The 131,091-nt window shown below is 40.2% G+C and overlaps 1 protein-coding gene and 1 pseudogene across 6 annotated transcripts; both read left to right on the top strand.

Moving 5' to 3' along the window:
* The first annotated feature begins 17,698 nt into the window (after positions 1 to 17,698).
* LOC311175392 (ATP synthase F(0) complex subunit C2, mitochondrial-like) lies at positions 17,699 to 18,121 on the top strand (annotated as a pseudogene). The gene has a single exon. The product of its transcript is annotated as an ATP synthase F(0) complex subunit C2, mitochondrial-like (transcript).
* Positions 18,122 to 34,689: 16,568 nt separating this feature from the next.
* On the top strand, positions 34,690 to 116,176 carry NIN (ninein; the record flags this gene model as incomplete). 5 transcript variants are annotated; one of them, XM_084240571.1, is made up of 29 exons in its annotated part: positions 34,690 to 34,872; positions 45,764 to 45,845; positions 58,610 to 58,779; positions 71,338 to 71,377; positions 72,684 to 72,874; positions 76,721 to 76,867; positions 77,349 to 77,516; positions 78,279 to 78,415; positions 78,766 to 78,906; positions 79,111 to 79,285; positions 81,696 to 81,806; positions 82,505 to 82,594; positions 84,932 to 85,070; positions 86,023 to 86,144; positions 87,248 to 87,753; positions 88,630 to 90,774; positions 92,000 to 92,125; positions 92,231 to 92,300; positions 92,979 to 93,191; positions 94,971 to 95,084; positions 97,555 to 97,677; positions 98,658 to 98,771; positions 99,549 to 99,695; positions 100,910 to 101,089; positions 104,007 to 104,153; positions 104,927 to 105,001; positions 108,792 to 108,992; positions 113,165 to 113,275; positions 115,967 to 116,176. In XM_084240571.1, the coding sequence occupies 29 exons, from the start codon at positions 34,690 to 34,692 to the stop codon at positions 116,174 to 116,176; spliced, it is 6,378 nt and encodes a 2,125-aa protein (XP_084096697.1). The 5 variants fall into 5 exon arrangements, with proteins under 5 accessions (XP_084096697.1, XP_084096696.1, XP_084096699.1 ...); XM_084240570.1 differs by having other exon boundaries at positions 104,927 to 105,028; XM_084240573.1 differs by lacking the exons at positions 113,165 to 113,275; positions 115,967 to 116,176 and adding an exon at positions 111,381 to 111,443.
* Between the last annotated feature and the right edge of the window lie 14,915 nt (positions 116,177 to 131,091).

The following is a 131,091-nucleotide window of genomic DNA, read 5'->3' as shown; positions in this document are numbered from 1 at the left end:
GAGGTGCCAGTGAAATGGGGTGCGGGGGGTTGGGATGGCGATTGACGGGGCTGTTTACTGAGGGCAGGCTGGTTCACCCCAAGTGGGTGTTGGGGAATGATACACCAGAGTGAGGGACAGACAGACAGACAGACAGAGGGAGGGTCTCCACTTGCTCCCCACGTGGCCCCAGAACAGCCTTCCTGGAGCAGCCAGGGCAGCGCCTCTGGCTGCGCCCCACAGTGGCCTTTGTTAGGCTGTCAGGCCAGGTTTTATTTTTAGATTCACCCAGGGCTGCCCTCCTGCTCTCGGCCTTCCCACGCACAGCTGTTGCCTCTGCTTTCCAAAGCCCTGGCCTCCAGGTGCACCGCTTCCTTGGGCCTTCGTTGGGCAGCCTCAGCGCTGGATGACAGGTGACAGCTTTAAAGACAAGGTGGGGAAGGTTGCCCCTCCCCCCCACTCCTCCGCTGGTGCCAGTGGTCCGAAGCCCTCAGGGCCCAACCCTGAGGCAGCTTGCTGCCCCCTTCCCAACCAAACCCCCAAATATGGGCATTTTTGAAACCAAACAATTCCAGGACCCAGGAAAGGCAGCCTCGTTTTATTGCTCATGTTGAAATGTTGGGCCCTGGGTCACCTGGTCCCTGCGGGGCCTAACTCGGAGTTGAGGAACCAATTCAAAGAGCAGAGTCCCGAGTAGTCCGGAGTTGAACACCAAGGCCCACCGAGTCCATTCCTCTCCTACACCCCAGGCCTCCTCTAACAAAAAGCGTTCCTTGTATTGTTCTATTTTTATTTTTTTAAAGATTTATTTATCTATGCATAGAAGAACTGGGGTACAGGACAGAGGTGTGGGGGGTGAGAAGATTCACCAGAGACAGAGTGGGGAGCAGAACAGGAAGAGTGTCACACTGCTGAGGGGAGCAGCAGTCAAGTCAGGAGAGGTCTTCTGCACTATATGTGGGTCACCTTCCTTGTCAGGGATGGAACTTATGCTGCAGTGGCTGTGGGTAGCTTGACAGTGCTGAGACTTAACCCCTTGCGCCACCAGGGAGGCCCCCTGTTACATTTTTAAATAATGTCTTCAGTTTTGTTTTTTTTGTAAAGGTTTATTCATCCATCTATACAAGCACTGGGCACAGTCAGAAGCGCGGGAAGGTGAGAGAATTCACCAGAGCCAGAAATGCACTGCTGAGGGGAGCAGCGGGCATGGCAGGAGAGGTCTGTCTCGCCATGTGGGACCCTCACCGGTGGCCGGGGATCGAACTGGCGCTGCAGAGGCTGCCGGCAGTTTCACAGCCCAGCGCTCAACCACTGCACCACCAGGAGAGGCCCTCTTCAATTTTTTTTTTAGAATGTGTTTATTGTAGTATATCTATCCAGTATGCCTCTCTGGAAAAATCTAGGCATAATTTTGTGCATGTTTTTGAGCACGGTTGGAATCCTACTGGACATGTGACCTGGGTGTCCCTATGGGTGTTTTAATATCTGCATGGAAACAGAGGGGACCCCTGAGGAGTAGGACAAGGAATGAGACAATTTTGCCTTTTTACTTTCCACTCTCTGTATTATTTAATCCTTTCCCGAGAAATGATTTATTTTGCAATGTTAAAAAAGAGGAGTGAGGACCACGCTCACTAAAATCAGGGCCAGTGCTGTCTTCCAGGTACCCTCAGCCAGGACTCCACACAGCAGTTTTTCTCTACCGTGTAGTGCCTTTTAAAAGATACTTGAATTTTTGCTCCTAGTGTTGTCGTCTCCTTTGTTAAAAGAGTATTAATAGGCTATCACGTCCTTGGGTACCTGCTTCCTGAGGAGCAAGGGAGGGCTTCCTTCCTCCTCCCAGCAGCCTCCCCCTACCCCACCCCCCTCCTCAGCTTCCTCTCTCCTTTATCCCTGTCTTTTTCAGAAGCATGATGCTATCAGGCCCAAGAATTGGACCTGGAAAGGACTCGGTGCAGACAGGACCACTCAGAAAAACAGTAAGATAAATCCAGGTATTTACAATACTTTGAAAAGGCACTTTGGAAGGAAACTGGCACCTCTTTATTGTAACATTTTGTCCTCTGATTTTGTTTTCTCCTTTTAACACATTCACCCTCCCAGCACTTGCCAAACACTGTTCTGTGCCTAACTCTAGGCAGTTCATAAATTACAAAGGGAGTGAGTCACGATCCTCCTAAAGGACTATATATTTTGTGGGGGTCACAACTAAAGGATGCTTTTTCTATTAAGAGGAGCAGGGATCAAAGAGCCCAGAGCCCAGCCTCTCCAATCCAGGGCAGGAAGGCCTTCAGGAAGAAGAGATGCCTCAGCCAAATCTTAAAGGACTAGTTGGTCCAGCAGAGAACAGGAGAAAAGCTATTCCCCATGAAGGAGAAATGAAGTAAGAGTAAGATTGCATTGCAATTAAGTTTTTCTCTACATCATGGCCCTGTTCCTAACATTTCACATGTGTCGTATCACTTAGTTCTCACAATCCTATGGGCCAGGTATTCCTTTCATTGGAAAATCCAGGTCCTTGAAGCACAGAGTGTGATTTTCCAGGGCCAGGAAGTTAGTGGGTGGTAGAACTGAGGCAGTCTACTTTCTAATCCCCCGCTTCACCTGCAGTTTGGGTGACTCAAGACGTAAGGAGTAGCTGGGACACAGCTGCAGGAGCTGGGCTGGAAAGACAAGACGGGAAAGAGCCACAGGGTGTTAAAGAGCCAGAATTTTATCCTAAAAATGCTGAGAGGATTGAAAACAAAGAAGCATGGTAATCAGACCGGGGTTTTAGATAGATGTGTGCCTCTGGAAGAAGGGTTGGTGAGGAAAGGCTAGGGCAGCAGTGAGGAGGCTGTTAGAGGCATCTGTTGGAGAAATGAGGGAGAGTCAGGGCAGATGTGAACATAAGTCTTTGTCCACAGTGGAGTGTGGAAAAGATCTGAAGCTCAGCTTCCGGCTTAGCTGACTGCATGGAGAACAGCTCTTCTCAGGCCTGCTGGGAGCTCTGCAAAGAGAGCAGGCTTGGGGCGGGGAGAGGGGACCATGTGGACATGGGACCCCAATTAGGTCAGTGGCATGAGGGATGAAAAAGAGGAGGCAAGGGCCTCCCCTGGTGGCGCAGTAGTTGAACACTGGGCTGCAAAGGTGTCTGGAGCCTCTGCAGCGCTGGTTTGATCCCCGGCCACCGGGCGAGGGTCCCACATAGTGCGCAGACCTCTCCTGCCGCCCGCTGCTCCCCTCAGCAGTGTACTTCGGTCCTTCTGCCTGCTCTGCTCCCCGCTCTGGCTCTGGTGAATTCTCTCACCCTCCCCTGCTTCTGTCTGTACCCAGTGCTTGTATAAATAAATAAATCTTAAAAAAAAAAAAAAGACTATTCCCTTTAAAAAAAAAAAAAAGAAAGAAAGAAAGAAAAAGAAAAAGAGAAGGCAAGTGCCAGAGATCATTTTCAAGCAGGCGTTTTTGGCTTGAATGGAGCCCCAGAAGTCTGTAAACTTGTATGGGAAAAATATTACATCTTTTTTTCACTTACTAAAAGTTATCATATTCTTCTATTACAGATATAAGGAAATTACTATGGTAACATTAGCAATATCTGTGACTTTGTCACCAAGAGTAACCAAACTTTTCATATCACATTTCAGTTGTAGATAACTCTGATGTTAAAATGATGGTAATTAGACCTGGCACTGGAACTGAATATTTAATGCTGAATCAGTGCATTATTAATTATATATATCAAAACCTTTTATAATTTTGGAAACTGTATTTCCAAACAAATAATTTCCTTTCTAATCCTTTGTGTTTTATGTAATGCATTACAAAGTATTATTCTAAGAAATAATCCAAAGTCTTCATCATGCTGTCAAGAGGTCTTGTGACATAAAGCAAAGTTAAGGACACCCGACTTAAAGGTAAAATAAATAGTGCTTGTCCATGATTGAAGGGTGAAGGAGGAAAATGCGATTCCAAGAATACCTGGTGGATTGACCAGGTGGTTGATGGTGACACTTTCCACTATGGAGAGCTCAGAGGGAGGAGAGGCTTGGAGAGGACAGTGATGAAGGTCCTTAGCTGTGCAGATGCTGAGTGTGAGGAGCGATAGGACAAGCAATTGGAGCTTTCCAGTGGAAAGTTGGAAATATATAGTAAAAAAGTAACCACAGGATAGAAATCTCCATTCGACCAATGGTATAGGCTTGTTACAGAATCTAGAAGCATACCCAGGAAGCACATGTGAGATGGGAAGGCAAGAGGTCTGGACAGGAGCCTGGGGAACACGGGGTCTAAGGGAGCCTGGGAAAGAGAGGTGATAGCAAGGGTCAGTGGTGAGAGGACAGATAGGAGAATTGGCCTTGGGGAGCCAGGAAGGGAAGGGTGCAGGGGACGATTATGTCTAAATTATCCTACCCCTCAGAGAGGTCAGTTCAGATGAGGACTGAGCAAAAGCAATAGAGACAGGCAATGGTGACTCTCAGGGACATTCCCCAAAACTGCAAGAAACCAGTTCCCAGGAAATTGATAGATAGAGAAGGAGAAGCTGCATGTATATAAAGTCTTCTATTTCAAAACATTTTATGGGGAGAGAGGGAGAAGGAAAGTCATGAAGCCTCTTCAAAGGAGGTAGGCAGGGAGTGGGGCAGCCAGAATCAAGGATGACATTTATAGCATGTTTGTGCTGTAAGGCTTCACCTCCAAATACATTGTGTCGGGACTTCAATGTATAAATATGTGGAGGGAGAACACAAACATTTAGTCCATAAAAATGTATTTATAATTATAAGTCCTGCACTATCTAGTATGTTCCTGACAGTGACTGGCTGCTGTTTTGACTATGCCCTGAGAACCAAATCTTCTACTGACAATTGTATACGTTAGAGGATTATAAGAACTTTCTACAGTCTAATGTCTGGTTCTATACATTTAACCCCTTTCTCCTTCTACCCCCGTGCCTCTGCTATCAAGCTCTAAGGGACACATTCCCATATAATACCCTACTCACTTCTATGGCACAGTGTCCTGGGAGCTGCTGCTACCCCAGGATGACCAGCAATATGGAACTCAATATGGAAATGAAAAAACCACATAGCTATTCCACTCTAAGCCCAGACTCAATATGAATCCAGATCAACTTCTCTTAGCTAGATCTCCAAATGCCCATGATGCTACCTGACACAAGGGAAGCATATGGAAGCAGATGGCATCTTAACCAACTGTGATTAAAATATCTTACTTTTGCAGTCTTGACAAAAGCACCACATGGAATATTGCTAGGGCCTCTCTCAAGGCCTGGAGTGAAGGGCTCCTCCAAACGAGGGCTTTCTCTTTATGGTGAATCTCTCTTTGCCTCTGGAGCATGGGCTGTGAGAGCGTGTGAATGTGTCTGTGTCTGTGTCTGTGTGTGTGCATGCTTGTGCATGCAAAGGGCAGTATGAGAGAACTACTTAAAGTGAAATAGTTGACAATTATGTAGTGCTTACTATCATATAACACTATGTGTATATTAAGTGGTTTAATCCTTATAGGAATTCTAGTTGGTACTGTGGAAACTTTCATTTTTCAGATAGGGAAACTAAGTCACAGAGAGGCTGCCTGCCTGGGGTCACACTGTGATAAGTGCCCAAACTGGGATTTGAACCCATGATCATACTTGTATCTAGTACACAGATCAGCCTCTCCACAGTACACCTCACACCCCATACTCCCACAACCTCTCCAGGACTCTGTAGTTCCACCTATTACTTTCTGACTTAGTAGACATTTCACTGATTTGCCTGCTTTCTGACCCTTGCTACTAAAATATAGATTCTCAGAGGGTAGAGCTGATTATTTTGTTCATTGCTGTGTATCTGCCCCTGGCACACAGTAGTTCATAGTAATATTTTGTGATTATCTCACATTCTCCAATGTGTCTGTAATTCTTTACTGCAAGAAGTAGTCTATACTCAAATCTGCAAGATAAAATGAAAATAAATGAAAAACATACCCAGGATGGGGAAAGTTTGGCTCATTTGAAATCCAAGGGGGTGATTTTTTTATTTTTATATTTTTGTATACAAGGGGGTGATTAACATGTAAATATCTTTTGAGTAGTTGGCTCTGCCCTTAGTATCTGTGATTTGCGTTAGGCAGTTCCCTGTGTTTCAGGTAGATTATGTAAGGGAACCAACTAGAATGGACCAAAGAATTGCAGGTCCTGAGTATCCAGTTGAAGTTAGAAATTCAAATTTTGTACAACTGCTGCCTGCATGATCATGTGATTTTCTCCAGTAATACTCAAGACTCAAAGAAAATGGATAAATGAATCCAAAAGTAAAGATATGTTGGTTGACTGTGCCAGCAGGTCAAGGGAGGAAGGGGGTTATGTCTAATGATGAGGGTGTCCTTAATGCGTCCTTAAAGCCAAGAGGGTTGAGGGCTGTTAGGTGGGGAGATTGAAGGCCTGCCTTGGTGAGACTGAAGATGGGTGGGGTAAAGATGTAAAGGAGGGAAGGGTGGAGGATTGAGATCAGAGTTGAATTTCAAAGTTCAAAATTTCAGAGGTGAAACATTTCTAGGTGATGACAAGGTCTTGTAACAGGATAGGCGATATTGATGGCAAGTGAATAGAGCTCTCAGATGAGTCATAGGACAGAAGAAAATTTGATATTGTATGGGTTAGGCATTAGTATATAAGTTTATTAGCTTGAGCCATGATTTGTAAACTGCAAAGCCAGTTTTTAAAGTCATGTATTTAAATATCACCTTCTCCAGTAGTCTACTTCTGATTGAAAATAAGTTATAATAGGGCCTCCCCGGTGGCGCAGCGGTTGAGCGCTGGGTTGCGAAGCTGTCCACAGCCTCGGCAGCCCCAGTTCGATCCCCAGCTGCTCCCCGGCCACCGGAGGAGGGTCCCACATGGCGCGCAGACCTCTCCTGCCACCCACTGCTCCCCTCAGCAGTGTACTTTGGTCCTTCTGCCTGCTCTGCTCCCCGCTCTGGCTCTGGTGAATTCTCTCACCCTCCCGCGCTTCTGACTGTACCCAGTGCTTGTATAAATTTCAAAAAGAGAGAAAATAAGTTATAATAATCATAAAGTACCTTTCCTACCCAAATTAATGAACCAGGGTACTGGCATCATCTCAGTGCAGCAGACTCATAAAATTAGGGCTGCAAATTTTGCTTGTTGAAGGTTTGATTCTGTTCATGTTCAGATAAACAGATACCAAAAGGAGTATTACTTTATAGCTTCAGATTAAAATCCCTTTTGAGATTATACCAAAGAATCCATATTTTACTTGGTGCAACACCCATCAAAAAAGATCTTTAGTCTCTAGAAGTTCACTGTAAGACTGTAAGACACTGAATAATACTTAAATATGAAGTTACCCCCATGGTAAGGCAGATAAAAGCACTTAGATCTCCCAGATACCCAATCCATGAAGTGTTCCAATTACAAATATAAATGACTGATTTTCAGAGGAACAAAAAACTTTACAAGGTATTCTTCAGTGGCTTTTACAAAAAGAATAATAAAACCTTGAGATTGGATGTAATGTCCAGTGAGGAGTAAGATTTCAACTTCTTTCACTGTCAGGTGCAACTGGGGATAGGCAAAGAAATGTTTTGTTTTTCAGATTTTTCATCCAGTACTTAGCCTGAGACATTAAAGAAAAAGATCAGAAATCCCAGATCAACTTAGCCAGCAACTAAATTGATGAAATTCTCCTTAAAAGAATTTATAGAGGGGAACCAATCTGTGATTTTTATTAAATTCACCTAAAATGATAAATCACAGAAGTCTTTCAAAGCAGAGGTTGTGGAAAAGGCTTTTGACCTTGCAGATTTTCTTACCAGGAAATAACTAAGCAGTTTCTCCTTTCCCTGCTGTGGAAGGCAATTGACAGGCCCTAGGTAGTATCGTGGAAGTCAGAAGTAAAGGAATCCATGAGCTACATCTTATACATGAAGTCATTTTTAGCCATTTTATAGAACTAGGGGAACAATTTTTGCCCTTTCCATTTTCTCCCTACTGAGTTTTCCATATCTCCAAGACAGATGGAGCACATGTAACAAAACCAACCAAATGCAGAGGATGCAATCTGGGATATTAAAAATAAAATCTTTTCCAAATCTTCACAAGTTCCTTTAAAAACACTTCCATCCAAGTGTTAAAGCCTCTAACAGAGGTGTCTAAAAATGGAAAGAAGAAATGCCCCAAGGCTCCTATTTCAAAACCAGCTAGCATTAATATTTACTTCTCAGAAAGGACCCTTTACCAAATTAGCAAATAGGACCAAATTTAGTCATGTGTGGCTAGAAGATGATTATATCCCCAAGGGAGGGCCCTCCAGTAAGCATTTTTAAGCATAAAAATGCTGAATTCAATCTACAGTAAGACAAATAGGTAAATGCAATTAAAATTCAGGTGTGAGGTTAATATTTCAATGGACTCCAAATAAACGTGCAAAGAAATCAGTAAAGAAAATATGATTAGCTAGATTCTGACATTATAGACTTTACCCTTACTAACCATAACCTCTTTATTATAGAAACATTACAGCATATATTTCACCTTTTCACAATATTTAAATTATATTTTTTATATTTTCATAATATTTAAATATAGGAGCTTATCAATCGTGGCTCCTGGATTTTAATTTTCTATGTAAAACTAATTTATCCTGAACCATATGTAATTTCAAATTTTCTCAGAGTAGATTAACCTCACAAAATTATGTTCAAATATCACTACTCCATTGGCATGATCCAAAGAATACATCAACATTCAATTAAATGTAAATAAAATTAATTTCTTCTCCTTTTTTCCACTGGGACATTTAAGTAAAGTGTTTGAAATGTATTACTGATGGAAATTAAATGTAAATTACTTATTTCTTAATTTATGGAACCTCCGTGCGCTGGGAACTGATTTAAGTGCTGGGGATACAGCCATGAAAGAGGCAAACAAGTCATTCAGTCTAATAGGAGAGACCGTAAACAAATGAACAAATGAGACCATTTCAGACAGTGATGAATGCTAGGAAGGAAAGGAAATTTGCTAAAGGCACAGAGGTTAGCCGAGAGGGGGCATGAGGCACAGGAGCCTGCGTAACCAGGAAAACAGAGGAGGTGATATTTGAATCAAGACCACAGGAGTGGAAGAAGCCAGCTGTGCAAAGTGCAGGGGGCAAATAGTGAAGTCAAAGGGAACAGCTAATACAGGAAGGTAGCTTGGTGTGTTCCTATAACAGAAAAGTGGCCAGTGGGCTGAGGGGCAGGGAGAGGGGGAAAAGAGCAATGACAGCCAAGGGCTAGGCAGGGCCAGATTACATAGTAAAGAATTGGAGTTTATTCTAGATGAGAAGAACCCATGGGATCTGACTGCATTCTCTAAACAGTCTGTCTCCTGTGAAGCAAATAGATGGTACAGGGATAAGAAAGGAAGCAGGGAGACCAGTTAGACCAACACAGGCGTCCTGGAGAGACCCAGTGCAAGCCCTAAGTAGGATGCTGATGTGACCATTGTGTAATTGTTCAATTCTGAGATTTATTTTAGAGATACAACCTAAAGGACTTGCTGGTGGTTCATTGCATTTTTTCAATTGTTAAGTTCTCTCACTTCAATTATATTTCAAAGCTTCTCTGAAGCTTTGAAACCTCTTGTCCTGATCAATTCATATGCATATCTATGTACCCCTTTTAAGTTCTGAAAAATTCCTCTCACCATTTATATCATAATTGGCTTATCCCACATCCATTCTAATGTGCTAAGTGTCTCTGCTGCTGTTGTTTCTTCAGATTCCAGAAGAAACTCCAGAGTCTTTACCAGGTGCCCCCATTGCCTGGCAATACATACCCTCCTCTGGACAATTAGAGAAACCCCCAATGGTCATTTCATATCCATGCCTGACTCTTTATGTACCCAAGATCTGCCCACTCTAGGGGTCTGTTCTGGAATGCTACAACAACCCTGATAACAGCCACTGAATGGTTACCAGGGACCAGCTCAAAACAAGAGTCTTTGCAATCCTCAGTTTCTTCACAGGTGGTGCCATTTACACTTGAGGAAACTAGGACATAGACATGTTTTGCAAATTATAAAGAAAAAAAAAAAAACAAGCTAGGATTTACATCACGTGAAGCTCAACTTGTCTCTCAAACTCCAGGTTCCATTTTTTCTCCAAGAATTGCTGCCCTAAGAACAACCCCTCCCCCACTCTTGGTTAAACATAGCTACAGTAAAAGAGTCTGGAATCAAATCTGAGGGTCACCACATTTTAGTTGTATGTCTCAGACCAACACACTTAACCTCTCTGTGCCCTGTTCCTTCATCGTCACCATCAACATCATGGTCATCACAACCATGGTACCTGGCTCATGAGGTGAGAATTACATGAGTTTCTACATATCGAGTGTCTAGAATGGCACAGAGTATAGAACCAGTGCTGTGGGAGTATGATCTGTCATCATCATCATTCTCCCTGTCCCATCCCTGACATGTCACCCACATATCATATTTGTGCAATAAACATCAGCTATGTGATCGCTGAGCCATTGCCGAAAGCCCCTAGGTTGGTGTCTTGGTTGGTAGGTTGTCCGAGGAGTGCAGACTGAGGTCACTGCATAAAAAAACATGGGGGACAACATGATGAGGTATCAGAGGTGCTAAAGAGATACTTAATAAGTTGTGATTCATTTACTCTGAATGCATTGAAATGACCATTACCAAGGTTCACCTCACTAGCCAGGAGGTGTGTGAAGTAGGCAGAGGGGGGCCTGTTCATTCCAGTAACTGTTTACCCAGAGCTCTGCATCTGAAGCTCTTGCCTTCACTTCATTGTTTTTAGTCACCACAGATTTTAGGATGTTCACCAGTCAAAACAGACTACATTTATCTGCAGTAACAACAATAACAACCAGTTTCGGTACTGAAATGATGATGTTTGTTTCTTGTTTGTGCTAGAAGTACAGCATGGTGGAGATAAGAAAGCCTGATTTAGTTTAATTTTGCAAAGGAACCAAGCTGGTGGAGGCTTCATTTCAACATTCTTCCCCAATCATGGAGGAGGGATCATGACTAGCCATGTGTGGAGGAAGCTCTTGAAGCTTCTGCCTGCAAGTGACCATCGTGCTGTCATAGTCAGTTGATCAAAATAAGTCACATGGCCATCATCTGGGCTTAAAAGGGAGAGCATATACAATCTTTCTGTCCCAAATACTTGGGGACAAGCTACCATAGAGAGTTAACTGGAAGTTAGCAGAAAACCCATCTGAAAGCAGCCCCAACAATTAGGGGATAATTTTCCAACACAACAAGAAATCTGGAGAAAGATCAAGGCCCGGGGCCTCCCTGAGTTGCTCAGGCAGTTGAGCACCGCACTGTGAAGCTGTCTGCAGCCTCTGCAGCACCAGTTCAATCCCGGCTGGCCGGCGAGGGTCCCACATGGCGCGGCAGACCTCTCCTGTCTTGCCTGCTGCTCCCCTCAGCAGTGTATTTCATCAGTCTGCCTATTCTGTTCCCCACTCTGTCTCTGGTGAATCCTCTCATCCTCCCACGAATCTGGCCTATACCCTGGTTCTTGTGTAAATAAATAAATAAATATTAAAAAAAAAAAAATCAAGGCTCAAGTTAGTAAATCCAGCAACTCAAGGCAGTGGTCAGGGAACCACTTTATTTCCACCTTTCTACCCTAGGATATCAGCAGTATCTCCCACCTTGGTCATGAAATGACTGCAGCAGTGCCAGCCATCACTTATAGCTCCACAGCATCTAGGGGAAAATAGCAGTGTTTCCTCCTATTGACCACATATTATTAGAAAGTCTTCCCAGAAGCCCCAGCTTACCTTAGGTGCCATTGACCAGAATTCAATCCCATGGAAGACCTCCTTGTGGAATGAGGAAAAGCCTATTTTCCCTTTGCATAAACAACTGTGATTTCTGTAATACATATGCCACTGAACATAAGAAATCAAGAAAATATGACCTAATTTCACCAATTATGGTAAGCTCCTTTTTTTTCAGAGTGTAAATTAAGAGGGACTACAATGTCCCTTCATGAGAAGCCTTCATTTGTGCTTATGCAATTATCCACAGTGAAATAACTATGCACAAATAAAGCAAGCAAAACAGGCATTTAATAGGGAAGGATCATTTACCTAAGGGTCAGGGAAATAAGAAACTACTCTGGATTGATATTACATCCGTCTCAAAAGAATTGACCGAAAGAATTTGCCACTCCCTTCTCTGTGAGTCCTCCTCTAGCCTAAACATTCTTTCTTCATCAGTTCACCCACCCTTTATTGCCCTTATCTGCTTATTTATCTGTCTCTACCTGCAAGACTGGAAGTTCTTTGAAAGATATGATCTGTTTCACCTATTTATTCCTGTGCATGCTAAAAATAACAATGGGTAACATCAGTTGTTCATTCACTGTGCACCATAGCCCATTCTAAGCAAATGAACAAGAATAATTAAACACCAGGAAACAGTGACAGTTGATGGAACTGGTGCTTCTAAATGAATTAATTTTTATAATGCAACTGACCTATGAGGCATGTGCTATTATTATCTATGTTTAATAGATGAAGAGACAGAGTATAAAAAGGTTAAATCACTTGACTAAATGCACACTCTTAAGTGAGGGAGTTGAATTTCAAATGCAGACAATGTAGCTGGGTTATGCCTGGAACATTTACCCAAAAAAAATGGGTGAACCTAATATATTTTAACATATATGAAGGTGAATGAGAACAGGAGTGAACAATTATTAATGTTATGTTTTCTTTACATGTAGAATCTGAAATAAAAGATGATAAACTTAAATCCCCTGAAGGTTAAGATCATGTATGGTTCCCTTGTTTAGTGTGGTATCTCTCTGGCTCTTAGTACATTTCCTCGCACACAGTGAGTCCTCAAGTATTCCTGAAAATGGGACAGGGAGGTAGAAAGAGTCTGGGTGGAGGAAATAAGGGAGAGAAGAAGGAAAGAATAGAAGTGGAATAAATAAATACAATTAATGCTCTCCTTCAATGGTCCCCTATATTTTCTACTTTCTGTTCACTGTCATTTCCATGGGTGATGTGGCTACTGAAACCTACAATATCTTACCTAGAATAAGAAGTGCTAGTTTCTAAATATTAAGGGTTCTAACTTGGAAGTTTAATATAACATTGTTAAGAACAAGGGAGTCCTCTCTGCAGTCTATAATTCAATTGACTTTTGAAATAATGTATCTTATGTAAAGTAGATAATTCTTCAAACTGAAACATTTTAGTAATTTGGACTTGGAGCTTTTCCTTCTAATAGTGTGCTCCTTGAAATGTCAAGGCAATGCAGGGATGCCAGTTCCCACATGGACATATTGATTTATTTTTTAAAAATCAATGCAAGGCCATAAGCAAATGAATAGCAATAATTAAGGGCCAGGAAGTGGCCACTGTCAGTTGATGAAACTATTACTTCAGCAATCCCTCCACTAGCAACTTAGACAGATAATAGGTTGTGAACGCTAAAAGCACTATTTTTCTTCCTTCATTCAGCACCATTGTCATAGGACTCTATTTCTAGAGATTGTTCCGAACAGCCAAACAAATTTAATATATCAGATCTACTCTTTAGACCATATAGACTCCCTACTCTAGTTTTAGTCAAGAAAGTAAAATAATAATGAAACTGAAGCATTGCACTATTGTCATATGAATTTTAAATGATCTTATTTCTAAAAGGGATCTGTGTCTCTGTGGTTGATTTTGTTGTTTTGATTCCTCTACAAAGACCTAATTTTAAATATGTCTCTTTGGTTTAACCCTGAACTAGAACTTCATGAGTCTCTGAATATCTTAATTTTTTTTCTGTCTTGTTCTTTATTCTCAGATTACTTTCTGATTTCATTTAAGTTTCTTAGAAATATTTGGGATTTTTTTTTCAGTTTTTCCTTTAGCTTCAGTACCACCTGCCTCTTTCCTCCTGAATTCTCTCTTTCGGTTGATGTCACATCCTTTGCTTTCTGATCCAAACCAACACTTCAGCCACTTTGTACCACTCTTACTTTCCCACCTCTGATTTTCAATCTCTATATCCATCCTTAATACCCTGTCAGTCCCTCTTCATCCTACCCCAGAATATTCAGATGACCTCAACACTAGTTTCCGTTATTGATCTCCTCAACCTATCCTTTTTAATTTCCATCCAATTATTTTCTAAAACAAAGAGGGGTTATATTTCTCCACTGCTCAGAATTGGCTTACTGTTGCCAGTTTTTAAAAAGCCAAGCTTTTTAAACAACACTCAAGACTTTCCTTCAGTCAGTCTTAGCCAACCTTAGCAGCCTCATCTATATATCACTCCCACGACCACCTTCACTACTCCTGCACATATATGGCTGTTCCCCAGACCTCTTATGACATTCTTCAATTCCCTTTGTCTGGCAAACTCCAAATTATCCTTCAAGTCCTAATTCAAATACCTCTCCTTTTATGGAAATTTCCTTGATCTTTTAGCAGAACTAACCACTCCTGTGCTTTCATAACATTTTGTTTATATTCTTAATATACCCCTTGTCTTAGATCAGATTCTCAGAAGCAGATCCTGAGCAGATTCATAAGGAAGGGTTTTGTGAAGGAAATGTTCCAAGAAGAGATTGACAAGTGAGTGGGGGAAGTAGGACAGGAAAAGAAGAAACTGAGCGAGGGTGAGAATTTAGATAAAATCCCAGGGAAGTAGCTCAGCCCATTTCCATAGAGAATACCTGTCATTAACATACCCTGCTTGAAGGTGAGGGAATTGGACTTTCTTACTCTTGCACTGAGGAGTCACTGGCTAGAACTAACCTCCTAAGCACTTCCTGCTCTCTGCCTGAGTGCATGGTACCTGGGGCAACTGATGAAGAGGAATCACAGGTGCAGGCCATCCTTGGAAACAAAAACCTATCAGAGCTGGTGGGGGGCACAGAAAGATGGCAAAGGCAATCCCCAAGCATCTGGGAGGGAACAGATGTGTCAGTTACATGCCTTGGGATAGGCACGTTGTATCTACCCAAGCATCTCCCCAGCCACTGCATGCTGAATCACTTGGAGGCAAAGAGTCCTTCTTAGTTAGCTTTATGTCCCTAGAGCAGGGAAGATACCACTTTGCACCTGAAAATGCCTTTAATAGCATTTCTTTGTTTAAATGGAGTACTCCTCCCCTAGGTCTTATGTGACATTTTGCTGTTGTTAATAAATAACTGAGATTTTCTCCTTTATTGGTTTTAACTCAATAATAAAAGATATGGATGGTTCCTGGGTCTCAAAACCCAAGCTCAACTTTTCACCTTGCACTTTTCTTCCTGGGGCAGAAACTTGCTCAGCATATCTCTTCCTAAATTCCAAGACAGGCTGCTCGCTCTGTTCAGTCAAGACTGCCAACCCAAGAAACATTTTCAAAAGATCACAGTCAACATCATTGCCAAGAGAAGAAGTTCTTGGCACATGAAAAACCTCGTTCAATATGAGATGCCAGATGGCGATTTCAACTTCAGATAAATTCCTGCTGAAAAAGTGTTTGAACTGCAGATGAGAAAAGCTTCTATGACAAATTTCCAAATGTTAGAAGCTTCAGAGGGAAATGGGCAAGTGTTGCTACCCCCTCCCAACCACATGCACACATACCGTGAAACTACTACTTGTATCTGGTAGCTAAGATTCCCACAAAGATGCCTTTGCTTTTTAAGAAGACCACAGACCCTGATTTTATTTTTACTAATATTAAAGAATAGTAAGTGAGTCCATTGAAAGCAAATGCTATTTGATTATGTGCAATGCTCTTTCAAAACTTAGCACGTGCTGTGAGATTTTTTTTTTTTAATTTGGAGGTGACTTATTCAGCCAATTAACAATCGGTGTGTCCCCTCTCTCCATAAAAACACCAAATTACAAGGGATGTATGTGAAGTATAAATCCATGGTGCTCTGCCTGGATGCCCTTGTGTCCCTGACTTGCTGGTACAGGAAGTGGAAAGCCCAGCATCTCTGATTCAAGTCTGCAAAGTGAGCTGTAGTTCCTAGTTCATGCTCCAGAACTGCACTCAAGGAGCTTTTCCAGAGATTGTGCCCTTGACTAGATTCCTCTCTTCTGCTTTCTTTGTCTTACTCCTCCCCCTTCTTCCTCCAACACCCTCTCCTGCAGGTTTCTCCTGGGAGCAGCTCTTTAATAAAACTCTTGAGCACAATCCTTATCTCAGGGTCTGATTTAGGGAACTGACCTAAAATTCTGGGCAATGGGAAAAATTCAGGGCATTTAATGCTAATAAAGATAAGGACTATTGTTTCTGGAGCAAGAAATGTATACATATCTATTTTATCTGTCAAGGTCTCAGAAGGAAAGAGTAGATTAAACTCAAATTAGGTGTTTGGAGAATAGCTAATAAAGGGACTAATTAATTGCAAAGGTGTGGACTGGGTACAGGGAAACAAATACTGTTCCTCCTAGAAGCTGCTGCCATCACCAACCCTACGACTCATTTGCACAGGGAGAGCTGGTGACAGAGCCGTGTGGAGGAGGCTGTGTGAGAGAAGCTGTGATGTTAAGGGATGCAGCCAGCCTACAGAGACTCTATAGCTAGCAAGCTAAGTGAATAAATACCCCAACCTCATGCTCCTTCCTCCCTCCTGTCTTTTGCAGTAACCCATCAACTGAACGTAACAGGCCACCATGGGCAAAGGAACCCCATAGTGTAATACATATGGGTTGGTTTCTTAGGGCACAGGGCAGGTGGAGAAGGGCAAAGAAGGCATCTGAAAGGACAAAAAAGTACATACACACATGCACACGCATGTGCACACACATATAGAGTGTGGTCTATTTTTGACTTTGATCTATGATCAGACACATGTACGTAGGCACTATTTTTCTCTCCACTGATCTTGTTTCCTTTTACCTTATTTGTATCTCAGGGAACTCAGTTTACATGATGTGAAGGGAGGGGACTTGATCATCAAAAAGGAGACAAAATAAATTTTTATTAAAGTCTGAGTATGGTGACTGGGCATCTCAGCATTAGCTCCAAAACCTCAGCCTCTAAGATAGAATTTTATGTAGATTGAAATAGAACTCAGAGCGCTCATTGCAGTGAAATTTATTATCACCTTGACCTAAGTCCTTTGATGCAAAATGGTCTCAATTATATCCTTAGAGAATCATAACTATTCTCTCCCGATTGAAAACAAAATGCAAATCAAAGGTTTATGTTGCTTTTTGTAATGACACATCTCCTTGCTTTCTCATCAATCCAGGTGCAAAGCTGCACCCTATTCAGTATACTTCCAAATGTCCTCATTATTGGAAGTAATACTCTCTTCCTTTTGGTCTCATTTTCAGTTTTTGAAATGGTCATTTTCCCTGCATTCAGCTCAGGCTTGGCTCAGAATATAAAGCACTGCAAAATGTGCAGAGTGGAAGACAAAACGTCGCTTAGTTATTTCAAGGCCTTTGAGATTAATCATGGAAAGCAACATGGGTGCTCGGGTGCCTGCAGGAGTTGATGTAGGTGGAATGGAGGCTGGGAAATGGAGAAGCACCTTCCCTGGAGGCAGGCACTGCAAGAAGTGACTGCCATTTGACCTCCAGACCTCTCCCTCTGGGTTCCCTGAGGATGCAGATACAGCTGAGTAGAAAACAGGCTGGCTGTGGGGCAGGCATTAACAATGGCCTACGTGCCCCTCTCTGTCTTCTGTGCACTGGAAGCAGCTCTCCAGCTACATCCCCTCATCCCCTGAAAATGCATGACTGTGCCAAGTTGGTCTCCACCCCCTCCTTGGTGGGGAGTGCCTCTCAGCTGCTGAGTAGATCAGTGTCTGCTGTTGTGCTGAATCCACCAGGGACACTGACAGATGAGAGCCTCGGCAACTTGGCAGCCCACATCCACTGAACTCACTTATTCCTAGCCTAGCCACAGCTTCCAAAACCACGCCATTTCAAGGGACATCGACACAGCAGCCAAGTTCACTGGGGTTGGGGCTGCAGAGTAGGGGTGGCTGGTTCTGGGGCTGGAATTGGGTCTGGGGTTTGGGAGCCTCATCATTGGTTATGCCAGGAACTCTTCTCTGGAGCAACAGCTCTTCTCTGCCATTCAGAGCTTGAGCCTCTCCAAGGCTATGGGTTCTTTTGCTTGATGGTGTCCTTTCTCTTTTTCACCATGTGAAGGAGCTGTCTCCACCTCCCATAGTTCCTTCTTCCATATCTCATCTGCCCTGCACCTTTTCTTGTACCCCCAACCCCTGTCCCAGGCAGCCTGAGGAATGTGGTTGGCTCAGTGTTTGACAGGGAAGACAAAAATAAAATGTATAAAAAGATGTTTAAAAACAAACAATGGCCTGCAGGATTGTCATTTCCAAGCATTTAAAATAGCATATATTTGGGGGCCTCCCTGGTGGAGCAAGAGGTTAAACACTGCACCATGAAGCTGTCTGCAGCCTCTGTAGCACAAGTCGATCCCCAGCCAGCCAGGGAGCAATCCAGATAGCGTGGCAGACCTCTTCTGACTCACCCGCTGCTCCCCTCAGCAGTGTATTTCAGTCAATCTGCCTGTTCTGTTCCCCACTGTCTCTGGTGAATGCTCTCACCCCCTTCACCTCTGGCCTGTACCTCAGTTCTTATATGCATAATTAAATAAATCTTTAAAAATATTAAAATTTTTTAGAAGAAAACAACCAAATATATACTATTTCATTTTATTTTTTAAAAAAGATTTATTTATTTAAGCATACAAGAGCTAGAGTATAGGCCAGAGGTACGGGTGGTGAGAGGATTCACCAGAGATAGAGTGGGGAACAGAACAAGCGGATCTACTGAAATACACTGCTGAGGGGAGCTGCAGGTGAGACAGGAGAGGGCTGCTGAGCCATGTGGGTAGCTCCCTGGCTGATCAGCTTTCTTAACCCCTTGCACCACCAGGGAGGCCCCATTTTATATTGATTATATGTCAAAATGATACTATTTGGGGATATACTGAGTTAACTAAATTATAAGAATTAATTTTACTGGTTTCCTGTTAGCTTTTTATTTTTTTTTAATTTTTTTTTTTTATAGAGGCATGCTTTATTTATTTATTTATTTGTTTGTTTGTTTTGTTTATACATGCACTGGGTACAGTCAGAAGCGCGGGAGGGTGAGAGAATTCACCAGAGCCAGAGCGGGGAGCAGAGCAGGCAGAAGGACCGAAGTACACTGCTGAGGGGAGCAGCGGGCGGCAGGAGAGGTCTGCGTGCCATGTGGGACCCTCCTGTGGTGGCCGGGGAGCAGCCGGGGATCGAACAGGCGCTGCAGAGGCCACGGGCAGCCTCGCAACCCAGCTCTTAACCGCTGCGCCACCGGGGAGGCCCCCTGTTAGCTTTTTAAATGTGGCTTCCAGAAACTCTTGGATCACACATGTGGTTTGTGTTCTATTTATTTCTGTTGAAAGTACTGTTTTTACTGTATATAAATTTAATACATATATTTCTGGGTTCCATTTATTTTCCATGTTCATCAAATTCTAGAAAACTTGAAGTAAACATGCTTGGGGGAAAATGTCACATAATTTTCCATTCAAAGGTCTTTTTGGGGAAAAGAAGGGTAAAGATTCCATGTCATGTTCACTAGATGTTTGAGTATGAAAGGAAGAAATGTTAGTGCTTCTTAAACTAGAAATTCACTTTCTCTCCTTTGAATTTGTGCGCTCAAAGTATTTAGAACAGTAAGAACAATTCCAGAGTATAATATCAAAAAAAAAAGAAATGTTAGTGCTTCTTAAACTAGAAATTCACTTTCTCTCCTTTGAATTTGTGCGCTCAAAGTATTTAGAACAGTAAGAACAATTCCAGAGTATAATATCATGAAAAAAAGGATAGTCCCAAAAGTGAAGACCAACAGCTCCCCCACCCACACACACATGCACACACATTCAATGTCTTTTCACCATTTGAGTGTCAAGTATTTGGAAAGAACCTAGATGTTCAACCCAGGAGATCCAAAAGGCACCTGGGTAATAACCACTTCCTGATACGCATCAGCTGCTGGGACAAGTAAAGAACAGACAGTGGGCCTCCCTGGGGGCCTAGGGGTTAAGTCTCAGTGCTATCACTGCAAAGGCCTGAGTTTGATCCCCGGCCAGGGAGCTACCCACATGATGCAGCAGACCTCTCCTGTCTCGCCCGCTGCTCCCTTCAGCAGTGTATTTCATCAGTCTGCCTGTTCTGTTCCCTGCTCTGGCTCTGGTGAATCCTCTCACCCCCTGCACCTCTGGATTACACCCCAGTTCTTCTACACAATAAACAAACTTTTTTTTTTTTTAAAAAAAGAGTGTACAGCAACAGCATCAAGTATGCTTTCAAAATGATCATCTGGGAAGAAAGATCAGCTGTAGCAAGATGAACAGGGTGGAAGCAGACTGGTAGGATGTTGAGGTACAAACATTTGCGTAGATCAACTAGGGCTTTGAACATCAGGAAGGAGATCTAGGACCTAATATGAAAGCAAAGGGCTGAACAGTCTGATGGAAAGCATGGATTAGGGAAACCATAACTCTCTTCTCAACCTTTTTTCTCTCTATCTGTCTCTCTGTGTGTGTGCATGTGCGTGTGTGTATTCCTCAACTGGAGAACCTAACTAGAATTCAGTCCCACCTTATTCTTCTCTTACTCTCACAAGTGCCTATCTTTTGCTTCCCCAGGGGATAATGACAAGAACCAAGATTGATGTCTCCTTTGAATATCTCATTTACTCTAGGGCAGTACTAAGTATAGAGTAGGTGCTCAATGCTTACTTTTTTAAAAACTAAATTATGCCAAATCCATTTCTTCTTTTATATATTTCATATTTAGGAATCCTAAATTCCTAATTCCTTCAGAAGCAAGAGTGTAATTTTTTGTGCATTTTTCTCCTCCTTTGCGGGTATCTTCCTGGGTTTTCACCAATATTTTGTCACTGAAACACTTAGTATTTGATGTGAATATCTGGGGCCCCTCTCTCCTTTTTTCCTATCACCATCCATTTCCTTAGGTGTTAGGGGAGACAATGATGTCCCTCATACCCAGTCCCAGATTGGACACATTGCCTGATAAACTGTCTTAATCGTTGGCCCTCCTTGATACCACTCTACAACTCACCTGAAAACTCTTCTGATTAGTTCAAGTGGTCAGAGAAATAAGAACAAGATTTACTAAAGAAATATAAAAGGAGTTAAAGTTTACTGCAAGAGCAACAGGAGAGTTTTTGGCTATTCTATAAATGAGAAATAACTTTTACCCAACCGTGACATTGGGGGAGGGTAAATTGAGTTTGGTTAAAGTTAGACTCTTTCTTTTATCAGAAAAAGAAGGTAATTGCAGATCCCAGACATTTACAAAGTCTGAATTTTCTCTGTCCCCACCTCTCTCTATTAAAAAAAAAAAAATCTGTTGTCTTGACTAAATTTATATTACTGAGTTACTTCAGGAAGAAACAAAGAATAACTTCCTTCTCTGAATTATCCTTTAGTTACCTTTTAGAGCTTTTAACCTTCTGAGAAACCAGTCCAGTACTGAAAAATATAGCAAATAGTCATTCTAAGATGTCATCTACAAATATATTAGGGATGCTGGGTCCCTGAACAAGGCTCTTTTAGCAAAGAGAGAAGTAATATCAGAGGCAGATAAACCACAACAGATAAGAGTGAAGTGTGGTTTGTAAAACATATTAACACTGGGTAAACATGTACATTTCTTTTCCCTTTTTTTATGTGTTTGTTCATAATGTAGAATTAGAGCTTGGATACTATTTCTGCAGTTATCTTCATTTTTGTTTATCAGAGAAAAAACTTAAGTGATAGGTTTATGGTAAAGCCCTGCTTTCTACCAGTGACTAGTCTGGACTAAGACTAAACTTTCACCCTGTACAACCTAATTTGCAAGCAGGTTGTATTAAATTATCTGCTTTGGTAGAATTGTTCTTGCACAGCTACAATTGTTCTCCACACTTTCCCCTCTATTGTCTTGAGGTTAGAAGTAGTATGTAAGCTTCAGTTCCTAATCCCAGCATTCATTCTTCCCCAGAAATGAATTTGTGTCTTTTATTTATTTTTTTTTAAAGATTCATTTATTTATTTATACAAGCACTGGGTACAGTCAGAAGCGTGGGAGGGTGAGAGAATTCATCAGAGCCAGAGCGGGGAGCAGAACAGGCAGACCGACGAAGTACACTGCTGAGGGGAGCAGCGGGCGGCAGGAGAGGTCTGTGCGCCATATGGGACCCTCACCCGGCGGCTGGGGATTGAACTGGTGCTGCAGAGGCTGCGGGCAACTTTGCAACCCAGCGCTCAACTGCTGCGCCACCAGGGAGGCTCCAATTTGTGTCTTTTAAATTACACAACCCCAGCAATTCTGGTCTTCCTCCTTGGAGAATGAATGCTGCCTCCAACATCCATGGTTCCCAGAAATCACTGTTTTCAACTAATGAGCAGGAGCAGCCCCCCTCCTTAAGGACTCTTTTGGGAGAAAAAGAAATACCTGGGGAGATAACTAGTAAGGTGATGCCCCCATGACAAAGATTAGGTGGAATAGGGAAAACATCTTTTCATTGTTTCCTTCTAAGGCTGTTGGCTGTTTCAGTTCCCAGTGAATATTATTCTCTTATTTATAAAATTGCACTTGTGCAACTATGCTGGCAACAAGTTAGCTGGTCACTTAAACTGTGTGTGTGTGCTGTATACTTCCTAGTGGACTGAACAACCATGTGTATGTGCTCACCCACAAATGTTAACTAAGGAGAGGACATGAACCTCTCTTTTTTCTTATTCGCTAGTCACACTGCTTGAAAGAAGAGAGCTTGAATTCTAAAATTAGACTGATTTGCTTGAAGGAAAAAAAACCTTTCATTTTGAAATAGCTGTAGATTCACATTAATTTCATACAAAGAGTTCCCTTGCAGACCTGTTACCCAATTTTCCCCAAATGGTAACATTTTGCACACCCGCATTATAGTATCACAACCAGGAAACTGACATTAAGAGAATCCTGGGATCTTATTTAAATGTCACCAATTTTACATGCACTCATTTGTGTGTATTTCATTTTGTGTAAGTTTGTCACATATGTGAAACGCTTTTAAATTCTAGCTCTGCCAGGTACTGGTTGTGTGATCCTGAGCAAACTCCTTAACTTCTGTGATGTCCAGTTTCCTCTTTTACAAAGGTGATGTGAGAGTTTGGTAAAATAATTCCTGTTGAGTTTCCCCACACACTGGATTTTCAGTAAAAGCTAGTTTTTTTTTTTTTTTTGTCCTGTCTATCCCTGTTCTCTTGGTATTAAGAGAGTGTTCTCAGTTTCTTGCTGAAACAATGATACTTATGCATTATAATAGAGCAACAACACATTTAACCCTGCAGCCCTAAGAGAGAGCCATAGGAGTAGCTTTCGGACCTGGAATAGGGATCCCGTTTGCATCCAGATGAAAAGCGCAAGGGTGGGAGAATGAGAAAGCTAAGACTTTGGGGGAGCCTGTGGAGTAGGGGAAAGTGACGGTGGTGGTAAATACTGAGCAATCTTTTGCCCAGGAACTACCAGCCCCAAGTAGTTTCTGTTCGTGTGGCCAGTGGCCAAGGGTTGGACGTATCCACAGGAGGCAGGATAGGGGTGCAAGCCTATGAGGATATGGTGGACAGGCGTGGAAGTCAATCTGAACCTGGCGGGAGAGTCATCCTGGCTCCAGGGGGTTCCGAGTCAAGCCTAGAGTGCTGCGCCTTCCAGAGCCCTCTTTCAAATGACAGCTATTAGGCGCTCGAGGGTTGAGAGGTCCAGGGCCACGGGGGGAGCAAGGCACCGGAATCCTCAACTTAAGGTCCCTCTGGCTGGAGGCGAGGGCCTTTCCACCACATCGAGAAGAGGCCGGCCGAGTATCCTGGGAGTGTGGGGGCACATTAAGAAGGAAAGGAAGGAAAGCGAGCCAGGGCTTGCAGGGGGGAAGCATCAGCTCCTGCCCGGCGGCTACCTCGCAGCGCTGGCCTCCACCTGCAAGCTCTTGAGCCCTGGGATTTCGAGGTTCCAATCTCCGTGGCGACCGCCCCAGTGTCACGCAGCAGCCAAGCCGGGACCGGGTGCCTCTGCGCTGCGGCAACCCGAGCAGTCCCCACGGCACAGGGCGCCGTCCCAGCAGAGGGTGGGAGTGTGGGGACCGACCCCTTGCGGACCCGGGCGGCTCTCGGCGCTCCTCCCCAGGCAGCCCCAGCCGCGCGGGCCGTGGAGGAGGAGGAGCCGCGCCCCGGCCGGCGTCGTCCTGGCTCCTCCTCCCCGCGCGGGCCCGGCCTTCCTCCCCGGCGTCCAAAGCTCCGGGTGGCGGCGGCCGAGCGGGGAGAGAGCGCGCTAGGCGCGGCCGTCCTGCTGCCGCTGCCTGCGATCCCTGAGCGCGCGCACGGTCATGGTCTCCTCGGCGGCGCCGGGCGCGTGAGCCCCGGGACGCGGTAAGCGGGGAGTCTGCTCCGGGCGACCCCAGCCCGGCGGCCTGGGGGTGCAGGGAGGCCTCGCGCTGCCCCCGCGCCGTCGGCGAGGTCCTTTGCGCACCCAGCGCCGGGACTGTGGGCTCTGCTTTTCGGGGCTTTTGGCCAGGGCGGGAGCTGTCCCCCTGAGCTGGGCGCTGGGGGCGGCTGCTGGAAAGCCGGTGGCGGGGCAGCCGGGCAGCCGGCTCCGGCCCGGGCTCTCCCGGGGGAGCAGGCGGGGAGGGGGCGGCTTCGGAGGCGAGAGGAGGGGCGGGCCCTGCGGGCGCGGGCTGCGCTGCCGGGGGCGGGCCGGCGCGGGCGGGGAGGGCGCGCGGCAGCCTGCTGCCCCCAAGAGCCGCGCTTTTGTAAGAGCTGGCCCCTTGCATATGGAAATGACGATCGCGCGGGTCTCTGTTCGCGTCCTTCTGGAGGACGGCCGCCCGGAACCCCGGCGCCGGCTGCCAAGTATTGTCCCGTTGCTTGAGCCTTAACAAAGCGTCCCCCTTGGCTTTGCAGGGCGCTGGGCGCAGGCGGCCGGCGGTGCGGGCGCGACGGAGAGGCCGACAGAAGGTAGGCGAGGTCCGCGGGCACCGCAGCGCGTGCTGCTGGGTGACACAATGGGGTGTCTGAGGTTTCTGGGGGTGGCGATGGGCAGGAGGATCAGGGACGCAGATTGCCCGGGACCTGGGTGGCACGGAGCCTGTTCTGGGGACCTTTGCCACTCGCGTGGTCCCAGCCCGCAGCCCCTCGCCTAGAGCCGCTGCTGTCTGCTGGTCCAGAAGTGAACTTGAGTCCCAGAACGCGCACGAGGGGTGGCATTTCCTTTGCCTGTTGCCACCCAGGCAGGCTTGTGATTGGGAGACTTACGAGAAATCTCTCTGGGAAAGCTCGTTCATCTAGGCTGTTTGAGTTGGGGAGAGCTGTTTGGAGCCCTTAAAATTGGGGGAGGGGTGTTAAAAGTGTGTGGCCTCAATGACTTAGACTTAGACAGTGCACTTAGGTAGGAAATAGAAAATGACACTGACATGTGGATGCTGCAGGAGGAGCTTTCAGGTTCCAGGGACAGGGCTTCTCGGCTACCAAACCGGTCCTGACAAAAGGGCAAAGCTGATTGAAGCAGTTTACTGATGAAGCTCTTTCTGTGAATTTGCCAGATAGGAAGAGTTTTCCTAGCCTTAGACAAACCCAGGTTAAGGTGCAAATAAAATGGGAACTGGAAAGATTGTTCTACTGTGTATCTTGTTTCTAGATAACTAAGGTGTGAGTTCTGCTTTCTTTACTTAACTGACACAGATCCCCTGTTAAATTCCTGAGATGGACTTTCCATACAACTTAACTCTTGAATTTATGAAAACAAAACAGTACAGTTAGTTGTCTTTTGCGACTAATGTGATAGCTTTTTAGAATTAAAATCCTGATTAGGTCCTTTGGGACACTTAAGCTAAGCTCTCGAGACCATGGAAGAGTTCTCATTTGGGTTCACTTAAATATGGTGACATAAATTTACATCTGTTTGCTTGTTTCCTGTGACTTGACAATCTGCAAGGAAATGTATTTTTTTCTGTGTCAGCTTAATTTTATCTTGAGTCTTTAGTGCTTAGCATATTGGTGGCTGACCTGAAATATTGGTGGATCTTGTTCTGGTGTTGAAAGGGACTGTGAAAATTCCCAGACTGTGTGTAAAAGTAACATTGCAGGCTGACTGAAAAGCCAGTTTGTTGTGGTCTCTTCATCTGTTGTGAGTGTCCTTAGGGAGCTGAAGTGAACTGCTAGGGAGTTTGTTTGTAGATTTGTTTATTTTCAACTGTTCTCTGGTGATTGTTTAGATGAAAGCATTCTGGACCACAGAATAGATAAAGGGTGGAACTCAGGGATGTCTAAATAGGTTGAACATTAGCAAAGATAATGCCAAGTCAGGAAAAGACTTTACAGGGGGCAATGAAAAGAAAGCCATCATAGGCATGGTCTTTGTGTTAAAATGTCAAGGATCAGTCATTTTAATAGGCACTTGCTCAAAATGGCATGGGTTTCTCTTTTCTGTTCTTTTTTCATTTTAGATATGTAATGACCCTTAATATAAAAAGATGTTAACTGTCACAGAGGTGGAGAATAGGGTTCTGATGAATTCTGAAAAGCCCATCTTTATTTAATAGGCAATATTCTTATCACAACTCAAATGTTGTTCAAATAAATTGTTTTAAATGTCACTGCAAATAACCTTCTAAACTAACATTTCACCAGTCTTTTTTTTTTTTTATTTCACCAATACTGATGCTTTCATCTAATGTTGATAATGAAAATGCATTTCACTGTTCTTACATTGATAAAGGATTGGCAATTCTAGCCAGAGCATTTTAGAGACTTCAAACAGCCTAAAGCCTTTTTGGGAGGTTTATTTTTATAGATGCCAATTCATTTGTAAGACAATAAATTATGTGGTTTGAATTCTGGTTATTGAACTTACATCTGTTGGACAGGAGCTTACAGAGAGACTTACTGAAGCTTGCAAAAAAGATATTTATATCCTATTTACAAATAAAATAAAAATTTTAAAAGATTATGGAATTATGCAAGTGAGCAACTTTGAAATTAGGATGCTTCATTTTTGCAATTTATAGTAACCATTCATTTATTCAAGCTTTTAGATGGAAAATTATATAGTATTCTAATGTGCATTTAAAAAACAAAGTTGGGGAAATATTATTTATACATGTGAGAAGTGAAGCTCTTCACTTTTGCCCCAGGGAACTCTACTCATAGCGGTAGGCATTCTAAATTAATTTGAGTAAGGACTATGGCTCAGGAAGTGAATGCTATTATAAGCGGTTTCTTTTAAGAAAGTAACAATGATGCAGTTCTGTTTTCTGTTTCTGTAATTTTACTTAGTAGCTTGATTACAGGTTATTGAATCCACAATGTGTGAAGCTAATGATTTTGTTCCCCCAGCCACCCGGAGTTGACTACTTGATTGGGCAATCCACCTAGCTATTAGGTTTAACAAAAGCTTGGGTTTGCTACATCATTCAGGATAGTAAAATACTAAAGCTTATTTATATTTTGAATAAATGCTAGTAGGATATGCTTGGTTAAGTTTTGTAGTGTGGTTAAGCAAAGGTTGTTATTTTCATTCAAATTTCTTTAACGTGATTATGTCCCTAAGCAGTGGTATTTAAGCTTTTGTGTTGTATTTGTGTTGTATTTTTACGTCATGGTTTTGTTCTTGTTGGTACTCTTGTGCATTTGGTATCTAACTGGAAGTGAGGTGCTACCTGAGCAGAGAGGAGACTATCTGACAGTGTCAGTTTGCTGAGCAGCAGCTTTTGGCAGACGTATTCTATATAGACATGCAAGTGGGGACAATTGCTTTTTCTATTAAGCTTTTGCTAACTTTGAATTTATTCTTGTGACTCTTTCATTTTATACTCAAATTAGTCCAAAATGGTAAACCTCTAAATCTTTGCAACAAATTAACACATTTGCAGGAAAAAAGAAACATTTTAATTTGATCATTGGCATTATGAGGCTCTGATTTGCTAAATCATGAAATCTAAAGGCATGAATGAAAAGCTTTGCCAAAGCAGAGTTTACCCATCCATGTTCATCACTTTATTTGTAATAAAGTAATGAAATTAGCCACTTGGTGGTCACTGCCTGGTCTGCGGATCCCCAACAGCTCTGTCTGAACATAGATCCAAATTCATCTGTTATGATACCCAGGGAAAATGACTGAGCCAAGAGGGGCATCCAGACATTCCGTGTAGCTGTTCAGCTGCTGGACCATCTGGAGGGAAAATAAAAGGCCTGAGCTTGGGGCTGTGGCGTTGTGCTCATTTATTATTTGGTTTTCCCTGCCAGACGTTGTCCCCTTTTCACTCCCTCTGGCCCAGAATAGACCTACCCTTTGACTAGGACATCATTCTTACAAGCTCCTTTCTATATATTGGATGCTAGAAAGTTCCTAAGTACATGTATCCTATTCATGCTGGCCTTACATCGGGGACTTCATTATTCCAGCTGCACCTCCACCTCTGTCTTTTCCAGTCCCAGTTGGCACTTGATTTCATCAGCCAGGTTGCTGAGTGGTACACAACACAGATCAGTAATGGACATCTCTGTCAGGGGCTGCACATTTTGGCAGTCTCATTTTGAATTATTTGGAAGGAAAATGCTTCAAATAGTTCTTATTATGGGTGGTTACTGGGTGGTAAATGTTTTGATTAATGCATCTGTACATCTGCCTCTTATTTAACCATCCTTAACTAGAATTCCCAAACATTGCCCACACTGATCCTTTTTTTCCAAAAGAACTATATACTATATAGGCTTCTGACAATTTAATTGAAAAGTCAGTTGTGAAGAGAGACCTAAGTCTGTGGCAGAGTTTATAAAACTGGAATTGTTCTTTGCAATTCAAAGGAGGATTTATCACTCAAAACTCAACTTTTACTCCAGCACCCTGGGGCAGTCCTCTGTCATGCAGGAGCAGGTTATTGAGAGTGTGTATTAAAATTGCAAAGGGAATTCAGTGGATCACTAACACTGTAGGCTAGGATGGCAGAAGTACAGGAAGTATTAACTTATAAGGGTTGTCAGAGGCAGAGGAGTTGAGTCAGCAAATTATACTGACAAGTAGCAGTCAGGGAAATGAAAGAATGGAGTAAAAAATGAGTTTCAAGGAGAATGAGTGGCCAATGGCATCACATGCAATAGAGAACTCCTTAATTCTAGAAAGATAGGGAGAGTATACATTGAATTTGATAGTGTAGTCACCAATGACCTTTGTTAGGCAACATAAGAGTTTTAGAGATGGAGTGTTTGAAACCTTGCTGCTATGAATGATTTTGGCAGCAGAACTCAAAAGTAGAGGGCATTATACTTTCTTGAGAAAGTATAATAGAGAGAAAGCAGTGATAGAGGAGAGCTGTAGGAAGGCAGTTTGAGATGGGATACATGACAAAGAGTTTTAAAGAAGTTTTTGAGGGAGCTAAGAAATAAGAGGTGGAAAATTAAAAGTAGATTTTAATAAAGTTGGGATGCAATCCTAGAGAAAAGTAAATATGGTAGTTTTATCTTTAGAAAATTTTTCCTTGGCAATAGAAGAAGTCATAATGAGCTGAGTACAGATACTGACACACAGATGTGGGGACAAGATGATGATGGTGTTCATGTTCATGTTTCAATCTGATTCTCTTCTTTCTGGTTCATAGAATCATTTTATCTGCATCTTCTGCTTTCATTTAAGTTACAATATTTGAGCTTCACTTTTCATGTTATTGGTTTTTATTACCCTTGAGTAGGATTGTGTTATCTGTCCCTAGTGGGGACAGATAACAATGTTCTGAAAGCATTGAATTGCACAGATTGAACATATTTAAGTATTTGGGAGGGGGGGAGTTATTTAACAATTATGAGCTCCTAAACTCTTATTGAAGATGTGGAACTCTTCATGATCACTTTTATATAAAAAATAACTTCTTTCTTGCCCTGAATCCCAAAGTTACCCTAGGAAAAAGAGAACACTCATTCCATTTGTGTATCTCTAGTGCCTTGTAGGCTATAATTATTCAATAAATGGATCTAGGGAGGAAGGAGCCCCACCCCACCCCCATTCCTATTTGGAAGATTTCTGGCCATCTGATGTTCCATGGTGGTTTCTGGACTTGGTACTGTCCAGCTGGTTAACACAGAAAGGTGGAGGTAAGTGATTTGCTAGTGATGTCTCAGTGATCACATTTATATATTCTGTGTGCATGGATAGTATTGAGAGACAGTATACAATTTAGAGTTAGACCAGAACTCAGATCTTCATTCCACACTCATTAGCACTGTATCCTTTGACAAGTTACTTAATTTTGTCAAGCCCGATTTCTACCTCTTGCCTCAACATAGGCAAGACATATAGTAAATGCTCAGAAGTGAAAAAAAAAAAATTCTGGGCATCCCTGGTGGCCTAGAGGTTAAGTGTCAGCACTATCTGAGTGGGCCTGACCCAGCCAGGGAGCTGACCCACAATGGCACAGCAGACCTCTCCTGTCTCACCCACTGCTCCCCTCAGCAGTGTATTTCAGTGCATCCGCCTATTCTACTCCCCCACTCTGTTTCTGGTCAATCCTCTCACCCCCTCCCTGTGCACCTCTGGCCTGTACCCCAGTTCTGTGCAAAAATAAATCTTTTTAAAAATCCTTCTGAACCTCCAACTATATTTCAGCCTCTCTGCTTTTGTTTGACATTATATTTATCAATAATCTGCCATTAAAGATTGAGGAAACACCAAGCATTACCTGCTGCTTTTACCATTAATATAATGTAACATGTTTTCTGTATATTCTTGCTCATATCATGGCATTCCACAGCTCCAACTCTGCTTCTTTAAAGGCAGGTCTATAGCTTGTATGAATTAACCCTCTACAGTTTACTGCTCCTTTGTAAGTAACAGGTCTTTTTTGTTTTGTTTTCTTAATTCCCCTCTTTATCTGCTTTCTCTGGGATTATACTCTTTTTTTTTTTTTTTTAATAGAGGCATGCTTTATTTATTTGTTTGCTGGTTTGTTTGTTTGTTTTGTTTATACATGCACTGGGCACAGGCAGAAGCGCGGGAGGGTGAGAGAATTCACCAGAGCCAGAGCGGGGAGCAGAGCAGGCAGAAGGACCGAAGTACACTGCTGAGGGGAGCAGCGGGCGGCAGGAGAGGTCTGCGTGCCATGTGGGACCCTCCTCCGGTGGCCGGCCGGGGAGCAGCCGGGGATTGAACCGGCGCCGCAGAGGCCGCGGGCAGCTTTGCAACCCAGCACTCAACCGCTGCGCCACCAGGGAGGCCCATGGGATTATACTGTCTTGATTGACATATTTAACTAACTTCAAAACAACTACATGGGTATTAGTCTCATTGTATAAATGAGGGGAACTTTTGGGAAAGTGTTTTAGTCCAAATTATTCCCCCAGTCACATCCTATGACCAAAAAAAAAAAAAAAAAAACCACAGCTGAAGTTCGGAAATCCATTCGCCACTCACTAACTCCTTAACCAGTTTGGCAGTGGGAGCTGACTTTCTACTTCTACTTGTTTATATCGAAGACTGAGAATGTCTTTGAAAAATAGTTAAACGGGGGAAGTAGAGGTGTTTTTGCAAAAGAAGTAGGTATATCAAAGTTCTCCTGTGCTTATTTCTCTAGTTCTCATTTAAGTTTTCACTCAAGAAATCTACGTACACTAAATCAGTTCCTGAAGTTTACTGAGTCCCTGTTATGAAGAATAAGCTCTACTGTGCATTTGGAGGAATCTATAAAAATGGTCGAAGTTGTGGATCTTGTCCTTAAATAAATTTCTGCCGCATGGGGAGAAAACAATTCTTGCACTTGAAATTACTGATGAGCATTTGGGGAATAACATCAACCAGTAAAAATGCATTCTGTGCCAAAAGAGTCCTGACAACTTGTCGCCATATGTAACATCTTTTGGATGTTTCTGTATGATCATTTGTTCCACAGGAGTGGGGCTGTTTTCCTCTTTCAGTCAACAGAATGTTTTTGTAGGGGCCTTCCTGTTGGCGCAGGAGGTTAAGATCAGCACTGTGAAGCTATCTGCAGCACGAGTTCTATCCCCTGCCAGGGAGCTAACCTACCTGGCACAGCAGACCTCTACTGTCTCACCTGCTGCTCCCCTCAACAGTGTATTTTAGTAGATCCACCTGTTCTGCTCCCCACTCTGTCTCTGGTGAACCCTCTCAACTCTGCCCCACCTCTGGCCTACACCCCAACTCTTGTATGCATAAATAAATCTTTTTTAAAAAAAGTTTTTTGTAAACACAGATTTTTGGGAAGGAAGGAGGTGAAATAAAGATATGAAAAAGGAAAGCTGTTCTAAAATGAAAGAAGTTTGATTTAGTGAAAATTCAGTGATTCCCCCTAAAGAGCAGAACATGGTAAGTTGTCAAATTCAAAGCTGTGGGTAAGATCAGGACTGCTCAGTACGATACTTATGGTTCTTTTTTATTGGTGGACAAATTCCCACCCGTTAAAAATAATTTTTAAAAGGGGAAGTGTCAGAATTGTTTCACTTTTGAGTTTTAAAAAAACGTTTATAAAGTCAAGCAAAAGCAGAATCGTCTGGCTCTTGTGAAGTTGGCCAAATTGAAGCCCAGGGGACTGTACAACTCAGAGAGAGAGTCTGTGAGCTATGGCAACCCTCAAAATCCCACAGCATCTTGGGGATTCTCAGCACATCTCAGTTGATGATTAATGGGTGGACGCTGAATGAATCTCATTAGCCAAACCTTGGCCTTGTCTAATTTTCTAACTTTTGCTTAACACCTTGGTGTTTCCTTTCTGATGCTTAGATGTTTATGTAGCACTCTCAACTCATTTTGAAAACATTTACATGGTGATTAGTTAACCCAACAGATCAAGTCTGGGAAGGCAGCCAGAGTCAATAGCACCTTAGTAATAGAAAAACTGATAATTAGGAGATGAGACCTTCAAAGGCCAGGAGCTTGAACCAAAATGGTGCCAGTTGCTTTCAGGATTGACCCAAGTAAAAATCCAGCTATATCGTCAGGTTGTTTGAATCCATCTTCTGAGTCCTCCTGGTTGTTCTGAACTCCTTGGAGTGATCGTGGCTCTGTGTTAGCTTGTCATATTTTGGACACTTGTCTCTGGAAAGAAAGGTACACAGCCTGGAGTGACACTGATTTGCTGTGGAAGACTCTCATTTTCAGTTCTGGCTGCGTTCACCATCTTAACTTGCATGCTTACCGCGTTATCACAGTCTGCTCTATGAACATCACCTCTGCGTCAGTTTTCTGACCCCAAAGAATTTGGTTTACCTAAAAGGTGCTGTTTTTAAAAGTAGAATAGTGGTTGCCAGGAGCTGGTGGGAGGGGCAAGTGGGGAGTTGCTGTGCAGTGGGTATAGAGTTTCAGCTGTGCAAGATGAAAAACATCTAGAGATCTGCTTGACAACAATGCACGGATAGTGAGCAGTTCTGTTCTGCACACTTAAAAATTGGCTAACAAGGTAGATTTTATGTTGTATTTATCATATAATTATATTGGCAAGAGAAATGTTTAATTTTTTTAAGTGCTGATTTCTGTAGTCAAGGGACTTGCAGAAGGCTGAGGTCACCCTCTCAAGGGTATATATTGTGTTTGGCCTCCATTGCATCACGGTAAAGCTCATTTCAGTGGCACAGTTTTTGGCTTTCATTGGAAGTCCTGACACATGAAAAGTGATTTATTGTGTGAGCAAGGGGAAAAAAGCAAATTTGATTCTCAAATGAGGTACCTAAAATTTTATGTTTATTTTAAGCAGAAATGATTGAGTTACTGATGACTCCACATTTTTACTGATCGCATGGAGGGTGACAATTGGGAGAGCTGTGCCTAGGTGAGACAGAGAGATGGAAGACTGAGTGACAAGGCGTAAGGGGGTGAGATGGTCCAAATAGTGGAAGTTCCCTGTAATCTGTATGATTTGTAAGGTCCACTGCCTGAAAGGTTGGAGTTATGTTTCCCCTATATCTAGGCAACTAAGTGTTACCTAGAACTACCTGGGACTAACTTGAGCTTCAGGGAATACTCCTCCTGTCACACCTGTTGTATGTAAATACGCCAATGAAATTAATTGAGCTGCGGTGTAAAAAGCACTTGGTAATGCTTATAAACAGGAAGTTGGTTGTATGTCAGATATGTTCATCATGCCTCTTGCTGTCGCCCTCTTGTCTATCATGGTGTGTGTGTAGGGGGGTGCATCTAGAGTGAAGGAAAAGAAGTTAAGCAGCTCAGCCACGCCTGCAGGTTGCAACATCTGGGCAGGTCTGGCACTCTAGCAACTGTATTGTATTGGCAGTAACAGTTCGATGAAAGGACTAAATATCAGGAGCACTTTCACCTTCTGTAAATCTGGGCCAGATGAATCTGGAATTTTCCAGACTGGCTGCCCACCCAAAGGCCAGGCAAGAGAGGCAAGTGCCTTTGTCTTCACCAGAGAGAATGTCCTCATTCTGGTAACACTGCGCTGATGTGAACTGACCTTGTGAATGTGCCCCTGTGAGTGCATATGGGGGTTCCATTGGCCATCCCTGGGTCCTGGAGAGATTGGGGCTCTTGCTGGAGGGAGGGAGGTGGGGGGCATTGTTACTTCTCCTGTTCGTCTTCAATCCACTATCTCAAGGGAACCAGAACAAACACAGCATCCCCAGGAGACTGGCAGGGATGGGGTAGGACCCCAGGGGCTGTCACAACCTGTCCTTGTCTCTGTCCTGCACAGGTGAGCGCTGTGGGCTATGGGATGGATGAGGTGGAGCAGGACCAGCATGAGGCCCGACTCAAGGAGCTGTTTGACAGTTTTGACACAACGGGAACCGGGTCCCTGGGACAGGAGGAACTCACCGACCTTTGCCACATGTTGAGCTTGGAGGAGGTGGCCCCAGTTCTGCAAGAAACATTGCTTCAGGACAACCTTTTGGGCAGGGTAAGGCTGGGGAAGAGCAGACTGTGGGAAGTGGGTGCGGTTTCTAGCGGGCTGGGGGAGGGGCAAGCCACAGGAGTTGCAACTTGTTTCTAACATCCTGGCTGTGTGTGCCCTTAACCCTTAACCTGATAAATGGGGGGAAAAAAAAACCTAGTGGGCTTGGTATTAACGCTGCAGTGTGCTCAGGTGATGAGGGTCTGCTAGACTTGTGTTCTGGAATGAAGAGGTATATTAAGTCTCTTAGAAGAAGAGAGTAAAAGGTAACAGGAGGGTGTTTTCTGGCTCTTGTTCTTTGTGGATCATTATATGGACTCTCCGTTCATCGTGGGTACAGTAGGCAAGGGACTGAGATTTCCACCCAGCAGAAGGGAAATGCAGTAAGAAAACTGCCATCCACAGGAAGAACAGATTGCTATTATACATTCACAATAAAGCTGTTTTGTGTGTGTGTGTGTGTGTGTGTGGATTGTTTCTGGGGTGAAGTATTAATTAAACCTTCACCCAGGGAAGAAGACAGGAGGATAAGTAAATACAGTGCAGGTTCATTTAAAACCCAGCACGACTTGCTTCCAGCAGGGGTATGCATGTGTGCGGATGTTAACTTCAATGCTTAACAACAAATAGTCATGTTTCCCCATAGATCACATCACAGAAATGAGTAAGAGGTAAAGAGAGAGTCCTTTTTTTCCCTCTTGCTGTTAATGGGAAGGACGTTTGATCTTTCACAAACTGAGATTGCTGTCAATTCTCATAATTATAATTAAGAGCATTATTTAAATAACTCTGGGTTGAGTCTTGCTGTTATTTTTAGACCAAGAGAAAGGGAAAGTGATGGGCAATACGTTTTTGAGCTCCACTGCTATCACTGCTGACATGTCGCACAGTGGTTTGTATTATGGGATGTAAATTGAGGAAGCAGTCATGAAGCTCAATTTCTTTCCAGTGCCTGAACTTCCTTTACTTCATTTCATTTTCACTGTCTCCTAGCTGACAAGTTGGTAAGTGACCTCAGACACAGTATGATGTATCAGCTCTCTGTGACACAAGACAGAGAGGACTAGCAATCAACTTGACATTAATGCACAGACGCTGACATTCTCAGGGGTGTAGTGTCACAAATGTGGCCTTTAACAGGGCTTAGGAAGGGAAAAATGCGAGTCTTTTGCAAAACTGGAACCATGCTTGGTCACTTTGGGGGATTAGCTGCTTGTGAATACATGTGTTCCCTAAAAATCATGCTAAAAATCTTGCTTTGAAAGCAGCAGAGATCGGAGCTTTGAGGATTAACCCATTTGCTTTGCTCTTCATCTTATAAATGCTGTCAAAAGTTTTTTGCTTTTGCCTCCATCTGAAACTCCAGGGAACCCAACAAGGAGTGCATCCCATTATAGTCCTGGTTGATCTCAGCCTTTTGGTGTCTGACGAATAGTATCAAAGTGAGGATCTGTTTTAAATCTTATTAAAGCCTGAGAAGACATAGTACAACTTCGGGTTTCCTTGAGAGGTTGTCTCAGAGTCAGCGTAAATATGAAACCCTCGGCTGTAAACAGATTGCACCTTGGCAGCAGGTTAACAGTTTGCTCACCAGATGTTGCACATCTTTGCCCTTATTTGCTAGACTGAAACAAGGGAACAGTTATCGATTGATTTGTTAACGACTTGACACTACCACCAGCTTTATACATTTGCTATTTGCCTGTGAATAATGAATACCTAAGTGGTCTATAGTGTGATATTTACTTAGTGAGCCAGTGATAAAAGTTAAATAGATGTATGCATATTGATTTCATGAGGGAGGTCCCTGGTGATTGTCGTGAGCCTGGGGTTGGCATGAGTTAATGCACTACTGTTAAATTTGCATTTTTTATGAATCTGAATTATTCTCCTCAGATGATCGCATAAACTTAGCCATATGCTATTAAGATACTTTAGATGGTCTGTAATTTTAAATTATAAGAAGAATTTCCTTAGATGCCACCTGGGAACTCTTAAATGCTGTCACCTTCTTAATAGATGGAATAGAGATCCTATGTTGTAAATTATAATTTGTTGTTAATGCTAGTCATCTTTTTTCTCTTTAAATGGTATTGATGGAAAAATTAATAAGGTTAGCAGTTTGGTTTAATAAAACAGAAGAAATAGTACCATGACAAACCTAAATATATTCATCTCTTCATTCATTCGTTCATTCATTCATGCATTCAACAAATACATATTGTGTGTCTTGCCTGTGTGCTAGTTTGCTAGCCTTGTGATATGGGTGCAACTTTTTATATTTATTGTAAAGTTTTCCTTTAAATTTGCTTCTGGATACATTAATATCTATCAGCTTCCTAAATGACTATGTTTCTAATGTTTTAAATATTAAGGATTTACTTTTTAAATAAAACACAACTTCAGAGTACATTGAATTGGGCTGAATTAATCATTTTTTTCTAGAAAACGAAAGCATAGTCCCCCTCAACCAAGAATGTGGATGTTATGTATTTTTTCTTTTAAAATCCATTTTCAATAACTTTTTTTAAGCCCAATGTTTCTTGTAACAATTGTCAAGGAAAGTAACTTTCATGGGATGCTCGCCAGTCTTCCCTCTTGCCTCCCTTCAAAGTAATGTTTCAATTCATCTGTCTGATTTGCTGTATAACTTGAAGTCATATTGCCTTGAGCAATGTTGGTCACTATAGAGGTGTTTGAAATGCCTGAAAATGGTGGATCACTGACTTGAAGAAGAAAGTACATTGCTGGTATATGTTTCCTACTAGGCTATGAAAAGAACTCCATTCATATCTTTTGCCAACAGTGAAGTACCTGTCAGGTGGGTGAGACCCCAAGACAAGGGATTTCTTGAGATTCTGAAAAACTTATATTCTGATTGGGTGATATGCCTGGAAGATGAATAGTACTGGAAGCAATACTACAATCAGGTCGTAGGTGCTACCTGGTTGGTTTTGTGTGGGTATGTCTTTTAAATGAAGTGTTTCCCTGTGCCTCTCTCTCATTAGAATTCAACTCACAAAGATGATAATTTGACTTTCTTGAGGCCTTTATTAGACAGTTTTAAAAATGCATTTTCCTTTTCTTGTGGACTATACTTTGTGACAAAACAGCCCTCTGAGATTTTGAAGAATTTCCTTGCTATATTCTTTAATATGAATCTAGATACTGAGTTACCTCCAGTCCTTGACATTCTCTATAATCAGAACAAGACATAGGGAGGCAGAACTCACCACTTGTTTCCAGAGCCCATAGGTATCTGGCCTTTGGTCATCAAAGGCACTTTGGAATTCTGGTATTATATTTGATAGCTGTATAAATAGTGGTTTCAGCTCAGCTTGTCTACTTTCATTTTCAGGTGTTTGGGACTCTTTTATAAGCATCAGGGTTAACTTCATTTGGCAGGTTCTCTTGTTTGTTTCCAGTTCATAAAGCTTTTTATGGTTGTATATTTTTATACATATTTTAGACGTTTTGAAAGTCAGTCAGAAAAACAGGAGTACTTTATAGTGGTGATATTTTGGATTTGTTCTTTGTGTGCAAAATTATGCTTGATTATCAAATAGTGCCTATTTTTAACTACCTTGTGATCCTATTCCTCTTTTATAGTATTGATCTGAGGCTTTTGATAGGAATGCATGGGAGGGAACATTTCTCATTGTTCATTGCATCTCTAAAACATCTGAACTTTTGCTGTTTCTTCCTTGTTTAGTCACCAGAATTGAGCCTGAAATGGTAAGGGGTATTTTCTGATATTTCTGTTGATCTTTTGACTCTGTAAAATATCACTCTCTTCTTTTACAATAGTTTCATTTGGGGTTAAATCAAACCCCTAATGCTCTATGATTCCCATTTACAGACAAGAAGATCTTCTGATTAAAAGACTATAAACTTGCTTCTATCTTATATTAACACTTGCTTTCCAAACTCATTGCAAATTTAACTTTGTTTTTTTTACTGTAAGTATCAAATATCTCAGAAATATTTAGTCTGAGAAAAAGCAAGGGCAGAGGGTAAGCGATTAGAAAGGCCTTTTACTCTCAATAAGAGTTGGGAATAAGTGCTAAGTGACTGTTTATTTGTAACTACTTTATATACCTCTTTAACCAGAGAAAATATGGTTAAGAATGTTCACTAGATTTCTGTATTATCCCACTGATATTTCCATGAGTAGCTTCTTGTCAGTGCTGAGGAGTCTTAAATTTTCTTCAGTATCTATTACTGATTTTAGATTTCAGTGTTCATCTGTATGACAGAGGAGCTGGAACCACAACTTGGAAAAGAACAATGATTTGTCCAAGGTCAGAGAAATCACTTGAAACAGTATAAGGATGAGAGCCCAGATTTCCCAGCCCCTAAATTTCAATGCATGTTTCTATGGCTTCCTTCTTCTCCAAACACGCTAAAGTGACCCTCGTTCTCCATTCTCTTCAAGCCCCCCATCACCACCACAATGAGTCAGTATGCTTTGGACCACAGTCCTAGAAGTGAGACCTGGATTCAAGTACTATGGGCATGTTATTTTAATACCAGAATCTCAGTTTCTTTATCCATGTAATGGAAAAAATAATACACTCCTTATGAGTTCTTTTTTTTTTTTTTTATAAATTTTATTGTTATATTCCCCATACAATTGCAGCCCCCCATTCTGACCCCAATCCCTCCCCTCCCGCCCCCGCCCCCCTAAAAGTGTCTCTGGTTCATAGTTTTTTGTTGATTTTGATTTTCACTTTCTTATAGTTATTCATTTTCCTGGTCCCTTATTTAAGTTTTCTAGATTCCTGCTATGAGTGAGACCATCCGGTATTTTTCTTTTTCTTTTTGGCTTATTTCGCTGAGCATGATCCCTTCCAGCGCCATCCATGTTGCAGCAAATTGCATGTGTTTATCTTTTTTGAATGCTGAGTAATATTCCATGGTATATATGTACCACATCTTCTTGATCCAGTCATCTATTTTTGGGCATTTGGGTTGTTTCCAAAGCTTAGCTATTGTAAACAGTGCTGCTATAAACATAGGGGTGCAGGTGTTCTTTGGAATTGATGTTTCTGTGTCCTTTGGGTAAATACCTAGGAGTGGAATTGCTGGATCATATGGAAGCTCTATGTTTAGTAGGTCCAGAAATCTCCACACAGCTTTCCACAGTGGTTGGACCAGTTTGCACTCCCACCAACAGTGCAGAAGAGTTCCTTTTTCTCCACACCCTCGCCAACATTTGTTGTTGCTAGTTTTTTTAATATGTGCCATTCTCACTGGTGTAAGATGGTATCTCATGGTAGTTTTGATTTGCATTTCCCTGATGACAAGTGATGTTGAACATTTTTTCATATGCCTGTTGGCCATTTGCATTTCCTCTTCAGAGAAGTTTCTTTTAAGCTCTTCTGCCCATTTTTTGACTGGATTATTTTCTTTGTTGTTGTTGAGTCTCATCAGCTCTTTGCAGATTTTTGTGATCAGTCCTTTATCATTAGTGTTGGGTGCAAAAATGTTCTCCCAGTTGGTGGGGTTTCTCTTTGTTTTTGTTATTGTCTCTTTTGCTGTGCAGAAGCTCTTTAATTTGATGTAGTCCCAGATGAGTTCTTTATAATAATATGTTCCTTATAAGACTTGGATTGTATCAGAGGTTTATCAGAGAACCAGGCACACAGTTAACCATCATGTTCTGTAGGTCCCTGTGTGTCCCTCTCCTCCATCCTTTAGACACCCAGAAGGTGTTTTTGATATTGACTTCACAGTAATGATTTTTTGAGAAAGCTCATTAGAGTGGAAAATGGATTTAGTAGAAACTCTCTCATGTGGCAGTAGTTTGCATCTGTTTTCATCTGAGGGCTCCTAGATCCATTTTGGAGTACATCAGACAGTTGCTTTAGGTTTTTACAAATCTACTTTTTAAATGTTCTTTTTCTCCTCTGCATTGTCTGCAGGAAATCACTAGTAAACTACATAGCCAGAATGTTTATTTAAAATACATGTTGTCATAACTATGTCTTTATTATGTATTTATTGTGTAGTTACATCTCTTTGCTCATCTACATCACTTCACTTTGCACAATGCTATAAACATAATTTTTCCTGTACATTTGCTTTCTGATGAGTCCGTATTTCTATACCCATTTCATCTAGCACTAAATATTTTGGATGTTCTTTCATCGATTTTCGTTTGTATTAATAGATACAACCCTCCTAAGTATGATGATGGTCACATGGGTCTTTATCTTATTTTATAAGCTCACTGTGTTGAACACTGCCTTGTGAGCTCTCCCATCTTGGGTCACTTTGAAGTTCTTCTGCCCACACACATGTGCAAACTATGCAGTTGATCTTCATGATTGCATGAGATGATTTTATGCAATGTTTAGTTCCTTATTCCTTATTCTGCTTCCGGTTGCTGGGTTTTTTGTGGTTTTGTTTCTTATATAGTGCTTAATTTCTTTTTTCAGAAAGGCAAATTGTGTTTCTAAAACAGCACTCGCATAAAATTTGGAGAGGAAAGTGATGAGGTAAATTTCTATTAAGTGGTGGTGACATATGACAAAAATTATCAGAATTGACTGGTCTCCCTGTTAATTTAGTTTAAATGTCATGTGTGTTTTTAGTCAGTCTTGTAATTTTCCCATAGCTGCAAACTGCCCTTTGAGGCATACAAGATATAGGAATGCTTGTAAAATGAATGGCAGCAATTATTATTCAAATGAGGAGGTGCCAACCAGAGTAGGCACAGCTTGGAAGCTTGTTACCTTGTGAGATTTAATTGCATTATATATTTGTGAAGATTTCTAAATTTTAACATAATACAATAGTAAAGCTCCCTTGGAGGAGAATAATGGTATTTTAAAATTCCAGTTACTGAACTTAGTGAGCCAGCTGATGCACGTCTCTTCACAATAGAGGGCATTTATTAACATTTTGGTTCTGAGTTGTGCCCTAAGGGGCTTTTCCGCTACATCAGTATTCATGAGCATTGATGAAAAATAGCAGTCACCTGCCTCTACTAGAGAAGAATCTTCTTGAAAGATGTGGAATTTACTGCTATTTAAAGCAGAGGGTCTAGTGTCTAAATGCCCTTGCAAGAAGAAAATAAAGAACAATTTAAGACTTAAACTTGCTCCAGTTGTTTTGATCACCTTGCCAAGTTTTCATTTTTGGATTTTTAGATAATTTTTGTGTGGGAAGAAGGGGTGAAGAACCTCTTAGTTAATAATTATATTTAGTCTTTTATGGACCCTTTTGCTTCTAAATGTGACAGAGTTAATACATTATAAATCCATTTTGGAAATCTTTAAGCTCTGCCTGTAATTATCTTGGAAAAATCAAATGTCACAAAACTGCTCCTATTTTCCCTCCTGCTGGTCAAGTAAGGTGTACTCTTTTATCAGACAACCCTGAAGGCTTGTTTTGTTTCTCAAAGCCCTGTGAGATTGCCTGCCTTGTAGCTACTAAGAAACTTTCTTCTCTCCTCCCCATTCCACCCTATCAAAGACTATATTAAACATCATAAGGTTGTTCTTGATCATTTAAAATCTTCTTGGTCTGTCATCTTCTGTACTACAGACAATACACTCAAGATTTATTTAGCAGCACATAGATACTTGCCTAAACAGTAAATCACCCCCAACATGTTAGGTTTTTGCAGACATACATCTTTTTTTAAGTGTATACAGTTTTTAAGAATCATTTTTTAAGTTTAAAAATTGTATTCTATTTTTGTGGGAGGATAATTAATGTCTTTCCTCAACCCCAGTATGTCAATAGTTACTTCTTATACTTACTTTGGAGTGCTCCTGTCTTTCATTTGCTGCTTCTAATCTGTGGTGGGTTAGGCAGCAGGATAATGAAGCTTACAATAAATCAGCTAGGGTGAGAGTAAATGGCTCCTGAGTTGCTTCTGTGGATTTTCTGAGAGCAATGCATGGGCTTATGACCCTCCTGCAGCTGCGGACACCACTTGTTTGTTTCCTGATTGACAGCTGTATTCTATATCATTGTGGTTGTGAGATGAGCAGGCTCACTATAAATGAGGTTTTTACACTGTTTCAAAAGCTGGTGTGTTTGTGTGAGGCCTATATATCCCTTGAATAGGGCGTGACCAAGTCTAGGGAGTTGTCCAGAATGAATTTCTGCCTTATAGGCATCTTTGTCATTTTTCGGGGAGGAGGGGGTAAGATTGGGGAACATAGACCTTGGGGTAACTTTTTCATGGCTAATACTCACTGAATTGCACTTTGTTAGGACTGAATTTAGAAAGGCTCTTACAATTACTTCTTTCAAAACAATATCCTTGAGAAGACCCAGCAGAGACCCAGAGTCAGATGTAAAGAAATTGAAAGTATGGAGGCAAGCACCTCCCTTTTGACATAGGAATGTTTCTGTTCATTGCAGGAGAGAGGAGGTTCATTAAGGTCTTCTCTGTTATATCCTGAGATTGAAGTCCAGACTGGGATTCTCTAAACACAGAAAGCTCCATCAGTTTCTCTGATCCTATGCAACTACGCAGCTCATGTGGGGAGGCTCAACCTCACCATGCCCACATAGCTGTCTCAGTTTCTCTGGTGGCCACTTGCTTTTTATGAAAACATGGTCCTGTTTCTCTATAAAAGTGGTGAGCGTAGTCATCCTGGTTACTATCCTTGGTAGCATTATCTACCACTTAACTACCTAATAAGTTCCAGGAAGTTCTAGACACTTTACGTAGCTCTCATTGTATCTCCCTAAAACCACCCTAAGGGAGATGGTTTAGAAATAACAAAATATAGGGCCTCCCCAGTGGCGCAGCTGTTGAGCGCTGGGTTGCGAGGCTGCCCGCGGCCTCTGCAGCGCCGGTTTGATCCCCGGCTGCTCCCCGGCCACCTGACGAGGGTCCCACATGGCGCACAGACCTCTCCTGCCGCCCGCTGCTCCCCTCAGCAGTGTACTTTGGTCCTTCTGCCTGCTCTGCTCTCTGATCTGGCTCTGGTGAATTCTCTCACCCTCCCGCGCTTCTGACTGTACCCAGTGCTTGTATAAACAAAACAAACAAATAAATAAATAAAACATGCCTCTATAAAAATAAAAAAACAAAACAAAAAAAAAAGAAATAACAAAATATATCTGCCTAACTCCCAGAGATATTTCCTGAGACAAGCAGTCCAGCAGCTAGGGTCTTTGTCGCTCTTGTTCACTATTCTGTCACCAGGGTCTAGTGTAATGCCTGGCACCTAGCAGCTGCTCAATAAGGAGTTGTTGAATGAATCATAAATATTCGCTGTTACAGAGGGGCACACTATTTACTAAAATTAGTAATTTAACTAATTCATAGCAGGAAGTTTCTTGGCCAGGATCAGAACCTGGACTCAGCTCCAGAGCAGAGCATGGGCTCCTGACCCTTCCACAGCCCACTCTGAGAGGAATGCAGCTGGCAGGAAGGGATGGCTGCCTGGAAAAGCCCTGGGGTGGGAGGGGTTTGGGTATGTGCCTTTTGTGGGCTGCGTGGGGAGATGGCCTTGCCCTGGAAACAGGAGCTGCATGAAGGGAGCCTGAATTCTACTCTGGCTAGGGGTCAACAACAGGACCTGGCCCTTTCCCCTCTTTAAACATCTAGGAACTTTGTCAGTTGTAAAACCTAATTAACACAGCCTGAATTTCTATCATCTTCTGACTCTTACATGAATTGTACCACCCTGGCTCTTTAACAGATGTCCTGCCTCCCGTGACAGACTTCTGCTTTGGCTCCACAGATTATGCTTATTTTTGAATTCTACATAGTCTAAAGAAACATGATTTTGGAAAATAATTTCAAGTAATCAAAATAAATGTGGTTAAAAAAATCATATATACTTTGGGGAGAGTGTGGTAAATTGCAGGCATGTGCAATTTTATGACATGAATCTCAGTGGATTCCTCTTATTTGCATTGATTTGCATGGATAAGATATTATATAATTTCTTTCCTTCATTGTTTAGGCAAATAATGAGGTTTGTTGCTTTTCCAAATTTAATTTAGAAGGTGTATTTATCTGTCACCATGTCTATATTCTAGGCAGTGTTTTGTAATAATGTCCAAATAGAGCCCATAGCAGGCAAATTATAAATTTACTAACTTTGCATTTACTTACGTAAATAAATACCACATTTTCAAATTAGAGTTATGGTGAGGCAAAATACCATCTCCCCCTTCTTCATGGTGACATAATATAAATTTACATTACAGAAGAGTATAGTTGACCATAAAGAAAACCGTTGTACCCCTTTAGCCAATGTAATGTCCCAATTCTAACAGTATTTGCTTAAGTAAACTCAGATTCTTTCCTGCATCAGTCAAGGTAATTGTATTTTTAAGAACTCAAGAAAATTCTTCCCAATGTTCTTTTATCTTCTGTGTTTGCAATTGATTTTTGCTTGTTTATGGAATCATAGGGGGGTCTTGGGAGATAAATATTATATACTAGCCCCAGGCAAGTCTGTATTCAAGTCATCCTCAAAAGATAGCTCTCTTTTTAGAATATCTTAAGAGATGAAGGCATCTTTAGGGCATTATACAATGGATTATTTACTTGGGAAATTTTTACTAATGTCTAACCTAACATCTTTCTCTCCTGATTTTGTTTGGAAAAATAAAAGAAGCTAAGTATTCAAAACATTCAAAGTGTTTCTGAGTTTATAAAGAGGGTTTTGATATATTGTTTTTCCCCTTGGGGTTGAATAAATATTGACACTGATATTAGTCTTTATGACATTGGATTGTCAAAAATGATAAGCCCATTGTCCCTTCAGTGCTTTAGAGAAATAAAGATAAAGGGAAATCAGAGTTATGACCCACTTCAAGGCTGTCAAAATGTTAGCACACAATTCTGGTTCCTGTGGATGGATATGCTTTCTTAAGTCTGTGAAAATTATTTTACATGTATTTTTAATTATTTCAGGTGCATTTTGACCAATTTAAGGAAGCGTTGATACTTATCTTGTCTAGAACTCTATCAAATGAAGAACACTTTCAAGAACCAGGTAAGGACACTAACTTTTCTTCCCAACATTCGCTCTCTCTTTTTTTTTTTTTAAGATTTATTTATTTATTTATACAAGCATTGGGTACAGTCAGGAGTGCAGGAGGGTGAGAGAATTCACCAGAGCCAGAGCAGGGAGCAGAACAGGCAGAAGGACCAAAGTATACTGCTGAGGGGAGCAGAGAGTGGCAGGAGAGGTCTGCGTACCATGTGGGACCCTCGCCCGGTGGCTGGGGATCGAACCGGCGCTGCAGAGGCTGCGGGCAGCTTCGCAACCCAGCGCTCAACCGCTGCACCATCGGGGAGGCCCTCAACATTCTCTTTTAAAATTTGTTCAGGCAGTGGTGCAGTGGTTGAGCGCTGGGTTGCGAAGCTGCCCGCGGCCTCTGCGGCGCTGGTTCGATCCCCGGCTGCTCCCTGGCTACCACAGGAGGGTCCCACATGGTGCGCAGACCCCTCCTGCTTCCCGCTGCTCCCCTCAGCAGTGTACTTCGATCCTTCTGCCTGCTCTGCTCCCCGCTCTGGCTCTGGTGAATTCTCTCACCCTCCCGCGCTTCTGACTGTACCCAGTCATGTATAAGCAAACAAACAAACAAATAAATAAAACATGCCTCTATAAAAAAAAAAAATTTGTTCAGGCAAGAATTTGGGGACCTTGAAGCATGTCTATGAAAGATTTGGGGCCTCTGCCTCTCACAGATTGAGCAGTTGTTTTCAGTGACTTGTCTTTTGATATCATCATAAAACCTTGCAGCTGTTGAACACTAAAATGAGACTTCCCTGCCACAAAGGCATATTATGGAAGAAATAAATGGATTATTCCTAGGCGATAGATCAGATGGTATGGCTGTAACTCCTCCCTGGAATGAGCAAGTGAAGCTGAATGGTGTTTCTTTTCTTCTTCTTTTTTTGAAAGATTTATTTATTTATGCATACAAGAGCTGGGGTGTAGGCCAGAGGTGCAGGGGGGTGAGAGGATTCACCAGAAACAGAGTGGGTTGCAGAACAGGTGGATGTACTGAAATACACTGCTGAGGGGGGCAGCAGATGAGTCAGGAGAGGTCTGCTGCACCATGTGGGTTAGCTCCCTGGCAGGGGATAGAACTCATGCTGCAGGTAGCTTCATAGTGCCGAGACTTAACCCCTTGTGCCACCAAGGAGATCTATTTCCTTCTTCTTAATTCCTGTGTACATGGAAGGGAGGATCTGAGATAGAAGAAATTTTGCCAGAAGGAAGAAGGATAGCCAATCTAGAGATAATTTTACTTAGTTCTAGTGAGTGGATAAACTTCTGCTATAGACATTATTACATTATAATTGTTTATCTCTCCCTTTCCAGTATTCCCAATGCCTAAGGGGATTCTTAGCATATGTAGTAAGTATTCAATGGATATTATGAAGTAAAAGACTAAGTATTACACTTCATTGATTTTTTTCAAGGTACCCTAGATTATAACAGATATGATTATTTTATGCATCACTAAAAAGAAAAATTTTCCCAATTGTAATGGCAAAATGCCACTGATTATAAGACACATCCTAATTTCAGAGTGTTCAAACCTAAGGATGGAGTGGGGTTTTGTCTTTCAATCAGTGAGATGTAGAAAATATTTAAAGTATATTAGAGATTACTTTGAAATTTTTGTACTATGCAATCTAAATTTCTAAAAATTTAATGGTGTAGTAGGCTGAGTTAGAGAGTGACTGTAAAGGGATGATGAAATATTTATATCTTGATTGTAGTGATAGTTATAGATTTTATGAATTTTCCTAACCCATAGAATTGTTCACCAAATGGTTACATTTACTCTATGTAAATAATACCTCAATAAACCCAACTTTAAAAAAGATCATTGAAGGGCCTCCCAGGTGGTGCAGCGGTTGAGCGCTGGGTTGCGATGCTGCCCGCAGCCTCCGCGGCGCCAGTTCGATCCCTGGCTGCTCCCCGGCCACCGGAGGAGGGTCCCACATGGCGCGCAGACCTCTCCTGCCGCCCGCTGCTCCCCTCAGCAGTGTACTTTGGTCCTTCTGCCTGCTCTGCTCCTTGCTCTGGCTCTGGTGAATTCTCTCACCCTCCCGCGCTTCTGACTGTACCCAGTGCATGTATAAACAAAAAAACAAACAAACAAATAAATAAATAAAACGTGCCTCTATTTAAAAAAAAAAAAAAAAAGAAAAAAAAAAAGATCATTGAAAACAGTATCCAGTTTTGAGACAGAGAGGAAATTGTGAACATTTTGTCACTAAGCATTCAATGCAACCTATTTAGATGAGGCAAAAATGGAAACTCGTTTATTAGTCTCACTGGTGATAATAGTAATTCATTGTCCCTTCTGAAATGCTCCAGATTTTTGTCATATGTGTGAACACTCTTTAGCAGTGTTTTGGATCCTAATTGAGTCTCCCCCTTTTTGTTGATGGTGACCATCCCTAGAAAGGAAATCATCGACTCTGGGGCTTGCCGGAGCTCTCTAGAAACTAGAAGGTTGTGATTTTGAAATTTTCTATGCAAAAAATAGAGTTTCTGTAAGTGTTGCTGCTGGAATATGAATTTCCATTCTTGTGGAGTCTTACATCTGATTGGTATTTTCACTTTTTTAGGGTGTCTATCATCTTGATAACAACAGTATAAGATCTAGAGCTCTGGTGATGACATTATAGTTAAGATGAACACAAATAATATAAGTTTGGTCTTTCTTTTGTATACCGTTAGTTTACATTTATGCAAATTTGGACTCCGTAGCCCTGCCACTAGTTATGTGATCTTTTACTGTGCGTTCTTCAAATCCTTTATTGTGACCTACCAGAAAATTGTCATCATAAATATGAAGAGTGCCCCCTAGGGTTGTACAGTATTGGGATCGAAATAGAATGAGGTAGACAATGGCCAGCGAGCTTGGTAACAGACAGGAAAGTAATGTTGATGAATCTGCATCTCCAGATGTTGGCTTCAGCGTTATGTGTGTGTGCCTTGTGGCTGTGCAGGCCATCATTTGGACAAGTCTTACAGGAAAACACACAAAGGGGTTTTTATAGTTTCTCTCTGTGCTCCTTCCTTTGAGTAGGCTGCAGCAAGCCTTTGTTACAAAACTGCCCCAAATCAGTGTAATGAAGCAAAAAAATTCATATTGAAAGCATTTCATCCAGCACTGATATAAGTTCCCTAATATTTGGCCCTGCAGGATAAAAATCTCAGATTAAACCTGTGCCTTAAGAGTGTCATACCTAATATGAGGTCTTCTTATTTTAAAAAAGATTTTATTTGTTTATACAAGAACTGGGGTACAGGTCAGAGGCATGGGAGGGTGAGAGAATTCACCAGAGACCGAGCGGGGAGCAGAATAGGCAGATGGACCAAAGACACTGCTGAGTGGAGCAGCAGGCAAGGCAAGAGAGGTCTGCCACACCATGTGGGTTTCTCCCTGGCAGGCCAGGAATCGAACCCATGCTGCAGGGACTGCCAACAGCTTCACAGCGCTGTGCCCAACTATCTGTGCCACCAGGGAGGCCCCAAATCTGCCATCTTATCCATGAGCAAACAGAGGTCCTAAAGGGTTGCTGCTTAATTGAAGTCTCTCAGATAGTGGCAGATGAGGATGCTGACTCTTATCACCAAGGGACATGACTTCAGGAGACTTTAGGATGTTTACCCTCAGGTGGATGAGCTAAGGACAGCCCTCATGCTCAGTGCAGTCTGGCCGGGAAGAACCTGACAATGGCTACAGGACCAGGAAGGATTAAGAATTAAGAGCAAGTTTTACCTGATCATTAATAACAGAGATGCCTGTGTCCTCAGCATTCTCTGGCTGTGCAGTCCTTAAATCAGCTTCAGCCATAAGGGGCAGAGCTATGGTGTTTTAGTCTTGCCTTTTAAAATCAGTGACTTTGAGAGAAAAGATTTTCTTAACCTGTGGAAGGAAACAGAAAAACTAGGAGGGACATAGTGCAGCCTTCTAAAATGAATTGCTATTTTATAATACCTAGGATTTTTGTACATTAAAAATATCAGATGTTATACCAGAGTACAGTGCAGAAAATTCAGTTGATTTGATGGAGAGAGCCTTGACCAGGAGTGATCAATGCTGCCCGGCCTCTCTAGTCGAGCGGGGGACTCCTCACAGCCTCTGTGGGCTTTAGTTACCTCAGGTGTAAGGTGGTTGTAGTGGAAAATACTTAAAATTCGTTCATCTCCAAGTTTCACTTGAGTTGTCTCCTTAAATATCTGAATGACATCTCTTTTTGTGAAAAAAGCTAGTTTTGTGTTTCTGAAAGATTTTATCTAATGAATCATTACTGTTTGGCTCTGCTTCCTCGGGACCAATGCCCAGGGTAGCTCATGCTCTCATATCCTCGAATAAAAGGTGATATAAATAATACACAAACAAAGCTCTAATAGGTTTTGAGAGGAGGTAGAATTAAGTCATTATTTTCATAGTCTTGGGCTCTGCCATTTACAACCTCTCTTTATTTTTAAAATACAGGAGTATGGATTAGGTTATTTCAACATCTTTTGAACTCTGGTATTGATGATTCTAAAACTCTTAGGAATGGGTGTTTTCCCTAAAAACTGGATTTGGGATGTAGGGAATCCTTCATACATTCCAAACTGATTAACATTGCCAGAGGCCAATCTGCATGTCCAATTTAATTTTTAAATTATTTTCCTGGTATAAGAGAGGTACAATTTATTAGTTATTTATTAAATTTTCTACAGCTTTGAATTGTAGAATTTTTGTCATAAAAATTCTGGCATGGGCCCTAAGCTCAAGGATGGCATCAACATACTGTCTGGATTTGCTCCCCAGAGACTTTGTCCTCATTTGATGCATCTTGCATTTGATTTCTGCTCTGTAGTACATTTTAGCATAATGCAGGAAGCCCTTTCACTCCCTGATATGGCTAATGTGAAATATTTTTCCTTTGTTTATCTGATGAGGGAAAACTCAGCTTTGGAAAAGCCAAATCATTTAAGGAATAAGACTAGGCATGGTTTGGGTGCAGATGAATTTTTTTTAAATAAAAAACATTCCTAATTCCAGGAACCACTCTTCTTTAAATTTTTTCCCTCTTATTTTGAAGAAACTGTGAATATAATGAATAGATATCTTTTCATTCACTTAGCACCTGTGTGTTGAAGCAGGCCCTAAAGCCAGGTATCAGGTTAGATCCTGATTTGCAGTGATGAAAGATTTGTGTTTGCAACCGTGTTCAGAGACCCTGGGCAAGGCACTGAGGTCTGACTGAGTCTTAGCGGACGTTATATACAGATGACACCACAGAATTGTTCTGTTATCCTCTTCATTGAGTAAGAGAACTCAGTGCCCTGCTCTTCCGGTGTCAACAAGATGCCACCAGTGAGGACCAGAGCAAAACAAAACAAAATAAAACAACTAGCACCACCACCACAAAAAGAGGGCATGAGCAGTCAGTTCATAAGGTTCTGGGGACCTGGGAAACACTGATGTCCATTGGGATCATGTATAGTGATGGGACCTTCTGGAATTCGATATGATAGTAGGCATCAGGAACCATGAAAATGCCAGGGCATCGCTGGTGGCCTAGGGGTTAAGTCTTAGCACTATCAAGCTATCATCACTGTGGCATAATTTGATCCCCCGCCGGGGAGCTGATCCCTGGCACAGCAGACCTCTCCTGTCTCCCCTGCTGCTCCCCTCAACAGTGTATTTCAGTAGATTGCCTGTTCAGCTCCCCCCACTCTGTCTCTGAGGTCTGACTGAGTCTCCTGCTTTTTGAATCCTCTCACCCGCCCCCCACCCCACCCCTCTCCACACCTCTGGCCTACACCCCAAATCTTCTATGCATAAGTAGATAAGAATAAATCTTAAAAAAAAACTATGAAAACGTCTTAGGCTAATCAATGCCACACTCTCATTTAATGCTATTATGAATGTACACAAAGATGGTGTATAAGAATAGTCTTTAAAATAGTGAAGTATATATATATATATCTCAAGCATAAACATTTGATCGTGTATGTTTAGGCAAATTATGATTACCTGTGTAATCAGACTAAGCTGTTACACTTAGCAGCTGTTAAATTGCAATAGAAGAACATTTACTATTATGATGATTTTACTCAGAATAAGAAGGCAATCTTTTAAAATATATGTTTATGTTAATTTTTGGCTTACATCTGTGCTCTTCCCTATGTGCACATGTTCCACTCACCCAAAATAAATATCTATATATCTAAATAAAAAGAAATTCATATAGAAGGAAAAGAATTAATAAAGTGGTATAAGAATATATATAAAAAATTTTTAAATATGTGTTTCTCCAAAATGAACTCATGTTATTTAAAATTAAATAAATAGGGCTGCTAGGAAGTTTGATAGTGAAACAGTTTACTTGGAAGTCATTCTAATGTTGTAAGTTCATTTTAACTCCAGTGGGTAGGTAAGATTTCCAAATTGGGAACATGAAGATGATCGTTTTCTACAGAGAGTCTTTGAGAATTAGTGTTTCTTTCTCACATCAGCCAATTGCTGAAGGAAAGAGAGAATTAGGGCAAGATGTGATGGAGGCACTTCTGGTTTCTGAGGTGTGGACTGGATAATGTCATTATGCATTTGTCACAAGTATTACTCATTACAAAAAATGAGGTTGAGGAGATTTGCTGCAGGGTTGGAGGCTGTGACTCTCCCCGACTTTGCCTCCCTGGCCTGGTCTGCTGTCTCTGAGCCATCTGTGGGCCCACAGGAATCAGGGTGGGAGGACTGGATGGGGATGGCTGGCCCTTCCAGAGCAGGAGCTACCTGACAGAACAAAATCTGCTCCACAGGCCTCTATAGTCTTCCCTCCTTCCAGATGTGGAGACTGAGCTATGTGACATCAAGTATTCTTTGCTGTTAGAACTGAAGATTCAGCTCCCTGTGCATTTTTTTAAAAAGATTTATTTATTTGTTTATACAAGCACGGGGTACAGTCAGAAGTGCAGGAGGGTGAGAGAATTCACCAGAGCCAGAGTGGGGAGCAGAGCAGGCAGACTGACGAAGTACACTGCCGAGGGGAAGTATACTGCCAAGGGGAGCAGCGGGCGGCAGGAGAGGTCTGTGTGCCATGTGGGACCCTCGCCCAGTGGCCGGGGATCCAACTGGCGTTGCAGAGTCTGAGGGCAGCTTGGCAACCCAGCGCTCAACTGCTGTGCCACCGGGGATGCCCTCCCTGTGCATTTGATTCCAAAGCCCAGCCTCTTCCCAAAAAGCCCATGGCCCTAGAAAGCAATACTGTGCAGCGGGCAAGTTCTAACTATAAGGTGATTTCAGACCCTGATCATTATTAAGTCGCGCACCACTGAGAGTATGAGCTACACTAAATGCATAGAACAGGCTTAGGAAAAGTTGTACGAAAATACTATTTGAAAGAAATGAGTTTTGCATTGAGTCTTAGACTATGAAAAATAATTTTTTTTTTTTTTTTTTTAGTAAAATGTGAGTCTCTGCCTCTTCCCCAGAATCACTCAAGAGGCAGAGTCTTACGACAGGGATCAGCTGGATCCTCCCAGGAGCTAGCAGCAAACAACCATGTTATCACTATCAACTTAACAGAGTTTTTCCTGTCAACTGACCTCCAACTGCTTTAGGACTTAGAGCATAAAACTAGAAGTCAGCTCTGGGGGTTAAGTCAATCCAGGCACCTGTTGTGGGGTTAACTTGCCCCTGCAAGTCTCCTTCCCAGGCAAGATCATCAGAGGCACCCTCACTCCCTTTGTGTCCAGAGTCTGTGTTCTGATCATTCAGGCTGGAAGAACAAATGTGGCTATAGCTCCCCAAATTCTGTCATTTCATCCAGGAAGATCCAAAAGCTCTAGTTGAACCTTTGTTTTGGGAGAGTGGAGTTGGGGAGGCCTGTGCTAGTGACCCAGGAAGCAGCTGCTTTGGATACACAACAGTGTGGGGTGACTATCTGCTTGCAGGTGACCTCCCGTGGAGCAGCAACCATATTCAGAGGCAAAAGGAAGGGCAGAGAATGTTGGAAGATTTTCTGATGTCATTTTTTTGTTTATTTGTTGTTTATTTTTATGATACTTATTCTCTCTTGGCCTCTTCTCCCTTCCCCTCCTTGGGGCATCCCCTTCCTTACCTCTTTTTTCTTTCCACCACTCCCAATTCACCTCTCCCTCCTAGGCCCCCATTCTACTCTTTCCTTACCTCTTAGCTCCATCCCCATTGACTCCTCTGTCCCTTCCCCCTCTATCCATTAGTCTCTAGGCCTCTGCCTGTGATCTGTCCCACAGTCCTCTTCGCTCTCTCTTGGTTTTAGAGTCTGCCTCTCCCTCTTTTTCTACCCCTCCCCTCTCTTGGCCTGTCTATTTCTCTCTCCGTCTTGGTCTCCATCTGGTTCTTTCTCTTCCCTTTTGTATTCCCAGCTTGGGTTTGAATTCTTCACTGTGTAATCCCTGAGTAATGGCACATTCAGAGGACATGAGGAGGTGGGGATATGTAATGGGGCTGAGGGTGCTCATTTGCTGCATGACTGCCTTTTCCAAGGATACTTTGTGGGGGTACTTTTCCTGAAGTTTCCACAGTCTTCATTTTTGACCCCTCTTAATTCCAAGTGGCTTTTAGGAACCCTGTGAGCTTAGCAGAAATGCAGTATGGAGGGCTTCGAACTGCCTTCCTCCTGAGCTGAGGTCCTTTGGAAGAGGGTGGTGCCTCTGTTAATGGTTTCCCAGGCTAACTAAAAGAGTGAGGAAGAGAAGTAGAAGGAAAGGATCTGCAGGAGCAATTCCAGAATAAGAATATCAGTACCCTGGAGGCAGGGTTTTCTTCTTTAGCCCTGGAAATATCTTCAGTTGCTTTGGGAACAGAGAAGTATGAGTCAAAAACTGATAAAGTACCCATCTTATTGCTCAGCTGGTATAACACTTTGTCCTTGGCAGGTGTTCATTAAATTGCAGTTAAATGAATGTGCCCTATACTAAGTGCATCTTTGCACTCTTACTGCCTGTGAGTGTGCTGGGAATGGTGCCCCATTTCAGGTCCTAAGCTAGTGGTTTTGCAAAGAAAACTTTGAATGAATAGCAGTTAGGTTTTTAGGTGATGATGTCAGCTTCCTCAGTGGTCCTCACTGTCTTTGGCCATCAGGAGGGCTGAGTGTTCAGGTGCTGGAGTCCGTTTTGGGACAGAGTGAGTGTGTCCTCTGCTTGCTGGAAGCTGGGGGCAGGAGGAGTTGGCAGAGGGATGAGATGAGCCAGTGTCTTGGCTGTCTGCAACCACTGGTAGTGCATTTTAATTTTCTTTTTATTATAAGACCTTCTGGTCACAAGCCAACATGTACATGGGGGTTTACCCTGGTTCTGGGAGGTGAACATTGTGACAGCCCTGGAGTCTCCTTGAGACAGAGGAGATCAGAAATAAAGAACGTGGTATCCAAGCATCCAGATTTTGTTTAATTTCTCAAGTTGGAAGGAATGGTATTTTTTTTTTCCCAGCTTGGAATTCCCCTACTGAATTGACTTTTTATTTGTTTGTTTGCTTATTTGGGGATACCATTGCTACATTAGTTACCTCCATGTTACTCTAGCAGCCTTTGAGGGATTAAATCAAGGCTAAGCTGTTGTCCCCAGCTCATAACCAAGGGCTTGGTGTATGGAATGAGGCTGAGACAGTTTAAACTAGGTCAGGTAGGACTTCCTTAAAGCCCTTACTGTGTTTGGTACATCTCATAATAAGCTTGTCAGGGCTGGGCTTCAAGACTCTTCTAGGCAGGCTGGACTGGTCTGCTTTTTTAAGTCCATTTTTTATTTTGATGTAATAATGCCCAATAAGGGAAATGGAAAATAGGAAAGAAGGGAAAATTATTGAGAACTGTAGCAATTAAATAGAACCATAAATACATAGTCAAGGAAATGAAACACTGAAGGCTCCACGATTCTTTACATTTTGCGTTTCACTGGTGTTTCACATCCTTTCTTGTGGCTCAGGATTGACAAAGTTACTTAATGTATCTTAAAGGTATGCAATGTAAATAATTTCATTTCTTAATAAATCAAATAACCCCATATTATCTGACAGACAAAATTTTTCCAGGATGAAATCCTGAAACATGCAAGTCATATCTGGATGCGCTCATAAAGTAAATAAGCTTCACCCCAGGGCTGTGTTTTTGCAAGTCTTCCTTGGCAAGGAAAGAAAGGGGAAGGCAGCTTTAACTTGACTGTGTATGAGTGTCTTGAAGAATCCCCATGAGGCCGCCTGCTGGGTGGACTGCTGCTGTCTTCTAGAGCCCTGCTTCAGATCATAGCAAGAATCCTACAGTCCACAAAAGCTTAACACAACAGTGGCTGTTGACCTTGAATATTGTCTCTGGACCTCCTTACCTGTGCATCTTTCTTCTCCTACCACATGGCACGATGACCTGACGCTGCGCATAGGAGAGGACTGGTGTCTATAACTCCAGGAGGTCACTGGTTTGCATTGCTGTGATCAGCCTTTATTGGTCACATGGAGGTTTGGGAACTTCCGCAAGAGTCAACTTTGATACCCCACGTTTTCTTTGGGTGTGTTAATTTTTTTTATTCCAAAGCAGATTAATTATACAGTCTAGTAAATTTCTCTAGGAATTGACTTGGTGATGTTTGTACCTTCCGCGAAAGATACCAAATTTGCTCAAAATTATTAATGATCATAAACTTTGAGTTCCTGACAGTGTATAATAAGTAAAAAAGTCTTACAGCACCTCTAATGGTTCCCAATCCATTAGCTTAGAAAAAAATTGCTTAGAAAAAGCAATTGCTTAGAAAAAATCATTTTGAATGCACCTCTGCTCCCTACACAGCACAGGGGTGGGTGAGTACTAAGTAGGGAGCCATTTCATACACAGGTAGGTTTTAGAATAATCATGGTGACTTTTTAAAAGTGGTTGCTTTGTCTCACTACATTCCTCTGGAAAAGTGCAGCCTGCATTAAGAGTTCTCTTGCCAACTTCATCCCCAGATGTCTTGTGTCTCACCCTGGGATAATCCTATGTTCTACTTTCTGGCGTTACAAGCTTCCATCTTAATCTTTTCAAAGCCCCCATAACCACTAGTGGTGTAACTTGCTGTCTGCCACTAAAATTCAAGAATATATAGTAAATTAAGAATGGTTCTGCATTGCCTCTTATCTGACTAGCATCTGTGGGTGTCAGCTGCCAACAAGTAGCTCGGGTGTCTGGGCCGCTCCTGAATACTTACAAGCTGACACACTCTCTTCTGATAAAAGGTACTTTCAAATATGCATGTGACTTTCATATAAATTTTGTATGCTTAAGCACTTCTTGTAAGAGAATCGCTCGACCTAATAAAGTGACTTGACTGGGCCTTTTAGAAAGCTGGATATAAATATCACTAACATTATAGAGCAAGGATAAATACTTCACTCTGACTTTTGCTGAGCCTTTTCAGAATGTTTCTGACCACAGTTGTAAAATCTGAACTTATATACGAGGAAGGGCATGGGAGCAGGCTGGGGGACAGATGGGGTCACGGTCACCAGGACTCCCAAGGAGACTACAAAGTAATGGTTAATTCCTCATGTGGTTTCAGTGGTGATAAAGGAAGGGTTTTATTCTTTTGGTTCTTATCTAATCAACCACCTTCATTTTGATGATATGTGTACCTACCTCATCTAAAAATCTACTTGTTTGAGTTCAAACATGTCCTGTTAAGACTGTCATGTTCAAACAGAATACACAGTGTGTTCTCCAGAGAGATAATGTATCTGTGTAGACAGTAAAACAAATCAAAGCATCGACAGTCTTTTATATTTTAATGGAACCTTTTATTCTCCTAATTCTGTGTAAGATGCTAAAAGATCTCTATCTAACTGACATTGGTATAGAGTGAAGTATTTATTATTTTGCTTTAATGCTGCCTGTTGTAGTGAAAGATTAGTGTGTAGTGGTGGTGATGGTGGCGGTGGCAGTAATGGTGGCAGTGACAGTGGTGGTGGCAGTGAATGTTGCACCCAAGACATGTTATGTTAGAATGCTGAAGTCCTTCTTTAAGGTCAAGATATAACTTTCCCCTTTTGCACATTCCTTTTTATTTTGTACAACACTGAAGCTCATGAAAAGGAAAAAAACATAATACACTATTTTTCTTAATGCAGTTTTGCATTTACTGTTTTAATTTCATCTGAGAGCTGTTTTAATTTCATCATGAGCTCTGGATGCCAGGTTTCACATTAAGTGATGAGCTGTCATTAATTGATTAGGATCCACTGTGTCAGTTTCTTTGTTCTGTCATCCTGCTTGTCTGCTAGATCAGAAAGTGGGATGTTAACAAAGGAGTCACTGAGGTTTGACAGGGGTGTGTTTCAGACTAATTGGTGTGAATACCGACTCTACAGTGTGGCAATGATGTTTGTTGTATCAGCGTTTTTCAAGAGTTCATCCAACATGTCTCTTTGGTTGTATGATCGCTCCCTGGCCCTTCCCTCTTTCTGCAAAACACCAGCCTAATAAACAGAACAAATATGACCCTTGCTTTGTCCTGATCCTATTTCTGTACTTTCAAGTGGAATCCTTCACTGCTGTCATGTTATCTCTCCCATCCTGTGCAGAGATAGACTCGGCTGCTGTGACTCATTCAGAATTAGAAGCTGCTCCTGGCATCTGACCTGGTGGCTCACGTACGCCCACATCCACCACAGCTGGCCTACAGTGGTGGCTTATTCTGGGGCTGGTATAAGAGGCTGTGGGTGTCAGCACGGGGCTGAGATTGTCATGTCATGTGGCCTCAATTCTTGTCTCCCTGCCCAGACTGCTCACTGGAAGCTCAGCCCAAATATGTTAGAGGTGGGAAGCGTTACGGACGAAGGTCCTTACCTGAGTTTCAAGAATCTGTGGAGGAGTTTGCAGAGGTGACAGTGATTGAACCTCTAGATGAAGAAGCACAGCCTTCACACATCCAAGCCAGTGACTGCAACGAGGTAAGAAATTGGACTGTCACCTCCCTCTAAACCAAGGGTGTGGGTCCTGTCCGAGCCCCACATCTTATGGCGCAGAAATGAAAGAACTGGGGCATTCTGGCTTCTTTCAATTGCCAACTCCTTGCTGATCTTATGACTTGCCTTTTGAATATTTCCAACTAATTATTTAATGGTTTCATATCTATTCCAACGTTTGGAGAGCCAGTAATTCTGTGCATGTTTTGAATTTGAAAACACTGTTCACTTTCATATTATCTGAGATCTGCCCCTTCTAGTTCTTGGGACTGTCACCTCCAGGATACTGTCATTTTCAGTTATCTAAAAAGCTAAGCATCCTTCCCCTCAACAAACCCAAACACCTATAAAAACAGTATCCATGACAGGTGGGATTTGAAAGCAGTGTCTGTAGGCATTTTGGGAAGGTCATCTTATCTTTTGTAGAAGGAGAAAGCAGCTTTAAAATAGCAGTTGCTGCTGTTCCTACTGGTTCTGTTCACAAGAGGGTCATCTCCCTCTCCAGCATGCAAAGATTTGCCTGCCTCCCTCATCTCCCTTCTTTTCATTTTATACATTGCCATAATCCAACCATAAAAAGAAGCAGTAACATTTTCTTTATTCCTTCTTCACGGCTCATTTACCAGCATCCATTTATAGAACATGATCGAAAACACCATGCTGAGCAAGCTCTAAATATTTCTTGCAAATCCAAGCTCAGACTGGGGATGCAAATATTTCAGATATTAATATAAACTGAAAAAAGAGACGAAGTGCCTTGACTTTCTTCAGTCTGTGCATTGTAAGGTACTGTCGCTTCAGGATGGGGGTGTATATGAGAGGATGTTCCTTACTGTCTAAAGTCCATGTTTAGTGAAATCTATGGAAAATTTGTTCTAATAATGTCCCCAGCCATCCCACAGCCAGCATCTTCAACTTTCTAGAATGCCTACAAACCTAAAGGTAAATAGAGAAAGTATTAAACAGGGAAGAAACCAGCCGTAAATTCTGCAGGTCAGAAGCCACAGGGCTGGCCTGCTGAGCACAAGTTTGCACCATTTTTCAAAAGCAAATCATCCCTGGCCTTATACCAAAAGGGCTGGAGCAGGGGCAGAAATGTGAGCAAGAGGAAGGGAGAAAAGGAACTAAAGAGTGAGAGAAACCATGAAAATGGTGTAAAAATAGTGTGGTGACAAGGGACTGCTGAACCCAGAAAAGGTGATGAAAAGCAAGAAGGGAGGGCCTCCCTGGTCACGCAGCAGGTTGAGCACTGTGCTATGAAGCTGTCAGCAGCCTCTGCTGTGCAGGTTCAATTCCTGGCAGGCCAGGGAGAAACTCACATGGCGTGGCAGACCTTTCCTGTCTGACCCGCTGCTCCTCTCAGCAGTGTCCTCCATCCATCTGCCTGTTCTGCTCCCCGCTCTGTCTCTGATGAATTCTGTCACCCTCCTGCACCTCTGACTATACCCAGTTCTTGTATAAATAAATAAATCTTTAAAAAAAAAAAAAAAAAAAGCAAGAAGGGAAACCCCACCCATACCTCCCAGGCCAGGATCAGGCAGTCTGCACAGAGGCTGCGCCCACCCTGTGTTCAGTCTATTGCAGACCCTTTCTGGGGTCCCTTTGTTCATTTATATATAGCTTTTTCCCCAGGAAAACATATAACTCATGTGCACAGAAATCTTCCATATGCAATTTAAAATAATTTGCATACTTAGTTATTGCAGCATTCATAATACTTATCTTGCTTGTCAGGAAGGGTATCATTTTATTATATACAGTCTGTTTCGTATCCCTGAGTAGAATGGCATGTATTTAAGACACTTCTCTAGGGGAAAAAATGGTTAAAATATGTCTTGACAATTTAAGGGGGAGCTTTTGTTATTTGAAAACACAAAATTTAAAGTCTGGTCTTTCCTTTCTCCCACTATTTGCTATACATGGTGTTATTATCATTGGGTGCTTAGAAATGGAATAATTACTTATTTTTTGATAATAAGTTTTAGTTACCATCTGGGGGTACCCAGAAAGTTCTTAGGCAGAGCTGACTTTGTTGCTGGGAACATATTTCTTATATCCTTGTTTTAGTTTACCTGCTGATTTCTAGGAAGATTTATTGTTTAAGAAGTAAAACTTTGGGGCCTCCCCTAGTGGCGCAGTGGTTGAGCGCTGGGTTGTGAGGCTGCCCACAGCCTCTGCAGAGCCAGTTCGATCCCCGGCCACTGGCGAGGATCCCACCAAAAAAAAAAAAAAAAAATTTAAAGAAGTAAAACTTTGGTTTCATATATAAATAAAGAGTTGAGGCCTGAGTCTGTGCAAAAATCTTGCTGCGTATTAGTCAAAGTATTAGTATTGTGTATTAGTCAAAGGGTATGTTGTACCCACTTTTTATTCCGCTCCCCAGACTCCTCATGAAACCTCTGGGGTGTGACCTTTTGACATTGTCTATGGAAGTTCCAGTTTTCAATCTCACCATCTATATAGAACAACAAATAGAGGCCAGGAGATGGTCATTTCTCCCTATATCTCTGCTCCTTGAGGACTCATCCAGACTGCAGTTTGTGAATCTGCTATAGCCCATATCAGAAAGCTGATAGACCTACCAAATAATATCTCTTGTCCTGTTTTTTTTTTTTAATTGCTGAAATTAGACTCACCACAAAGCCCCTCCAGTTGCTTTCTTGCCTAAAAATGAAGTGTTTTGTAGGTTGAATTGAACCTGTCAGATTCCAAATCAATTTATCCCTTTAAAAAATTAACAGTCTCAAACATGATGGCTTTTTTCTTGTTGGCAATAAGGACTAGTCCCAGCTCCATGCAGTCACTGTGCTTGTGGGTCATGTGTGCTGCCCTTGCTGATGTATGGCCTGGAGGGAGAGTCTCGCTAGGGGTGGGTCTGGCCTGCACACTGTGGGCCTCCTGGCCAGTGTCCTTTGCAGGCTTAGGAACTTAGGGCCTCTCATTTAGCCAACACTAGTCCATTTTTTTGGGCAGCATGGGCTTACTCTAGAAACCCTGGTCCCTTCTATAAAAGCTGGTTGTAGGTAGTTTGGAAAGTAGGTAGTTTTCCTTTTCTAGAGTGATACCCTCCCCCCCAAATAGGGAGTATGGAGAGAAAAAAATTTCTCAATAACCTATGAGATTTATCTATTCAGAATTTGTCCAGGGTTCTTTATTGTATTGTACTTCTTCTCCCTCTTTTTTGGTTGCCTGAGGTCCTTTTGTCTCCTGCCCTGGAGTTAAGAATTTACTTCTGATGTGTGGTCACTGATCACCCTTGCCTCAGTGCCACTGGGCAATATTAAAGGAGGCAGCAGAGCTGGGTCTCCCCCGCCCTAGATATTTCATAGGCATTGTCAGGTGGAAACAGGAACTGAGCCTTCTTAGTTTGACTGTGGTTTTCCTTTGACTCCTGTATTTTAAAGGGAAGGCAGGATGCCTGGCTTACCTTTGGACACAGCTTCTCTTGGACTTGGACATGCCTGTTTTACCTAAAGTGACATAGAGTTTTTGATGAAGACTAAAGGACGTAAGCCTGTTGTCAGAAGTTAAATGGGGGGGGGGATCTGTCTCTTGCTTCCCAAGGGGAGGCTAATTTTAGCTCTAGTTTACATCAAATAATTTTTTCATTTGTCTGAGGACTTAGGGAGCGCCTGGCAATGGGATGGAATGGCATCAACAGCACCTGTAAAAGCTGTCCTCAGGCTGACTTGCTTGCTTCCAGAGGCTCATGCTGTATAGATACATGAGCAAATGGTTTTCTGAAGGGATACAACAATAATCCCTCCTGCTTTACCCTCTAGGGTTAAATTATAGGAGGGGAGCTTACTACCAATTGGTTTGTTCCTAGGCTCCTGGGCTAGTGATTTTCCCTGCATCCTTATTTGAGAGACTTTCTCCCATCTGTTTACCAAAAATTATAGCTAATTCTCAGTAGTCAGACTTATCTGCAGTAACCTATGGCTCCTTTTCCCCCCTCCCCCATCCAAGGAAACATCTAGAAATGCAGTCAGGTGAGAGCAATGCTATTATAGAGATTGCTTTCAAGCAACTACATTTATTTTAATGTAGGTCCCATATGAAGCTTCATTCTTCACAGTGACTTGGAGCTGTGCTCATGGCCATTCACATCCAGCCACACGGTGTGGTGCCTGGGCGAGAAGCCATGTTGTTGCTCTGAGGTGGTTTTGACTGTATTTGACTTATGTTTCAGTTCACATCTGTTATAGCCCTAACATAAATTGTAAACATTTTAGTCATTCCATCCTACCGTTCCTCCAGTTTTATTCAGGCATTTTGATTCTTTTCTGCTGAAACAGAAAATATCTAACCAAGCAATGCCATGCCTCCCGTTCCAAGTTTGCAAGACCGTGAAGCTATTCCATAGGGAAAGACCTCTGTCATGGTGCTAAATTTTCCAGCCCTGGGGTTTATATTTCAGGATTTTTTTTTTTGGACAAGTAGGTCCCACCATCAGGCTGAGATGTGCATTCAACTTCTAATTTAGCACATTTCCCTAGCAAATGGATGCCTTGGGAGTCTGCCCTCTCATCTTGCGTGGTATTGAAAGGAAAGTGGTGATTTTTCTATTTTCATGGGATCATTTTCACTCAAAGCAAATCAGTTGGACATCCAATTCTGGCTTAATCCAGACTAACAAAGAACACATTCTTGATCGCAGCCCAAGGTGTGATGAATGAGGTACAGGTGGTTGTTTTTGCTTTACTTTTTAAGCAGAAGAAGTTTTTAGGTTCAAAAGTGTTCCCCCCCCCTTTTATATGTGCTCATGCAATGGCTCTTGACCTGACCTTGACTTTTATTGTTAGGTTTCTTCTAAGGATAAGGGGAAGGGGGCTAAAACAAAATTAATTCTCAATTCTATTCTGTATTTATTCAGGCTGGAAGGAAAGGTTGGACAATTAATACAACTGGGACAGGGCCACTTTTGCTTTCTGCCCTCGTTGAAAACAGAGGACAGCTTGTGAACTGTTTTCCTCTGTGGGAAATAAATCAGGTCCAGTAAGATTCTTATCAAGAGTAAAAGGTTTAAACAATCATTTTTTCAACTGTAGACAATAATCGTGTAAGCCAAAACCTTGCAGTTTAAGTGAGAGAAAATGTAGAGCTAGTCTCTACGTTAGCTGAAGAATGGACAAGCAGAAGTCTTTGTGTTGGGGTTGGGAGGGTAAGTGAATGGGAGTGGTGGTGGTTTAAAATCTCTTCCCTAAAAAAACCCCAAACTGAGTTTACTACCCTGCATAAAATCAAACTTCAAAAAGTGTGAAACTGACTTACAGTCCCCTTATGTTCATTTTCATGCACGCATAACTTTACAGTTAAACTTCATGAATTATTCATTTACATTGTATAAAGTCAATATTTAATTCGGGAGCAAACTTTTTAATAACTGATAGAAGTTCTGCTAAGAGCTTTTATAGTAGAATCACATCTATTTTCTCATTACTCCCCTGTTACATTTTTGTTCTAGTCTTTGAACAGAGGAAGAAGTTCATTACTGATGAAATTTATTTCCATCAAATGATATGACATCACTAAGAAAGATTTTTGTATTAATGGAATTCCAGTGTCTCCCCTTCTATTTCTTAAGCCTTATTAGATCATCTTGCTCTTCCCAGAGATGAAACACTGATTCAAGATACAATTGTAGGTCACTTGAAAGTAATACAAGAAGCCCCGTTCTAACTAGACTTAAGACTTTCAGGCTTTGCTGTTTTGGGAAGTGTTCCTGACCTGATCCCCGGGACTCCAACCTTCTCCTCCACCTCCTTCCAAGTCAACAATTTCTACTATTTATTGACTCACTAGATAATATAACAGAAAACAAAAATTAACAAGTTAATATTAATGATAATGGTAACATTTTCCAATTATACCATTAAGTACTTGCCAAGTAGAAAAGCACTATTCACTATCAGTTGAAAGCAATGCTGATGAGCATGAGCATGAATACAGTGAACAGAATTTTTTTTTTTTTTTTTTTTTTGTGGGACTCTCGCTGGTGGCCGGGGAACGAACTGGTGCTGCAGAGGCTGCGGGCAGCCTCGCAGCCCAGCGCTCAACCGCTGCGCCACCAGGGGAGGCCCAACAGAAGTATTTTTTTAAGCCCCTTTTAAGGACTTTAAAATCCAATGAACTAAGAACCAGTCCCAACCTTGGTAGAAGAGACTCAAGACTCAAGCTCTTGGAATTGAACATTTCTTCACACTTTTACTGAAGGCTTTTTGGCAATGTGGAAGGACTCATTTAAATGTGTGTGCATTTAAAAATCATACATTAATTCCCATTCTCTCCAGCACTTACTTGTAGCTTCTAAAGATAAAGGAACTGATTTGCATTCTAGTTCGACAGCCCTGCAACTGAGTGATTTGTCCTGTGCTCAGAAAAGGGAGAGCAGGAGTTGGGCAGTCAGGCCTCTGCTGCTGGCTTTGCCTTCAAAGCCCTGATAACTGGAAATGAACCCAAGTCTCAGGAGTGTGTCCCTTCAGACGCTGCCAGCTCCGCTTATCTCCCCAACCTGGGCTCACAGTACAGTGAGCTTTCTAAATATTTAGGACTACTGCTTAAATATTCTGTGAATGCTGTGCTTTTAAAAGTTGTAAAGTTTCCATCATCAGCATTCTCCTAATTTCTTTCAGACTCCTGTGCTTCGCTAAGTGTGCTACTCTCGTAAAATGGACACCACATTGCAGCTCCGTCTGGAGAGCTTTGTTATCCTAGTAAATTTCTTTCCTTTTCTCTCTAGGCTTGCAAGGTTTTCCCCTTTGACGAAAAAAAATCTGTTTAAGACTGCTGAGATGAGCTCAGCAACCTCTGCTGGGAAAGAATAGCCCCGTGTGTGCCCCTATAATCGTTTTAATTAGCCATACATTCTGCAGGGCACAAAGGTCTGTGCTGGAGCAGATGGCTGGTGAGGGCTGCAGCTCGGCTATTGTGGGCAGGGGCTGCGCCAGGCCCACAGCCTGCAGATGCTGGCTCGGCTTCGGAGCTGGAAGCCCGGCATCCAAGAGGCCCAGGCCATCTGCTCCACAGTTCAGCAAAGCAGGTGTCCCTTCAAAGAAAGCATTCCTGAAAGCAGTGCTGCCTATGCGGCCCCACGTGTGCGGGCACTCTGGTCCAGCTGTAGGACAGCCTGAGAGCCAGCCACAAAGACCAGCATGACATTGACACGCTCAACCCACAGGACTCCCTTTGTCTGCCCGAGGGAGTGGGGACTGCCTTCTGTGGCAGCTATTTGGGGGCAGGCAATTTCTGACCCTCTCCCCTCTGTCTGCTCTCAATGGGGCTGTTGGCCAGCATGCATGGCATGGTAATGTGGACACACAGGCAGTCCCTGCCAGCTGTGGCCACCCAGGGGGCACTGTCCATAGGTGGGAGGACCACTGGATAGGCCCTGCACCTAAGTTGAATGAAAAATTGATTGTATTGTCACAGTTACTATTCTCAAAGTTTCTCTAGAGTTTCTTCTGGGTTTGTTCTTTTTTTTTTTTTTTTTTAAAGATTTATTTATACAAGCACTGGGTACAGTCAGAAGGGCGTCAGGGTAAAAGAATTCACCAGAGCCAGAGCGGAGAGCAGAACAGGCAGAAAGATCAAAGTACACTGCTGAGGGGAGCAGCAGGCCGCAGGAGAGGTCTGCGCACCATGTGGGACCCTCCCTGGTGGCTGGGGATCGAACCAGCGCTGCAGAGGCTACAGGCAGCTTCATAACCCAGCACTCAACAGCTGTGCCACTGGGGAGGCCCTGGGTTTGTTCTTAAAGCTGACACAGGTCTGCTTTCTCTGCCCTTGTCCTAGTTTTGAACACCCAGATAGTAGGAATAGTAATCCTAGTATTTGCTTGCTTAACACTTAGCACTTAATTTGTTGCAGACATTGTTCCAAAGTAATTTCCAATATTCACTTGCCCATGAGGAAGCTGAGACACACAGAGATTCGGTACCTCACCAAGGTCGCATAGTCAAGAAGTGTGGAGCTGAGGTTGGACTCAAGGAGTCCAGTTCTGGAGTCCAAATTGTTGCAGCTAAAATGATAGCAGTAATGTTTCCAACATGAAGGGCATTTCCCTGTAGGTACCCATTAGGTGGGTCATCACCACTTTGCAGACAAAGTAAGGCTCCGAAAGTGGCAGAGCCAGACTTAACCCAGATGGTCTGCACCTCCTCAAGTCCCCCCACTCCCCAGCTTGGGTTCACACACACTATCATTTTGCTTTCAGAGTTGGAAGGAGCGGAAGTTCCACAGAATGATTTTTAGAAATGCATTAATATCCATTCTTTCCCTAGGGAGTGGACACATAATGTTTCAAGGGAAAAAAATTAAAAATCCCTTCTATTAATCGTATTGCTACACTTCTCAGCACTTGTCCCTTCCCTCCCCCACTTTTCCAAGATTTCAGTGATTCCTCCCTTCCAGCACTCAGGGATGATGTCAGGCCTTCCCTGCCCTGGATAAACCATCAGCAATTAAATGACCTTGTTCCAGAATGATGCCTCCTTTTATTGGTGTTAGTACAGCAGCTGAATGATCTAATCCCCCCAACCTTCTAACCTGACTTCCCCTCCCTCTCCCCCTGCTTTTTAATTGGAACTTCTGGCTCCAGGCAGTGAGAATGAAAATAAATGAGCCATGAATGAATTGAATCCTCCCCCCACCAACACCCCCCCAAAATTGCAATTTAATAACAAATGTTCAAGGGTGCTTACCTCTGGCTTATTAAAGGAACGGAGCCTCAGTGGAGACTGGGGAGCAGCACAGTACGTATGTCAGGTGGTAAACCCCATATCCCATTGAGGTGAACTTGGAATGAAAACGTAGCCATTAGCATAGACTTGCTTTTCCCTTTAGCTGGGCTGGTCCTAACTGAATATGGTTCATAGAAAGACCCATGCTTGGGAAATTGTTACCCCTAGAGATTTAAAAACTAGTCCCAGCTATTAAAAAAGATGCAATTGAGTCTTTTGGGACAATATGGATGGAATTTCAGGGGATTATGCTAAGTGAAATACATCAGAAAGTGAAAGGCAGTTAACGGATGGTTTCACTCATTTGTGGAACATAAATAACCAAAGAGAACAAACTGGCAAGACAGAACAAAAATAACTCTTGGAGTCTGTGAAAAATATGGTGGTTACTGGAAGGGAAGGGGTGGGAGGAGGAAGGGGGGCTAACATAGGGTGTAGTGGCTCCAGAACTGCCAGTGGTGGGTGAGAGAAGCATGTATACACCTCAAGCAGGGAAACTGTACTCCCCAAATTATATAGTTATGTAGACAAATGGAAAACCAACAAAATTTGATTAAAAGAGGCCTAATGTCCCTTACCCTATCAACACTCACCCTGAGTCTATGTGAAGCCAGGTTACAGTGTGGGGTTTGGGAAGCCGGACCCTATACCTGGTACCAGTGGGTTAGCTCATCATGGTCACAGTCTCCAAGGCAGGTCTCACGTGCATGTCCCTGAGCTTTCCACACTCTGCCAGGCGTAGTGGGCATTGACTCAGCAACCTACACCCTCCTGAACGGCACCTGGGCTTCCCATCAGAACTCTGTATCCAGCACCAGTCACCCTGCAGGAAGGCATTGCAGCCTACAGAGAGCACCTTCAGGTCACAAAAAAAAAATTCATTTAGTGAGAATTTGAGGGCTGATGGGCTAAAGATGTAATAGTGAAGTTGTCCCTATTTATGTTGCATAAATAACATTTATAGTAGAAAAGGAAGCAGAAGAAAATTGTCTTCCATATTCCCTCAACCTAGTGCATCTATTTTTATGATCTCTATTTCCTTCCAGTCTTTGTCTAATTGTATAAATAATTTTGCCAGCAGTAATCATAGTGTAGATAACATTTTTGTTATGGCCTTTCATTTAACATTTCATAAGATGTTTTTCTGTGTTCCTACACGGTTGTGTAATTATGCTTTTAATGACTGCATTATAGTATGTCATTAGACTTTATGCCCCATTGTTGAATATTTAAGTTGTTTTCAACAGTTACTCCTTGAGAAAGTGCTATGATGTACATGTTTATGCACATGCTTTTTCACTTTCTTTGATTTCATTGCCATTGGAAATCTTGTGAAATTATTGGGCCCAAGAAATATTTTATGACTTGTGATACATTAAAAAAAACATTTTATTTACTAAAAGAGTGCTATCCACTTACATTGCTCCAGTAACATGTAAACAGGCCTATTTAAAATCATAGCCTTAATGGTAATAGGAGTCATATCTTAAGTACTTTGCTGATTTAATGGGAACAAAATGATTCCTTGGTTTTAATTCATACTTCTTTGATTGCTGTCTAGATGTACCTTTTCCCATATTTGTTTGATTATGTTGCATCTTGTGTAAATTGTGTTCTTTATATATATGATGGAAATCTTTGACATTTTTCTTACAAATTTTTATGAATAACTGATATCTCTCCAGGCCCACTGAATAAATGCTTTAAGTCTAAACATGGTTATGAGAAACTCTACAAATGTAAATTCAATATGTTCTACATAAACACATGTCCAATAAGAAGAGAATAAGCCCCACATGGGGGCATAAGCCCCACATGGGGGTCTCTTATTAATTAGAGGAAAGAGTCAGGGAATGAGGACAGTGGGGAAGTACATCTTGGGGGAGAATTGGATGTAGGTGCCCAGTCCCGAGGATTCATGAGTCATTGGAGTCTATTGGAGCCTCTGTTTCTCTAATCTAATTGCTCCCTGTTTTAAGTGAGCAAATATGAGGAATGATGTAGCTAGATACATGCCTGTTGCTTTAGGAATTATTACCAAGGGCTTTTTGAACATGTGTGTTTGACTTTTGCAGCCGCACATCCCAGCTGAGACTCCATTATAGTTTGGGTTCAATGCTTTGTATTTTCCTGCTGTTTCTCCCATCAGCTTCTGCTAAAAATTGTCCCCTGCTTGTAATTTGGTAGTTTATATTTTGACCAATGGTTCTTATATCATAAAAACTTATATTTGTTTTAGGTGGCTTTAACTAATTTTCACTTAAATGCTATTAAATAATGGATTTTCACAACTTTGATGCCAAAGTAGTATCAACATTCGCTTCATCTGCTCATTTGGATAGGGGAATAAATGTGGAGGGGCAGACAGGTAGGATGATTTTTATTAATGGGGCTTTATTAATTTAATTTTTTAATATAAAAACAATTCAATCCTGTCCAGTAACAATGTCAGAAAATCCATGGAGGACAGTTTATTCCACTGGCTCCCTCTCCAGCCCCACCCTTCCTTAGATATCTACCAGGCTGAAAATGTAGAGGTGCAAGCTGGTAAAATTGTAATCATAAGCAAAAAACACACATTGGGGCCCTAATTCAGTTTTCAGATGCCATGAATATCAGTGACTTTCACTTGTACTCTGAGAGTTGCAGTGAACTTATTTTTTGTCTTACATATGGCGAGAATAATCTTGCTCAGCTTTGTCAGTTTGGGGTTTCAGTTTAGTGTGGCACAATTTGATGAGCTCTCTGAATTGAGAGCTATATCTGCAGTTATCCTTTGAAGTAAAATATAGAACCGTGAAATCCTTGTAGATGGTTGTCCTTCAGCTCAGAGGAGAGGACTAACATTTGTGAGTGTGGAGAAGACAAAGTCGATGTGCTTAGGTTGCCAGAAAAACTTCACAGCAACTTGTGCATGCTACTGAAAGACAATGTTTAAGAATTTGAGGTGGCACAGCATCCGCCATGAGAAATGCAAACTCTAGACACAGGAGTTAATTAGGCTTATTTTCCTGTTTAGTTTATTTCCGGGCTCTAGAAAATCAGTTCATCTTGTCCCTGTAGTGTATATTTTATTAAACTTGAGCTTTTTAGCCTAACTGCTGTGAGTACCTCTCTAACTCACCAGGTCACAAGAACGTTAGACTCACTCTTGCCTCTATGAGTCTTCACAGCTTTCTTGGCTGTCTCTAGCTCACCCCTCAGATCTCAGCATGGCTGCTGCTTCTTTCAGGAAGTCTCTTCTGATTGTCCAAGTCTGAAGAATTCCATTTAGATAATCCCCATAGCATCCTGAACATCTCCATCATCACACTTAATACACTATAATGTTGTACCTACTGGTTTTTTTTGTCTGTACACCTTCATTACCATATAAATTTATTGAAGCTAGTAATATTTTCTGTTCATAGTTGTCTTCCAAAGATTTAGCATAGTACTTGGCATCCAGTAAACATTTATTGAAAAACATGTTCATAAATGTATGCATATAAACCCTTGTTGATTGATGGATTCTGAATATTTGCTTTGACTTAGTTTTATTAGTTGGGATAGGTTTTGCTGTTAAATAAGTCACCTTGCAAATGTGCAAGGTAAATCCTTAGTTTAATACAATAGGAGTGGTGTGATCTTTCTTAGCAATCTTCTGTTGACTGTCTGGTTGACTGGGGAGAGCCAATCTGCTAAAAACACTGGGGTCCTAAATCATGTAACTCAGATGATGACATCAGAGCTAGAGAGTGTTCTGGTCCTGGAAAAATTGAATGAGTTCTAAAGCTCACTAACTTTCTCTTCCTTCCTCCAGCACTGGAAGACACAACACAGTGAGGAGTATGAAGCCGAAGGTAGGAACTGGGTGTGTGTTGGGGGTCTGCCTAGGAGGGGAGGGAGGGAGTGCTGGATGCTGTCAGCAGGGCACTCTCCACACCCCCTTCCTAGATCTCTTAGCCTCTTTCCTAACATGCTTTCATGCTGCAGGCCAGCTAAGAAGCAATCTTCACAACAGCAACCAAAAAATTTAATAGCTCTAGTTTTTAAATCTTAGCATTTAGCCTCATGCGGGAGAAGGCAACCAACACATAGAATTTCACTTATGGGCTAATCACCCTCTTATGTAGGCTTTCAAAAGCATCTGTGAACAGCCCTGAACTAAATAGTGACCTGCTAAAAGGCATTTCTTGAAAATTTCAGATGAACTTAAGAACTATCAATACATATTGATCTCACCAGCAGGTGGCACTGTGGTTACGCTGACAGAACCTCAACTAGCTTAACAGCCTCCCTGGGTTAGTGTACTAAAAGTAATTACGATGTGTTCTTTAGGTCTCCAACCTGAAAAGGCACAGCAGTAGTCAGCTTGGTTTCTGCTGATGGATAGTCAGAGTGCCAGTTAATGCTCCTTTCAATCCTACCATGTTCTTCCAGGCACAAAAGCATGCCAGTAACTATCTCAGGTTACAGAATCTCTGATATGTAAGTGGAAATATTAACTAGAAAGTGGGGACTTTTAATAGAGAACAAATAAGCAGTTTTAATTTTTAAATTAGCAGTTTAATCCTTTAGTCTTCAAATAGAACTGAAGATGTAGATAATTAAAAACTTGAACTTAGCACCATTCTTTCAAGTTGGCCTGTTTGTTTTCTATAGGTCAGAATGTTCATTTGGGTACAGATTGGGAGGCAGTCTAATCATGAGACATGATGATGATTTTATGATATTTATCATGAAATTATTTCCTTTGTAAAAGCAATTCCAGTGTTCCAACTAGAAAGAAAAATCATAGTCTGGTCACTGTAGCTGAGGCAGGGCGTATAAAGCTCTCTGGAATGGCTCCCATCCAGTCTTCTCTATAGTCACACCAAAGCCTACGCCTGGGCATGTTTTCAGTGGGAATAAAACAAGCCTAGAACTTTGGCATGACTGCACGGGAGATGATATTTCTTACATGAGTATGACTGTCATTGAACAAAAATGTGCCTAAGAACCAATGGTTCTGTTTCATTTGAACTTCAGGATCAAATAAAAATGGAATCAACATTATAGTCCTTTTTTTTACAGCATTTGCTTTCAAAAAGCACATTTTTATTTGTGAATAAGCACTTTCTTTTTGCAACTACTTTGGGAACAACACAATATATCCTTTTATTTCAGGCCAGTTAAGATTTTGGAACCCAGATGATTTGAATGCCTCGCAAGGTGTGTCTTCCCCTCCCCATGACTGGATAGAAGAGAAACTGCAGGAGGTTTGTGAAGATTTGGGGATCACCCGTGATGGTCACCTAAACCGCAAAAAGCTGGTCTCCATCTGTGAGCAGTATGGTCTGCAGAATGTGGATGGAGAGGTGAGTGTCACTGTGCTTTTATTTTGGAAGAATAATCTTGACAAAAGCTCAACTAGCTCACACTCAAGACAGCCATCTCTTGGCTTTCTTCACCTAGGAATTTAGCTGTGAAGATTTTGTCTTTGAGGAGCTCATGTTGTGTTGTGGGAAAGAAAAACTGACCATAGATGACGTTTACGATCCTGTCACTATGCTAAGCACATTACCCCATGCGATACGACCAGATGCTGGCAGTGCCACCAGCATATCTGTGGAGGTGTCATCTATGCTGCAAAATGGGGAGAGCATAAAGGAGACCAAAAGACTTCAGATGGGGGCTATCCTGGAAGCCAGGGTGAGGTATTTAGGTTTTTGAAGAGAAAATTCTAATACCATCCCTGAGTCAGCAGATCTAGTAATATCTAAGAGAATCCTTCCTTGCAGAGGATGGTCTGAGTTACTTTTCCAGGGCACATTGGTGTTAAGAGAACCTTTGGTTAGGACACTAGCCGGGAGCCAACACAATATTTTGCTGATGAGGAAAGAGGAAAGGATAGGTTGGTGGTTTTGAGCATACAAAGAAGCTTGGAATCCTCAAAAGACTCGTGGCTTGGAAGGACTCTGAGCTTTACATTTACTGAAAAATTAAGAGGGAAACTGGCAGGACTGGCCACGTGAATAGCCATGAAACTCAAGAAGACAAATGATGCCAAAGTACGTCTTTCAAAGAGCAAAACGTGGGATTGGAGGGATTTAGAGGTTAGGTCTCCAGTTTTAGCCTTGGGAATCTTTGATTACAGTGATATTTGAAACCATGCTGTCTGTTTGCCTAGGGGATAAGTGTTAATATTTTCCTAAACCAGAAAGAGATTTACCATCAAAAGTGTCCTAACTGGCAGAAAAGTCATTCCCTTCTTCCTTGTATGTATAACCATAATCAACCCTTTGACTACCTTTTTAATGGCTCAGTGGTTATTTTTTATTGGTGACTGTCGAGTCATAAAATTAAATTCATCCTTCTGAATTATGAACCAGTGCAGTATGTAGAACCTTGAGTTGTTTTGCCAAGAAATATTGCACAAACTTGGATTATTATCTAAAAACAATTCTTGAAATAAACTGTAACCATTTGAGGGAAATTGAATTTTCTTTTGTGGTGGAGTTTCCAATACCCCGCAGAAGAAAGAGCACATTTAGTTATTTTCCCCTGCCTTGTCTTTTGTAAAAAAAAGAAAAAAAAAAAAAACATGAAAATGCTATAGAACTTCGTATTACATACTCTATACCACAAAGGAGCTGAAAGTTCAAGATGATCTCATCAGCATACAACTTGGAATCCTAGAATTTTGCAACTTAAAGTAATTTTAGACTAGTCACCCCTCATTTACCATTGCTGCTTGTAGCCGTTTTCAGGAAAGGGGACTTGTTTCACTGTCTTGTGGCTCTCACTAGTAGCTTTCCACAGGAAGGAAAGCTGTGGGGATGGGATAGCCAGCTATCACCCTAGATGACATATATGTCCAAATGCTATTTTATTTTGGCTGCCCAATGTTCTTGAAGTTGAATTTTTGCTATACTTTTTCAAATCGGAAAATTTTTCTTAAAATCAAAAGATCTGGCTCCATTTTTCTGGTACTGAGAAATGACTGGCTCCTCTGGACAGGGCAAGCCTCATGTGTTCAGTTCACATTAAATGACGCTATGTTCTCCTGTCTTGCAACGATCCCACCTCACGCATTAACATCACTTTCCTGGCCTTGCTGGGATTTGGGCTTGTGACCCCTTTCGTAGTGCATTATTTTCCAACATGCCCATGGTGAGTCAGTCGTGCTGAAGCCTGGCTGGCTTATCATGAGGAGCAAGAATGTCCTTGGGGCTCTAGATGCAACTCTACAGAGGGTGCCCAGTTGCCCATTTGATCTGCATGCTTGTCAGCCCAACCCTGCCCATCTGCCTCTCCTGTATTCACACTCTTTTAATCATCTCTTTTGTGCACCCCACCCCATGTACAGTAACTGGCAGGCAGGACTCACTTGCTCCATTACTTTAAATGAATGAGGATTTTTAGGCAACCTGGAAACTGTGCATTGCTTTGGTCAAGATCACAGGCCAGGCAGTGTGGTGCTAAGGTAAGAGCACAAATATGCTTGTGAACTTTAGTCAGCACACCTGAAAATGCTGTAGAAACTTCGTATTACATACTCTAGACCACAGAGGAGTTGAAAGTTCAAGATGATCTCATCAGCATACAACTTGGAATCCTGGAATTTTGTGACTGAAAGCAATTTTAGATTAGTCACCCCTCATTTACCATTGCTGCTTGTGGCCATTTTCAGGAAAGGGGATGTTACTGTGCATGTTACTGTGACTCCTGGTTGGATAATCCTAAAAGCCTAACCCTCTGAAAAAAGTGTTCTTTTGGTTGATAAGAATAAAACAAAGAAACTAAGGGGTCTTGGCAACCTAAGAATCTTGCCAAAAATGGCACCTTTTCGTCGATTTCATTGCAGAATTCCCTATTAGGAAGTGTCGTTTCTTCCAATGATTCCTACTCTTCAGACTGATTTTCTTGTTTCAGAGTCCTCTCCAGAGGAAGTGGTATAAAAACAAGAATGGAAACAGATGTTTCCTATTGGATGTGATTTGACAGAAGCATTTGAGATAATTCCTCAAGCTCTTATATAAAGAATAAAATCACAAGGGATAACACAAGTCTAGCAATTGTCCAGATTTATGAAATGAATATTGAAAATTTTGAGGATGTCTTACACAAAGGCCTTTGTTTGAAGAGATCCATTGTCTGTGTTCATGCAATGGGGGTGAATTTTTGCTTATTCTGTCTCCTTGCATCTCAGCAACATGGGCCTTACCTGAGAACTTACTAGAAATGCAGAATCTCAGACCCCACTTCCAGACTTACTACCAGAGTCTGCATTTTTAACAAGACCTTCAGGTGATTTTTGTTTTGTAGCATGGAGACATGTCCCTATAGAAAATATTTAGCCCCCAATATGAAGAATCCAACTACAAGGAGGAAGAGCTCTTTGCCTTCCCTCGTGTTTGTGGTGTCAGTGATTCATGCTGGTTTATTGCCTTTCTGTTCCTTTAAGGAACAGACCATCTCCAGGCCTCTAGATGGAGTAGAGACATCTTGCCGTATGGCTAGGCTAGCACTGCTTGTCAGAGGATCAGAATAGCCAAGCAAAATTTCCTACTCTCTATGTCACTTAGAACCCTCTGCTGCAGACAACACAATCCTGACCCAATCTGTGTTTCTCTTGTGTTAAAGCATTAAAACAAATGAAACCTGACAAATGCAGTGTTGTTCCAAGTAAAGTTCTAAATCTCAAATCATGAGTTTCAGACCAGACTCTTAGATCACTGCAGTATGTCCCCGACCAAATTCTGTTGTGCTACTATACCAATCTCAAAAATTCCGTATAAGCAAAATATTACATGAAGTCACCATAGGGTAATGGCTTAATGAATGCTCAACTGATTTCTATTATTACAGCACTGGGAAGTTTTTATCTTTGCATTATTTAAGAAAATTTCTAATTGATAAAAATAATGTGTAGTAATATAAAGGATTACCTGTTAAGAGTGTGAGAAAAGAGGAAGAGAAATCAGTCAATTGCTAAATTGTGTGAGATTGTGAAGATGTCAAAAATGGTCTTTTATTAGGCTTCTGTGAAAGAGAAGGAGATATTATTGAAAAGGAAAATAAATTCAGTGAAATAAGAACAAAGAGACATATTTCAGAGTCCTGAGATCAGTAATGTGCCAATTTCTATTGGCCAGAAGTATACTTCAGGCCTTGTGTTATTTTGAGTGAAATATTTAAAATATGTGGTTACCCTTTTCTAGATGCTTGAGGAAGTCTTTCATAATCTTAATCCTGATGGGACAATGAGTGTTGAAGATTTTTTCTATGGTTTGTTCAAAAATGGGAAATCCCTTACACCATCAGCATCTACTCCATATAGACAACTGAAAAGACACCTCTCCATGCAGGTAAGCAATAAATAGGAATGGGGTTTTTGTGAATACAAGTTAAAACTCATTTGAAGAATTTCTAATGAATCTGTTGTCTGAGAGAAGTACGAAGGAGAAAGAGAGGAGCAAAGAAGAATAAGAAAAGCTAAACCATAGGGAAGGAAAAGTTGGGTTTAAGTAATAACCATAAATTACAGAGTAGGAAGACCACTAATTATTCCCCTTAACATTAGCTGTGAGTCAGAAGAACCTACTGTTAAGTAGAGACACATCTCACTATCTCAAGGGCTTCTCTTTCAGATCAATTGTTTTTGATAAGCTTTATACTCTTGACTCACTTGGGAAAGGCAGATCAAAGGGGCTGCATGACTTGTTTTTCTAGCACAGCAAATTAGAGACACAAGCTTTCTGCTTCTTGTGGGCAGGACTGGCCGATTTCTGTTTTGGTCAACATCTCATTGAAGCGCCCAAGCTTGCTCAAGCCTCTTTCTTCTTCTAGTCATTTGATGAGAGTGGTCGACGTACCACCACCCCGTCAGCCATGATGAGCACCATTGGCTTCCGGGTCTTCTCCTGCCTGGATGATGGGATGGGCTACACGACAGTGGAGAGACTCCTGGACACCTGGCAGGAAGAGGGTGTAGAGAACAGCCAGGAAATCCTGAAGGTGGGGCCACTGAAAGGGGAGAAAAATGACGTATTGGGGAAGGGTTGGCGATTCCAGTGTTTTCTGAAATTCTATTTGATTTCTCCTTTATGATTCTTCTATTCACAGACTCTCAGAGGTGAGCTACCTTTTCCTGTCCCCTTCCATCAGGGTTGTGTTGCTAACTACCCCCCATGTTTGTTATTCCCAAGTTACTGACAGGAGAAATGCTAAGTGATCTCTGTCTCGTAAAGATGAGAGTTACACCGCTGTGTTCACTTACAATGACAGATCGTATTTTTCTTTTTTTTAAATTTATTTATTTATGTATACGAGAACTGGGGTATAGGCAGGCCTGAGGTGTGGGGGATGAGAGGAATCACCAGAGACAGAGTGGGGAACAGACTAGTGGATTGACTGAAATACACTGCTGAGGGGAGCAGCAGGCGAGTCAGGAGAGTTCTGCTGTGCCATGTGTGTATCTCCCTGGCTGGGGATCGAACTTGTGTGCAGAGGCTGCAGATAGCTACATAGGCTGTGTCTTAATCCCTTGCACCACCAGCGAAGCCCAGATCGTATTTTTCAAAAACAAGCAAATAACCATATTATGGTTTTCTTAGGGAGCATTTAGTATGCTCTAGATTGAAGATTATTCCTCAGAAATTACTGAAGAAATGTAACCAACTAACATCTAGACTACAAACTCAGTTCTCTGTTTTGTAACCCCCCTGTTCTCAGCTTTCAGAGGCTAGAGTTTATGATTGTCTTGAACTTGTTTTCTAGGCCTTAGACTTCGGCCTTGATGGAAACGTCAACTTGACAGAATTGACATTGGCTCTTGAAAATGAACTTTTGGTCACAAAGAACAGCATTCACCAGGCAGCTCTGGCCAGTTTTAAGGCTGAGATCCGGCATTTGCTGTGAGTTGAGTGCAGCCTTTACCTGCTCCAGTCCCTTTCCACCTTGTCCAGAGAATCATGCAGCTGCTGCAACAAACATCCCTCCTTCTCTGTGCAAATACCGCTTATCGCCCATCATCCCTCTGCGGCACAAATCTTCTTCAAACTGTAGGAGAATGAAGTAGAGCTCAGATTTGTACATAGGCTTTTGAAAGGATCTGTGGAATTTCTTGTTTTGTTTTGCTTGGGGAGGGCCTGGGTTGTCTTGGTTTTGGTATTGTATTGGAGCAAGCCAGATGAGAGTTGTTTTGGGGGGGTCTACTTGTTGCTTAGAGACAGCTTCTCTTTAACTAGGTTTATTCTAATGCTAGGGAGCGAGTTGATCAAGTGGTCAGAGAAAAAGAGAAGCTACGCTCAGATCTGGACAAAGCAGAGAAACTCAAGTCTCTCATGGCCTCAGAGGTGGATGATCACCATGCAGCCATTGAGCGGCGGCACGAGCACAACCTGAGGTGAGACTGGTAGGGCCAGCCCCTCCTCACCCCCACCTGGCCCAGGGGTTGGGCCTGCCCACTGTCGGCCATACCTGGCCGACAGGAAGGGAAGCCTTCTCAAGGAGCTCTCCTACTCTATGACTCTGCTGTCCCATTTTTGGTGGATCCACTTAGGGACCTCTTATGAATTTCATGGTAGCTCGTTAATCTTTCCTCTCACAGAAAACTGGACGAAGAGTCTAAGGAGCGTATAGCAGCCTTAAAGAATGAACTCCGAAAGGAGAGAGAGCAGATCCTGCAACAGGTGGGCAAGCAGCGTTTAGAACTTGAGCAGGAAATTGAAAAGGCAAAAACAGAAGAGAACTACATCCGGGACCGACTTGCCCTGTCATTAAAGGTAATCACCTTTCTGGTTCTGTGGTCTGTGGCCCTGCAGGGAGGCTGCATGGGAAACCACGGCTCTATGAGGGGGCAGGTCTGCAGAGCTCAGTCCAGTGCTTCTACTATTCACCCAGCTGGGTCATGGCATGTCAGGGCCCCCTCCCCCCCCCCCCCCCCCGAGGATCTGGCTTTCAGGCTGTCCAGGCTTCCCGTTGAATTTGCACTGGGTCCTGCAACTTCCTGCCTTTCCCACCTTATTCTTAGCAGATGGCCTCCCCTCCTGCCACACAAACGCCTTTTCCTTTGACCGCTCCTCTCCTTTCCTGTGCCTCAGTAGAGGAAGTGCCCTTCTCTTTACTGGACTCTGACACCAGATAATAGGGTGCATGTAGTCTAGAGATTAAGGGGGGTGGAGGATGGCAGGGAGGCTCTGGACTCAGACTAGTTTCAGTCTTGAGTTCACCACTTACTAGAAAACCTTGACCGAGTTGGCCAAATATGTATCCTAATGTACAAAATGGGCACCTCCCGATACCTGCCTTGTAGCATTGGTAATGGGAATTAAATGAGATGCATAGTGTCTAGAAGGTAATAAGCAAACACAGAACTACACGCTATTGTTCCTAAAATACTGCACATCAAAAACTGAGCTAATTCTCACTCTCTAATCATCAAACTGCTTCTACATTTTCTCCCTAATCTACATTCCCACCATGTGCTCTACGTCACAGAGGTTGGACTCCTCAGGCATCCTCACTCATCAGTCTCTAAATCCTGTTGATGCTCTGAAATTCCTCAGGCTTTTATCCCTCCCTATCTACTCCACCTGCACAGCCCTGCATTGGTCCAGAATCCATTACAGCTTCTCAGCTGGCTTATGGGCATCCTGTCCTGTCTTAACCACTCTCCCTATGACCTCCGAAGACACCTTACTAAAGAAGACTTACATCATGCTCTTACCCTTTGTAAAAGTACATTATGGTAACCTGGAGGTCCAAAAGGGGACTTGTCCTCATCCCTTCTAACTTCAGCTCCTCCTAGCCCCCAGCCCCTGGTCCCCAAACCCTTTGCACCTGCCACTGCCAGCTCTCTCAGCAACTCAGTGAGCTTGCATGCCCCTCATTGCTTTCTCCGATACCACAGGGCAAATTACTGTTTTGTTCCTGCTATATTGACTTTTTTCTTGCCAGAGGACGGTACTTTTTCTGTTGCATTAGAGATAGTTGTATTCACATCTGTCTCCCTGCCCATGGTCCAGATTTCATGTACCCTGTGGTCAGTGACAGACTCTGATTTGTCCAGTTCTGGAACACCAGCACAGGCCTGATGACAGAGATGGCTTCTGATCACTCTGACATCTGAATTTGATCTACTTTGAAAGATTAAAGTTGTAGGATTGGCATTTGGGGGGAGCTAGTATTATTCTTTTTTAAATGTTTCAAGCACATTCTTTTTTACTCCATATTGCTATGTGAGGGTGTGAATTAGACTGTATTAAAAATATACTGGCTCTATATTCTTTTGGCAAAATGTACTTTGAAAATAATGTTCTTCCTATCAGCCTTTAACACTGGAGTAGAAAATATGTCAAATGCATAGCTCTGTGGTTTTATGTATTTTTTGACAATGTGGGTATAAATCTAAGGAGTACTAGATATACTCGGGGTAAGGGGAGGAAAACACCCTTTGTAGATCTGACTTGATGTGTATCTTATTACAATAATTTAAATAGATATAAATTATGGAAAACCTACATGTCTAGCTTTTATATCTTAAGTCAAAATAAAATTGTAAATTAAATACAAACCAAACTGTGTCATCACTATCACTAAATGAAAATTGATGTTGGAATTATTCTACTTTTTGTAGCTTTTCTGAGTTCTTTTTTGCTGTCAGATGAGACTATTTTCATCTTATTACATATTCTGCTACAATGATATCAGTAGAAATATAATGCAAGTCATATATATTATTTCAAATTTTCAAATAGCTACATATGAAAGGTAAAAAGCAAAGGTGAGATTAATTTTAAATCAGTTTATTTAATCCAGTTTCTCCAAACATTATCCTTTTGATGTGTAATCAACATACAGAATGTAGTATTGAGCTATTTTACATTTTTGTACTATTCGAAATCTGGTATTTTACACTTGTATTTTACATCTCATATTGCAGCATACATAGCTCATGTGGCTGCTGGTGACTGCCACATGGGAAAATGCAGTTCTACAGGGGGAAAAGGAAGCAAACTTCTGGGTTAGAAAACAAATGTAATTTTTAAAATAGTTATCTTTGTCCACTCTAACCTTCAAGATGAACACATTTTCTTAATACAGAGCACAATTTATATGCCTTGTGTAAAATGGTAGAACAGTTTGCTTTTTAAAAAAATCTGAGCCACATTTAACTTTCACAAATTTCTTCAGGAAAACAGCCGTCTAGAAAATGAGCTTCTGGAAAATGCAGAGAAGTTGGCAGAGTATGAGAATATGATAAACAAACTTCAGCGAAATTTGGAAAATGTGTTAGCAGAAAAGGTATATCTGTTTAAATTTGATTTTCTGATACGCAGTCAAAGTGTATTCACTCAGAGGAACAGAGGCAATGCCACCAAGAATATTTCTATTGGGGAATTACAGACACACCTTGGAGGGGTTGCAAGTTCAGTTCCAGACCATTCCAGGAAAGCCAACATCATAATAAAGTGAGTTGCGTAAATATTTTGGTTTGCCAGTGCATATAAAAGTTAGGTTTACACTGTACTATGGTGTAGGAGGTGTGCAGTAGCATCATGTCTAAAAAAAGTACATACCCTAATTAAATGTGACCCAGGAACATGAAATGAGCACGTGCTGTTGGAAAAATGGTGCCAATAGACTTGACACAGGCTTGTCACAAGCATTCAATTTATAAAAAGCAGGATATCAGCAAAGTACCGTAAAGTGAACTGTGATGAAACAAGGTATGCCTGTATCCCCAGTGGCTCAAGAAAGCTCTATTTTTATAGGGACATAATTTTAGTGGGTTGATCTCTGAGTGATCCCTGCCTCAGTTGAACACATCACTCTAGCGTGTGCTGCCTCAATGTCATCACTTGGTGATGTTTCTGCTTAAATGTCACATTCCTTTCCTACTCAAGAGACCGTGAACACCAGCAACTGGGACCCTTGGCATGTTAGAGGTCAAAGCAGGCCACTTGGGAAAAAATGACAGCTGTGACCTTTTGCTTTTCTAGTTTGGTGACCTTGATCCCAACAGTGCTGAATTCTTCCTGCAAGAAGAGAGGCTGACACAGATGAGAAATGAATATGAACAGCAGTGTAGGGTAAGTGATTGTAAGAACTTAGTAAGTAGAGGGTTCAAATGCATCTTCACCATGTACTGACTGTGTAACCTAATGTGTGGGACCTCAATTCCTCATCTATATAATGATAAAAGTAAGAATATCCACCTCACAGCGAGGTTGTGAGGACTCAGTGAGTGAATGTATGTACAATATTAGAGCAGAGTCAGGGACATAACAAGCACTTAACAAATGTTAGCTATTAATATTTTTCTTTGGTATCCTCCTGAAATATTAGGGACTCATGCAAACTACTTCAAGTCTGCTTTATGTAGGTCAGCAACAGCTAGTGCTTAGAGGAAAATACAGTTTTATTCCAAGTGAAGGAATATGTGATCACGTTAATGTGCATTTTCCAAAATTAGCCTTTCCTTATTGATCATTGCAGACCCAAGCTGTTGTAATTTGCTTTTGTCCTGTGAGTTTTGGTTTGTTTTATTTTCTGAACACATTCCTTACTTTATTTACAAAATGCAAATGAAGCAGAAACCACTCATGCCTTCAAGTAGCAAATTACCACGAATTCCTACCAGAAGAAACAAAAAAATCTCCATAAATAACAGAAATCTTTGATTTTTTTTAAAAGTCACTCTCCTAAGCTTAGCAATGTAAATATTTTTCTTAAACCACAAACATTTGTTTATTTTAACAAAGTAACCATAACTGTGTTCTTGCTGCTTTAGATGAAAAACTGTGAAGTAAAGAAACAATCACCTCTTCGTGAGGTTGCTCAGAATCTGACTTCTCAGGAAATGTGTGTGTAGGTCCCCCCTGGTGGCTCAGTAGGTTGAGTACAGCGCTGTGAAGCTGTCCATAGCCTCTGTAGCGCCGGTTCGATTCCTGGCCGGCCAGGGAGCTACCCACATGACGCAGCAGACCTCTCCTGCCTCACCCGCTGCTCCCCTCAGCAGTGCTTTCGGTCCATCTGCCTGTTCTGCTCCCCACTATGTCTCTCTGATGAATCCTCTCACCCTCCCTCACCTCTGACCTGTACCCCAGCTCTTGTATAAATAAAATAAATCTTAAAAAAAAAAAAAAGAAACTCATTTTAAAAAAATGTGTGTGTATATTTTGAGAAAAGAACAGAAATATTTATGCCATTTTTACAATTAATTTTTGTCTTTTGGCTCTGATCAAGCAGAGGTGTTTTCTTAAATGTCTGTGAAGTTAATGATTTCATCAGTAAAATCTATCAGCTCTACCTCCAAAAATTCCTCAAATCTGTTCCCTTCCTTATCTTTAACTGCTTTACAAGCCATAGAGTTCACCCATTTGAAGTGTACAGTTCACAGATTATATAGCCATTACTATAGCAGTTTTAGAATATTTTCATCACCCCAAAGAGAATCTCCCACCCTACTTAGTTGTGATCCTTCTGTGACTCCCAGCCCTAGGCAACTATTAATCTACTTTGTCTCTATGTATTTGCCTATTCTTTACATTTCATGTACATGGTGTTATACAATATGTGGTCTTTTGTAACTGGCTTCCTTCACTTAGCATTAATATTTTCAAGTTTCATCCATCTTGTAGCAGGTATCAGTACCTCCTTCCTTTCAACTGCTGAATGATATTCCCTTATATGGCTATATCACATTTGTCCATTCATTAGTTGGTGGGCATGTGGTTTGTTTGACTGCTCTGAATAAAGCTGCTTTGAACATTTGTGTATAAGTTTTATGTGGACATATATTTTTATTTCTCTTGTGTATGTAATCAGGAGTGGAATTGCATTATAGGAACCTTTAAGGAACTGCGCATTTTACATTCTCACCAGTCTGAGAGCTCCAGTCTCTCCATACCTTTGCCAGTAGTTATGTCTTTTTGATTGCAGTCATGCTAGGGAATATGAAGTAATACCTAATTTGTGATTTCAATTTGCATTTCCCTGATGGCTAATGATATTGAGTGTTTTTTCCATGTGTTTATTGGTATATTTTTGTTGGAGAATGGTCACCTCAGATCCTTTAACAAATTGTTATATGGGGGCATTTGTCTTTTTATTATCAATTTGTAATTATTTATATATTCTAATTGTAAGTCCCTGTCAGATATGTGATTTGCAAAAACATTTTTCCCCTCTTATGGTTTGTCTTCTTGTTGTTATATTAATGTTTTTCTATGTTATTGAGGTAACACTGGTTTTCAACTCTATATAATTATCGGTTTAGGAGTAGAGGTTGTCTCTACATTCTTAATGGTCTCCTTTGGAGCACAAAAGTCTTAAATTTTGATGATGTCCAATTTATGTAGTTTTTTCCTTTGTTGCTTGTACTTTTGATGTCATGTCTAAGACTTATGTTGGTTTTTAATCTCTAGGTATTGCAAGACCAAGTGGATGAACTCCAGTCTGAGCTGGAAGAATACCGTACACAAGGCAAAGTACTCAGACTCCCCTTAAAGAACTCGCTGTCAGAAGAACTAGATGGTAACAGTGGCTGCACTGAGCCTGATCAGGGTAAGCCACTCAGACAGTATCTCTGTAGCTTCTCTGTTTGGATGTTTGTTTTTAGAACTACAGTTGAATGCAAAATTGCAAGACCTTGGCAACAACAATAACAAAAAAGACTTTGGCAGTGCTATCTTCTTGAGCTGTTTTATTCGTCATCTGTGTTTTCATTTGTCTTTGAAAGCTTTAGAATATTTCCATCTGATTTTGATATGTATCAACCACAGAATGGAAAAAGCAAATCGCAAGGATATTTGTTTTGTTTAAAAACAAAACAACAAATGGCCACAAATCTAAGAATCCAGGCCTTGCGAGTGTTAGAATTCAGGCAATGGGCTATTACTGAATCCTCCCTTTCTAAAAGAGCAACTGTCGGGGGTGCCTACCTTAAGAAATGTCTACATAGTACTAGATTTAATCATTTTAATCAATTTAACGTTTTTTCTGTCCTTTTCAGTGACATTGGACAGTTTCATAGGGGACTTCATATGGATGAGTTGAGAATTTCCCCCCAAATTGCCTATATCTAGGTTTCAAATCTAGGCCATATATATATTTTTTTTAATTTTAGCAGATAATTTAAGATATATAGTACTCAGTGCTGAGTGATGGGTTGGATATCTTGATCCATGAAGTTAACTCCTTGAGGCATAGCAGCTAGTATGCTGCCCATTCATTTTCCTACCGCATCTCCCCTCTGCTAAATGTCACTCAGTTTTGTGTTCAGGTTTGAGCACTGCCTATTCATGAAAGAATCTGTTCACCTTCAGTTTTTTCTTCTTTTCCCTAATGCTTGGAAACAGAAGAGGCTTCTCTTAGCTTCTATTATTTCCTAGTAGATTGCATTAGTGGCAATTTATGCTGTAAATTATTCCTTAGTTAAACTGGAGAAACCCTTCTTAGATGCTAGCTGCTCTTGAAAGATCCTGTTGCAGGGTCAGTGGCTCCCATGTATTTCCAGGCCTTGGTTCTGAAGAATGCAACCCGTTGAATATGAGCATTGAGGCAGAGCTGGTCATCGAACAGATGAAAGAACAACATCACAGGGACTTGAGTCACCTAAGACTGGAGCTTGAAGATAAAGTAAGTCCTTTGTGTCAGTCCTGTCCTTTCATTTCTTTGAACTCTTACAAGCTTTTGCATGTAGGGCTTTTGCAATTCTTTTATCATAAAGCTGCACTTTCTATACTTTTCCTCTTGTGTCTGATGGCTGCCAGGAACCTGCATCCTTGATTGGCTTCTTAGGCTGAGTGTGGGGACTTCTGGAAGACAGTTTCTCTAAAATATAGTATCTTCAGCCCTAGCAAGCATGGGACTTGAAAGCTATTACGTTATTTCAACTTGTTAAAGAAGAATCTTAAGAAAACCAAAAGGCCTTTTGATATATATTACATTACTTCCTAAACTAGGTACAAGTTCTAATTCTTGCCACCAAAACCCTTTACCATGTGGCTTCAATGTATGTGTCTGGTCTTCGTTTACTTTTCTTTGAGTTACCTTATCCTCCAGCCAAGCCAGATAGTTCACTGTTCGCCATCAAGCTGTTTTGTTCATGCTGTTATTCCTTCTCTCTGCTTCCTGAAAGTCTACTTACTCTTCAGAATTTATATCAACTGCTGTCTCTTGGTTAACTGCATTCCCCCAACCAAATGTAATTTTTCAACTCCTTTGAATCCCTAGGTTACATTGCGCTCTTTTTCTATGCCTTTTACATTTTTACTCTACCTTGTAGTAGTAGACTTATCTGCATTTATCATAACCATGTCTAGACTGGTTTCTCCTTGATAGAAGGGACTGTATGTTCTGCTTACCTACCTTTGTGTCTCTGGGGGCCTGCAGAGTGCCTGATGAGTATCCAATATATACTTGAAATTAATTATTTTAAGAGCCTGAGTTTGCAGTTGGAAAGAAGGCCTGGAAAGACAAGTGACATCTATCTGAAGGTCTAGTCAGTGTTCATAGACTTGGGTTCAGAAACTAGTAAAATTCAACCAACTTAAAAAGGAAAGCAAGCTATACTTGACTTAAATACCTCTTATTTAAAGAAGATAGCATGTGATTATGGGTTTGAATTAAGATACCTTTTTTTAAAAAAAATGAGAAAACCGAGGAATGTCTTGGAGGACATTGCCTCTCTGTGGCCTTGAGTTGAGTAACATTATGGGGGTTTCACTTTCTGACTTCAGGTGCACCATTATGAAAAGCAGCTAAATGAAACCAGGGTTGCCTGTGAAAAGGAGCAGGAGAACACCAAGCAAAAGTATGAGAATGAAACGCACACCTTGGAAAAACAAATAAGTGACCTCAAAAATGAAATTGCAGAACTTCAGGGGCAGGCAGCGGTTCTCAAAGAGGCACAACATACAACTACCTGCAGATACGAGGAAGAGAAAAAACAACTGCAGGTGAAGTGCGATGAGGAAAAGACTCACCTGGAAGAGCGACTGAAGCTGGAACATGAGCTGGAGCTTAAGGCTAGACTGGAGCAAGCAGAGGAAAGCTTTAACCAAGAAAGAGAAGGACTCATTAAAAATGGCACCTGGACAGAAGAGAAGGTGAGAGACTTGACTCAGGAATTAGAGCAGTTTCACCAGGAGCAGCTGAAAAGCCTGGTGGAGAAGCACACTCTTGAGAAAGAGGAGTTGCGAAAAGAGCTATTGGAAAAACACCAAAGGGAACTTCAAGAGGGAAGGTAAGAAAACTGGGGTTGGAGAGGGAGACGGTAACAGCAACATGGGGTGCCGGCACCCATGGGCATCAACACTTCTAGTCATTAAGGAGACTGAAAAATCAGGAGGCATAATAGGTCATTGACTGACTGGATAAAAAAAAAAAAATTCAACCTGTTTTGCCATTGTTGAGACATAAGCCTGCAGTGGGGCAAACAGAACTTTTTCTTTATTTTAAAAGAAGAAAGTATTTTTTGTATCAGATGTGTATCTTTTAAGTGTGCCCAAATGTGCTTCCTTTCTGGTTCAGTCCTGTTGCTTTCTGAGAGTGGCTATTTGTAAATTAGATTCTGGGCAAAGGTACACTTCTTCTCAGAGTTAAGAAACACCAGTTTGTGCTTACCTTCCTTGTATAAAATTTCAAGTGCATATAATTTGCGGGCTTTGGTGCTTCATACTCTGATTGACTTGGTGACACTTTATTAAATAATGAATTTGTTAATACGTGTGGTTTACTAGTATCCTCCAATACATTCTTCCCAAGTTAGGTTTTAGGTTAACCTACATTTGATCATTTAATGTGAAATATCAGCCTAAGTTTTGGGTTAAAAATCCATAAGCAGATGCATCCAGGAATATGCCAGTGAATTTGGTTTCTAAAATTTTCCTCTGAATATACAGAGAGATAAATAAGTCTTTTAAATGATTTATGGCTGACAGTCTTGGCTCTCAGATATGAGAACCCTTCTCAGTATAAGTGTATCATATAGAAATTAAGTGAAGACCATTTTTAGAAAGTGTTTAAATTGTTTGGCAGCTTCTGTACATGGAAAATTATTTTTTGTTTGCGTCCAGAGTTGGTGGCAGTTTCAGTAATGCTGTATATTGACCACATTTAGGGAAAAAATGGAAACTGAGTGTAATAGAAGAACCTCTCAAATAGAAGCCCAGTTTCAGGCTGATTGTCAGAAGGTCACTGAGAAATATGAAAGTGCCCTGCGCAGCCTGGAGGGGCGCTACTGCCAAGAGCTGAAGGACCTCCAGGAGCAACAACGAGAGGAGAGATCCCAGTGGGAATTTGAGAAGGATGAGCTCACACAGGAGTGTGCAGAAGCCCAGGAGCTACTTAAAGAGACTCTCCAAAGAGAGAAAGCAACTTCCCTGGCCCTGAGCCAGGAGAAAGAGATGCTGGAGAAAACATACAAAGAACATTTGAATAGCATGGTTGTTGAGAGAGAGCAGCTACTCAGAGACCTGGGAGACCTAAGAAATGTGTCTGAAAATCAGCAGCGCCTACTGTCCAACCAGATACTTGAGCTGAAGAGCAGTCATGAAAGAGAGTGGAAGGACAGTGAGCAGGTTGCAGGTCAAGCAGGTGCCTTGGAGCAGCTGACCAGCCAGCAGCTTCAGAGGCTAGAAACGGAGCATGACCAGGCGAGGCAAGAAATGATGGTCAAGCTTCTGGCCATGGAAAGCGTCCACAGAATGACCTGTGAGAAAGCAGATCGAGAGCGGGTTGAGATGAGCACAGAAATCTCCAGACTTCAGAATAAGATTAAGGAAATGCAGCAGGTAGCATCTCCTCTCTCCAGTCTTCAGAGTAGCTGCCAGGCAATGGAAAGGGAGGAGGCAGAAGGTAGCGGAGCCATGTCCCTGCTCCAGCAAGGAGAGCAACTATTGGAAGAGAATGGTGATGTCCTCTTAAGCCTGCAGAGAGCTCATGAGCAAGCAGTAAAGGAAAATGTGAAAATGGCTACTGAAATTTCAAGATTACAACAGAGGCTACAAAGATTAGAGCCAGGGTCAGCAAGGTCTTCTTGTTTAGATGAACCAACTTCTGGATTATTTGGAAATTCTCTTGAGCAAACAGAATCATTTTTACTGCAAAACCAAAAGAAGCAAGTAGAAAGTGTATCTGTGAGGAGTGTCCTTAGTGACCTGCAGGGTGATGAGGTCCGGGACCTGGAAAGTACAGGAACGAGTTCTGTTCAGAGACAGGAAGACAAAATAGAGGAGTCTGAAGCATCAATAGAGAGTTTTTCTGAGTTTGCAAACAGTGAGGACACCAGGACTGAGACCTGGGACCTGAAGAATCAGATTTATCAGCTTCAGGAACAGCTGATGATCTTACGTGCAGACTGCAATCGAGCTTCTGAAAAGAAACAGGACCTACTTTTTGATGTTTCTGTGTTGAAAAAAAAACTGAAGATGCTGGAGAGAATCCCTGAGGCTTCTCCCAAATACAAATTGTTATATGAAGATGCTAATCGGGAAAATGACTGTCTTCAGGAAGAGCTGAGAGTGATGGAGACACGCTATGATGAAGCATTGGAAAACAACAAAGAACTCACTTCAGAAGTTTTCAGGCTTCAGGATGAGCTCAAGAAAGTAGAGGAAGTGACTGAAACATTGCTTAGCCTGGAAAAGAGTTATGGTGAAGTCAAAAGGGAAAATGAGGAACTGCACATTTTAGTTCTGAGGCTGCAAAGCAAGATTGAGAAGCTGCAGGAAAGAGCAGTGCCCCAGTGTGACTGCTCCTCCCTATGGGAAGCCTGCTCAGATAGCCTGGAAGGCAAACCTGATGAAACAGTGCTTAAACTCCATCAGGCACTAGAAGAACGTGTGCCAAGGGATATAAGTGTCCACCATATTAAAGAAGAACATTATCAGGCAGACCAATACCTTGAGCAGGAAAACACACAGATCCCAGGAAAAGTAAAAGCACGGGAAATGGCCTGGTTGCACAGAAAAATCCAAACACATCGAGAAAAGCCCAGAGTACAGAATCAAGTCATAGTGGAGGAAAATACTGCTCTCCTAGACCCTCAAGATAAGCATTGTCCACGTCAGGCCTCATTAGCAGAGTTAGAACTGGAGAAAAAAAAGCTGCAGGAGCTGACTAGGAAGTTGAGGGAGAGAGTCACTACGTTAGTGAAGCAAAAAGATGTGCCTTCTCAACTAGAAAAGGAAGAAGAGCTGAAAGCAATGATGCATGACTTGCAAATTTCGTGCAGTGAGATGCAGCAAAAAGTTGAACTTCTGAGGTAATGTATGTGCCTTCTAAACTTCACGGAATTCCACAGAGCACCTCACCAAATCTAACTCCGCTACTTGCTGTGCCTAGAGAAACTAACCTGTTAGTCTTCAAGAACAGCTCAGTGCCCTAGACTTCCTTCTGCTTCTGTATTAACAAATAGAATAACCTTGCCCTAGGAAGCATCCCATCCCTCTCTAGGAAATAAATGTTGTTCACTGAGTGTGAAAGTTCAAAATGGTGAGTGTGTGCTGTTTAACTATGTGTATCATCAACGTATGTCGAGTCTTTAACTCTTTTCTAGTACTTAGTTCATTTGGATGGATAGAAGTTTTCTTTTGACTAAATGTTATGTTCCCATTTTGATGAAACATGTTCTTTGAGAATGAGTGCATTTGTGTATTATTAACTCACTTCTTATACTAATATAGGAAAAATGTGTTTTGTGGCTTATCGATGTTTATATCACTTGAATTATGTGCTGATATTCTGTAAACACTGGAATTTATCTTAGAAGATAAGTTTATTGAGGCGCTATTAGATTCTAATAAATGTGCTTGAAGAATAAAGACAAAAAATGAGACTAACTTGAATACTGCTCACTTAATAAAATAGGATCACATTAGTCTTCCAGCAAATTTGGTTTAAAAAGAACTATCAAAGATTACATCATGTCTGAAATACTTACTAGATGAAATAAAATCATTTAATTCTGGATATAGTTTCCCCTCTTCTAAGTTTACACCATTTTTTAAAAGTTCTAAAAGAATATGAAATTTTTAAGATCACAAAGTAAACAGTGTTCATGTTTCAGTGTGGCTCTTTTATTTAGGTAGCAAATTTTCTCTAGATATCTATAGTTAATACAACTTAGTATATGACTTATGTCTAGTTGGAGCAGGTAGGACTCAAGGCTGAGAAAAACTTATCTGCTCAAAGCTGTATGTCTGCCGCTGAGAAAATAAGCAGCCATTGTGGGCACTGAATCTCAGTTCCTCTCTCCAGGCTCTGTTGTTTTAGTCACCTCCCTAATAGCTTTAGTGAAATTGTTTCTTCCCAAAAGAAACGAGTTGGTATGTGCTAGCTTGATTTCTAAGAAGAGACTACAAATTTAGACTTTTTTTTTTTTAACTGGCATGGAATACTTGTTTTATTGAAAGTTACTAGAAAGTATTAGCCAAAGACGCCAGGTGACTGCTTTGTTGTAACTTTTATTTTTCATCTCTGCACTTCAGATATGAATCTGAGAAGCTTCAAGAAGAAAATTCTATTTTAAGAAATGAAATTACTACTTTAAATGAAGAAGATAGCGTTTCTAACCTGAAATTAGGGAAATTAAATGAATCTCAGGAAGAGATGTGGTAAGACATATACCTTAATTTTCTTGAAGCATTTTTGTAAAGACTACGGCTCTTTTACTTCAATTTAAGGTCTAACTCTTAATTATATTTTTGTTGTCCTCTTAGGCAAAAAATAGAAACTGTGAAACAGGAAAAAGCTGCAGTTCAGAAGATGGTTGAAATTTTAAAGAAACAGGTAAGAAGATACTTACCATTTCCCAATGTTTCTTGGTTTTGAAATTTCCTTTTTCTATTTTGATATTTACAAATTTATAGAACAAGCTACTGGAATAGTATGGAACTATTGATGGTAAGGGTGTAAATCCTGAGTTTCAAAATGGAAACTCACTTCATACAGACACTAACTAGTTTAGTGTGTAAATATGTGAATTGTTTGTGAATAGAAACAGTTTCTTTTTGTGTGAATTAATAGCATATATAATTGTAGACTCTGAGTGTTTAACAAAAGCTTTCTAATTGGTAGGGATGGGGAAGTAAACCTATAATATCTTAGATCCATCCCTTTCCAAATTCATCACTAAAATTTTTGATATAAAGAAGAAAAAAATCTCTGTATATATGGGTTTTGTATCTGTATAGAAAACAGTGGGGAAGGACACTTATCCCGCTGTGAACAATGGCTACTACTGTTGTGGAATGGGGTTGAACTGAGTGTCTATCACTTCTTCATATATTTCCCAATTGATTAAATTTGGGTTAGTATTATTTTTGTTGTTAAAGTCTTATTTTGCCATACTGTACACATACATATGTGACTTACTGCATAGACAATGAAAGAAGAATGTCTCTAAAATCTGTCTTTTAACCCAAAGTAGGGTAACTAGTTTTTAAAAGTTGTTGCAATTTTAATTAGATTTCAGAATTAAAAACCAAAAACAAGCAATTGGATTTGGAAAATATAGAACTTAGCCAAAAGAATTCTCAAAATCAGAAAGAATTGCAAGAACTTAATCAACGTCTGGCAGAAATGCTATGCCAGAAAGAAGAGCCTGGACACAGTACATTCGAGGAATGGGAACAAGAAAAGTCCAAGCTGAAAGAAGAACTGGAACACTGTCAAGTGCAGGTATGGTCTATAATCACCTGACAGTCTTTCCAGAGGAAATACTAAGAAATAAGAGAAATGCTTGCATTCAGTTTCTTATAAAATCTTAATAATTAAAAGAGTATGGTGCTGCCCCCGTACATACTTAGTATTTGATACATACTTAGTATCTATCAAAGGTGACTTCGTAAATCACTTGAGTAAAGATGGATGCATGGGAAATGGCCCAGTAAAACAGCAGTTGGGTGTAGGCACACCATGGAGTAGTACTATGCAGTTGTAAAATAAAGAAGAAAATAGTAATAAAATATCTCTATCAGGGGAAACAATTTCTAGGACATACAGTTAACTGGAAAAGGAAACACAAAATAGTATAGTATAGTATACGCCCCTATCCATGTTAGAAAGAAAAGGACATTAGAAAATACATGTTTACTATTTATTTGTGTAAAGGAAATACAGAAATGGTAACCCAAACACTAAAGAGATGATTACCTTTAGGTGGTGGGCAGGAAAGAGGTGGAAGAGAATAATGGGAATGGGGTAGAAAGCATGAGGAAGGGACACTTCTCTCAGTATATGTGACTCTAAAACCATACCATTTCATTTACTCTTCATAGTTCCCCAAAATAAGCACACAATTAAAATTAATCAAGGTGACAGGGGATACCAAAATGGAACACAAACACTAACAAGTGAATGTGGCTGCATTGTAAATGGATGGCATAACCATGATAGAGAAGAAAAGAATTAAGTGATTTGGAAGTTAGTATCTTGACTGTCTGTTGTATGTCTAGAGACAAAAAAGACTACCCATAAATATTTTAATAACCTGGTTAGCAAATGTGATTCTCATGGGGGTGTGGATTAGTGATTCTGAAACTTGTTTGTGTATACTAGAATTGAAAAATTAGTAAATATATTGCAGACAATAAGAATTGAGTCTCTTATTGTTGAAAAAGGAAGTTACAAGTAGAAATATGGTGATCCCTCTATTGTTGGGTTTAGGACGTGAGCTGGTAGTATAAATCCATGTTTTCAAATAAGTAAATAAGTACAGATCTTGGTTTCTAAACACCATCCTCCTATAAAAGGAACCAAGGTCCCTTGGATAAATGATTGATTCCAGGACACAGACAGGCAAAATTCAAAGTGAGCCTGGAACATCGCATGGTGCCAGAAAATAAAAAATACTTATATAAAAGGAAACCTGTCAAAGGACCCAGGGCTCAGTATGACAGAGCTCCAAATGACCAAAAATGAAACATTTTGATCAGCAATATAAATTTATCATAGTACAGCATAAAATAATTATGAAAGGATTATAAAATAAAATAAATATCTCAGGGTCCAAATTGACAGAAAAATTAATTAAATAAATGGGACAGGATCAACTACTTTCTTACAGTAGAATTCTAGTTAATGTAGAAAGAAAGAAGAAAATAGAAAATAATTAGGCAAACACAAGAGTAATAATTGTAGAAAAATCCATTTACAGACACTAAAAAAAGCAGAAATTTAAGGAGAAACATAATTTACATCATTTCAAAGTATCTTGGCTAAGAAAAAAACAGTAACTTTGTAGCGAATAAACCTGCAAAAACTTTTTGGAAATCATATTCATGCCATTTAAGTGCAAAATCTTTTAAAACATGACATTAGTTCTGTTGAAGATAGGGCTAAATAGTCATAAATTTGTTCTAATGTTTCCTTGACATTGCTTTTTGTGAACCTTGATACTGCTTTTTAACTCCAGGTTAAATGAATGCATCTGTTACTTGACTTAAATTTCTCTCTTAGTCCTCCACCTTAGTGTCTTCTCTGGAGGCAGAACTTTCTGAAGTGAAAATGCAGACCCATATTATGGAACAGGAAAATCTCCTTCTCAAAGATGAACTGGAAAAAATGAAACAAGTAAGATGATGTGAGGGTGGGGGGTTCACAAGACAATGTGTACTCCTGAGTCTGGCTTTTGTAGCCACCAAATGTCCATTTTACTGCATCCTGTCAACTGTCACTTAGTAAAGCTGAGGGCTTGAAATGCAAGTCTATTTGTAAGAGCTACTATTGCTAATTCTTTAGTTATGTAACTTATACATGTGGTGGTCTGAAATTCTATTACTATAAAAGAATCATAACCACTTCAGTTTAAGAAATTTATTATTCTGCTTTATTCTGGCCAGGTGATAAAGTAATAAAAATGTGTCTAAAAAGGTGACTTTCTTGCTCTTAACTTTCATAATTCAGTTCACCCAGATTTGTGAGACATAGGTAAAAGCCTATTTTTATAGCAAGTATGAGGCATCAATCTTAGGCATAAAGCTTTATCAGGGATGGGATCTCACTTATAAACTTGGCTTTGAGAAGCCTATTTCCAAATTTCAAACAAAGACTTAATTTTAAGTATAAAAGAAAGTTCATCTTAAAGTTAGATCCTGAATGTTGTCCTATTTTATTCTTTATTCTGAATTTTCAGTGAGTACAGGAGTTATTCAGTTTGAGCAATTCTGACTTATAGTAAGGGAATTTAGTGGTTCCATTTTATTATTCTTCACCAAAGGATTGCTTTAGTGTTATGACATCCTTGGATTATAAAATTTTCTCTGTATTGTTCAGCCTGTGAACATAAAAGCATGTGTCTCTGAATGCTAAAATATTGTCTCTACCATTGAGTGTTATGTTGTGTTGATCTCTAGTTCACTCCTATAAGTCTTGATTTCCTAATAGAATTAATTAACAGGTTCTCAGGGAATTTGTGTCTCTCATAAAGCCCAGTATAGTACTGGCTCCTTACAGGTATTTTATAAGAACATTTTTAAGTCTAATGTACTTGATAAAGTATATCCGTTCCACCAATAGGCAACAGAAGCTGTCTTTCTGTGCATGCCAGATGTTAAAACTCATAGGACCCTTCTGTGATATATATGAATTCCAAAGCTGTTATTACCCAGTTCATCCTAATTAACACGGGCATACTTTATTCCTTTACCTTTTGAAAATCTGTCTGTTACTCACTCTTCAAGATGATGCAGTGGGTGCAAATCCATTGTATGGAAAAGGTGCATTCTTGTCTTTGCTAAGCTACAGATCAGGTGAAAACAAGCAGAGCTGGAAGTAAAATTGCAGGATGGGTACATCATTTGCCACATTTTTGTTGCATATTGTTTTACAGTGGTGTTGGTGTAAATAGTAATATGGGAAAACAGTGAGCCCTTTCTGCCATTATTAGGAAGTTGTTTCATGGCACCTGGACTCTGGGGTCACAAAGGTAGAACAGGGTCTGTCCGTTGTTGGTGCCATGTAGCATAGGCCTAGGAAGTATGTGCTACCCTGTATGACATAATGATTTCTTCTACTTGTATTATCCATTGCACTGAAAAGAAATACAAATGGCACTTTAACAGAAGTCACATGCTAAGTCTGGAGATACCCAAAATATACCAAGTTTTGTGAGGGCCCTGGGGAAGGGAGGCCCAGTGGTGGGCAAAGAAGAAAGTCCCCAGATATTTTAAAATGTATATTTTTCTGTTCTTCTGATTTGTTTAAATTTGCAAGGTATGCTGGATTTGTTGCCAGTTGAAGACAAGATTGATTCTTAAAATGTGTTTTACTGTACTATCCCTAATGTAAAAGAATTTAAGATAGGAATAGAAGGAAGGCCATGGAATCATAATGATGTTGAAAATTGAAAATTTGAAAGTCACATGAAGAGGAGGAAAATTTAAAACTTATGCACCATAGGAAAGGGTGAAGAAGTGTCAGAAACAATGAATCTCTTTAAAGCAGTGATTGCGGACTGCTCACCCAACACCTGGGACATTAATAATATTATCTAGAGACATTTTTGGTTGTCACAAATGGTGAGGAGGGGAGAGATGCAACTGGTAGGTAAAACCAAAGAGGCTGCTAACCATCCCACAGTGACAGAATTAGGGAATTATCTGGTTCCCTAAAGTTGAGAGGAGGAGACCAGTAGAGCCACACCAGCAACATATAACTAAGCAAATCAATGTAGGCATTTCCCAAGTGGATGAGGAAAGTCTCAAGAAAAGGTACTATGCAATGTGTGCACAAGGTCAATGGATGACAGAATGGTGGTATATTATTTATTTTACCCTGAAGGTAAAAACAGAAAGCTGGGCTATTACTTAACAATGTCTGGTTGAGTCGATCTAAGCAAACATTCTGGCAGCCAATTGGAAAACAGAGAGAATTTAACAGGGAACATTTTGTTAAAGTTAATTATAGTCCCCTAAAGTTTATATGTCCTCTGAAATATCTACAGATAGGGAAATAGCAGCAGTCATGAAAATGCCATGTTTATAAATACCTCTTTATAAATAAAGTGATGGGAGGGCCCAGCCCATTTGTTTATCTCTTGCAGCTGCACAGATGTCCTGATCTCTCTGATTTTCAACAAAAAATTTCTAGTGTCCTAAGCTACAATGAGACACTGCTGAAAGAAAAAGAAGCCCTAAGTGAAGAATTAAACAGCTGCATTGATAAGGTAATTTAAAAAGGGTTTTTCCCATCACATAGAGTGTACCGTCATGAGCATTTCTCTCTATGCACAGTGGCTTTGGGCTTCCAGCATTAGCCTCATTGTTCCAGCTTCTGGAAAGGCATGTCAGCTGTCACTTAGAGCTATTGAAGCCAGATTGTCACAGGAGTCTAAAGTAATCTTTAAATATTTATGTTATTAAATACAATAATACAAAGTTTGCCTCATTTTTATATATCACAATCCTACTCTCTCTATATATGTATATATTTATATACACACACACACATCACTATTCTATTTATATATATTAAATAACAAATACTATTATATTTCATAATCTTGAGATCTATTGTATAGATCTTTTATGGTTTTATTTTCCCTAGTAAATCCAAAGTCATTGTCTGTTTCCCACCTACCTTAATGGGCACTTTGGTTTTTTTTGTTTGTTTGTTTGTTTAAGTCTTTTTTTTTTTATTTATTTATACAAGCACTGGGTACAGTCAGAAGCACAGGAGGGTGAGAGAGCCAGAGTGAGGAACAGAACAGGCAGACGGACGAAATACACTGCTGAGGGGAGCAGTTGGCACGGCAGGAGAGGTCCGCGCGCCATGTGGGACCCTCGCCAGTGGCTGGGGATCAAACCGGTGCTGCAGAGGCTGTAGGCAGACTCACAGCCCAGTGCTCAACCGCTGCACCACCAGGGGAGGCCCCTTAATGGCACTTTGTAAAATTTCATTCCAGCCCACTCTCTCCCACCCTCAAAATACAAGGCAGAGAGAAGGAAAAATGAAGTCCCTAAAGAGAAGAGACTCTTCAAGACTAAAGATAGAAAAGAGTCAGGAATTTTTTTTTTTTTTTTTGCCTTGCCCTGCTCCCCTGTAAATAGATGGTACCTGGTCATGTTATATAAGTGGAGGCTAGAAATCAAGGTTAGATTTGTTTGCAAAAATGCCCTCTTAACCTCTCTTCTCTCTCTGAGCTAGTTGGCAAAATCAAGGCTTTTAGAGCACAGACTTGCTGCTATGAAGCAGGAACAACAGTCTCAGGAATATCAGAGTGAAAGCTTAAAGTCACAGCTGGTGTCTTCACAGGAAAAGGTATGTGGACAGTTCTTGATTGAGCAGCACAGTTGATGTTTTCCTGTATCATCCATCCAGTAGAAGTTCTACCGGAAAGAATGTTCCAGGTAGAAGTGGCCTAAGAGGGCTCAGTATGATTTGATTTGACCAGTATGTACCACATGCTTACAGTATGGTGCAATAATTTAGACATTCTTTCCCTCAAAGTTCATTATTCTAATTATTTCATGATCATGAGATTGCTTATTTAGGAAGCTTGAGAATGGTATTTAATCATGACTGTTTCTATTTAGAAATAGAATTTCTAAGGCAGGTTCATGCTCTTTTATAGTTAAAAATCACTATCAACATTCCTTTTACAAATTAAAAAAGTTGTTTTAATTGAACTATGCAATAGTAGCATGGAATAGGACTCTACAAGTATATATTTTTATTTTCAATATGACATCCTTTACAAACCAACCCCACAGGTTAAGATAATTTTTACAAAATTTAGTAAAGTCATTTTTCATCATGCCTGTTGGTACTCACTGGGTGTCTAAGATATCATCTGGTAATAGATGATGATATTGGCAATATCTTGCTCCAAGCATGGTTTATTGTCCTAAATTTAACATTCTGCAACTATATGTGATATCCTGGGTTTTCACTGAGCTACTGAATAGAGCTGGGTACAGTTAGTCGACATAGAGGATCCTTGGAGTTTCTCTTGTCCTTCCTCACCCTTTCCCAGACATGCTATAGATAAGAGCATGAGGATTTCTGTAGCAGTGTGAGCTTATTCTCCTGATGCAGGTTCAGAATCTAGAAGACACCCTGCAGAGTGTAAACATGCAAATGTCCCAGATTAAATCTGATCTGCAAGTGACTCAGCAGGAAAATGAGGCTTTAAAACAAGAAATAATGTCTTTACATAAGCAACTTCAGAATGCTGGTAACAAGGTAATTTCTCTTCTTTTTTACTGAGATAAAACTATGCAATAAAATGTAGAAATTTTAAATCTATAACTGAATTATTTTTATGTACACACGTGTGTGTATATATATTTTGTGTGTATATGTATTTTACATCCCTGTATGTGTTTATGTTTGTATAACTTCCACCTAGAAAGAAATATAAAAATTTCCAACCCCACACAAGCCACTTCTTTACCCTCTGACATCATAGGGTAGGAATGCTTGTTTCTGGACTTCATATAAATGAAATGATAGTGATGAAGTCAGACCCTGGCTGAGTTGTTTGATGGTAATAAAATTGTAACATTTTGATCTTGTAGAAAGTGTCTCTCATTTTAACATATCACAATACTGCTTCCTCTGTGCTGAAGTAAATCAAGAGCAATGTTACAGATGCCTTGGGGTAGAGGTTAAGATTTTGTCCTGATGTAAAAGTAGGCACTTATTTGGTTATTTTATCTCTTGGTGCTTTTTAAAAACTATGATTCATTAAATGAAATCTTTTTTTCTATTTTTAAATATTTCTGCACTGATATTTTTCTCAAAATGAGATCAACCTTGTAAGCCAAAACATGAAAAAGGAAAAATGGTGTACAACATTTTATCTACTTTTTACTTTTTGAGACATTTCTCAGGATCCAAAATATCACTTTGTTAGCTTAAACTGTATTCCTGAGTTCAGGCTTCAATTACATGAACAATATGTGCTTTGGATTCTGAAAAAGGCTATGATTGCAAAAGTGAAAATGAAAGTAGAGTTTAACTTGTGATAGTTTTAACTTGTGAAAAGCCTTCCATTTAGAGTTCCCTTTCGGTCCTCTGTTAACCAACACAGTAGTGATCTGGGTTCAAAGCATAACTTCTTAAAAATGAGGCTGTTTGTGAGGCCACCAATCAGTGTCTGAGTTCCATATGAAACTGAGACTTGCCCTATAATCTTTGCTATTAGATTCATTGGGGCTAGTTTGCAAGGACTATTTTGAACAAAGAAGTTCTCCAAGCCATTTTTGAAAATCAAACTAAGAATATTGTTTTATTTATCTCTCTATATAATGCACCAACTCCCATTAGAAAACAAAATGAAGGTACAAAGTTACCTTCTAAGTATTGTATTACCTTCTAAGTATTGTCATTAAATAGGACATTCAGAACAGAAATCAGCTTGTTTTTAAAGCTTAACTCTGTAATTTTCTCTTAAGAACTGGGCTCCAGAAATAGGTAGCCAGCCATCGGAGTTCTATAACCAGCAGCAAAGGCCATCTTGGGACAAGGTAGACCATCCGATGAATGATGAACAACAGCTGTTTTGGCAAGAGAATGAGAGACTCCAAATTGTGGTGCAGAACACCAAAGCAGAACTCACACACTCCCGGGAGAAGGTAACTTGAAAAAATGACATGGTGTTGTATGTTTGAAAATAGTGAGTTTGGTGTGAAAATGAATGTTTGATCTGATTGAAATGGTCCTAGGTTATGGGTTTGAGTATTCTGTTATAGCAGGCTTATTTTAAGAAGGTATAATGTATCATTTACTTGCATATAATTTTATCCTTTTTTGTTCATAAAATATTTTTTCTTTGTATAAGCAGTTCTATATTAAAATCTGATCTTTATTTCAGATCCAAAATATAGGCTCATGAAAATTATGTTAACTATATATTTCTCATTCAAAAAGACTAGCCATCATGACTGGTAGTACAAAAATGGCAAAACCAGGCTAAAGTCTTTTTGGCCTAATTCTCTGTAAGAGAAAAGGTGCCTCCTTTTAAAGACTCAGCATTACACAGTTAGAATGGTTTTTATTTTCTTTTTAAAGATTTATTTATTTATGCATGGAAGAACTGGGGTGTAGTCCAGCGGTGGTATGGGAGGTGAGAGGATTCACCAAAGATAGAGTGGGAAGCAGAACAGGCAGATCTTACTGAAATACACTGCTGAGGGGAGCAATAGGTGCGACAGGAGAGGTCTGCTACACCATATGTGGGTCAGCTCCCTGGCCTGGGATCAAATTCAGGCTACAGTGTTGATAGCTTGATAGCATTGAGATTTAACCCCTTCACCACCAGGAAGGCCCCTAGAATGGATTCTAAAGATCATCTTTTTCAGCCATGACACTGATGTTTAAATTCTTTACCTCTACCAACTAATCAACCAACCATGCTTAACCTATGCTTCAACAGTTCCTTGGAGGAAAAACTGTCTGAAATGCCACAATTTTCTTTTTTTTTTTATTTGACTAAACTTTTTTATTTTCTTACATTATTGTTCTTTTTTTGTACAATATTTGATTTCTCCCCTCAGGTATAGTCCCCATAAATCTCCCACCACCACATCACCTGTGAACCATCACCATAATCCCTTGGGCTCTTCCCTCCCCTGTCTTGACCCCTCTCCCTCCCCATCCTGGGCTCTATGTCTCAGATCTATAGATTGCCTGCAAGTTTTGTCTTTTTTTTTTTCTTTTGACCCTTTGTTCGGTTTCTCTATATTCCCCCATAAGTGAAACTATCTGATATTATTCATTTTCCTTCTGATTTATTTCATTTAGTATAATCCCTTCCAGCTCCATCTATGTTGCTGCAGATGGCATGAATTTATCTTTTTTGATTGTTGAATGCTATTCCATTGTGTGTATATACCACATCTTCTTGATCTAATCATCTGTTTTTGGGCATTTAGCTTGCTTCCATAGCTTAGCTATTGTAAATAGTGCCACATTAAACATAGGGATGCAGGTTTCCTTTTGAATTAATGTTTTTGTGTCCTTTGGGTAGATTCCTGGGAGTGGATTGCTGGGTCATGTGGTACATCCATTTTTAGTAATTTTTGTGTCCTCCACACAGCTTTCCTTAGTGGTTGAACCAGTTTGCATTCCCACCAGCAGTGTAAGAGAGTTCCTTTTTCTCCACATCCTCACCAGCATTCGTTGTTGCCAGTTTATTTTTAATATGGGCCTCTCACCCCTGTGAGGTGGTATCTCATTGTGGTTTTGATTTGCATTTTCTGATTATATGTGATGTTGAGCATTTTTTCATATACCTATTGACCATTTGCATTCCCTCTTTGGAGAAGTGTCCTTTTGGATCTCCTGCCCATTTTTTGACTGGGTTGTTTGCTTTGTTTTTGTTGATCTTTGTAGATCTTTTTAGATCTTTTTATCAATTCCTTATCAGTTGTATGGAGTATAAAGTTTTTCTCCCAATCTTAGGGTGTCTCTTCATTTTGGTTATTGTCTCTTTTGTTGTACAGAAGCTTTTTAGTTTGATGTAGTCCCAGCTGTTTATCTTTTCTTTTAGTTTCTTTGCTTCTAGGGAGGAGTCCTCAAAGGTTTTTTGAGTGTGTCATGGAGTGTTGTGCCTGTGTTTTCTTCTATGAATTTTATGGCTTCCGGTCTTACATTCAAGTCTTTTATCCATTTTGAGTTGGCTTTTGTGTATGGTGTGAGGTAGTAATCTAGTTTCATTCTATTGCATGTAGTGGTCCAGTCTTCTCAGCTCCATTTGTTGAAGAGACTGCCCTTGTTCTAATGCTGTTCTTTGCTCCTTTGTCGTAAGTTAGCTGACCATATACATGTGGCTTTATTTCTGGGTTTCAGTTTGACTCCATTGGTCTGTTTTTGTTCCCGTACCATGCTATTTTAACTATTATGGCTTTGTAGTATAGCTTGAAATCTGGGAGTGTAATGCCTCAATTCTTCCTCTTTTTAGTTAAGAGAACTTTGGCTAGTCGGGTTTTTTTTGTGATTCCTTATGAATTTCAGCAATATTTGTTCTATTTCTTTGAAGAATTGAAATGCCACAATTGTCATTTAGAACACTCTGTGCTATGAACTCTGCTGTCACTGAAGTTGCCCTGTTGAATAAATTGAATATGGTCCCTGTCCACATGAAATTTAGTTGATGTAAACAAACTGTTTCATGTATGAACAGCCCAATACAAAGTCAATAGGACACACCACATTCACTCCTGATAGGTATATGCTGACAGAAGGCCTTGCCTAAGGCCTTGTCTGTTGATCTTCAGAGGCTTGGTAGAACCAAAGGTCCCCTCTTTGCTATCTTATCCTAATAGTATTGAGTGTAGAGATCCAACCAGACTAAAATTAGAATTACCTAGAAATATTTTGAAACCCAGAAAGTAGGCTTTAATAATTGGCAAGCCTGGCTGAACAACAAAAAGGGGTTTTTTTGATATAGCAAAATCCAAAAACTAAATTAAAACGTTTCTTATATTTGTCATTTATTTTTCCTGGTTGAATCATTACATCAGCATGTCTTCCTCTTACATTTCTTATTAGGTCCGTCAACTGGAATCCAACCTTCCTACCCCCAAACACCAAAAGCATCTAAACCTATCAGGTAGTGTGAAATCCACAGAGCAAGAGAAATTAAGCTTAAAGAGAGACTGTGAACAGTTTCAGAAGGAACGATCTACTAATAAAAAAGTGAGTTTTTGAGGGTACCTTGTGTCTGTATTGTGACTGATGTTTCCCTAAATGTGTGTTTCTTCCTTGCTTCCAAGGAAATGGTTGCAATGATGAATTTTGGTTCTTCTGTATTTCTATGCTCTTGTAATCTTGTCAAAACAATATCATAGTTCTTTTTGAGTGATGGTTGAAAAAAGGAGCAAGTTAAACTTTCATAAAGAAGACAGATACTTGTCTTTATTAATATTACAAGACTTTATAAGTTAGTAAAATATAGCCTGAATATTAGGAATGGCTTGATTTGACCTGTATTAATTATCATTGTTGTGTAACAAATCAAAACAACAAACATTTGTTGTGTCACAGTTTCTGTGCATTAAAAATTCAGTAGAAAGAGAGATCCCAAAAGACTAAGAGAGAACCTATATTACCTTTTATAATCTAAACATGGAAGTGACATGCCATGGTTTCTGCACTATTCATTGGTTACACAGACTAATCCTGATACATTTTACTCGAAAGCTAACTACAGCCTACACAAGGGTATAAATATCAGGAAGAAGGTATCTTGGGGACCATCTTGGAGGCTAGCTACCACATGGTTAACTCTACTGCACAGTTCAGTGTGCTTTCTATATATACACTGAGTTATTTGTTGTTGTCCCTCAGTAATTAACTTGGCTTTCTTCTAGAGTCAAGAGTTCTGACTAGCATAGATTTGTAAATACAAACAGTACAGCAACCCAGATGTTTTTGTTTGGTGTTTTTAAAAGAATTTTTTTATTTAACAGGTCAGTCAGATTAATTTGCTTGAACAAGAATTAGAAACAATTCATTTGGAAAATGAAGGCCTGAAAAAGAAACAAGTAAAACTGGATGAGCAGCTAATGGAGGTAAATTTTTAAGCAAATGACCTTTGCTATGAAGAATATTTTAATCCGTAAATGAGCCATTTGTTGGGAAAGAATAGCATAGCATCGAATTCCTATTATGAAAATTAAAACCTAAATAAACTGCCAAACTGATAGTCAGTTTTCCTTAACTACAGTGACAGGCTTTCATACTGCTTTGTAGAGGAAGGAACGAGATAAATTATTCTAAGATGCAAGGACCTGTAGCTCAACAATGACATTTCTGTCTGATGCTGACCAAGAGGCCCACAATTCTCTCGCCTTGCTGTGATCCTGACAGCTTCCCAATACCTGCCATAGTTCAGTGTGTTTCAGATGTGGTTTCTTTCTGACAATCTCATCAATTAAGAAATCGATGCATCAATTAAGAAATCATTTATAAGAGCACTAGTGTTTATAGGTTTATTACTTCTAGTTGTTACCATTGTTCATTCATTTAAAAATCAGCACTACTGGTGAGAGGTACTTCTGTTAAATATAAAAATGGGTTTGTAAAATTTGTCAGTTTGGATATCAGGTTTTCAGTCTACTAGGTAAGGTAGAGAGGATTGTGTAGAAAATGTGTTTTTGTGTTCTTAAAATATTACTTATACAGATATTTCTAAGTTAGAATTATAGTAAGGAAGGGAGATATTTAAATATTTTCTTTTATGAAGGTGGGCACATGCAAAGGTTAATTTAAATAGATGCTTGGTTTTCGAATATGAAATATGGGCAAACATACCACATTGACATTTAAATGAGCAATGAGGGTTCTGGCAATTTTTTGTCTTTCTGACTTATCCCCTAATGGGTAGATTAGTGAAACTATATATAGCAATAGCCAAACCACTTTTTCATTCTCTGACAGTATATAATAAATGTGTTCAAAGCTTTGATTTGCAGGCTGTGTTTAGATGAAGATATTCTTTTCTGATGAAATAATTGCATACTCTAGTGAATAAGTTATCTGAAGTTAAGCCCGATATGTCTAGTACAAAATTGAAAAGTAACAGGGTATACTTAAACACTGTTAAATCCTGTCTAAATGCTCTGACAATAGGCTAGTCCTTCTCCCACCTGCTCTCACTAGCCTTGGAAGCCCCCTTCTCTCTCAACCCTGTTTTACATTATTAGCCATCAGAAACAATTTCCTTCATTGTTTTTCTCTCTGATCTAATAGTAAATTTTGCTAATGGATGAAGGAAATTGAATAGTCTTGCCACTGCAGCTCAATAAAGAAAAAGCATGTAAAACTTTGATAAAGAAATAAGCCTGAGCTGTTGATTCTGTATAGACATACACAAATTGTATTCTTTAGCACTCTAAGTGAAATATTGCTATATACTATGTAATTTACCTGTTAAAAGTGAAGCGTTCAATAGTTTTGGTACATTTTATTAATTTTTAAACTGTGGTAAATATATAACAATTTGCTATTTTAAGCATACAATTAATTCAGTGGCATTAATTGCATTCACCATGTCTACAACTATCACCACTACTTCCAAGATTTTATTGCCCCAAACACAAAATCTAACCATTAAACTCCCCTTCCCCCATCCTACAAATTGGAATTTAATGTTACAATATCTATAGATTAGGCAATATTTGAGATGTGCCGTGGTTTTTACACCATTTTTTGGTGTCCAGCTCATCTGAGGGATAGATACATTCCCATCCTCACTCTGGCAGGGATTCCCATCAGGTTTGGATGGTGCTAGTGGGCAGATATAGAGATCTTCCTACATCAGAATCTTTGGGATTGAGGAATTTTAAGTAAAGTTTTCCAGGTGGTTCTAAAATAGTATGTGCACTCCCTTGGGGGAAGGGTTCTCTCTTCATCCCCATTTAGCAGTTTAAAAGGCACTGAATAATATAGTACACCATCAACCCCAATGTGATTAAAGATGTCAGATCACTACACTAGGAAATGGAAGAATTTGACCTCCACTTCAGGTTTCAACTATGTAAGACAATGTTCTATAAATAGTTCATTTTGAACACTTCATAAAAGGGGTTAGTAGTTCTCAAGTCTGTTGTATACTTTTAATAACCCACAGTTCAGATCATTGAACCACAAACATGTTTTATAGTTTATATTATGCATATCCAAATAGCAATGTATTGAACATAAGATTCGTTCCATACTGGACCTGGAAACTTCCAAATTGTTATATTGGCATAGGTGGAGGTAAAGGTAGCAAGCTTATAGACCAACCAAATTATGGTAATTGAGGAGCGGTTGCAGATTTAGACCTATAAAGCATTTAATATCTATGAAATTTATACAGCGAGAAATGTAAATAATTGATCCTTCATAAGTTCTTACTGACTCAAGCACACATATTCAGATGTGTGATACAGCAGATTTGTGCTGTTCTTTCTCTTTGTATAACTCAATACTTCCACTTCCTCTTTTTGTAACTCCTGTTACTTTCTTTTATCTGTTTTGTTTTGTCTGTGGCTAACCTGTACCTAGAACTCTGTGGTTGGAACTAGCAGAGAAGGGTGCAGTTCTCTGCCTGAGATAGTGTGTGAAGGTAGAACATTCTCTTTTAATGAATTTCATAGCATGGCAACATCTCATTAAACCCCTGTTCATGTAATCATTCCTACTGACTAATAAGAGTTAATAAATACCTACGGTAAGAGCCAATATTCATTTCATTTTACAACTGTGGATTGTGTTTCTGTTTACAGTTAAATCAATATTGTGCTCAGTATTTAAAAAGATTAATGTGTGAAGAAAATCATCCCACTGTTATAAAACCACGGGGTGATAATTCTCCATATTCTATATTCCTGAAAGTTAAGTTGTGGGTTTTCTGTATCTACTGCTAGAAGTATTTCAAAATGGGTAATGGTCCACCTCAGAAATTTAGATTTAAGGAAATGGCTATTGGCTCTGAAGTTTCTTGATAATATTTATTACAGTTGTGTCTTAGAGGCTCATTTTCCTTTTCACAAGCCTTGGAGGTGCTTCTTGAGTTTAGTACTTGATCATGTTTGTTGCATGTCCCTGGTGAGCCCCGTGTCTGCTCATGCATTGATGAATATAAAGTCGCGTGTTCCACTGGCCAAATGCAGTGTCGTATTCTCCCCAGCTCTCATTGGCATGTGATACGCAACCATTCCCTCGTTATCTTGAACAAATACTTTTTCTCATGTACTTTAATTCCCAGATGTTGGGATATCACCTTATGTGCCAGAGTTGCCTATTTTATTGTGCTATTTGAGAGAAAGGCACTGATAAACTAAGGTAAGTTAAAATAATTTTAGATGCAGGTTGAGATTCTTCAAAAAGATTGCTCACTAGGAAATATCTTGTCATTGAACATTTGCTTTTAAGAATCTCTATGAACAGTAAATGGCAAAACCCTAAACATAGCCATTTTTTTTCTTTGCCTACTTGAATCCCATTTGTTTCTGAAAATAAGAGGTATAATGAAATATTCTAGCATAAGAAAAAAAGTAAAATTCAGACGCATTGTGTACCTCAGGCCCTTATCATTTAAAAATGAGAAAATACAGTTTTTAAGTTTGAAAGCTTTAAGAAGTTTTGCTTATCAGTTATATTATCTCAAGGCAAAATTCCTCTTCCCATTTACTTCTTAGTATGCTCTTGTGCTATCTTATTTTCAAGTTATCAGTGAGCGTGAGAGGCCATTAAATCAAAGACTTCATTACTCTCTGCCCGCCACTTTCAGGGCAGCTCTGTGATTAAAGACAGTGCAGGTGACCAGGGCTCTGCCTTGTCCTCTAGATGCAGCATCTGAGGTCCACTGTGATGCTTAGCCCAACCACTCATGCTTGGGGTCTGCAGCTGCTCCAGCAGCAGGCCTGCCCGATGGTGCCCAGGGAGCAGTTTCTGCAGCTTCAACACCAGCTACTGCAGGCAGAAAGGATAAACCAGCGCCTGCAGGAGGAACTTGACAATAGGACCTCTGAAACCAACACACCACAGGTATGAGACTCTTTTTCTCAGAGAGTAAATTCATATCGCCTAATTTTACCTGTTTATTTGAAGTTAAACCAGTTCAAAGTTGGAGAGAAAGAACCTAAATCTTCTGTCAGAGGATTACACTTTACCTGTCTTACAAATCCACACAACTGCGGTGTTTTTTTGTTTGTTTTTGCAGTGCTGTTTTTAAACACTCGGCTACTAAGCTGGATAACTAAGTGCTTTGGGTCTCCCTTGCACATTTGTTATTGGTGAATACTTATCAGGATTCCTTGAGTATAGTGCACAATTGACCTGACTATCTAATCTGATGCCAAAAATATTCTAGGATGTGTGTTGCTAAGGAAGTAGCCTGGGTTCCTTATACCAGAGACATGCAGCCTTTTGAATCCCATGGAATTCACAAGTGGGAGCTTTTCACAACTAGTAAAGTAGTAATCAGGGACTTTCAGTTAGCATAGTTCATTTAACTTAAAAATAGTTTTTCAAAATAGATCATTTAGGGCCTCCCTGGTGGTGAAAGGGATTAAGATGCAACCTATGAAGCTATCCGCAGCCACTGCAGTACGAGTTTGATCCCCGACCAGGGAGATACCCACATGGCACGGCAGATCTCTCCTGACTCTCCTGCTGCTCCCCTCAGCAGTGTACTTTAGTCAGTCTGCCTGTTCTGTTGCCCACTCTGTCTCTGGTGAATCCTCTCACCCCCTACACCTCTGGCCTGTGCCCCGGTTCTTGTATGCATAAATACATCTTTAAAAAAAATAGATCATTTAAGAAAGTATAGACCACTTTCTCCTACCCTTTGAATTAGCATTAACCCAGCTCATTACCAGACATACTCGTCATTGCCTAAGTTTTCAAATAGTTATTTCTCTCCAGTGCTTTATTCATAATCATTCTTTCCCTGAAGTCTCTTAGGTCTTTAGACCGCATATTTAGCTTATTCAAAATTAGCTAAATTAGCTCATTGTGTAGCATCCTAACTAATTCTTTTCGCCTTGGATGCTCATTTTATGTTTTCAAATACCTTGCCTTTCTGATGACCTGTTCCTGGGAAATAAGGAATTTCCCAATTTTTTGTTTTAAATTCCTTCATAGTGACTTTGCAAAATCACATTAGCACTGTAATTACACATTGGAACAGAGTATTTCCTTACTACTATATAGCTATGCTTTGTCGTGATATTCTTCTATCATCTGTTCTGACAAACTTTAAAATTTTGCCTTTTGTCCTTAAAACCCACATTTTTAAAAGAGTCTATATTCTACTTCAATTTCCAAATATTAATGTTAAATGCTTCAATTCTTCATTGCAGAATTAAATTGTAAAAGCTTGGCCTCATTTTTTTTTTAAAGATTTATTTTTTTTTTATACAGGAACCGGGGTACAGGCCAGATGTGTGGGAGGGTGTGAGGATTCACCAGAGACAGAGCGGGGAACAGAACAGGCAGAATGAAGAAATACACTGCTGAGGGGAGCAGCAGGCGAGACAGGATCGGTCTGCCGCACCATGTGAGATTTTCGCTGGCAGGCCAGGATCCAACCTGCGCTGCAGAGGCTGCAGACAGCTTCACAGTGTGGCGCTCAACTGCCTGCACCACCAGGGAGGCCCTTGACCTCAGTTTTTAATGGACATTTTACACCACATGATGAGGCTAGCAATATTCTAGTCATAACTCTCTCATACACACTATTTTGAAAGCTAGCTCTTCCGAACTCACCTACTGTTACAAAAAATAAACCATATCTGGGGCCTCCCTGGTGGCTAGGGGTTAAGTCTCAGCGCTGTCACCACTACGGCCTGAGTTTGATCCCTGGCCAGGGAACTAACCCACATGGCGCAGCAGACCACTCCTGTCTCACCCACTGCTCCCCTCAGAAGTGTATTTCAATAGATCCACCTGTTCTGCTCCCCACACTGTCTCTGCTGAATCCTCTCACCCCTGCACCTCTGGCCTACACCCTAGTTCTTCTACCCAAATATAAATATTTAAAAATAAATAAATAAACCGTATCTTTTTTCTCCAGTAACTTCATGACTAGGCAGCCAAAAACTATTAAGATTTTGATACATTCAAAATTCCTCCAGCCAGGCAGGGTAGTCTACTTAGTGCTCTCACTATCCTGCAGGTTCTCCTGTTTCTGCTAACTGAGCTGCCACTAATTCTAAGAAAATAGGCCATTTTTAGAATCTGCACGTTGTGTCTGTGAGTGGAATGATGTGATTTCTTCTGCTTTTGTGTTGCTTTGCTTGCCTATGTGGTGTTACTGTGTGTGCTTTAAAAGTTGTTTGCATTATAAATGTGCAATTTGAGACATCCCTCCCCCCTCCCCCCAACATAATCTTGACATCAGGGTGAAGTATACCACTTGCCTTCTTTCTCTAGGCCTTGCTACCGGAGCAGCGAGCAGTGCATGCAGATTCCTACAGAAGGATTGGGCACCTGTGAAAACTGGGCTACTATTGATGGCATTTCTTACCCTGGCAGATACTGAAACCCACACTCACACCCATATCCATACCCCACCCCCCAACACACACACACACACACACACACAGACATAAGCTGAGAAATGTTTTGAATCAAGTGCTCTTTTAAATTATTATTATTTATTATTATTATTGTTAAACCTTTACAGTATTATGTCTCTTATTTATGTAGCAATGATAGATTTTGTGAATCAAATTCACAAATTTCAGCTTGTTACCAATAATTTATTTATGCCATTTTAAAAGTGTGGATTTGAGATTCTTGAAAGGATGTATTCTATATATTTTCTCATTCCATATATTGTAACTATTTTTAACAAAAGATACTACTTTTATATATGGAATTTGAAGAAAATCAGGGTTATTTATACTGTTTTATATAAGATGTATGATACTTTTTTTTGACAGGAAAATTTTGATGAAGCAATAAAAATAAAGTTTAAATATATGACTCTCTTTGTTTTTCCTCACCCCCAACTCTTGCCATGCTCCATCGTCTTCATAGTCTTCATGTTAATTATTATGGGGCCTTTGCTTTGTTTTTTTAAGGCAAGTGGAAATCAGCATTTTCCATTTGCAGTTAAACTTTTTTAAACTGTTGTATCTTTTAAAATGTAGGATTAGATTCTTTTGAAACTAGATAGTCTCAAGGTCTGATTCCTTCACATTTACTTTCTGCATTAGGTTTTTGAAGACAAAATTATAGTAGGTTTAGATTTTTGTTTGTTTGAATAAATGCCGTTTATTTCATATACCAAAAAGTGCTGGCTTTCTACTCATGTTCAATCATTCTGCATGCTTTTTAAGGATGCCTTTTTTTCAAAATATTTTAAGAGGCAGGTTATGCCATCAACCATGGACAACTGAGTTTTGCTTAAACATTTGAAGAAACTTCTAAAATCTGAAATTCCTTATGTGGCCATTTTGGGAGTGGGGACAGTTACTTACACATTATCTCTCTAGGTACTTCTGCTTTCCACCCATACACCATAATAATTCATCACTGTTACGAGACAAGAAAAAGCCAGGCTCTCTTCCTTCCCTCTTTTATCTAGGGGTTGTTTGTCAGGAGAAGACTCTTAATTTTAAGTCTTCTTATGAGAAATCCATCCTCCAATCCAGATGTTTGTTTCACACTGATATGTCATGTTGGGAAACAGATGACTAGAATAACTGACAGAGGCCAATTACTATAAAAAAAGAAACACTTAATACTGTCACAGTAATGAGCCATTTCAAAGGAAAAATAGACACTCATGTTGCAGGCTGATTGGCACTGTTAGGTGATCATACATAAACCCAGTTTTTCTTTTGTTATTGACCCAACCATTGCAAAGACCAAATTACAGAAGGAAAGTTGACAACCATCTTTTAATTTACTTTGGATACCAATGTTACTCCAAGAAGTGTGTACAGGTATTAAATTGGGGGTTTTAAGAATTTTTCTTTATCTCAGGGGAAGATGGTAACATAGGTAAGTTTTTTATTTTTATCTTTGATTCTTTGATAGGGTTACTTATCTAATAGTGCAAGCCATGACGTGTTCAGAACCCCCATTTCATTAAAAATCCACCCTCTGCTTACAAACATTTGCTGCCCTTTTTCTGGGCATCATGTGGGGAAAAGAACTTTCCCTGTGGCATGATTTTCTAATGAGAATACACTTTTTTCTTCCTTCAGGAAAACCAGGAACTTGTAACTGTCATGGAGGAACGAATGATAGAAGTTGAACAGAAATTGAAACTGGTGAAAATGCTTCTTCAGGAGAAAGTGAATCAGCTTAAAGAACAAGTGAGACTTCCAGGTCATCTCTACATGTCCACCTCACATTCCACTTTTTTTTTTTTAAGATTTATTTATTTATTTATACAAGCACCGGGTACAGTAAGAAGCCCTGGAGGGTGAGAGAATTCACCCGAGCCAGAGCGGGGAGTAGAACAGACAAACCGATGAAACACACTGCTGAGGGGAGCAGCAGGCGTGGCAGGAGAGGTCTGCCGCACCATGTGGGACCCTCCCCTGCGGCCAGGAATTGAACAGGCACTGCAGAGGCTGTGGGCAGCTTTGCAGCCCAGCGCTCAACCACTTGCGCCACCAGGGGAGGCCCCTCACATTCCACTTTTAACTGCAGTTTTACATTCCTCTATAGCCATTAAAAATAACTTGTTGTTTAATAAAGTCAAATTATACTGTAAATCTACCAGAAAATTTAGGATTCAGTCTCCTCCGTACTACTGCAAAATTATGAATTCTGTATTCAACATTATTTTTTCCAAAGCTCTCATAAGACTTTTTTTTTAATTGAGGTAACATTGGTTAACAACACTGCATATGATTCAGAGATATAAGTTCATACCTCTTCAGATATATTACCATACCACAGCCTCTATTAAAGCACCCAGAATCCTCCAGCATTGACCATTAGGCTCCTCCTCATTTTGGTCTCCACTTTCCCCTCCCCTACATGTATTCTTAATTTTACAGCCAGATTTCTAGGGTTTGTTTTTGTCTGACCCTTTATTTTGCTTCCCTGTATCCCACATACGAATGAAATCATCCAGTGTTTCTCTTTCTCCTTCTGGCTTATTTCACTTAGTATAAACCCCTTAAGTTCCATCCATGTAGTCACAGATGGCAAGGATTCATCTTTTTTTTAATAGCTGAGTAATAGTCCATTGGGGGGGGGTTGTGTTTGTGTGTGTCTATCTCATCCTTTTTTCTTACATTGTTAATCATTTTTGTGCAATACATGAATAAATCCCCATAAATCTCCCACCCATGAACCATCACCATAATCCCTTGAGCTTTTCTCTCTCATTTTGACCCCTCTCCCTCCTCCTGCCCTGCTGTATCTTATGTCTTCTTAATCCACTCATCTGTTCTTGTTCCATTTAAGTTGTTTCCATTACTTCGCTGTCATAAATAATGCTGCAATGAATACACAAGTGCATATATCCCTTCAAATTTAGTGTTTTTGCAACCTTTGGTAAAGTGGAATTGCTGAATCATATAGTAGATTTATTTTTAATATTTTGAGGAATTTCCATACTGTCCTCCATAGGGGCTGGACCAGTCTATATTCTTACAACAGTGTATGAGGGTTCCTTTTTATACACACACTCACCAACACTTGTTTCTGGTGTTTTCGATTTGGGCCATTCTTACATGTGTGAGATGTCGCATCGTTTTGATTTGCATTTTCCTGAAAAGGGATGATGAACATTTTTATTATGTTCATATACATATATGTAGAAGACAAGTGGCCAACATATGTCTTCTTTGTCTTTTTAGGTCTTTTTCCCATTTTTGATAACTTTTATGTTGTTGAATTATATGCGTTCTTTATAGATCTGGATATTGGAACTTCTCAGATGAATGACATACAAATATTTTTTTCCCATTCAGTAGAGTGTCTTCATTTTAATGATCTTTTTCCCTAAGGCATATGTTTATTTGCTTACAGTGAATTATATGAACCTAAATCATTTCTAATGAAGTTCAGCAACTCAAATTTGAATTTTTATATATTTTTTCTGCCCCAAACAGGAAATGTTCATTATTCAAATAAATGGAAAAATTATATTGGCTAAAAAATGAGGCATGATAAATTAAACTTTAGCTTTCCTTTTTGCAACAGCCATGACAAGCTCATAAAAGTGCCTATATGGAACTATAGCCAGACCCCCTACATGCCATGCTCTGAATTGTAATCCAGACCCTGAATTCCAGGACCTTTAAGCAGCCTCATCCATTCCCCCTGCTAGTGATAGTCATGGCCTCTGTGTTTAGAAGTTATTTGTGTATCCACTGAAGAGAATGCAAAAAGGAATACTTATTCTAGGAAAATTTTATATAGCTTCTCTCAAAACTAAGATTAAGAGAATCTTAATTAAGATTAAGATTCTCTTAATCTTAGTGCATGCAAGGAGGGTGTCACAGAAGTAACCCAGCCTGGTTTTCTAGGTACATAAAACCTAAGAATAATCTCAAGTGAGAGTCTTAATGCAGAGGTAGACAGGAACTTTCCTTTGTCTTATATCTTAATACAAAGAATGGAAACAGTAAATGTACAATAAATATTTATTAATTCAAAATAATCAATAGGTTGTTATTATGAATTGGAAGCTCAAGCACTTGTTAACAACAGAGCTAAACATTTCCCACCAGACACATCAGACAATTTACAAAAGTATTTTGGAATTTTTAGAGCATGAGTACATGAATGACACCTAATTTACTTAGGTGGGAAAAACTTTCATTTTGGAGTCCTCTAATATCAGTCTGTTCATTAACAAAAGAATAATGGAATAATGGACTTGCTTAACTGAATCCCTGATACCAGGTCTGATGTTAGTGTTATGTTTAAAATAAATATATAATTGATAGAAGCCATTTGCCTTCATAACAACTGTTCTCATGCCTGGTCTTAAATTTTAAAGAATTACAGAAATGAAGTCAAGATGTTTCTGTTTCTCTTTCTAGCTCTGCAAAAATACAAAAACAGATGCAATGGTGAAGGATTTGTATGTTGAAAATGCACAGTTGCTGAAAGCTCTGGAAATGACTGAACAGAGACAAAAAACAGCAGAGAAGAAAAATTACCTCCTAGAAGAGAAGATTGCCAGCCTCAGTAACATAGTTAGGAATTTGACACCAGCACCACTGACTTCTACGCCTCCCCTGAGGTCATAACCAAGCCAAAGGATAAATGCATATTTGTGCACTTTACTGAAATGGATGGAACATTTCAGTAGGTTCTTGTAACTTTTTTTTAAAACTTTAATGGTATAAAATTAAAGTCTAACCTAAGGCCTCCTGCAACAGAATCGGAGTCTCCAGTCATTCTAATTAGTTTTACTAAATAGACTCTTAGAGTTGTAAAATTTACAAGTTTGAGTTATTCCTAAGTTTTGAATTTTTAAAAAATATTGTAATAGCTTCCAAGAAGGTAGATACATAAAAACTAGTAAGAGCCTTAAAACCCAGTTTTGAATGAGTTTTTAAAAATCACTATTATATACTAACTTAATCTACTTACCAGCTGTTTCAAGTTGGATATCTGAATAGCTGATTGTTTTGAACTTTATTTTAAACCAAAATTTATGTTTTCTTATATGTTGAAATATTGAAAAGTGATTCTAATAGTTTTGATCCTCTGAGTTATTTGGTAGACTTTCTGCTTGATAAGGCAGTTGGCCTCAATCACTGAGGTCAGAAGAGTCCACGGAACTCTGCCTTCTAACTTCCTTGACAGTATTATAGATGTAGAATTGATTTACTAAACTGAACTGTTAACTAATGTTAAAGCTTTACTCTCTTTAAGCAGCCTTTTTTTTCCTTCTCAGAAGTTTCATTGGGAGCTTGCCTTCTAGGAAATGGATAAAGCCACATTCTTAAAGCATTTGAACTATAGGGAAAGTACTGAATAAACCACTTGGGGTAAATAGCTGCCCTCAGAGAGATGAGAGAGATAAGCTGAAGTCTTACAGTTCATGAACTTATATTTGGAGTTGCCTCAAGAACTCAGGGAACAATGCTTTAAACTGTCTTCCTGAAATACTGTTGGGCCTCTTTAAGAATTTAAAATTATAAACCATGTGACCTTATTTATTTGTCTTCTATTAACAGCTTTCATGAAATTTTTATTTTTACATTGTTAGTGAGTTTTATCTTCTGAAAAAAAATCTTATTTTAGAATTAGAAAATCTTCTAACTTATAGAGAGTTTTTATTATTTGCTTGTTTAATATAGGTTTCTCTACAACTCAAATCTGATAGGAATTTTTTACAATAAGCTCTGGCGTGCTAGCTGAGGTAAAGGAGAATGAAATAGTACTCTCCATTCCATTTGAAGACCAGAAAACATTTTAGATTGATAACTTTTCACCCCTCAAGGAAAATCTCTGCTTCTAACCTACTTCTACCAGTAATTACTAGAGGATTTACATGGGTACAGGACACTAACAAAACTTATTACAGCCACCTTTTTGTTTTCATGGGAGAGTAATTAGATGAGAAAAATTCACATTGGTGTACTTCTGGAAAGCCAAGTCCATGGATTTACAGGCAGTAAATCCATGCTGCTTTCCACAGCAGGAACTAAAGAAAAAACAGACTGCCTAAGAAGCCATATAATGTCAGATATTCAATCTCAACAAATAATTTGCATGAAGGAACTTTAGGGTTCCTCACAACCTAAATGTCTGCTCGTAGTCCTACCTGCCAACAAAGGAGTCCTCCAAGAGCCCTGACAAAAATATGATCATTTGTGGGACTGGGAGTTCACACTCATGAAATGGACCTTTTCATCTTTGGACACTCTTATCAGGAAATCTTGATTTCCCACTGGAAAAAGAATTTTAATCCTTCCTTATTATGCCTTCTATAATCTTTCTCCTCCACTGAAAACATTCTGTAAACTCAAGTACTTGTACGGCATTGGCTTTAACATAGACTTTTCTTCACATAAAACTGTGGCTAGGCCTAGACCAAGATTAAAAATAAACGAAGCATCTCTGGTATATTAAGTGATATGCTTCAAGTCACTCAAGGTTATTACCACAGAACTGAACACCGAGCATATTTCTCAAATAGCTGGCTTAGCATGTGATCCTATGTTGTACTTCTTTATTTTTTACATTTTGAAGTATAGATTACTTTTTCCTATAAATAATATTTAAATGTATATAAAATGTATAATGAATGTAAATATGACTTTCTGGGAAGTTTTAGACTACATTTAGAATCTCTTAATCCAAAATGCTGCTCAAGTGAGAGTTAATTTAACCAACATTTAGGTGCTTAATTTCTTGCTTTACCATACTTACAAGATTGGGGAAGAAAGAACATGAGAAATACATATTTTAAATTTGTACATTTGTGCAGCTGTTTATTTTTATAGAGTAGTTTGGAATGTGAATTTAAATGGCAATTTATAATATGGTTTATAGCATAAAGAGATTAAATCTAAAATGTAAATGTACTTTCAGACTTTATAATAGTACACTTTAAAAATCACAAGTTATATATTAGTTTATAAGCATGTGGCTGTTTATTAAAAGCACTCATTAAACTTTATTTTGATTTCTTAAGAACAGTTATGAAATTAATCCTAGAAGATGGGATCTTCATTGCAAGGCAAGAGAATCAAGTTGGCCTTTGTGATAATTTGTTACACTAAAAATAGGAAATTGTATACTATTTTGCTTTCTTCTGGTTTTTAGGTACCTGAACTCGTAAGCTCAAATTTGTGAAAGGAGAAGAGTAGAACCAGGCACAATATTTTTCTAAAAGTCTAAATAAAGCCAATTTTAAGAATTATCTTGAATATGAATTCTTCCCAGATGCTTCAAATGCATTGCTTTTATTTTTAATCTTAACCATATTTTATAGAAATAGATTACAAAGCTCTAGGCTTGCAGGGTAGAAAAGGAGCACGTACAGTTCTAGTATTTCAATAATGTACTAATACCCAGGGAAGGTATTACTATGAGGAACTTTCTGTTTGAAAATGAATAAGGCTTTATGGTAGACTTTAACATGTGGGGATGGACTTTTTATTTTTGTGATTTTGTGTTGCTGTTGACAGCATCTAAAAGGTATTCCCAATCAAGTCAAGACTGAGTGCTTTGTAATCCTATTAAGCAAGTCTTGTTTTGAATGGATTATCTGTAATGACTCACTGGAATGATATAATTATAAAAGTAATGCCAAAAATAAAGTCAAAGCCTAATAACCAAAGCATTTCACATTTCAGACGTTCATTTGATCATATCTGGACCTATTCTGAACATCTCAGCAATAGTATAAATTATGAGATGTGCAATTATAAGGCACAAAAAGTTTTGGACTAATGCATGTGGATAGCTGCTTAATAATTAATCCAAGGTAGCTTTTTCTTAGCTTTTTTGAATTATATAAGTTAAATTTAATCTTATGGGAAGAAATTTCACAGCATGATTTAAGGGAACATTGGTTTTTGCAGGATGACCTGAGTTCATCTAAACCCATCTCTAGGATTCTGTTCAGATAAATATCAATGTAGATGTGTTTCTGTCAACTTTGTATATTTCATCTTAGCCATTCTATCCTAGAAGTTTTAATGTGAGCTTAAAATGTATATAAATAAATACTTTTGCAAATATGGTTCTTGTTTTCTGTGTACCTTGAGCTGGAATAAATAGTTTCAATGTGTTAATCATTGAGCTTTAGAGTGAAAGTATCAGAATATTGCACTAAACAATCTACAAATGCAGAATCTCAGCCTCCACTCCAGGCCTATTGAATCAGATTTTGCATTTATAAAAAGACCCACAGATGATTAGTATATAGAACACTGGGTCTCCATTCCTTTCACAGTATGATGACTTTCACATCAGCCAGTTTGGGTTTCCTGTACCCTGAAATGGTTCATAATTTATTTCTGGAACCCTGATTTAACATAGGTGAGGCCTTCTTTGGATTTTGAGTGTTTCAAATGTGACTTTATTCCACACTGCTGTCTTTAAGGCTAACATAAATTTTCTAGTTGATTTGCTTATGAATGTGAGCTATATACAATTATAGCTATAATATTCTTTTAGGTTAAATTAATATGCTGAATGACAAATGTAGAGTGAAAATGTTGGCCAAACTAGACACATCTATCTCATGAATCTTGTTTTATTTCAAAGGCTTTATACCAACCTTACTTGGCTTTTATGAGGGAGAAGCTATTATTATCCCCACTTTACAGCTGAGAGAATGAATTTAGGAATTTAAGGCCACACAGTCAGCTAAATAGGGGACCCAGAACTTAAGGACCAGGTTTGTCTATATTGTTATGTTCCAATACTAATATTCTACTTCTGGCAAAAATTTAATCAGCATTGAAAGAATATTTACCATGTCCACTGCACCCTAAGATATAAAACATTGCTGGTATTCTGTTCACAACCTGATTAGGGTAATACATATAGGCTTTATACACAAAAAATAAATCCATACAGAAAATAGTCAAGTTTTGTTGATGGATTCAGTGATTGAGATACTTAAATAAGGAGATCAAGATCCTTGTATTTTAATATAGAGAATAGGAATATTCTTAACCAAGCGTTAAATGAAATTCTGCACTTCATTGAGACTAATGTAACCTGTTTTACGCTCCATTATTCATTTTACATTAAAGTTATACATTCTCTTTAACATATTCGATATTCATTTTTCTATAATATTAAATTTTGTCTAGAAGACCAGAATTTTTACCTAAATTACGCAAAATGTGAGGATGTGAAGTCATTGGAAATCACACACACACACACATTGTTAGTGAAACTGTGAAGTGGAAAACAGTTTGATAGTTTCTCCAAAAATTAAAACTATCTACTAGTTACCCACTTGTTTTCCAAAGTATTTAGCGAAGGGAAATGAAAACACATGTTCATACAACGACATGTACAGTCACGTTCATAGCAAATATATAATGGCCAAAAACTGAAAACAACCCAAATGTCCACCATGGATAAATGGGTAAGTAAATTGTGGTATAGCCACATAATGAACTACTATTTCAATGAAAAGGAATGAGTTATTGTACAGCTTTCCACTATGACTGGACCAGTTTACATTCCCACTGTCAGGGTGAGAGGGTTCTTTTTCACCACATTCTCACCAACATTTGTTGTTTCTAGTTGTTGTTTTTTAACATGGGCCATTCAGCAGGTGTGAAGTGGTTTCTCATTGTGTTTTTGATTTGCATTTCCCTGATAAATGATGTTGAACATTTTTTTCATATGCCTGTTGGCCATCTGCATTTCTTCTTTGGAGAAGTGCCTTTTTAGCTCTTCTACCCATTTTTTGATTGGGTTCTTTGCTTTATTTCTGTTGAGTTATGTAAGCTCATGGTAGATCTTTTCTATCAGTTCCTTATCAGTAGTATGATGAGTACCATTCAGAATGGTGTCTATCTTGGCCGTTGTCTCTTCTGCTGTCCAGATGCTTTTTAGTTTGATGTAGTCCCAGCTATTTATCCTCTTTGTTTACCTTACTTCTGGAGATGAGTCCTCAAAGATGGTTCTGAGGTTTATGTCATGGAGTGTTTTACCTGTTTGCTCCATACTTACGGTTTAATTAACCGTAAGTTAATTGTATCTTGTATATGGTATGAAGTAGTAGTCTAGTTTCATTCTTTTGCATGTGGCAGTCCAATTTCCCTAGCATCATTTATTGAAGAGGCTATCCTTGTTCCAGTGTATATTCTTGGCTCCTTGGTCATAGTTTAGTTGACCACATGTGTGATTTTATTTCTGGGCTTTCAATTCAATTCCGTTGGTCTGTGTGTCTGCTTTTCAAGTCATTATAATCCTAAATCAGAATTATCATCAAAGTTGTCACTGGAAAGATGCAAGATATAATAATTAAGGAAATTGTTTTGGTTGCCAGATATGCTCACTCAGTTCTAATAACTAATCATATATATGAGATAATCAGGCCCTAGCAAGTAAGTCTGTACATGCTCTAAATGTGGAAAATATGTGAATTCTGAACATCAATTTTTTTATGTGACCTAATAGCACTGTGAATTTAACAGGGAAGCCTATCTACGAATTATAATAGTTGAATGTTTTACTACTGAGTGATTAGGAATTCTCAACAGAAATTCTAGGAATCAGAAGCCTTTGAGAAACACATGAATCATAAGGAAGAAATCTGTTCTTTCTATGCCTTTCATTTATACTCCTTTCCTCTTCCTCTTCCACTGATTTCTGGAACCTTCCCATCAACATTTTTCTAATGGCTTATAGTTTGACTATATTCCACATCTTCTAACATGCTGCCTTCACGTTCCTAAATTTTCTCAATTCCATTTCTTTCACCTCTACTAAACTACAGGCTAATGTGGTCACACCTGGTAACTTATTTCAAACTCATGAAATTCCCCTCTGACCGCAACTTTCTGTTCATGCCTTCCATTTCCTCACTTCACTGAATCTGCTCTTTGTCTACATTGTTATTTCTAGTTCCTCAATCCTGATCAGCATGAGGTAAATAGCACCACCAGCCAAAGGCAAAAGAATCTTAATATTTAATGTCCTGTTCAGACTTGACTAAATGCATATTTAAGTTGTTAAAGATACTAAGCTCTCCAAAGTAAATTTTAAAGATGTATTGACATGGGAACATGCAAAGCAAAGTCAGATTTCTTTAAAAAACTTAATTCCCACAATTGTTGAGACTTATCTATAGCGTTCCCCCCATCTGAAAAGCAGTACGTTCCCATTTGGGAGGTTATTATGGAGGACTTGGGATGTTAAAATATTTCTCTACATAAATCAGTAGTAATGGCATTCTCAGACCCAAATCATACCAAAAAGGAACATTTTACTTTCAGATAGTGGGACAAACCTGTACAGAGATGTATTTAATGCTTATCACTAGTTCATTTTCAGTTATTCCTCCAATTCTGAGTTTTAAATTTTGACTAATCAATTGGTTTGCTGGATTTCTTCAAGTAGGTCTTTTCAGAAGATTTACAATGCTGTATTCCCCTTACTTGTTCATTGTCTTTCTTTTGCTCTCGATTCTCCAGCCTTTATTGCCTTTTTGATTTGTTCAAACTATACAGATTTCTTAAATTCCATCTTTTTTTTTTGGTACTTTGTCCTGAATATTCTTAAATCCAACTGCAGTCTGGATTGATTGAGTTTCAAGTATATCACTGAAACTTAAATGCAGAACTTCCCTGAGTTAGATTGACTTCTTTAATCCACATTTTCTTGCTTTTGTTTTTTGTTTGTTTGTTTTTTTAAAGATTTATTCATTCATTCATTTATTTATTTATTTATACAAGCACTGGGTACAGTCAGAAGCGCGGGAGGGTGAGAGAATTCACCAGAGCCAGAGCAGGGTGCAGAGCAGGCAGAAGGACCGAAGTACACTGCTGAGGGGAGCAGCGGGCGGCAGGAGAGGTCTGCTGTGCCATATGGGACCCTCCTCCAGTGGCCGAGGAGCAGCCAAGGATCGAACCGGCACCGCAGAGGCTGTGGGCAGCTTCCCAACCCAGCGCTCAACCGCTGCGCCACCGGGGAGGCCCTTCTTGCTTTTGTTTGTAATGATTTTTGTATGTATGAAAGAGAGTTTATTATTCCAGTAATTTGCTAGGATAGGCCATATAGGAAGCATACCTTTTGAGTCACTTCATACTAAAAATGTCTTTATTCTCCCTTTCCTTTTGATTCACATTTTGGGTGCATATGGAATTTTATATGAAACTTTTCATTTATTTGAAAGCATTAGTTCACTGTTATTTTATAGCAGTCCTTGTTGATGATGAACTCTAATGCTGGTCTGCTTCTCATTCCTTTATAATTGACCACTGCTTTCTCTGGAAGCTTTTACGATCTTTCCTTTTATCCTTGATGTTCTAAAATTTCACATTGAAACATGGCGCAGCGGTTGAGCGCTGGGCTGCGAGGCTACCTGCAGCCTCTGCAGCGCCGGTTCAATCCCTGGCTGCCAGCGAGGGTCCCACATGGCACAGCAGACCTCTCCTGTCTCACCCGCTGCTCCCCTCAGCAGTGTATTTCGTCAGTCTGCCTGTTCTGTTGCCTGCTCTGGCTCTGGTGAATTCTCTCACCCTCCCGCGCTTCTGACTGAACCCAGTGCTTGTATAAATAAATAAATAAATCTTAAAAAAAAAAGAAATATGGATTTTTTTAAATTAATTTTGAGTGGCAGTTGGGATACCCTTCAGTTGGGAAACTCCTTCATCTTTGAAAAAATGTTAGTTTTTAATGATGACCTCTCTATTTTCTCTATTAACTCTTTTTGGAAATCATATTTTCAGGATATTGGGACTCTTGTATAGAGCCTGTTTTTCTTTTCTTTCATATTTCCTATCTCTGTCTCTTATTTTGTGAAAGGTCTGCTCAACTTTATCTTCCTAACTTCTAAATATTTTATCTTTAATTTCGAAGAGCTCCTTATTTCTTTCTGATGGTTTCTTTTTTCATAGTATTCTGTTGACTTAACAGAATCAATATCTTTCCTCAAATCTCTGTGTTGATGTGTAATAAGCATTATTGCTTAAAATATACACCTAGTCTTTGAATTACTGATTTTCTTTGAAGGTCTATTTTTCTGTTTATCTTGCTGTCGCTCATGCTGCAAGTTTCTTAAAATTCCTAGCAATCCTTGGTAGCATATTTATATTGAAGAATGACACATTAGATTAAAAAATAAAACCAACCAACAAACACCTGGGCATCAGTGCCTATCGTCTGGCAGATTTCCCTATGAGATGAGTTGGGTGTTTTGTTGTAGGACCTAGAAATGTTAGCATGCCAAGATTTTTGTTCTATCACCTTCAACTTCTCTAGGAAAGAACTCTACAGTCCCTTTCTGAGAGATAGGTACTGAGCTGTTGAAATCTTATAGGCAAAAATGGTGGCAGTTTAACATCAATTAATGCTGATTTTTAGATTCACATTTCTTTCCTAAATTCCTCAATTAAGTCAGATACTTGTGACTCTCAAACTTCTCCTAAGTCAGCTGTATGTGCTTTCACATGCATTTTAACTATGCCATCTTCTCTCCTAATTCATCTATTCTTTTTACCTCTTTCCACTTCAGCTCAATCCCATCTTTCTCTAGTTGTAATTTAATGATTTTGTGTCTACTGATGGCCCATCTTGCATTCTCATGATAATTATGAGTTTATTCCCCTCTATTCTTTTATTGTCAAGAAAGTGGAATTCCAAAAAGGAGAGGAGATATATTTATGTGACCAGTCTCCATATGGAAACGGGACATTTCCATTTCTTCCCTGAATCTTTTGCATCCTGTCTCTATCCATATGAATTTTACTTATACTGATTTCTTAACTACCTTTTAAATAAATGTATTATTCATTCCTGCACCTTAAAGGCTAAAGATCACTACACCAGAGAAAAGGGTCAGTAGAAACTACAAGAAAGTAGTATACAAGATAGGGAAGAGATTGTACAGAGAAAGTTCCCACAGGACATGAAATGGATGTGCAGTATTTTTGGCAAGAGAAAGTAGGTCACAGGTGGGAGTAAGAGATGATAGTATTAGGGCCTCCCCGGTGGCGCAGCGGTTGAGCGCTGGGTTGCGACGCTGCCCGCGGCCTCTGCGGCGCCAGTTCGATCCCCGGCTGCTCCCCGGCCACCGGAGGAGGGTCCCACATGGCGCGCAGACCTCTCCTGCGCCCGCTGCTCCGCTCAGCAGTGTACTTCGGTCCTTCTGCCTGCTCTGCTCCCCACTCTGGCTCTGGTGAATTCTCTCACCCTCCCGCGCTTCTGACTGTACCCAGTGCATGTATAAACAAAAACAAACAAACAAACAAATAAATAAATAAAACATGCCTCTATAAAAAAAAAAAAAAACTGAAAAAAGAAAAAAAAAAAAGAGATGATAGTATTAAATGGCCAATGAAATCCTCAACAGCTTTTTAAAACAAGAATATTTTGTTTCAATTTCCATTTGGGTCTCTGGGAGACCATCTTTGCTGAGGACCTGTGCATTAGCATAAGTGAAATTGCAAAAAGAGCAATAGTAGGGTGGCTTTTTTAGGCCATGGAACAGATGGAACGGAGATGGTGTTTCTGAATAGTCCTTGTTTCCCATGTAGTATAGAAGGGATGTTTCCAAATTAGACTTCCCGTAATGGGTTCCCTGGGTAAATTTTTACTGAGTTCTCAAAAAAAATTACTATATGCCAAATAAAAATTGATACTTCAAATTATAGGCAAAAATAAAGTTGAAAGAGGCTGAAACTAAGGCCCAGTTTTGGAAGATAAAACTTTCCAGGGCTAGAGAAAAAAAGATACAGAAAGGCCTGTAAGGAGAGACAAATGAAGTCAAGGATCAAGGATTTATTTTGGCTAGCTGAGGGTTTTAGAGAACATCTAAAACCAGGCAAAAAATATATATATATATATATTAATAAGAGCTAAATTCAGGGACAGCAAATCTCAAAGCTTGATTCCTCTAATAAAACTTGTGAAACCAATTCTCTACATTATTTGAGGGGATGATTCATCAGACTCCATAGGAGTTTGGGAACCCTACACAATTGCCAATATTATACATTTATATTTTCAGAGCTGTGTAGACATTGCATATGCTTATCCTTCATAGAAAACAACTGAAGCTTCTGCCTGAAAAGGGTATTCAGGAATTTTCCCACCCAGGCTGTAAGAGCAAAATTTTGGAGGCCTGCAGAGTTATAGATGCTAGCATAATAATTACTTCTTCCTGTGAGCAGGAAGAGTGCTTGGAGAATAGAAGTTCCTCAACTTTAAAAAAAAAAAAATTAAGAGTTTCCACATGTTGGGCTTATTTCCACTTGGCTTTTTTCTTGCACAATCCTATATTAGATAGTTAACCCTTTAAAATTTTATATGCTTCTGGCCTGAAAGAATTAACATTTTTTAAATGGCCATCTTACCTAAAGCAAAATATAGATTCAATGCAATACCTATCAAAGTTTTAATGGCATTCTTCAAACATTCCTGAGATATTGATGGAACCACAAAAGACCATGAATACCCAAGCAATCCTGAGAGAAAAGAATGGTGATATCATCCTTCCAGACTTCAAATGATATTGTAAGGCTATCGTAATCAAAACAGTATGGTCTTGCAATAAAACTAGACCTACAGAACAATGGAATAGAATTAAGAGCCCAGAAATAAACCCACACATATATGAACAGTTAATCTATGACAAAGGAACCAAAAGTATACAACAGAGAAAGGGAAGTCTCTTCAACAAATGGTGTTGGGAAAACTGGACAGTCACATGCAAAAGAATAGTCCTCTATTTCATACAATACACAAACATTAACTCAAAATGGATTAAAACTTATATGTAAGACCTGAAACCACAGAATACATAGAGGAACACAGGTAAGCATTCCTATTTGGTTTCAGAGATGTCTTTGGGTACTTGACTCCAATGGCAAGGGAAACAAAAGCAAAAATTTAAAAAAAAAACCAACACAGAAAAACATCAAACTAAAAAGTTTCTGCACTCAAAAGACACTGTCATTAAAACGACACCCAAATGAGTGAAGGTATTTGCATAGCATATATCTGACAAGAGGCTAAAGTCCAAGATCTACAAAAAATGCATACATTCAACAAAAAGACACAACCCAATCAAAAAATGGGCAGAAGATCTAAACAGACACTTCTCCAAATAAGATACACAGATCACCTAAAGGCACATGAAAAAATGTTCAATATTACTTATCATGAGAAAATGCAAATCAAAACCACAATACCACCTCTTCCTATGAAAATGGCCCATCAAAAAGACTAGACATAACCAGTGTTGGCATGACTGTGGAGAAAAAGGTACCATCATATGCTGCTGGTGGGAATATAATGGTCTAGCTCTTACTGACAGTATGAAGGGTTCTCAAAATGCATCTAGCAAGACAAAGCTTAGATAGCTTAAGATAGTTTAAGAAACTTGGTTATCTTTGAAAGTAGAATTTGCCATGAAATTTAATTTTTTGCTAATGATGGTTTCACATAGTGCTGTATTTTAACACTTTCTTTGTAACTTGTTTTTACAGATTTATTTATTTATACAAGAACTGGGGTACAGGCCAGAGGCATGGGAGGGTGGAAGAATTCACCAGAGACAGAGTGGGGAGCAGAACAGGCAGACAACCGAGAACACTGCTGAGGAGAGCAGCGGGTGAGGCAGGAGAGGCCTGCCATGCCATGTGGGTATCTCCTTGGCCGGTCAGGAACCAAATCCACGCTGCAGAGGCTGCGGACAGCTTCACAATGCTGCGCTCAACCCACTGCGCCACTGGGGAGGCCCTCTTTGTAACTTTTTAAAATAAAAACATAATAAAAATTTTGTAAGATGAGAAATCAACTATGTGCCTATTATCCGTCTAGGGTAACTTTTTATTTTTATATATTCCTTCTACCTAAATGGCACAAAAATGTAGGGCTAAAAGATACTTTGGAAATCAATTAATCCAATTTTTTCATTTTCATGAGAAAACTAACACCCAAAGAGTGATGAGGTTAGTGCAGACATTACTGGCACTTTTAAAAGAAATTTTAATGCTAAATTAGTAATAATAGTTGGTAACACATAACTAAGTCCTTGAATGTTGAATTTCTCCTATGAGAATAACTGCAAGGGAAAAAATTATCTCTTCCATGTAATACAGTATTAGCTTTATCAAAAGCAATGTCTGAAAACCATAGCTATAAAATTTGAGTTCCTTAATTTAAAAAAAGGAGCCAGGGGGCCTCCCCGGTGGCTCAGCGGTTGAGTGCTGGGTTGCGAGGCTGCCTGCGACCTCTGCGGCGCCGGTTCGATCCCCAGCTGCTCCCCGGCCACCTGAGGCGGGTCCCACATGGCGCGCAGACCTCTCCTGCCGCCCGCTGCTCCCCTCAGCAGTGTACTTCCGTCCTTCTGCCTGCTCTGCTCCCCGCTCTGGCTCTGGTGAATTCTCTCACCCTCCCGCGCTTCTGACTGTACCCAGTGCATGTATAAACAAAAAACAAACAAACAAACAAATAAATAAATAAAACATGCCTCTATAAAAAAAAAAAAAAAAGAAGCCAGAAGTCCAGACATTTTTAGAAAACAGAAGTGAACTTAAAGTCTCTAGATTTAAGAATGTGGAATCAAAGCTTGCATATTTGCTATGTCTTCCTGGTAATGCTGCCCACAGAATGTTGATTCTACAGTGTACCTTCCTTGATAAAAAAAAAAAGTCAAATTATAGCTCTTGAAAAGAGCACCTAATTGAGGCTTTCTCTCTCCTGTAATTCAAAGAATTGAAATAGCACTGAAAAGGAGAGTACTTTGTATGGCGCATGGACAGCTTTTAAAACAACTGTAAAAAGGTCTTGACTCACATTAGTGGGAGTCTAATGGGCTGAGAAAAGGGCCCAAAATGGGACTGGAAAATCAATTCTGATAGCAATCCTGGATAGTGAGCAAGAATGTAATCTGAGGCAAAATATTTGTTTGCTGCACTTGTTTTCTGTATGAATAAAATGAAATTAGCCTAGATAATCTCAGAGTTCTTTTTCAAACATAAAATTCCATGATTCTCTCCACCACAGATGTGAAAGATAACCCTGTATTTCAGTCTCTGGGAAAACACCAGGTGTGAAGAGCTGGCTTTATTAACAAGATCCTAAGATCCTTTTGTTCTCTTATTCTGCTGAGGTAAGCTCTAGGCAGAAACCTGGCACTTTTTGGCACTGCTTTCCCCCACCTACCACCTTCATACCCTATTTGTGACAAAATCCCATTGTCTCTTCATTTGTTTCATCATTTCCACTGTGGACCACTGAGTGTGACCCTTTTATGCGAACTGCAAGAACAAGTAACTGCTTTTCTAATTTTTCTCTGAGTAACTGTTATTCTATTGCACTCCATTCTATTCCATGATTAAGATTTATATATCCACAGGAGTGATCCTTGATTTCTCTCTTTCAATTCCATATTCAATCTGTCAGTGAATCCTGTTGGCTGTCTTTAAAATGTGTCTCAAATCTGACCACTTATCTTCACTGCTGTTACCTGGAGTCTAAGCAGCAATAGCCAGGCCAGAGATGGGGAGGGGTGGGGGGTGAGAGGATTCACCAGAGACAGAGTGGGGAGCAGAATAGGCAGATCTACTGAAATACATTGCTAAGAGCAGCAGTGGGCCAGACAGGAGAGAGAGGTCTGCTAAACCATGTGGGTCACCTCCCTGGCCAGGGATCGAATTTGTACTAAAGTGACTGCCAATAGCTTGCTAGTGCTGTGTCTTAACCCCTTGTGCCACCAGGGAGCGCCCCCGCTCCCATTTATTCTCAACAAAGTATCCAAAGCAATCTCATTAAAATATCATTATATGATGTTTCTCCTCTGCTTAAATTGAAATTCCCTACAACACCCTGCAGGGACTTAGGTGCCCTAGTGATTGTTACCTCTCTAACTTCATTTTCCATTACTCTCCTTCTCTGCTATGTAGATCTTTGTACGGGTCCTCAGATCTAGTTGTGACTCTGCCCTTGTTCTTTCTGCCTAGAACATTCCTCTTCCAAATAACCACAATGCCACTTTTTTCCACTTTATCAAGTAACTGGGATGTCTCCTGCTCCCGAGTCTTTTCTGGTCATTCTATCCCAGTCTAAAATTACAAAGCCTGTCGTTGTATTTGCACTGAGCACTTACATGTAACACAGTATGTTTTGTTTATTTGTCTTCTTTATTGCATCTCTTCCCTCACAAAAGCAGGAAGGGATTCTCTTGTCTTATTTATTGCCACATCTAGAGCACCTAGTGGGTACTCGGTAAATATTTGTTAGTTATTGAATGAATTTGTGAGATATCTGTACCAAGGGAGAACAGCATACAAAAATGGAGACAGATGCTAGGTAAAATGTGGTGTTTGCCTGCTTATGGTAAAACAAAATTTAACAATGTTCCTAATCTTATGAGTAAAAAATTCCTTGCATTCCGTTGTTTTACATCTCTTATAGTACGAGTGTTCAATTTCACGGACAGCGTTCTCTAGTATCAAAGCCTTAATTTGGCCACGATGGGATGGATCCCATCGTCCTTTCCAAGTATTAT

This window comes from Talpa europaea, assembly GCF_964194135.1.
Source record: "Talpa europaea genome assembly, chromosome: 8".
NCBI lineage: Eukaryota > Metazoa > Chordata > Mammalia > Eulipotyphla > Talpidae > Talpa > Talpa europaea.
Note: the sequence above shows the minus strand (reverse complement) of the source record. Positions and strands in the feature narration are given on the sequence as shown.